The sequence below is a fragment of the Anser anser genome, assembly GCF_964211835.1.
Source record: "Anser anser genome assembly, chromosome: 2".
NCBI classification, from domain to species: domain Eukaryota; kingdom Metazoa; phylum Chordata; class Aves; order Anseriformes; family Anatidae; genus Anser; species Anser anser.
Genome location: NC_139721.1, coordinates 98,761,863 through 98,880,676, shown reverse-complemented (window position 1 = coordinate 98,880,676; position 118,814 = coordinate 98,761,863). Strand labels below are relative to the sequence as shown.

General features: G+C 40.3%; 2 protein-coding genes across 4 annotated transcripts; one reads left to right on the top strand and one right to left on the bottom strand.

Annotated features, from left to right (window-relative positions):
• Window positions 1-3,769: 3,769 nt before the first annotated feature.
• Window positions 3,770-97,004, bottom strand: LOC310893328 (uncharacterized protein). 3 transcript variants are annotated; one of them, XM_083822097.1, is made up of 7 exons: window positions 76,800-77,047; window positions 46,148-46,235; window positions 45,069-45,250; window positions 43,505-44,397; window positions 25,322-25,439; window positions 19,022-19,188; window positions 18,293-18,487 (listed from the first exon to the last, which is right to left on the bottom strand). In XM_083822097.1, the coding sequence occupies exons 1-3, from the start codon at window positions 76,993-76,995 to the stop codon at window positions 45,193-45,195; spliced, it is 342 nt and encodes a 113-aa protein (XP_083678223.1). In that variant the 5' UTR covers window positions 76,996-77,047; the 3' UTR covers window positions 18,293-18,487; window positions 19,022-19,188; window positions 25,322-25,439; window positions 43,505-44,397; window positions 45,069-45,192. The 3 variants fall into 3 exon arrangements, 2 of the variants coding, with proteins under 2 accessions (XP_083678224.1, XP_083678223.1); XM_083822098.1 differs by lacking the exons at window positions 18,293-18,487; window positions 19,022-19,188 and adding an exon at window positions 3,770-3,869; XR_014578907.1 differs by lacking the exons at window positions 18,293-18,487; window positions 19,022-19,188; window positions 25,322-25,439; ... (2 more) ...; window positions 46,148-46,235; window positions 76,800-77,047 and adding exons at window positions 85,725-85,739; window positions 88,237-94,035; window positions 95,252-95,406; window positions 95,805-95,866; window positions 96,742-97,004.
• LOC310893327 (FANCD2 opposite strand protein-like) lies at window positions 85,760-88,243 on the top strand. Its single transcript, XM_083822096.1, has one exon. It carries the CDS (start codon window positions 87,557-87,559, stop codon window positions 88,115-88,117), a length of 561 nt encoding a protein of 186 aa, XP_083678222.1. The 5' UTR covers window positions 85,760-87,556; the 3' UTR covers window positions 88,118-88,243.
• Window positions 97,005-118,814: the final 21,810 nt, after the last annotated feature.

Below are 118,814 nucleotides of genomic sequence, written 5' to 3'. Positions count from 1 at the left end.
GCAAAAATCTTAAAGCCACTAAGGGTCTGCAAGGTATGTGAAATGGCATCAGGTAGAGGGAGATATGAGAGGTTTCCTGCCAGTAGAGATAGCTATGCCATGAGCATAAGTTGTGTTAAACTCATAAGAAATCTATTTGGGAAAAAGTGTTTAGAAATACCCTTCCAACAGGGTAATCTTCAAAGCTTACAGTTTCTGAGAAACTAAATTGCCTTGGAGATAGAAATCTGTAGGAAACCTACTTTTAGTTTTAATCTTCACAGAAGAACTTGTTTCTAAGAAAAACATTGGGGGGGGCGGGGAGGGAGAGAGAGACGTATACCCAAAAGCAAGCTGAAAACAAGACAAACATGGCAATATTCCTCTTTGTTAAATTAGCTGATGCTGAGTGATTAGTACTATTGTTCAACTCAGCTGTTAACTCTTAGCTGATTTCCTAGTGCTTAATTTCCAGATAATTTTAAAGAGATTTATGCATGATCTGAGAGTTAAACACAGATTTAAATGCAGTACTGACACAGGCATTGTGTAGGCATATATTTAATATGAAATATTCTCTGAATCCAGACTTCAGCAATATCTTTAAGTATGCTGAGGTGGAAGACATTACTCATATACCTACAGATCCCTGCATCCACCAGCACCATGTTGAATTGCGGTGTAGTGAGGGATAAATACGAGTCTTATCTGTGAATTTGCCAAGTGGGTGAGACCATTGAATTCTGGTGGTATTGAAAGAAGCCTCAATCAGTTAGTTGCTTCTCTTCTACATCTGGCTTGGCGATGAGTCAAGAAGAACAACAGTGCTCATTTCCTATTCATGTATTATGCATAATTTGCTTTGAATACCTTGTTTATTCTAACACAAAGGGTATATTTTAATTTTATATTAGTACTATATTAGTAGGAAGACATGAGAATTAAGTATGTTATTCAAGTATCGAGCCACAGATTAATAGAAAAGAAATTTTTAAATGGCTTTGAAATGCCTGCATTGATAAAGCTATATCCATTATTATTCTCTCTTACTACTAAGGCAGAAATAATAAATATTTTAACAATCCAAAAATAGATGGAAGTAGTAAGACTGAGTAAGCAGAAACTGTTTGCCAGGAGATTAGGCTTTAGTTGGTAGGATTTAAATATGCCTGGCATATCAAAGCAATGTGACAAGCCAGTATTTTCATAATGTTCTGTGTCTACCTCATAACTTGTTGTGAAAGGCTGATGACTGTTGCCAGCTTGCTTTGTTCTTATTAATATTTTTGAAGATAAGAAAGTGAAATAGCTCCATTTCAGGAATTAAGTCATTTCTTTGTGCCAAAATACTGACAGGAACTCTTGGTGAGGGAAGATAAATTAGAGGTCTGACTGCTGTGCCACAAAAAAAGAAGTCAACATTGCTTGAAAGGAATCTTGCTCTTCAGGTGGTGTTAACTCTTTTCACATTGCAGATGTGGATGTCAAGTGGGTTTTCTGCTGTGAATTCGTATAATAAGAAATGCATCAGACCATTGAACTCAGGCACTGTTGAAGTCTGATTTTGAAAGCCAGGGATAATTTTAGGAAAGGCTAAGTCAGAAGAACCAGCAAGTTTAACATGCAGACCTTAGTCAATATGGTAGCATAAGCTATACAACATCACGTGCTGCCCACATCTAATGGGATATTTGCCTTCTTGTCTTTGTCATTAGTTATTGCAGCTTCCTCAAAACAGCACTTGCAATCCCTTCCCCTCCCATCATGCAGACTGTATTCAAATCCCTAGTAAACAGCTCTCCATCCACCTCCACTTAACTCAAAAAATTAGCCTTTCCTATGGGTCCAAAACTCCTGCTCAGGCCCTTACCCAGCACAGCAACAACAGTAGCCTCCTCCTGGTACACCTCACATAGACCAGCTTTCTCCTGATTAGTCCTGGCCAAGACACTTCTGTCTGCTTCTTGCATTATTCCTTTGACCTATACACCTGTGTCGTTATGCTGGTTCTTCATCTGCTGCAGAAAATACATGTTTTCTTACTCAGACAAAGCCCTTTGCTGTTTAGTTGAGCTCTTCCTATAAAGAACCATCTCCTATTACCACATTGACCTGTGAGTTTGCTCTGGCAGTGAGACTGGCCCTTGTGCCTTATGTGTGATGGACACATGGGGCCATTTTCCACCCATCTCACTTCCAAAACCTTTTTCAGGACAATTGTCTGCAGTACTGTGTTCTCTGATGTCATCAGTTAGAAAGTGGACAGTGTCCATCTTAGGTTTCAGATACTCTTCTGCTCTTGTCCCATGTTACTGCTTGTCTGGCTACTTTTTACCATCTTCTGTACATTCACCTGGCATTGGGAGCAGAAACTGGCTATTTTGAAACTCATATAGACACACATGATTTGTGACTGCAGCTTTCAAAGTGTGCTGTGAGACTGTGTCAACATATATCATCTGACGGCAAATACCACTGGCACATGAAGGAAGTGACATGGAAGTCACAACCAAGATAAGAAGTGAAACTTTTTATTACTGATGAACACAAAAACCAGCCGTCAGCTCTTCTGAAGAGGAGTCACTGCAAACCTTCATCTCCTCATCTTGAAATAATTCTTACTTCACCTGTAGTTATGGGCCAGTCCTTTTGCATCACTTTGCACACCTTGGTGTAACTATTTCAGGTGAGGGCTGTTCTTCAAATAAGACAAGGCCCTGGGTAGGCATGGTTGAGACCATGAGCAGGAGTTCATTTACTTGCGAAGAACACATGCTAAAAACTGGGGAGTGTAGTCCTTTTCTTTTCCAGAGTAAATAGATACAACAGACATCAAAGGAGGACTCAGAATTGCTGGGAAAACATGTATTAAATAGCTGTTTAGTGGATGTTGCTATAATTCCTACCGTATTTTACCAAAAAAAAAAAAAAACCCAGAAAATATTTAAATATATCCTATATACACAAGCAAAGCAACACAGCTGTCTTGTAAGCAGGGATTAGTAGCAGGACATTGTTACAGAAACAGTACACATTTTCCCTTGGGAAACTGTTAAAACCCCATAAATTCAGTCAATTCAAGGCCACAGAGAAACAATGTTCTGCTTATGCTCGTTTCCATTTCTAGTTGCTGAGATTGACATTTTACAAACCAGGTTTCTGTACATTCCCCATTTCATTTAAAAACTACAAAGTTCTTGGATCGGAATCCTTATTCCCACTGAAAAAAAAAAAATGACCCAAATGCATTCCTCTCCACATTTACATTTTTGTTTCTCCCTTACTTGGTTAAACCAGACTGCAGGAAGTTTTTTTCACTCTTTAATGCAAGTGCATAATTGATGGAGTAACACTGTAATGAAGTACTTTAGAAAGGATTTTAGCAGAAAAACACCAGAGATTCATCTTAAACTAGTTTAATCTAAACAGTTCCATGACAACAGCTGGGGACATAACTTCTGGGACATGTGGATGCAAATTTATACTGGAAGATAAGATTCAGTGAAATCAACGAGTTGCAGCTGCTGTGTCTGACACAGACACTACTACATCTAGCAACATCTTTTTAGATCGGAGGCAGACTGAGCCCTAAGATAAGCAGCTATCCATCTGTCTCATGGCAAACTGCAGCTGGATGTTAGATGGCAACTGAATTCTTTACCATTCAACTTGCATATTCTTATTAATACAAGACCTTTTTGTCATTTTTATACCGAGTCTGCACAGTTCAGATGCCCCTTTCCCTCCCATACACTACCTGTGATTGCCAACTGTGTAACAAAGAATGTCATTCGAGATTTCCGCTTCCTCCTCCATGTAGAGAAGAGCACAATGGCATTTCCAGCAATTGTGACAATAAAGAGGATCCAAAGAGTCACCAGCTGCTCTGTCTGCATTGGAAAGAAGACAAAAAAATCATACAGGTAGGTGAGTGGGTAGTGACTACAGTTAAGCCAGTCAGCTAACCTAGGACAAATGAGATAAGAAGAATTAATATATATATATATATGTATATATATATATATTATTATTTTATTTGCAGTGCCTGCATATTACTTCTGTATTCACAAAGCCACTATCAGTATTTGTGTTCTGCACTGGACACCAAAATGAGAGGCAGCCTTCATTTTTCTCGTGTTGCTCCAACAAGCTGTGAAATAACCAACTGCCTTTGTAAGGAATATTGATAAATGGGCTCCTTTGGAGAGATGGGGGAAATAAATACTTCTCTTCTTCACAGCTCCAGTGAGTACGGGTCATGCACAAGCCCTATAAAATTCAGACATCCACTCCATGATCTAGATGTGCACCAAGATTGAAAAGCAAGCATGACCCACTGTAAGGAAAAGTAAAATTGCATAGCCAGCAATACGTGAGGACGAAACGTCCCCTAGTGGTAGTGTGCACAAAGAAAAGTAAGAAAAACAGTTATGCACATTCTCAAAGCATCAGGATCCTCTGGCTGTAAGAACAAGGGTGTACATATGCACGATTGCTTGTTTTGTGTGAGTGCATACAAAATTTTCTCACTCCCTTTTGGCCTACTAAAAATAATTTGGTCTTCTCTAAATGCAGATTGGTTATTTTCCAGTGGCTATTCTCTAGGTTTCTTCTAGCTGTATGAGACTGCAAAGTTCATTTTCTCCATATCAGCCAGCCAGCTCTGAGAAGCACTGAGTCTGGCAAGCATGGGGTCAACTTGGAGAAAATACTCTGCATTTCTGCAAAATTCACACTTACAAAACCTGTCTTGTGTAATGCATGTAGTGCCATGGAGAAAGGCTGTTCTGCTGCTCTTCTGAAAGCACTTTTCACAGCAACAGTTTGAAGGGCACAGAGCAGGGGAATGCAGGAAAAAAAATCCTGAAGTATCCAGCAGCAATAATATATACATTGTTATTATAGTCAGTGAGAGAAAAAATACACATATGGCTCAGCAGAACCAGTAGCCATCATCCATAGCCCCTCATTTACTGGAAAGCAAGCTGTGGCCCATGGTCCTCAGCCAGCTTTGCTCCAGGTAGGTGGAGATGGTATCCTGTGAGGTATGTGGGCATGAGGGAAATGCAAGATGTGGTGCATGAGCAACTCAGGGCTGCGCTCCCTAAAACCAGGGATTAGTCTAAGTGCACAGTGAAGGCTGTGTTTAGATGGTTTCACTTTTCCCAGCATGATAACTTTTGTCGGTATAATCTGCCATTAGGGCCACCTCACCGAACTTTAAAGCTCTAAAGAGAGACAGCTACTCTAAATTGCTTTTGTAGTCTGGGTAATGGCCGTATCGCAGGCATGAGTCACCATCCATCTCACCTACCCTGGGATGGCCTGTCTCCGCTGGTTATAGACTCACCTACATAAGACAACCAGTTTGGGCTGAATGCTTAACTTTTAGATGAAGAAACAAACAAAAAAACCTTCACGTTTTTTGTGTCTGCATGTCCCTTTCAAAACATTTGGCAGAGCAATGGTGAAATTATGCTTATACACTTTGTTTTGTATAGAAATTGGAAGGGGGTATCTTTTTGGAAGGTAAATACAGAAACAAGCAATCAAACAAACTAAAACTAAGATTTCATATCACATTTGCCCTTGAAATCAATAGGTTCTCCTCAGGGTTTGGTTTGTCTTTTCTGTTTCAGAACAGATCTTTAACATGTGAAGAAAGCTATGGGACAAGACTTGCTCCCATTTTCTGTGATATAAAATCAGGAGAGCATTTTCTTGAAAGAAATTCAGTATTCCTGCATTATACTGATAACGGTAAGAACAGAACAAGGCTCTGACACAAATATTTTCATGATTCTTGTAGAAGGAATACCTAGGTACCAACAGAGACTGTGTTAGAGGGGTGTTTCCTCCCCATATAGGGGCAGCATGTGCGTTCAGCTTAAATCCTGTCCTGCCAAAAAAAATCAGTGCTTTAGGCTCTACAGAAATGTACAATTAATCCAGTCTACAAAGATAACCTAAAAGGTGCAAAAGCTGAATAAGGAGAGGTAAGCCTGAAAGGCCATAGACAAAGGTATAAAGCCAAAGTTTCTATTCATCTATTTGTGTAGCTGCCATTCAGAGAGAAGAGAAAAAGATGTCATTCTTGGGGATTAAAGAGGTACTGTAATTGGCAATTTCAATCACTGCAGCCTCTATCAGTCTGTATTAGCCTGCAGAATGAAAACTCCTGTAGTTATTAATGGGATGCCCACCATGATAAAGGCGTTCATGAAAGCTAAGACTGGAATTCAAAATGATCTTGAAGAACTGGAAATGGGCACTGAAAGAAACAGGATGCCATTCAATAAAGGAGCAGCATAGGACTCTACAGTGCACTAGATGCAGCAATACCAGGTTGGGTGAGCCTTCAAAATATCATCCCCCCAACACATATCAGGTGAATGTCCCCATGAGTTGAGCACTACCATGAAAACAACCACCACCACCAGAACACCAACACAAGTGTCACTTGTCTCTGCTCTGACCCTTCCACTGTACCCAGCTGCTGTACTGTGTCCACTTCAGGGCACTGTGCTTCAAGAGAGGCATAGGGCGATGAGGTGACAGCATTCTAGAGGATATAGCCAGGCAAAAAGACTGACTGAATTAAATTGCTTAATCTAGGAAAGAGCTGACTGCAGGAAAAGATGAGCATAGCCTTGAAGACACAAAAAGACTGCTGTTAAAAAAAAAAAAGGGGGGGGGGGGGGAGGGACATAATCTCTTCTTCAGATTCACTGCTTATTGGCCAAAATCAGTGAACCAAAATTAATTTAAAATATTTTGACTTACAAATATACTTGTATGGATTGATTGAGTCAGTGAAACCTCCATCTATGAAAGCCTTAAAAATAAGCCTTAGGTTTCAGTTATAGCTGATTGATCCCTAACTTCAGTACAGCTGCATTTTCTATAATTCCGTTTTATAGAAGTTTCATTTCATGCCATGTTTGTTCATCAAGCAAAAATTCTCTTTTTGTAACAACCTTCAGCAAGGTGATTTTAAAAAATGCAAAAACAAACAAACAAACAAAAACCCACCATTATTTAATAATATCTTGCTCAGACACCAAAGTTATTCAGAATAAAAAGAAAGATAATAACATCTCCCAGGTCCTTTGTGTAAAAGCTTTCAGTGAGGGGTGCTTTTCCAATGGGCATTACTAATTACATTACACAAGAATGCTGTGAGGGAGACTGGTGTCATCAAGTAGTACTTTTAGATTAGAAAAAATAAAAATGCTGGTGACCTAGTTAAGGTCACAGAACAAATCAAAGTCAAGAGAATTTCCCTGGTTTGATTAAAAGAATTGCATATGCTGCTATTCCACAAAACTGTTGTTTGAAGCATAGAAGTGCTTGACATCTGGAGCACATATTTGTGTTTTTCTAATTTGCTTTAAGATTAAAACCAACTTAAGTCAATGAAGCAATCCTCTTCATGGGAGAAATGTAAGCCAGAAAACCTGGCTGAAGAGTGTGTGCATTTTCCTTTGCTTGTAGAAGTGGTTTGTTATTTTGTCTCCGAGAAAATTTCTGAATTCATAGGTTGCAATAAGTCTAGCCTGAGGTGTATTGTGCTTTATATTTGCAACAAACTCCATCCCTAAGAACCTTGTGTGTCACTCACTCATGGTTCATATACCATCCCAGGGCAGAAGGGATCTGTATGGGTTGTAAGCATTTGTTTTATTATAATATGATTTATATTTATCTTGTACCAGTGACAAAATTCACCTCTGAAATCTGCCTGCGGGCTCTCAGTGCTGTATCTCTGACTTACTGTAGTGTAGGGGGTAGTAATGGAAAGTGTTTAACACCATTCCTAACAAGACTGGCTGGTCCTTTACTGTGAGGTGAGAATGCTTATAGCAAATTCAAGTCCTCCCTGACCTGCTGCCTTCCTGTTCTGTGTTCTTGGTCAGTTTGGTGAAGAGGCACTGATCCCTCCTATCACAGGTTGGTAGCGACTTACATGTCTGAGCACCTTTTTCTTGCTAGCTGGTTAAGTTCTGGGAATATGCAAACAGCCTGACTGCTTACCTTTAGTTTTTTTTTAAAAATAATGTTACAAATGTAACCTACTGCAGCAATTGAGATGTAATCATGGAGCAAAGCAAGCAATTTCACAAGGAACGTCCTCTTAACATGTAAAAAGAACACGTAAATCTGCTTGCTAAATTGGGGATTGGGGAACTGGTATGCTCAAAATGATGTTCACCACTAGTAGATTGCATTGCACTTTCCTAAAGGAAAAAAAAAATCTTTTCTCCTCCTCTGAAAAAGTCACTTTAATTACAGACCAGGTAAGCAAATGGATGACTCTAGGTTTTGCATTATTTTGATTCTGTTATAGAAGATCTGGAGTACTGAATTTTGAATACTGAAAATACATTGGACAGATTTGTTATTTTGGCTGCCTTCATTTAGGGTGGAACAAAAAATGGAAAGGGGAGGGGAGGGGAGGGGAGGGGAGGGGAGGGGAGGGGAGGGGAGGGGAGGGGAGGGGAGGGGAGGGGAGGGAAGGGAAGGGAAGGGAAGGGAAGGGAAGGGAAGGGAAGGGAAGGGAAGGGAAGGGAAGGGAAGGGAAGGGAAGGGAAGGGAAGGGAAGGGAAGGGAAGGGAAGGGAAGGGAAGGGAAGGGAAGGGAAGGGAAGGGAAGGGAAGGGAAGGGAAGGGAAGGGAAGGGAAGGGAAGGGAAGGGAAGGGAAGGGAAGGGAAGGGAAGGGAATTAGTTTTCCTGAGTCAGATGGGTGCAATGCATCTTGACTGATTACACTTGGGGATTTACCATCTGTTTACCTCTAAGCTAAATTGTACTTTTGACTGTAACATTGAAAGAGATCAAAAAAAGACTGGCTCAAAAATTGGCTCAATTTCATTAAGGAGTCTTAAAGATATTGGTACAACCTCTGAGACAATTCATAGTTTGTAAAATAAAAAATATTTTTTTTTTTAAAAAGAAAACCTCTGTTCCATACTGCCGGAATTTTCCACAGCAGAATCATAGAGGAGCTCTTGGCCTGGATGGGATGGAGGTGAGGCTGTCTCATTGCTGCTGTCTTTTATCTAATAGGAGAAGATGGACCCAAGGGAATGGAATGAAGCTGCAGCAGGGAAGGTTCAGGCTGGATATTAGGAAAAGATTATTCACCAAGGGAGTGGTCAGGTACTGGAACAGGCTACCCAGGGCAATGGTCATGGCATAGAGCTTGTCGGAGTTCAAGAAATGTTTGGCCAACACGCTCAGGCATAGGGATTGATTTTGGGGTAGTGCTGTGTGGAGACAGAAGCTGGACTCAATGATCCTTGTGGGTGCCAGACAACTGGGGATATTTGTTTCTAAGATGGAATTCGTAATGAGAAGCAATAAATGAGAGATGCAACACAAGACATTTTGATTAAATATTAGGGAAAAAAATTCAACATGAGAGTAGTCAAATACTGGAATTGGAGCACAGGGAGGCTATGGGATCTCCATCTCTGAAGATATTCGGAACGTGAATGGACACCAGAGCAATCTGATATCATTTGAATTATCTTTTGAGTGGCCAGCCTTGGTGACCTCCAGAAGTCCCTCTCACCTTGAATTATGCACACACAAATATGCATAAGGCCTATTTTCTTAAGGAATGTACTTAAAACTAAAGTGTTTTAAGGCAGGCAGGTATTCAGATGATAGTTTTGCACAAGTTCTATATTATTTATTGTATCATAGAAACATAAACAACTCAGACCTTTGTGGAAATTTCTATGTAAATTAAAAGTCACCTTGCAAGTCAGTTGTAAAGGCTATTGGCACAGGAAGGACGCAAATATCTTAGTCTTAGGGAAAGCAACTTAAAAAGTTGCATTGGTGGCATTTAGTTAAAGCTTATGCAGAGGTCTGAGACAAAGAATTTCAGCCAGGGTGTGACCAGCTTAAACAATGAGCTGTCAGAAGTAAAGTGTGATGACTTTAAAGTGCCCATAACTATTGTTGTGTTTACCTACACACAATACAAAGGTTCTTTAAGAGATAAAAAATAACAAACTCGGTTAAAGTGCCAACTGGAAACATCCATCTGTCTTCCTGTGTTGAAACTTTCAACACAAGTTAGGTTGTGAAAAGGACAACAGAGATCTGTTTGAAAATAAGCTGTAGGTGTGTTACATATACTTCAGTTGTAGATAGCAGTTCTCACTGTCAAGAGAGAACAAAATAAGAGTCAACAATAATTTTACCAAAAGAGAGAGAACAGCAGGAATACTTAGGCTAGAAATAATCTTCATACACCAAACATTAAGCATCTGAACATGAAAGTTCAGATGATTAATTCAAACCACCTCCTAATTCTCAAGAAATATCAAAAAGAATAAAAATAAATAAAATACCAAAAAGAAGAAAAAGAAGAAGAAAAAAGGAACATCTGTGGAGAAGGAAAAGCCACAAAATAAATGGCTGGATCACTTAATTCATTTGCAGATGGACCATGTCTCAGAAGAAAGAAGCACACTAAACAACTTGGAAGATCACTGAAATCTTATGGCCTAGTTGTCACAAGTAGCAGAAATTGTACTGGTCATTCCTATAATACAAGTCTGTTCTGAAAGAACATTTTCCATCTAGCAAGTCAAAAATGAGAAGATGTCATTATAGAACACTCACACAAGATGGTCCTTAAAAATTTGTGAAAGCAATTTGATTGATACAAAAAAAAAAAAAAAAAAGCTCTGAGAAAACTCGTGAAGATAGCAAAGACTGAGAAAAAAGTCAGTTCAAAGCTAAGTTTTATATTTTTCTCTTTAAAGGTGCTTCCACTGTGATTGAATTTCAGAGGAAGACATTTGGGCAGGCAACAAACCCTCTAGGAGTTGATTTTTTTCTGGTAGCTTGGCTTGGAATTGAGCACGATTCAAACTGCATAAATGCTAGTTCAGCCTCAGGTTTGTCGCTTGGACTGCTGCTTTCCCATTTAAGCCCTGCGGCAAAAAAACACCCCTGACTCTGATGGACCTTGGCTATTAATTAAGTGGTTTCTCTTCAAACCCCAATATCCCCAAGCAAGCTTAGCAAAGAAAACTCAATCTGCATCCCACATTTCTCTGAGTCAGGCATGAGCTTTGAATTCAGCAGACGCAATGGTCATGCCTGATGGTTTTCATATCTTCTTCTGCACAGACGCTGCTTTACTGCAATGATTTCTCACAGGATGGCTCTGTTAGCTTCCCAGCACATGACTGTAGGTTATTCTGGCAATCCTGTGATGTGTTGCCACATGAGGCCTTCACAGTACGTCAGAGATGCTGACAACAGTCACTTCTCCATGTGACTTTATGCCTGGAAGAAGGGCACAGCTAGAAAGGGACCCAATATCATGTTTTCTGTTTTGCCAAATTTGAGAAGCAGTTTTGCATGAGTTGGTATTGGTATGGTATTACGCTCATAGTCTGTGAATGTCAATGTGTTACATAGAGGAAAATCTAAAATATTTTCTACATTTTAGACTTGGAGAAACAGACTAGGCAAGGAAACCTATTCACTAAATCAGAACAAACAATCTCAAACAAAGGGGTAATTATGTGACTAAGATTACTTTCAATCCTTTTTGAAATCTGGTAATATAATATATACATATATATTTATGTATATTTGTGAATCTCCAATTTTAAAAAATATATTTCTTATCTCTCACTTCACCATCGCAGGTGAGGCAGGGTCACTTCAGTGGGCAACATTTAATGTATGTGAATTGCTGTGATCTTTCTAAGCACCACTAACAGCAAAACAAGCCATCCCCAGCCTGCCCTCAAATCCTCCATAGATGTTACTTGGGTAGAGGGGAAGATTCTCAGTCAATAACATATAACAATAATTCAATTTTCCTAGCAGATGGTTCATATTTACCATTCTGCTGTGTTTTGTTACATGGATAATAAACTGGGACAGTACTATTCAGTTATTATAGGGTGTTGTTTTTTTTGTTTTTTACCAGTTGTACTCTAGGGAGCTTCCACAGAAGATAAATGTATTTTGCAAATTTTGATCTCATCAGGAAATATACATTTATCATGATGTATCTATCTATTTTTTTCATAGAATATTTTGAACAAGAAGACATAATATTAGGTCACTCAATAGCCCATCCATAATTGTATGATCTTGATAGCCATATTAAAAACTGTGAAACACTGTTCTTTCTTAATCACAAAAGGGGTAAGATGATTAAGTGTGCCTAACTAAAACACCTCACAAACTAAAGAAATTATTATTTTCTAGGTCTGATTTTATAGGAGAGGCAGACACAAACCCTATGGGCTGTGCGGACCATGAAATCAGAAGTGTGAGGGATGGTAGTATAAAACTGCTTGAATTGTCTGTCTCAGAGCTACACAAAGCTGGGCTGTCATATAGTCAGTTCACTTCTGTGCTGCCTTTAAGCTAGTAGATGAAGCCAGCCCACCCCAGAGCATTGCAGATTTGTTTCAGAAGGTGATCAGCTATTGCATTCTCAGTGTGACAGTCCAGCACTAGCATCACTCATCACAGCATATTTCACTGGCTGTATTAAGGAGTTCCTGACACTGTATTTGTATAGGCTTAATTTTCCTCCTCTCCCTCCACTGAAAGATAGCAAAGTCACTTACGAATTATTTGGTTTGCCCATTTTCCTAAAACTTATGATTGCATTTGCAGAGATTACCCCAGAAATTTGACCGCACCCATTAATATTTTTCTCTTATGTATTCAAGGATGGGGTGCTTTGTGCAGTCTGCTTTAAAATCAGAATGAGCAATAGTATAGGTGAATGCTTTCCAGGAGATAAAGAGACTCCAGCATTTGGATGAAATGATAATGCCCTGGATTCTGGCTTAGGCTCTGAGGACACCTGGAGCCACATCCTTCTTACCTGATAGTTTTAAAAAACTAGCCTATTGTCCTGGTTCCAGTTAGGACAGAGTTAATTTTTCCTCATAGTAGCTGGTAGGGTGCTATGTTTTGGATTAGAATGAGAAGAGTGCTGATAACGTGCTGATGTTTTAATTGTTGCAGAGCAGTGCTTACACCAGGCCAAGGACTTTTCAGCTTCTCGCTCTGTCCTGCCAGCGAGCAGGCTGGGGGTGCAGCAGGAGCTGGGAGGGGACAGACCCACGACAGCTGACCCAAACTGGCCAAAGGGGTATTCCATACCATCTGATGTCATGCTAAACAATATATAGGGGTGGCTGGCCGGGGTGGGGTGCCGGCTGCTTGGGGATAGGCTGGGCATCGGTCAGCGGGTGGTGAGCAATTGCATTGTGCATCACTTGTTTCTTACACATTATTATTATTAATACTATTATCATTATCACTATTATTATTATTGTTATTATTATATTCCTGTCTTAATAAACTGTCTTTATCTCAACTCACAGGCTTCACTTTCCCGTTTCTCTCCCCCATCCCAGAGAGGGAGGGGGGAGGGTGAGCGAACGGCTGTGTGGTGTTTAGTTGCCAGCCGGGTTAAACCACAACACCTATGCAAACTTTCTCTCTGCACACTGGTCTTCTCAGCTCTTTGCTGAAGGTGGTAGGCCCTGAACTTTGTAATGAACATTATTCTCTGTGGATGATAAGTACGTGGTCTTATATTTGTGCTTACACTGGCATGGCTCTACAGTCCTGTTTAATATCTGAGCTACCTGGGCTGCAACATGCAGATACTGGCAATGCTACTGGGGTGGAGGGTGGGGGTGGGGGAGGCCAATCACTGTCTGTCCTTCCTGAAAAAAAAAAAAAAGAAAAAAAAAAGGAGGGGAATTTTAATTATTCATGAAAAATCCTTTGTAACCATTTGTAGTGGATTTAATGTGCATGCTGTTTCTCCTGAGAGCTCTGATCCTTTGGTGTCCCTGCTGGGGTGATGCTGCACAACACACGGACCAGGGGTCATGGCACCAACCTCTGGCCCAGTGGTTGGGGTTCCCACCTGGCAGCATGGTATTGGGATTCCCAGACAACCTTGTGTAAAAACAGCAAAACTCTTGTGCCTTGCTGCACAGGTGGAGACTCAGATCTACACATCAGGAAACAAAATAAGGAAAGGTACTAGATGTGGAAGGCAGGAGATAGTGGCGGGAACACAGTCCTGCCAAAGAAGAAATAATGACTGGGACTTTTCTGCATCCTAACCTTTACTCAGTTGCATGAAAGTATGGCATTCCATTTACCAACAGATTTTCTTTTAAATGAAATGAAACTACTCAGGACTGCCTAAGCTTCGGAGCTGCTGGGGGCCTGGGGAGGTCCTTCCTCCAGCCTTGATGAAGACCCCTAGCCCTGTTGATCATAGGTACTCCTTTCTCAGCAGGATGCATTGAACCTATTTGGAGATTTTGGCTTCACCCCAGGCTCTCCAAGCAGGTTTCTAGTTTGCACCTTGTGTCCCAGGTCCCCAAGAGTCAGGTATGTAGAGCCGAGGGACTCCAAAAGTGGAGGGAGGTCACAGGTGTTCAGATAATCTCTGATCTTTTCAGCTTACTGTATTTGGCAGAGGGCAGTTGACACTTGCTTAGAGCCTTTTTACACATAGATTAAATACATATGAGGGAGATTGTAAAGGGTTGTAATGAACTCTCCTTTGGCCTGGGAAGTTTGATTTGTAAATAATACCAATTTGCACATCTGTTCTGAATTTGGTGCTGGCACAGCCAACAGGGCTTCTAGAGTTTGTGGTTCAAGACAGTGAGCTACCTGCATGCCTCATGTAAAGGCACCCAGGCAGAGATAACGTTTGGGCTTTCAGTGACTCTCTGCCATCACACAGCAGCAAGACCTGCCTGCAGGTGGGCAGGAGCTGCTGTCTTTGCTGTGGGAAGCCCCAGTTCACCTCGCATGCCCTGTGGCATGGTCCTACCCCATAGGGTGCGAATGCACCCCAGCTCTAAGGCTATCATGCATGGCAGCAGACTCACATGCAGCTTTGTGGGGCAAAGCCTCATCTAGCAGCTGGCCAAACAGCTACAGTAATGACTACCAGAAGGGAAGCACACATTCCTCCAAGCAGATGAAATGGTCAATTTCGCAGCAAATAAATAAATAAAGGAAGAAAGAAGAAATCTAATTGAACAGGCAAAATGCATTTTAAACTGAAGCAGCACAGGATTTAGCTGTTAAACTCTGAAGAGGCGTGGAGAGAAATTCAAATGTTTCTGAAAGAGGGAGCAGGGAAGCATTCATGGTTCAGCTCTGAGTCACATTATTTTACTTTTGCAATGTTGCCACCATGATGTAACCCAGACAGTACCAGTAGCTGGGTACAGGTAGTCCTTCTGAAGCATGGGAGGAAAAGCAGAAAACAGTGCTCCCTTTTCATACCATAGTTCAAGCTGTGTATGTGATACCCTACAGAACTGACATTGGGTAAAATCCTTAAAAGAATCATTAACGTAGGAATTGCTGCAGGTACTGTGTGAGCATCATTCCCTAGTCTCCATTTATTCATTTAAATCGTGTTTTCCTATTATGCCTTTGGTAAGGTAGATTACACCTCTGCATTTCCCAAAGAGAAATAGGTGCACTTGCTTGCTTTCTGTTGGACATAGAGCCACATGGCAAGTCCCCACATGCCACAGGCACAGACCATGCCCAACTTATCCTGGAGTTTTCTGCTTCACGGCCACCCAGAGTGTGTGGTTAACCTGCACCTGTGTGGTGGCTGTTTGTCCAGTCTCCTTTACTGTTAGTGATGGGCTATGACATGTTTGAAAATCCTAATAAATGGCCAAAGCCTCATTTGTAGCTATATTTTGAGCACCAAGTTCAAATTCTACGGGTTTTCAATCTATTCAGCCCATTCAAATGTGACCGTTTATTTCCTTAGCTGTTTAACCAGAGCCTTGTGAAGAGGAAGGAGTTGTCTCCCTTGCTGGAAGGGGTAAGGACACGACCACCACCCAGAGCATGGGCAGTGCTGGTGGAGGACAGCCAACCCAGGCAGCAGGTATCAGCAGCACCTTCCACATGTGAGCATTTATTGAGAGCTGAAATTGCTGGCAGGGAGCCCTGCCTTCCTTGCACAGTAGTTGTCAGAGCAGGTGCTTTATTCCTCCTTTCCTGCAGCAGCAACACCAGCTGTCAGTTGTCTCCAGAGTCAAAATATTTCCGTGCTTATCAGCAGCTGGTAATTGATGTGAAATCAGTGAACCTCCTCGCAAAGTTCATGCTATATTTGCCAGAGCTAGACATCAGGCAGCAGAGTGCAAGTCTAATGAGAAGCTCTCAGCTAACTGAATCAAGTTTCTTTTAGCAGTGGACGAGTACACGTGACTATCCATGGTATTCTAATTATTGTAATTTACTTATTCTGCCCTATTAAGAAGCATTTTTTTCTGCCTGGGGACTTTCTAATCATGGAATTAATTTGTCACTTTTACCATTATAAAATACTGCTCCCATGACATTTTTCAGATTTATAGCCCTCAGTGTGGAGAGAAGGAAGGAGATAAAGAAAAAATAGTAAAAAAAGGTTTTGCTCCTTACTTGTGTTGTTTTTTTCAAGAGCCTTTTAGGAGTCTAACATGAAGAGAAAAATAAAATAAAAAGGGAAAACAGAAAGTTTTCACGCTTGAAATCCCACATAAGACAGTACTGTCTTACCAAGAAGAAGAAAAAAAAAAAAGTAAAAAAGTATAATGTTAAATGAGACCCAAATTAATGAATTGTAGGACTAGAGATCAACTTTTTCCTTAGCAGAGGTGAAAACCAGTGGTAACTCGTTTGATTCTACATGCATTGTACCAGAGTACTATCAATCTCCTGGAAGTCAGAAGTCATCTGAATGCATCCCTGATAACCCACAGTATTCTTAAATGAGGTGAGTGCCTACACCTTTCCATCTGAAAGTGAAACTCCAGAGGGAATGGCAGGGTACTTCTTGTCAGCCCTTTTAGTAGCTTGAACATTACTAATACAACTACAGTAAAGTGACACATGACACATGGCATGAAATTAAGCAGTGACAATAGGCACAGAAAGCTGAGGCAAAGATGTAACTCAGCACCTCTTTCGTCTTTTTCCTACATTCACATATTGCAAGGGTGATGTTTATTTTGGGAGATGAATGAATACACTACTCGTGTCATTCAACAGCATCCACTATTGGATCATTCATCCCGTATGTTCTTAAAGAGATGCTGCATCCCCCTCTCAGGTTGGAAACAAATAAACCAGCCAACTAATTAAAACCTGCCCTTGTTTTTAAAACAAAGAAACAAACACACACACAAAAAAATCTGTCTCACTTGTGTGCAGATGTTTGTTACAGATGGAAAATTGAAAAGAAATCCCTTATGTCAAGACTATGGCTAGAAGAAATTATGTAAAATATGCGTTAAACTAATATGCACTTTTGATTAAAGATGCATGTATAATTACAATGTCACTTTAGAAAAGCAGTACCACCCCCTCTTCTAAGGGGAGACAATTGGCTAAGACCTGTAAGTCTGAACTCCAAATCCTGTAACTCTTTTGTTTTTCTGTAAATGCTTCACACATGCTGTCACCTGTCTTGGGAGGGCAAAACCCACAAATATATAGGCAAAAAGTTCAATAATCCTAGCTGCCTCCCTGCAGAGGTGCTGAAAATGCACCAAAGCTTGTGAGAAAAGTAATGCACTGGCTGTACCTTAAAGGAATAGTAAAAGGATCCCCACTCCTCTTCTTCCACCACTTCAGTGAAAGTCAGTGTCTCAGTGCAGGTGACAAGGGTGAAATCCAGCCAGCCGCTGCCAGCTGGGGACCTGCTGCTGGCTTCTGTGGAGCTGACCTCCATCACCGGCTTCTGCTTGAATTGTCTAGGTGCTTGTTTTCCTAAGAGTTCATGCAGACAAGTCTCTCCTGTTAAAGCAAAGCAGCAAAACCAGCTTCTCACTGCTCCACCACTGGCTACCAGAGGCATCAGGCTTCAGTGTAGCTGAGTGATAAAAAAATAAAAAAGCAAAGGAAAAAAAAAAAAAGCCAAGCTGGCACCAGCCCTTTGAGCTCTCTTTCAGCATATCTCTATCAACAGCTGTCCACATACTCTTTCCAGCAGCTGGACCAGTAGCTGGTAAGAAAGTCAGCACACGTGGACCCATCCATATGCCTTGCGGGCTCGGGACTCTCTGGCATCCACAGTTGCCAGCTCTGGAGCCAGGCATAGCTGTAAAAGCACGGACCTGGGGCACAAACTCATATTTAGTGCATCCAGAACTTGTTCAGCTTAGTGGAGTTGCTCTGCCTTGAGACCTATGCAATCATAAGCAGTACTCAGTCTCTTTTCACAGCCATGTCCCACCAACTCAATTTCTCCATTTCCTGTTACCTGCAGGACAGAAGCTTGGAGGGACTGGAGAAAATTCTGGGTGCCCAAGCAATATTCAGGCTTTGCCAAGATACACTGAAGTCATCCAGAGGAGGAGGGTTGGTCCTGGCCCATATAGATAATTAGAACCATTCATGAAGAGAAAGGACCAGCACTGATCTATATGCACCAGTGATCAATACTTAAATGTTGCACCTGTTGGAATATGAACAGATAAACAGAAATTTCTCAGAACCACCATGTTTAGCTGAAATCAACAGGGAAAACACTCATTAATATATTATCTGAAAGAGAGGAGGAAATATTCTGGATTTTTTTTTTTTCCCAACTGATCATGCAGGCTGACTGTGAACCCCTGCTATAAAGTATTCAGGTAGCATCCAAGCTTTCTGAAAGCATCCTACCTCTTGTTTATTCTTCCTTTTTTTCTTTTTTTTTTTTTAACCTTACTTTCTCATATTGATGGAATAAGTTAAAACTTCCTGCACTGAATGTTGTCTTTTGGGGATCTTTTTGGCTCCCTCATTCCCACACAGATGGTAGTCTCAAGCATATTAGAGGTGCTAAGAAGCTTTTCAGTACATACATGATCCTGCACAGCTCTCAGGACTAAACCAAGAGTGACTTTTCTTGTGGCTTTGCCAGCTGGTTGCTGTAAGTAATGCTTATGGTGTTAAAAAGGTAATTCAGGTAAAAGAAGAGGTAATTCAGGTTTTCCATTGCTCTTACCTTTTCTGTGTTCGATTATTTCTTGGTCACTGTCACTGCCCTGCTTTGTTGATGGCTGGTTTTGCTGAAATGCTGTTTTGTTTGTTCATTTGTTTGTTTTGTGGTTAGTCACAACATTTTAAGCCATGGGCTGTCTGTGGTACCATATCTATAATTAAAATAATTCTCTAGGGAAAACAAACAAACAAACAAACCACTTATTTTCTTATTTTTTAAGCCTCTAAAAAAACATCTGAAATTTGACGTTTGGGTTTGCTCCCTCCACCCTCCACCATCCCCAAGATTAAGCAAACTGTTTGAATACCCCTGGAATGAATGGTGAAATAAAAGATTTTACTGATTGAATCTCAAAAGCCTATAGTGGGCAAGATCTAATCCCAGCAATTCCTCGGTGGATAATGAATAGCTGATTGATTCCTACAACCGACTTTGTTTTCCTCAGACAGGAGTTTGAAAAGTCTCTGAGAATTTCAGTGCTTGAAGAGATTTAGGTGGTTTTACATAGAGAGAAATTGAGTTTTCACACTATTTTTACAAAAGGTGCTCTCGAATTATTTTTTTAACGTCTTTATGTTTTTTATAAAAACACATTTTTTTCTAATGTATAATAAAATGTGATTTTTGCTTTCTTAACCTAACCTCTTTCTCTTTTTAAGTCTCACTATTGTACTACACCACAGCATAAGCATGCTTCCTATATAGGAAATATTAAGCAATTCTGAAAATAATCTCTAAGCAAAGAGAATGGAATATTCAGAAGAAGAACAGAGAAGACTTGTTTTAGGGACTACTTCATTTGCCATTCTTTTTACCTTGGTCTCAGAAGCTACACAAAATTGTATTTCTCAAATATAGCTTTGAACCAAGGGACTGGAAAACTAGAGCATAAATGGTTCCAGTGCAAGCTAAGTAGAACACTTTGCTGCTGCTGTGTGTAACAAAGCTTTATGCTCATCTTCCATGAGCAGACACAGGGGGGAGACCTGCAACATGCATCTCTTGTCTCCCCTTAATGGCATGGTTTTCCTTACTGGGAAGATGAGGAAACAAAAAGTGAAATCAGGAGATTATTACTGTGCATAATGTTGATCATTTCCCCAAATTCAGCTGATCTGAACCTTCAGATGCACCTAATAGTTTAAAAAATTAGGCACATCTAAAATGCAGAGGCTCAAGGTTATGTATATATGTGTGTGTGTGTGTGTGTTTATTGTATAGAATTTACAGTAGAGTTGGCTTTTCTGTATTTAGGCTGTATTGGAAGGAAACTGCAAAAATATTTACATTCTTGCTGTTTGTAGTTTCCTGTACCCTGGAGTAGTTAGACATAATCATATTAAATGCAAAGAAGAAATAAGGCTATCAGGCTTCAGAAAGAAAGAGAATGAGATATTTCTTGCTCCTAATAGTATGACAAGTTAATTGCTTTTCATTAAAAACAAAGAAGCAAACAAAAAACAACACGTTTAATCTGTCTAATCTGTATAGAGTGGCCTTGGAAGAGGAAGGTCAGCCTGCTCTTCCCCATGTCCTTCTCCCCCAAAGCTGACTGTCTGGGGCAGTGCAGAGTGGCTCAGCTGCTGATGCTGGCAGTGAGGACCACTGGAGAGCTGCCTTCCTGCATCCCCGCTGCACAGGAGCAGCACAGAAATTACACATTAGTGACACAATCCCTGTTGTTTGACATGGAAAACTGCATGAAACATCAGTTTATTTTCCTTTAATTTTGAAGCTGCTTAGCATGCATGTTGTTTTCTGTTTGCACTGTGCCTTTGGCGGGGTGCAGTTCTGTTCAGCATGGGTCGGAGATAACCAGGCTGACAGCAGTGGGACCAACCAAGGCTGCAGGTGGCCCCAGCGCTGGGAAGGGATACCCATATTTCAGGGCTCTTGGAGGTCAGCGCTGCATGTACAGCAGGGAGTGTGTCTTCATGTGTGCCTTCCCTATGGTGGGGCTCACGTCTAGTGCTGGTCTCTGGCTTGCATGATCCGCACCTCGTTCCAGCTCCCCTGCACGACTTGCAGTGAAGGTCTGATGGTTCAACGTAAGGCTCCCTTAGCTGGGGTGTGACTGTTCCCCCAGTATTCCCCCACAATTTTACACATTTTTTAGCCTCACCAGGCAGAGACAATATCAAGTTTCTAAATCCTCTAAGACCTGAAATAGCAATGATCTTCTATGAGTTAATTTCTGAGTTCTGAAGTTAGAGGCTGGCAGATGGAACTGAAGAGCCTCTCCCTTATACAGAGAAATATGTGTTTGATTTTCTTTCGGAATCTGTACAAACTCAAATTTGAAATATTTAAAGCCTTCACAGAATGAGATGACAAATCTCTGCCCAGGTCCAGCCTGATTTCTGACCAGTCAGTATCTATCCAGCTCTGAATCAGATCTCCAGACTGCCAGAGGGTGGATTCTTTCTACTGATTGAAGTTTTGGATTAGATCTTTTGCAAAAAAATCTGTATTTTACCATTAGTAAAGAAGGAGGGTCATAAAAATCACAGAGCATTTTTCTAATAGTAATGATAAAAGATGAGCACTTTATTCCTCTTCTATAGAAAAATCAAATTTTCAAGGAGAATTTTTTCACATCATTTCTGCTTGTGGTATTATTTCAGGGTGGTCGATTTTAAAGAACGGATTAATGGGAATTTATCTGTATTTGCAAATAAACTCTTGGAGAAGAATACGCAATTCTTAAGGAATTGTCTTTGAGAAGAAGCATGTAGGTGAAGAAAGTGTGTAGAAGAATGCCATTAAATATGAATGTCATGTCAGTGGAAGTGTCAGACACTGAAATTTCAAATCCTTTCCTCTCTTTGTAGCAGCACAACCATGAAGAAAATAATGTATTTCACAAGGGCCTGATTCTCCCAGGATAGTTCCTGTTCAGGGACAGAATCACATTATCTTTAGCAAAAAAAGAGCCAAGCCCCGTGACCTGAAACAGAAGCCTGATAAATGTGCATTCCTATACAATATCAAGGCAGTCAACATCATATCATTCATTATATAGCACGGGAGCACTCCTGCTTTCAAGGAGCTGAGCAGGTATCCAGGATATGGGTATGGCACCCATCCCAGCAGGTCCTGGCAAAACGTAATGCATGGCATACCACTCAGTAGACAGCATGAATTCACAGCTCCCAGTCACCAGAAAGATTTTCTTTCAAAATCTGCCCTTCTCAAAGTGCTGGCACGCCCGCAGTAGCTGGGATGGGAAAGCAGCTCCGAAACAAAGCTGAGCTGCCAAACGGGGAGTGCGGTTGCAGGTGAGCCCAGGCTGGCCCCAGCAGGCCAGCAGGCAACACAGCCACCCCACAGAACATGTGTCCGGCCACGGGGCGACCACAGGGAGCAGAACACTAGCTGTCTGAGTGTCCCATCCTTCCCTCCTTCTGCTGCAGGGCCCCGGTAACAAAAACAAGCACAAAGGCTAGCTGAGAGTGGGCAGAGAGGGCGTGCAGTTGCAGCTCCCATTTTGTCTAAAACTGGCATCAGCATCTTTTTGTGCATTACAGTCTCCTGAGCTAAACACCAGAGTCTTAGCAGGGCCACAGCCCTGTTTAGCACCATACAGGAAGGCTGTTGGAGGAAAACTGAGGTCCAGGTTTCCACAAGCAGATGTCTTGCAGTGCTTTAAACAACCACCACCAATGGTGGTGCCTTTCACTGCTTTTAATGCATATGTGATTTCAAACCAGGAATTATTTTCAGTACAGTTTTCATATTGTTGCTTTACAGAGTTTTTCTTCCGTTTGTCCACCTTTAGTTGAACTACAACCAATTCTCAGTTCATCTTTGACTATGTCTTACAGATGTCACACCATGACTGCTTGGGGAGAGAAGTACTTCTTCCTTCCCACCCCTCAAGTTCTGCCTACAACCTCCAGTGGTGCCACACAAGATGTTGAATCCATCGTTAAAGCCTGACATAATTTAAGAGTTGCTCCCCCATTGGAGTTCAGATGATGCCTGGAGCTGATGAACCTCTCCCTTCCTCTGCAGGGGATGAAGAATAATCTAATGGCTAAGACATGGGCTTGCAGTTCTGGGAAGATATTAAGCTCCTTGTTCCTTTACAAATTCCCATCTCAGATCAAATGGTACTATAGATGCTACAAAGAGAGAAGAGGGATATTGAGAGAAATCAGGCTAATCCGTCAACACTAAAAGCTTGGGAAAAGACCAGCACAAACTTCAATGGAGGTCAAAAAAAATGGAGGACTTCTGTGCCCAAGGGGAGGTAGAAAAACAAAAGAAAGTGTGGTAGGAAAGAATTTAAAGTGCCTGTATCCCAGTCCTCATTTCTGTGGAAGAAGTTGTATCTGAAGTAATGAATACACTCTGTCTTCTGGCGATGAGCAGCAGTGTGGAAGTGCAGATTTACAAGGGAGGTGGAAAGCTGTTAGATGAATTGCAGGACTTTTTATTGCCAATTACAATTTCATGGCAGGGTTATTATTTATTAAATATAGAAGCAGCCAGTTGAATTCTAACTGCTCTTAGGCTTAATTCCACTTACAAAAAGGCCAAAGAAATTATGCAGAGCTAGAGGAAAAACCCTTTGCAGTAGCAGGCATACTTCTAACAGCCTTCACATCTGCATGCACACACACATGTGGAAAGAAAGAAAACAAACCACTCTTCTGAAGGGGAATGGGTTACACCCAATTTCCCTTTAATAAAGCCTAAGATGGAGTAAACTAAATGTACTGCACTGCCACCACTAACAGGCATGTGAAGGACAATTTGAACGGTGTAACTTCCTCAATTATTGAAGCTGAGGATTTGAGGCTCTCCAGAGAAAGATGTACTTCATCCACTGCTCTGCCCTCCAAAAGCATCATGTGGACAGAAAAAAATAAAACAACTGTTCACAGGTAGACTATGACCCATGTCAGAACTGGCATGGGGGGGTCAGAAGTCAATATTGACTGTAATATACAATTGAATCCCAGGTCATTTCTGTAGAGGAAGAGGATGTCTATTTTCAGGCAGCACAAGCGATGAGCTATCACCAGCTTTGTGCCAGCATTTATTTTGAATTCTCTTGATTGCAGAGCAGGGGTAAGGGCTAGGGAACAGAGAGAACTAAAGAAATACTCAATGAGGAAACTGTCTCAGCTTCTTCAAAGACCTCACCTGGAAGCAGTCTTTATTCTTTTGTTTATGCATATAGGTGCCCCTGTACATTGCCATGAGCAGTGTGTTTAATAACATACATTGGCCGAAACAGTAATCCAGATCTGGTAGGCAGTACAACAATATAGGTTTCTGGTGTTAGACAAATGACACTGAAAATAGTCTTCTGCAAGCCAGTTCTTTGCAGACTGGAATAGAGGTGTAAATTACTCAGTCCTGTGTGATTCAAAATTTTATTTCCAAAATCCTACAGTCTTTTGCTAATACACTTTTCAGGAATGCCTCTTTGGATACTATTAGGAAGTGTTTAGAATATCAAGGCCATTGTATTCTTGTTCCTGATCACATTCAGAAATATATTTTCATTTAGAAAATGAAGAAATATGCTGTTATCGTTTCCACTTGTGAACAAATATATCCATTTGATTATGGTTTGGATTCTGTGAAGAAAGAGGATTAAAACAGGACTACTCCACACACTGATTTGGAAGCGAAAAGTTGTTCAAAGAAACAGTGTTATCTAAAGAAAAATACACAATTTAGCAACTGTCATGACGTTTTGGAAATACTTGATATAAGTACTCACATCACCTAGTGACTGGACATACAGCAAGTTGTAACTGCTCACATCAACTCAGTGCAGTATTGTTGTGCCCCACATTTAAATAGACTTTTGTGTCTCATAGACCACTGGACTTACTGGCATTTCAATGAGATGCACAGAATGATTTGGATATCTTATGGTATTGATTCTTTGCTCACAATTTTACATGTACTATGACACAAATGCTCAGACAAATGTCAGAATGGGCATAATTACCCAACTGATCACACTGGTTTTCTGACTCTCCTTGTGGATAGACTATTGTTTTCTTCATATGTTAGTGACTATATGCTTATATGTATAAGCAGAGCTTATTTACTGTTTCTATAGACAAAATAACGTCTCCATTTGTTAGGCAAGATATTTCCAGTCTGTGTATGAACATACCACTGATTCAGGTCATATTGTTCTTGTAATAAAGCTAGACAGAGTAAAACAATAAGTACCAGTTAGGAAATGAGTTCAAAAAGTTTCCAGTGCTTAACAGTTGTGTGGGTGGAGTAAAATAGCATACACAAAACATGATTTGTTAGTCATTAGAAACAAACCTGGAATCAGCATGAGCTGTGGTGCTCCTGCTTCCCAGAGCCAAGTTTTCAGAACTTCTAAAAAGACTAAAATTGTTGAAGAGTTCTTTAGTTTTTCTCTTCAGAGCAGAAAGGATCTCTGAAAAAAAAAAATTGTTATACTTTCACATATGTATCAAATTAGGGAGAGATTAAATGAAGGAGAAGCAAACCATCTCTGCCTTTGAAGCATTCATCATTTTTGTAGCACAATTTGCTTTAGGAGAAAATAATGTGTTCTGTGGTTCTGAACACGCAAAATAATTCAAGACTTTATATGAACTGCTGCTTGGGGATTAGATGAGGATTTAATATCTTTCTCAGAGAAAGAATTAATTAAACTCTCTCCTCTTTGGGAAGGTGATGAGCAAAACAATACATAGAGCTTTGATTTATTTCTCTACAGAAATAAAATGTGTATAATAATTTTTCATTTCAATTTCTTTTTTTTTTAAAAAAATGAATCATTTAAAAAATTATCATAGGAGTTGCTTAAGGGATTTTAACACACTTCCAAAATGTCAGCTAAAATTGAACCATTGGGTCTCCTTTAGAAAACTTTGAAAATCTGTTGTTACAAGCTAAGGAAATACTGTTTAAGTATTACCAAGGATCTGTCCTTTTCTTTCATTTTTCATATGCTTAACAGTGGAATTGATTGGGAAACCTATTGGTTAGTTGATAGGCCTCACTGTTTTTCACATTTTCTATGATCATCTCATAAAAAGATTTGATAGTCTTTTCATAATAGACCTTGACGGTCATCTGAAGGCTTCACACACATACACAATCCTTTTTTGTTGGCAAAGATTTTCAATCCTCAAATTTTATGATGTAATGTTTTTCTAACAGAAATGTCAAGGGGATATATACCGTGAAAAATAGCTGTTTCATCAAAGCTCCAATTCTATATCAAAATAATTTTCAGTAGGTTTTTTTTTTGTGTTTTTTTTTTTTTTGCTTGCTAGTTCTAGGAATCCATAATCCATTCCTCGATTCTCTCAGACTCCAGTGCAATTTGGTCTGCTACAACTTAATGCACAAGTGTTATCACCGGATCAGAGTATTTGCTGAATCTGGTAAGAACAACGGTATCAGAACAATGCAATGTTTTAGGATTGTGATTTCAATTCACCTGCAACTACATGTGGGATTAACAATGTCTTATATTCAATAAACTCTGGAACATGAGTAGTACCTAACTATATTTAACTCATTTATGTGCCTTGCACCTTCAAAGTCCTATCGACAACAGAAACTTGTGATATCAGGACAGGAACATTTGCTGGGGTAAAAATAAATAGAAGAGAAAGAAAAAGAGAAAGAGAAAGAGAAAGAGAAAGAGAAAGAGAAAGAGAAAGAGAAAGAGAAAGAGAAAGAGAAAGAGAAAGAGAAAGAGAAAGAGAAAGAGAAAGAGAAAGAGAAAGAGAAAGAGAGAGAAAGAGAAAGAGAAAGAGAAAGAGAAAGAGAAAGAGAAAGAGAAAGAGAAAGAGAAAGAGAAAGAGAAAGAGAAAGAGAAAGAGAAAGAGAAAGAGAGAAAGAGAAAGAAAGAGAAAAGGAAAGAGAAAAGGAAAGAGAAAAGGAAAGAAAGAGAAAAGGAAAGAAAAGGAAAGAGAAAAGGAAAGAAAGAGAAAAGGAAAGAGAAAAGGAAAGAGAAAAGGAAAGAAAGAGGAGAAGAGAAGAGAAGAGAAGAGAAGAGAAGAGAAGAGAAGAGAAGAGAAGAGAAGAGAAGAGAAGAGAAGAGAAGAGAAGAGAAGAGAAGAGAAGAGAAGAGAAAGAAAAAGAAAGAAAGAAAGAAAGAAAGAAAGAAAGAAAGAAAGAAAGAAAGAAAGAAAGAAAGAAAGAAAAAGAAAGAAAGAAAGAAAGAAAGAAAGAAAGAGAAAGAAAAAGAAAGAAAGGAAGGAAGGAAGGAAGGAAGGCAGGCACTTTCATTCAAATGTGGGTACATTATTTTTATCTGTTTTAAAGCATGTCTCATAGGTGAATTGATGTCTCCCTTCTTTGACAAATTAAGTTTTTTTGCATTTACTTTTTAAGCAAGCTGCCTGAAAGGATCATCCAAAGTCAGATATGGTAAATAGGTAGGGCTCATTTTCTGGTGTTTGGATTTGGTCCGTGCATTGATATTTAAGTATGAGGACAATGTATTTACCACCAGCCAAAGCCCTGAGCAATTACAGGAATCATACCCAACCTCTCATTTTCACTGTAGGATTTGTCTTAGCACAGTACTGTTTACACACCCTCTGTAGCTGAATTATATCACTATTTGCAGGTTAATTGGAAACCCTTTATATGTGTCGCTAATCAGAAAAATTGCTGTGGCTGCACTGAATGCACAATTGAATGTGGTCCAACGTGTGTTTCACTCAGTTAACCAAAGGCAGGTGCAAACAACACTTACTCTGAAATACTTAAAATTCAAGGGAATGAAAAAAGTAGGAAAAAACACTGGTAAGCTGCTGAGAGGAGCAACACTCATGGGAAAAAAAAAATCAAGACTTTAATTTCTGTGCTGACTCATTGTCTCTCTGTGCAGTTTCAGCAGTCCACATTGCTTCTTTTTAAATGACTGGATGACCAAAAGAATGAAAAAAGATCAGTCTTTTTACTACTAATAGAGAAATAATTAGGAAAGCCTTATTTCTGTAATCTGAGTTTTCCATTTCAAAGATCTTAATGGAGGGTTTTCTAAGATATATTCCCCATTATCAGTCATCTTGCTACCAGCCATCTGTCACCACAGCCAGCAGCAGACACTACAGATAGCCTGTGATCTTCAGTAAATTCTGTTCAGGTACAATGCCTTTCACCAACTTCTATTTAACTTACACGAAAATGTGAATCTGAGAAGCTATGCTAAGTCACGGGAAAGTATGAAATTATACTTGCAGACCTTATGGCTGGTGGTTTTAGGGAACTCGAATAAAAATCCAACTAATCTGGCCCTGTGTCAGGGTCTGAAAGTCTGAAATGGCTTTCACCACCTCGTGTCAGGAGTGACACAAATTAGAGCATCTCACAGGAAACCTGCTGGTACCTGGTCTTCTCTGTTCTCTCTCTCCACCAAGCAGCAATCCATAGCAATTGCAGTGAAAAATAAATCAACAACAGCTGAAAATTATCCCTTATTATCATGACAAAAACCCCAGCAGACACGTCTGAATTCCCTATAGCATTGACTTGAAAGTTTAAAAGAAACAGCTATTTTATGGCATTTTAAAGGAAACTAAAAATACCCACCCTAAACCATCAAGACAAAAAATTCTTATTCCTAACTTTTTTTTTTTGTCAAAATGACTTGACCCCAAACTAATTAATTTCACTCAACCCAAACAAGCCTTTTTGTGAAAGATATTTCACAAGAATAGTTTTCTATACCATGTTTCGAGGAGTTCAACACCAGCAAACTTTAAAGTGTACCTGCTCTTCTGATGATATATCTGGCAATCTTTATACATAACTTTATGTTAGGTATATATATATATATATATATATATATATGTATAGATATGGTGGGCAGACATTTAAGTAGCTTAGACCAAATTTCAGAGCCTCCTGAGTATTCATATAAAGCCCAAAAAATGGACATGCGAAAGCAGTCAGTTTAAAACCAGAAAGAAGCCTGTACAGCCAATGCATATCCCATACCAGAATGGGAAGAGGTGACAGATGGCAAACTGGGGGTAGGATCTAAACAAATGTTTGAGAATGAAGTCTCTAGCAAATAACTTTCACATACAACTGCTCCTCCTGTAAAAGCCTGTGGCCTCATTTGGATTTTCATGCTCTGCATCTGGTTCGTTTCTCCAGTCTCCAAATGCAAGATGGTTGAGGCAGAGGCTTGTAGTCCTTGCTGCCTGTTTGAGGAGCACCAGAAAGGCACTGCTATCCCTTGCCTGAGTGTGTGCGATCCCTCCCCTGTAGCATGGCACTAGTAAGAAAAGCAAAGCAGGCATCGTTCATGTTGTTAAACACACCCAAGGAGTCACCATGTCATTAGCATATGAGCAACCAATGTCTCTCTGGATGGAGTGCAGCAGAGTATTGGAAGATTTGGACTACTGATTTAAACACTGCTCAACTCTGACTATTTGCCTGAACTTTATAAGGCAATCTTAGCCCATAATTTTAGTATAGATCTTTCCCACAGTTCAAGAAAGGATTGATGGGTACAGTCTCGGCCATGGTCCTGTAAGATAAATATGGATTAACTGTCCTGGATTCAATATTTGATGTAATAAAATGCTTTTTTACAGGTATGGAAATGTAACTTTGCCATGCATTTTAATTATGTTGAAAAAAAAAAGTCATGTCAGCATCTAATTTGTTCTGTTCAAATCTTCATATGCTCTGAAGATAAATCTCTTCTGTTTGAAGAAGGTTAAGATAGTCAAGGGAGAAGATCAAATAATAAGGCACAGGTGAATTTAAAATCACTGTTCCAGACTGCCAAATAGATAAGAGTACAAAGACTGAACAGTAAATTATACATATATATAATATACATGTACAACTTCTCATTCCATTTCTGTAATTGGAAAAAAAAAAAAAAGAAAAAAAAAAAAGTATGTTTTATTAATTCATCCCAGACTCCCATGATACTCAGTCACAGGTCATCAACTACAACAAATAAGTTCTAACGTACCTGTACAGAATTAATGCAAGATTGGAGTGCTGGTTGACAGTGGGCTGAACATAAACCAACAGTGTGCTCAGATGGCCGAGAAGGCCAACAGCATTCTGGCTGGTATCAGAAATAGTGTGGCCAGTGGGACTAGGGAAGATTGTCCCTCTGTACTTGGCTCTGGTGAGGCTGCACCTTGAGCACTGTGCTCCCCACAGGAAAGATTTGGGTTGCTTGAGCGTGTGCAGAGAAAAGCACCAAAACCAGTGAAGAGAAAACAAGAGGTGTGAGGAGCAGCTGGGGGCCTTGGGGCTGCTCAGTCTGGAGAGGAGGAGGCTGAAGGCAGAGCTCCCCGCTCTCCACAGCTGCCTGACAGGAGGCCGCAGTCAGGAGCAGCGTGTCACTCTCCTTGCTCAGGTGACAAGTGACAGGACGTGAGGTGACAGCCCCAGGCTGCACGAGGGGTTTTGGGCTGGGTGTCAGGAAGGATTTCCTCACAGAGAGGGCAGCCAGGCCTTGAAAGGGGCTGCCCAGGCATGTGGTGGGGTTTCCAGCCCTGGAGGTATTTAAGAGACGTGTGGATGTGGCACTTAGAGGCGTGGTTTAATGGTGGACTGGTAGTGTTAGGTGGCTGGTTGGATTTGATGACCCTGAAGGTCTTTTCCAACCTAAATGTTTATACGATTATACATCATAGCATACCTGTAGCTCAGCCTAGCTGACACTATATATGCATATCACCTTCTATAATGCCAGTTGTTCTACACTACTTTTTGGAGCTATGCTAATAACCGATGAGGAGAGGGAGTGTCAGCTCACCGATACAGCAAAATGAAAATAGAAAATTTCAGCTTCCTTCCTTTAGGCCAGATAATTTTTTTGTTTTTAATTTAATTAAGCATAGATAAAGCTATTAACGTTTCAAGACTTCCTGAATATTAAAACAAACAAACAAAAAATATTCCACAGCAAAAACAAACAAACAAAAAGTTGAAGTTCTAATTTCTCTGGCCTTTTATTTTAGATGAAACTCTCTGCAAAGAAACAGAATGCCTCTTGTGAAACCAAGAGGCCATAAGGCTCTACCAGACTGGCCTCTTACTGATTCTTACTGGTTTACCTACACTCAGACCCAGATCTTCAGAGTGGCATCATTTAGGAGCACAAACCTTCTGCTCAGGATAGAAACAGACTATGTTTCCTCTTCACTGTTGTTCCTGGTATCAGCTGAGCTGGCGGGTAAGAAGAATTGGATAAGGATAGGGCAGCATCCGCCCTCCTCCCTTATCAGGGTTTGGCTCCTTTTCTAATAGTGTAAAGGGGCTCCCCGGTGCCACTGCATCACCTCTAGTCCAGGGTGTCCTCCAAGCGGTTCAACTTGTCTAGCTAAAGGAGCACAGTCGCTTGGGGTTACACATGTAGTTTGAGTCGGTGGTAGGTAAAAGCTTTGACCATCACCTGCAGTGGTTTTATATCCTTTTTTTTTTTTTTTCCAGCATAGATCACTAGACCACACTGGAACCTCCCTCCCTCCTGAAGGCTGTAATGTGGATAAATAATGTGTTCAGCTATCTGTGGTTTCTGCACCTTTACTGCTGCCTTTCAAGTGAAAGAGATAACCTGACAACACCAACAGTTAAAATGAAGGAAGTGAACAACACTTCGTTTCACAACATAGAGCACCCTTAAGGTAATGTGTGCTAGAGCAGTTGGCTTATGCAGTGATTGCAGTACCCAAGTGAGCATGTCATGACGATGTGCTTGCCACCATAACAACGCTTTATTAATGATCAAACTAATGATCAAACTTGTATTTGACTTGCCTTTAATGGGATGCCTCTATTAGGACAGGGAGCTTACAAGTAAGAGCAAAATCACCTTGCAGGGCTGAACTGCCAAGCTCACCCTGACTTATTTTATTGGTGCAGTGGGGAAAAGGCAGCATTACATTACTTTAAAATGACAGATTGCACCACATGTAATGCTTCTAGAAAAGATAATTTTCCAGCTCCTGTATCTGACCAAACTGCAGATACACTGATGGATGAAGCTGGTCTGCAACAGGACCTTGAAATATTTAAGAAACCCACAATATGGCAGCTTGCAAGTGTCTGATCAGATTCTAGCATTTTGCAGTAACATGACATTTTTTTTTTCCCAAATAGCTTTTCAAAGACCACCTTAATTCTGTGCACTCTCTGAAAATAAAGCTGGCAGTACAGGGTCTGGATTTTAGAAGTCAGGAATCAGCTGCTGCCTACTGCTGTGTGTGAGGCATCCCATGTTGTTTTTTAAACTTAAGTTTGAGGACCAACCCAACATTTAAAATATAGTGAAACTTCTATAGGCTGCCTTTCAAAGACAATAGGGGCTTGATAGAGCATCAGTGACAGCAGGAATGGTCTTGAGGAAGCCATATTTCTCCGTGACTTTTATTGCAGGAACCAGTGAAAAAGAAATGAAAACTAGCAACACTAATGTTTAAAAATCAGCAACACCACCCATCTAGCCAAACCTGTGGCCTCTGTGCCACTGTGGGTCACACTTCATATTTCAGAGATTTAGTCCATGGGAAAATCACTGGCTGTTTTTTTCAGAACTGCCACTCAAAGAAAAATCACAAAGCACTCCTCACCCCTCAGCCCTGCTGCTCCAATCTCCACCCACACGCTATCCTGTCCCTAAGATGCTGGCTTGTAGCAGTGCTCTCTGCACTTTTATGAAGGACTTTCACCCTTGTGAACCAGTCCTGGTGTGGCCCAGACCTAAGGTAGGGAGGGATCTGCTGAGCATCCACTTGGGATGTGGCTAACATGAAGCAAAACAGAGATTTTTCTGTCATCATTTCTCTCCTTCCCTGTCTCTATTAACTGTGTTGCTCAGAAGACCTGGAATATTTCCCATGCACCAAGCTGTGCTCCTCTCCCTTCAGAGTTAATGTAGGGGAAAACACAGACCTCAGTGTGCAATGTCTCTCTTCCATCATCATTACCCAGAGGTTTTTAGGGGGATATCTCACACCTACCTGCCTAGGACTAGCACCCTTTTGCACCCTGCTCCTTGTCAGGGGACTGCAGCATCCCCCACTGTCATTAATAGGTCCTCATGTATTCTCCACAGACTCATAGAATCCTTACTTATCAGCCAAATCTCACAATTCCACACAAAATATGTCCAGTAGTCCCAAGTTCAGGCTGGCTGCCAGTCATTTTGGCTCAGCCAAAAAATGGTAACCATCTTTTATAGCGAAATGCAACAGAATATTTTTCTTGGTGTACACACATGAGGTATCTCCTACATGATTTAACGTTATTCATATTTAAAAACCATCTTAAAAAAAAAAAAGAGCTTTAAAAGCATCTGTCACTGTTGCATTTTGATTCTTTTGTAACTATACTCAGCTCGTGCTCTCTTTCTAACCCATATAAATAGCCAGCCTGGCTTCACTGGCATTTCTCATCGAATGATGGAGCTTGCTGGAGACCTCCGGAGACAGGAGCTCCGCATGCTGTCCACGAGAATGAGCAAAAAATTCCCTGCAGTGGTCAGAGGCAGCAGGACGGGTTTCTTGAGGTGATTACGGGTGACTGACACATCAGTCCTGCCCACACTGTTCCAGCAAAAAGTTGGAGGAAGGATACAACTGACAAATTACATAAAGCTCACCATGGTATTAGTCACGCCACTGCACGGTTCATCCATATCATTGAATTTTGTGCCGTCTCATATCCATGAACATACCTACACCTTCAGGTACTCCCAGCTGCTACACAGACATGTTTCAGTATTCTGTCTTGAAGTGGAGGATGTTAAAAAGCAGGGTTTCTAGCTCACGGAAACTTTCTTCCCTTCGCTCCCACAATCCCTATTGTTCCAATTTGCTTTCACAACATTTTGCACAAACTGACAATCTGAAGGCCTGAAAGGAGCAGCTGTCTGTTGAGAGCCAAAAATTCATGATCTTTTGGCTTCTTAAGCTCAAACAGAGTGTCCTAGTTTCAGTTAGGACAGAGTTAATTTTCCCCCTAATAGCTGGTAGGATGCTATGTTTTGGATTAGGATGAGAAGAGCGCTGATAACATGCTGATGTTTTAATTGTTGCAGAGTAGTGCTTACACCAGGCCAAGGACTTTTCAGCTTCTTGCTCTGTTCTGCCAGCAGGCAGAGGCTAGGGGTGCAGCAGGAGCTGGGAGGGGACAGACCCACGACAGCTGACCCAAACTGGCCAAAGGGGTATTCCATACCATCTGACGTCATGCCAAACAATATATAGGGGTGGCTAGCCGAGGTGGGGGGGCCGGCTGCTCGGAGATAGGCTGAGCATCGGTCAGCGGGTGGTGAGCAATTGCATTGTGCATCACTTGTTTCATACACATTATTATTAGTAGTACTATTATTATTATTATTATTATTATTGTTATTGTTGTTATTATTGTTATTATTATTTTCCAGTCTTAATAAACTGTCTTTATCTCAACTCACAGGCTTCACTTTCCCGTTTCTCTCCCCCATCCCAGAGAGGGAGGGGGGAGGGTGAGCGAATGGCTGTGTGGTGTTAAACTGCCGGCCGGGTTAAACCACAACACAGAGACTCTGCAAACTCTGATGCAGCTCTGCAGGAACTGCTTGGGATTCAGAACACAATGAGCCTGAGGTGTGTTAGATCCAGTATTTCAAATAAATCACTGTCTTTTGATAAAAAAATGAATCCTGCCTTCCACTTTACCAGCAGCTTTTTTTTCCAAGTTCTGCCTTCTAGTCATTAACGATCCTTTTTACTGTCCATAACATGTCTAAACCATAAACAGCATCATCTCCTAAATGAGGGATTTACCAGTAACATCTGGTCATTGATATATTCTACTCAGTGCAGCGATAAACTAACCTTATTGGGACAATCGTGAATTCACAAGAGGACTTAGACTTCACATCTCTGTTCACCACCACCAGACATGATTCCCCACTAGTTAAGCGAATGGCATTGATTTAGGCAGGTAGGCTCCATATACTGTGTGCTGGAAGAGTTAGGTGATTAAAGCACAGACCCTGCAAGTCAACAAGCAGAATGACGGAACACTTGAACTAAGAGGAAATGTGGTGTTGCTTAAAACCCAGCCACATTTACAAATTTGCTATTCTCAGCTGCCAGAAGCTTGAAATTCACAGCCCCTCCTATAGTTACAGGTAGGCATCACAATGTTTCCACATATCAAGTTGAGTTCTCCACCCAGAGAGGCTATGCAATAGACAGGAACAAAGAAAACACATTGCACATTGCCTTCATTCAGTAAAAGTCACAAGCCTTAAAAGTCTGAAGCCTTTGCAGCTCTAAAGAAACTGCCATCTTCAGTGTTTCCAAATAATATTGCAGCTGCTCTTATTCAATAACACTTCTTCCCTTAGCAAAAGCAAGACGAAAAATAATGCAAATGCATAGAAGATATACGATATAGAAGATATACGATATATAATGTGAACATTATTATGGACCTCATTTAATCATTAATCTTTAACCTTCACAAATGTAGTGACAACATACAATGGTATTTGCTACAGGCAACTGTTCTTTCATACTCACACAACAGTAATATTTATAGCACCAGTACACATCCAAACAACAAAGGAGCATGAAAGGTAGTGATGAAAGATGCATTGTACCATAAGCAATAAATCAGAGAGCACTAATTTGCTGAATACTAAAGAAAAGGAAGCCACCTGAAAATAATGTTGTGATTAGCAACAAAAACCCTTTAAAAAGTGCTTAATGCTAAGCACATATTTGTTTCTTACCAAAGTCAGTTAAATTTAAGTTTTTATTCAGAATTAGGTATGCACTTAACTGCTTTGCCGAATTGGGAGCTAAAGGAGGATGACATGTGATGATTTCCATCCAAGACTACAGGATGAATAATGTTTTCAGGGCAATTCATGAAGCCAAACACATAGCTGCATCTCAGTCAACAACAAATACCACTGTCAGATTAAATTCTATTAGTATTCATTTGAGATTGAATTAGTGGTATTCTTGTAAATATCCTTTTTTCAATTTCTACTAAAAAGCTTTTCATCATGAAAAACTTCTTCAGGACACTTAGATACCTCTTGGAGCTGTTACAGGTAAACCTTTTTCCTTTACCCATCATATTCATGCAGCACTAGGGCAACAACTCAAGAAAGTCATGCATGAAACACTGAATTCATATCTTTGGTTTCTATCTTTGCAGACTTCCCATGATTTTCATACATGTGGGATTCTTTACTATGTATACATATGCATGTGTGTATTATCTTAAATGACAATTTAAAACATTTAGCTAAAGAAATCTCTACATGTATAATTTTCATTAAAGTAGTACTGTTCATCAAGCCATAAAGATTTGGTCTTTCCAGTATTTAGTGTAATTATTTTATTCGAATAATTAACTTTTAACTGATTTAAAAAGCAAAATACTTTTGTAAGTAAAATGATCAAAAGCTCAGGGTATATGGCCAATGCAAAGGCACCGAAGAACTCTTTAATCAGGAGAGGAGATGAATGAAGAAAGACATGGAAACAGTTATTAAATCCATCAGCATTGGATAGGACAAGACACGATGGACCTAAATTGCAGCAAGAATTTTAAGGTGGACATTAGGAACAACAACAACAACATTCTAATTGTAAGGCAAAGGAAAGCTCAGAGATAATTGCCTGGGGAGGCAGTGGAAGCCTATCCCAAGGGGTTTCTTGTTTGGTTAACTAACATCCATCAAGAAAAGTTTAAGAATAAATTTTTCTTGCCACAGGGATAGGAGACATTTCTGAGATGCTGTTCACCTGTATTTCTTCTGAGTCTAGGGTAAAAGCTAAGTAGAAAGTATTAGAGAAAAGGGAAATGGAGGAGAAATCATTTTGTTTTCTCTATTCCAGACTGAAGAGTCAGATGCTATGTTGTTCTAGTACAGTTATGGCATCCCATCACAATGGACACATTTCTATCACCTCAGTAGTAGGAATCAGCTACTTACATGCCCTAAAGTCTATAGAATACCATGGGTGAAGCAGTCTTCCCACTTATAAATTAATGGAAGCCTACAACCACCAGTCAATTTCCAATTAAGACGAATGCAAATACAAATACACCTAGTCTCCTTTAGTGGAATATTGTACTTTGCTCAGAATGGACTATAGGCTTAATTCCTATTTTCATATACATACATGCTCAACTTAGCAAAACTAGGTCCTGCTATTGGTCTTTGGTGATGTAAGTTAATATATCTGACTATGAGAAGAAATCTTTGATACAGAGAGCATCCTCATTCATTAAATTAGTTTCAGCTTCAGTCTATTGTAATATGACAGTGTCTTTGTAATGAAAGCCATTTGACTCATAGTCTCTCTTTAAATAAAGAGAATCCAAGCAGCTGCAGAGGTCGGTATCAAAGTGATGAGTCATAAAATGAATTTCAAACTCGGTTATGTAATGAATGCAAGCATATATACTCCTTTGCACAGAAATAAAGCAGAACCTTATGAAATGAATGAGAAATGGCCAGAAGGTGAAAACTGTTTTCTAGTCTTTGATGTAAGTTGCTGGTCTTTTTCAGTTTGAAGACCCCATAAAAGTTTTCCATTGAAGCTGTATATCCTCTACAGTAAATTTAAGCCTCCGCTGATAACTTTCCTTTGCTTAGTACTCCCACTGATCCCTTAGAAGATGAAAAGCACAGACATATGTGAACTCCCTGAATCCAGTGAAATTTAAAAGGGAAGAAAAATTATGTGCTTTGCAAGCATGCCTGAAAATGTTCATAATTACCTAGCTGTTCTGGTTGCAATTAAGGAAAGTGGATCCTGCTTTGTGTAAATAACCTAACATGAACAATGTTCTCCTCTCCAACCCACGACACCAAGGGATGTATGAACATGTGTATTTCAGAACAGTTTATCCAAGTAAGGTTTCTGTTGACTGCTTTTCCACTGCCTTCATACTAAATTAATTTCAGAAGATTTTCAGACTACTGTTCCAATATCCATTAATACTATTGATATTAATGAGGAATAAAGACCACCTAGTTGCAGTTTCAGCATGTATTCAGTTTTCTGTGAACAAATAACTGAGGACCAGCAAATACTGGACAATTTCGCACATCTGCTCTATACCAGGTACTTCCCTAGTTAAATAATTCCATCTGCAATCAGAACCAGCCCAATTTTAAAATTATTTCACTCAAGTTTGCTTGATTCTGCATGGAAATCTGTAGGATTTTGGCCATCGATGCCTGGAACATTGTCTGCAACTTTGGAATTAATCCAATGCAGTGTTCAGAAGGCCTCTTGCAATGAACAGAAGAGCCCCCAGTTTGAGTATCAGACATTCTTTCCACCAGTTGAAGCTTTGATCAGGCCATTACATCAATGGTACAGAAGTGATGTAAAACACAGCCAGGACCACATGGTGACTATTTTTACATGCTTTGCATGCTTTGAACAGCTGCACAAAACAACACACTGCAAAGAGAAGACAATGAGATTTGCTGTACCCTCATCTGAAGCTTTTAACCACGCATTTATTATTTATGTCAAGCTGTAAAAAGGAGCTGTGCTTGGCAGTCCTAACAGCACTGAAATTATCTAGGTGAAGTAACACTGTGCTCAGCAGTTAACCTTCCTGCAAGTGGGGCATACCTGATGCATCTTAATTTTCATTATGAAAAAAAAAAAAGTTTTATTTTCCAGTAAGAAACATAATTCTCTCCCAGCTACATCTCTAGATACATTGTATATGTCATTCAGTTTTATTTAAGTGTCTCAACCTATGCACATATTTAAGATTTTTTCACCCAGAAGCAGCACAGAAATACTAGAGATCATTACAGAAGCACTTCATTTTTAGAGGGAATCTTGTTGAAAGCAACATGCTGGGATACCGATCCTTCTTTATCAAATTCCTGTCTTGCAGAAATAATGTGCTTTCCTAACCCACCCATCCCCTTCACTCTTTAGGGATTCACTTCAAATTTACTCAGCTTAGAGCTTTTCCATTCATGTATTGGATCACAGCTAAATGGAACAAACTTCAAGATTCATATCCAAGACAAATTCTACTCAAACTCTCCTTCTTTCAATCTGTTGTTTATGCTACAGCAAATGCCTTTGCCTTTAACAACCACTTCCTTTACTCTATTTCAAAAAAAAAAAAAAAGCCCATTTAATCCATGGCAACAGCTAGGTCCTTTATTTTTAAGAGAACAACACAATCATCATCTGGCTCTTTTCATGGGTAAGGTTTGGGGATGGTTTTGGCCTACTCTTCCTTATTGACAGTTAATGGATGATTGGATGATCTAGAATAAAAACAACAATTCACTCCTAATACTAACAAAAATGAAAGAGGCTGTTAAAATTTATGGAAAATTTCTTGTCAGTTTCTGTACGGTGATAATTTCATCTTTGAGGAGTACAGCAGTAGTGTTAGTATTGGTTTGTATCAATGAACAGTCCCAGCCTTTATACATAGATATACTTCTTCATGTCTCCATATAGATATTATTTTAACTTAAAACAGTAACAGGCACTGGGCAGAGAAATACTAATTTCCCATGCTAAGAACCACACAAAATCAACCATTAAAATATTTAGAACCACTATTTAATGCTACTTAATGTATTGCCTATAACAGTGACCATGTTTTTTCTCTTTCTTCATGAGCAAGCCCAAAACTATGTAAGTCACAGCTTCCATAATCCACCTGGTACAACTGGTACAGTTACTGCACACTAAGGTACCACATTCTCTGGCAATAAAGTGAATCTTCTTCCTGCACTCGGACAGCTGTAAAAGGCATCTTTATTGACTGCCATGCTGCCTCACTTCTTCTGGCATGGGTTTGTCTGAGACCTCTAAAGATATTTATATACATCTACTGCTGCACTGGCACTCGCTATCCTTTGTGTGTTTGCATCTCACACTGAAACATCTTGGCATAGACATCAGAAAGTCCTAGCTTCTAACCTTTGCCCTGCCGTAATATAATTATTATAGAGTTGCTAGGGAGCAGAGAGAGTTTTCCACAAGAGTTGTACAAGTAGGCTTGTGCAGTTTTTTGACCGGGGAAAGACAACTTCAGCAGCATTTTGATGTGCCCAGAACTCACACTGACTGAAGGAGCTGCAGTGCTCTTCATCAAAGAACTTTCATGTGTCATGAACCACAACAGTGCTGTTTCTTCACCAGTATATTGTGCAGTCTTCTATCCATGTGCAATTGCCATCATAATAAGCAAACATCCATATGTAAAGTATCACATACAGGCAAAACATTTTATTTTATTTTATTAAGTTTAAGTGTTTTTATAGCGTTTTTTGAATTGTTTGATTTTGCATATTCCTGACAATTGTTCTCTGCCTATCTCTATAGCCAGTGTACAACTTTCCACGCTTACCTTTCTCAAAGAACAAGACATACTGCTATTTATCTTCCATATTTCTATTTTATTCTCCTTTCATTTTTGGAAAGTCAGAAAGAGAGTGAGGGAGCAGAATGAAAACAGCATTGGCAGAAAGACATTATATTTTTAAAATAGAACTGCATTTCTGCCATTAATGTAAAAGCTATCTAGTCATAACTTTAATCTAAATCTAACCTCATGAAAAAAGGTTTTTTCAGTTGTCTTCCTGACCAGTCCCTTTCAATAAGTTTCTTCAGTAGCTTAGAACTGGAAAGCAATTTTAAGATAAACACATACAGCAACACCTTCCTGCAACAAAGAAACAAACAAAAAAATACCCACGTCTTCTATCCAAACACACATTTTCAGTATTTTTTTCAAACAAAAGCTTGCTTTACTAGCCATATTGTGTTAAGAACGTATTCAGAAGCTGTCCGCTAGGTTTTTATTGTTACACAGGTTTGGAGGTGTTTTGCTTTCCAGTTCTCCTCTCTTTCTCACAGTGCTCCTGATTCAAATAGTGGTAAAAGAGGAAACAAACAAAGAAAAAGACGACTCTTTTTTTAATTAGTGTTTCACAACTCGTTATTTGATTTATTAATTATCTTCATAAAGTCAAGTACCTAGAAGTTAATTGCAAATATTTATTATTTGCAAAGTAATAAATAAATAAATAATGAATTTCTAAGTTAAACTGATATACAAAACTTATCTTGGGGGTAAATAAAGACAAACTCAGGAGACTCTGAGAAGTAAATTCCTCAGATTGAGTCACCAGACTTCTTGTTTCTTAAGTGGTTTGCCCAGTCCTGTTTCTAATGAGAGGCAAGGTGTTTTTTTTTAATGACAGAGTAATGGTAATATTCAGAAAGCTTCAACTGAGCAGCCTCGGTGTGGTAACTATGCATTGTGATAACTATGTGCATTGGTATGGGATGCCTCATTGAAAGGACTGGACCAGCTGGGTGATGGGCTGCTCACTTAGTTAAAGCGTGTTACTTTTGCCAAGTAACAAATTCAGTCTGATAGTCAAATATTGCCCTTAGTCACCAGCTCCCCTCCAAACAGTCAATCTTGAAGAAAGCTCTTGAGATGTAAACACAACTTTAGGAATACTGCTCCCATCCCCCCCAGTTTTCTCCCCTCTGTTTCTTTCTTCTCTCACCCCACTATGGATAAAAAAAAAAAAAAAAAGGTGTGACAAAAATGTCTGCTGGTCTGTGAACATTTCAACATCCAGTATTAAGTCAACAGCTACTGCTCTTGGTCCAACATTTTGCTCCCTAGTCAGCTAGATTAACCCAGAGTCAAGACTTCGAAGAGTTTCATTCTGACTCCCACCACAGTCTAACAAACCAGTTGTGCTTACATGACCCACAGGTTGTGCAAGTCATTTGTCTCAGGTGTTCAGAGGGAAAAGTCGCAATGGTCCACAATATACAATGAAGCAGACAAGGAAGCAGACAAGATGTCCTCCTGGACTGCAGAGCTCTTTCCAAACTAACCGTTGCTGCAAGTGCATTGCACGTACCATTTCATGAATTAGGCAAAAGGCAGGAAAATTTAATTAAGAATAGCAGTGAGGTTTTTTGAAAAGTAACAGTAAGGCATCTGAGATGCTGCACAGTGGTCTTTGGGCACTAGTGAGATTCTTCCATAAACAAACAAACAAACCAAACAAACAAAGCACCATCACCACCACCACCACCACCAAAACCACACAGATGACCAGTTTCATTCTGGTTTAGATTTTTTTATATCTGCTATGGTTCAAACGAAAGCTGATGACTTCTAATGCTGTGACTCACCAAGCCTTGGGTAAAGGGCTGTTTTTTAATTTCGGCAGCCTTACCAAGCTTATCTCAGGTGAGCAACGCCCTCCTGCCCAGGCTCATGGGAGCCCTGGAGGCAGCTTCCTCAGTGCCCGAACAAACTGTGGCACTCCAAACTCACTGTTCATGAAGCCATGCAACACCCTGCCTGCTCTGCTGGCCCTGTATTTCCAGGTTTGCTACCTACACACACTTGATTTTCATCACCCTAGAAAGGAGAGCCTAGACTCAGTTTCACAGCCTGCTTGCAGAGCTGTCTTTTGCTCTGTGGCACAGCATTTCCCCAAAGGGACCCAGGACCCTCTGAACAAACAGAGGGACAACTCCATTTTTTGCCCTGCTGAGGGCCCACCAATACACATCCCCATGTCTCCCCCTGTCCTTGGCAAGCCTGAAGAGCAGGCAAAGCATCCCACAGGCCCCGTGTGGCTTGGGCAGCTTGCAGAAGCCTAACCCAACTGATGTACTTGGCAGCTCTGCTGCAATGTTCCTTCTGGACCGGAGGCTCTTGGCACAGCCCAGCCTTTTCATCAGCTGGATTATTTTCCAGCTGCTCTCTCTACTCTCTGGCTGGCTCCTCCAGCAGCCTTCTGGCAACACACTTCCTCAGGGGACTTCTGGCCCCCCATCCCAGGCAACATCCCCCAGACGGAAGACCACTGCAATATAATACTAATATTGTCAAAGCCCAACAGCTGCACTGGGCCTACTGGGGCAGCATCATCAAATTCAAGCTTACATCTGTTGAGGTCCTGCACAATACTCATCTGAAAACAGTATTGGACAAAAGCTTTGTGACTGTTTGTTCGTTTTTTACAAGTCATGTTGCCTGTTAAAATTTCCACATGATCACTTTACTGAGCGATTTTAATCAGGAGTGTTTTCATTAACATGCTTATTGGATTAGTTTGTCTTGCGCTTAAATTGCTCATCTTATCTGTGAGGAATATAACATGCTAGACTGTATTTCCCTTAGTGTCAGAGGTAAAAGTTATTATCCTGCTTTTAATAGTTATTTTTGAACTCTTTCCATGGTACTTTATGAAAGACCTCTTCAACATAGAATAATATTGTACAACCTACCCTGCACGGTACATCTGTTTTGAGTTACTCTTCCCTTGAGACACTAAGAGTTAATATAGGATTTTGAGGACATGTAACTGAAACAGAGTGCAAGAAGTATTTCACAGTGATGATGAACACCCAAGATGAATACAGAAAGTTATGCAGGATCCTAAGCCCCACTGTTTCCCACAGGCGCAAGGACCCCACATACCTTTCTGATGCCAGGCTGTGCTGTTCTGTTTATTTGCATGGTCAGCAGCAACATGGGGGTACAGATTTCAGTCCAAAGTGTAGCAGGTGGGTGAGCGGGCAGTTATTGGGCTACCTTCTGATTCCAGCTGTTTGGAAACACCAGTTTAGAGTTTAAGTGCTGTTCAACTAGCTGTGCTGTTCTCAACCTGTATCAGGTCAGTGGTCTATTTCTCTCTCTTCTCTGGAAGCATTTGCCAGTAAAGACACAGCCATAGGTTACCACAAATTAAGATGCAAGCAAGGATCCTCTCAGTTGACTGTATGACACAAAACTTATTAACATGACTTGCCATAGTGTGCTAACTCGATTGTATTAACCTGTCCTGTGACCTCTCTAGCAAAATATTTCCAAAAGTTGGGTGAATAGTGCACAAATTGATTTAGCTTAATTCCCTTCCACTGCAGGTTAATGCAAAACACCACAAGCATTTCAAGGGGCAGGGAAAGCTCTTTTATAGTAATCTACTCTTATTAAAATAACACATTATCAAATTATTATCCTTTTTTTTTTTAATTCAAATCCTTATTGTTAAATTATCTTTTTAAAATGTGTCTTTCCCACAATGTCTCTTGTGGTGTTCTGGAGTCCTTGGAGCCACAGAAGTTGTGTAAAGTTTATTTACAAGTATTTACACACTAGCCACAATTATTAGACTAATTATCTGCCTCTGTCACTGAAAAGGGTTCCTATACACTCAGTCTGCTTTAACCACAGTCTTCCCTCAAAACCACCTTCACTGCTCTGGTTCCTATATCCAGTCACTGTGGCAAATAGCTCTAAAGCCTTATCTGGACAACATCTAGCATGGTCAGTTGATCAAACAGCATCTAGTTGGGTCCAGCTGTAGGTACCTAAGAGAAAAGAAGCCAGATCAGAGCTCCTGTTTGCAAATATTTAATCAATCTTCAATCACCACATCCTGTACTTTCCCATTAGTTAGAAAGTTTAGTTTCTTTAAACATGCACTTAAGCCTCACTCATTACTAGCTGCATGTGTTCAACTTAAACCATGTGTCTTTGATTGCTGATATTGATATTTGGCCATTTCTAGTCTCCACATCCCCAGCTCACAATACATCAGATATCTTGTGTAGATCTCTTGGTTTTCTCATAGACTACAAAATCGTGGTATTATCGTATTATCCAATGACCCAAGCTACATCCCTGTTATTGTCAAAATGCTGCTCCTGAAACTAGGTTAATTATCTCAGTTGTAGTTTTCCCAGCTAAGTTCGCTTTTTTCAAGTCATCAGAGGGTGACAAAACAATCCAAACCTTCTGCATGCTTTATGGATGAATTTACCAAAACCCTGCTGAACTTGCAATAGGGAAACAATTTAAAATTCTGAATCCTGGACTGTGTTTTCAGCTTATTTCCTTGGCCCAGGCCATGACACATAACTTCTGTAATCATGCACAAAACTCCAGCAAGCTCCATACATAAACATTCATTCTCTCTTGCATCCCATTCATCTCCCCTAGCTTTTACATGTTTGAAAGGCTGCACTTCACACTTACTCACCTTCAGCTTAGAAAAAAAATAGAAAAGAAAAGGAAAGAAGAAAAGTATAAAACAGATGAGCACTTCAGTCAAGTAATGCTGGCAGGTGCTTGAGCTTGTGCTTCTGTTTCACAGGAAAACACAATTAAATCTTATCCCTTGGCTTCTGGATCACAGTACTATAGACCCTCTTCACAATTTCACTGCAGAAAGAGCACCATGGAAAACATCAGCCATAATGTTTGTCTCTGGAAAACTATATTAAATGCAGATTCTCTTCTCTGTGTGTCTTAAGATATCCCCTCCATTATCACATGCCTGTAACGATACTCCAGTAAAAAAAGTATTTGCTTTCAAGCAGCCTGTCTGTGTGGGCTGCTAGACTACACTAAATCAGCTTTTTCAAAACGCCCAACACACACAGTGGCTTTTATCACCATTTAAATAAACTGTTTGAACCGTAGAAGCACATTTAGATTGGGAAAAAAAGTCACCTTTGCCAGTGCTGTGATAAGAAATAAACATGAGACCTCTGTAGAGCTTTCAGTTTTGTGGAGCAGCTCCCTAATCTACTTACTAGAAGTCCAGGATGAACTGGGAAAGGTTATGGGCATGTCTATGTTACCATTTTAGTTCAGATCAAGAGTTCCAAACCTCCTGATCGTCCCCACTTACTATGCTTTGCTTCACATGTTTGAGCAGTCCAGGAGAACACAAGGTAGATGTCTTTCAAATGAAATTTACCTGGAAGAAGCTTTCCACAAGTCCCTTTACAGGACACCAGTTGCTGACGGCAAGAAGCAGACTAAACTAATCCAAAGTAAATCCACCTGAAATGTGCAATCTTGGTCTTCAGCACCAACTGCTGTGCTCTACAGATCTACTCTCACTGACTGATACAGACAAACAACCCAGGTCAACCCAAATACCATCCTTCTCAGGCACCTCCTTCTATGACTTTGTTTCATCGCTGTGAAATTTCAGAAGTTTCAGAGCTGGAATTCAACTACACCTCAAAGCTATTGGATATTTCTTCAAACACAACTGTGCTTCTTGAGGCAGACAAAACTGGGCTAAAAATATTGTATGTATTTACTTACTTGCCAGAAACGTGGTGTTTCTGCGGAGGTACCATCATGCAGATTCTTCTGCAGTTTGAGCAATTCTTCTTCCATGGCTGGCTGGAAACTGGCAAGAAAAAGGAATAAACACAAAGCCAAAAAACAGAAATAATCAAGTAAATAAAACATGAATCTTTGGTTGGTATGAATCATAATATGCAATGAAGTTAGACAGGCATATGCCTGCTCTTGTTCTGGCCCCAACTGAAAAGTATATGGCCTTGAAGTGCTAAAGATCAACATGAAGTCTCCAAATGCTGAGACAGCTGTGTCCACTTTATCAGTCAATTCACATATGATGGACTACTTTGAGCACCCTTTTGGGTTGTTCTGTGTCACATTTGGATGACAAGGCTTAGGGAGATGAATGTACAGACTGGTGGATGTAACACCACAACAGGAGCACCTCTATCAGAGATGGATGTGCAGCAGTTTCTGGGGTGAAGCAGTACAACACCTGAGTAGTGTACAGCAAAAAAACAGCTGGAAGCAAGCAGTATACAGCCTGATAATGCTTTGAAGAAGGATTCAGAGAGGTGGCATTAAAAGGCACTTTTAATATCACCGATGTACCAAATTCAAAGTAAGGGCTTTTTCATTTAGGCAAGAGAATAAAAATATAGCCACACATAAGCAGCTCACCACAATTATTTCATCCTGTCCCATCACACACACGCACAGTCTATGGCTACGTGTGTCTATCCCTGCCAAGAATGGTCTCCAAGGAGAGATAACTGTGTGCTATCATCCTGAAATGCATTAATTAGATCTGGGGAAGTTATTAATAGTGGCCAACTTCTTTAGAAAATTTCAGCCTTGCTTACTGCCTGTGTATTACCCACAAACATCAATAAATCTCAAACTATTGATTGCTCTGCAAGGGTTGCTTACATTAGAGGTGCTGCCAGGGCCCTGAAGGCATGAACAGCCCTTTCAGTCTCTGGTGGCCTCTACCGAGGACAAGCTCTACCCCTGCCCATGGTTCAAATGGTTTTTATGGATGGCTTCTGGTTCCTCGCACAGCTCTCTCAGGGTTCTCCACGAGTACTGCTGCTATAAATGCACTTGTTAGGAAGCTTTTGCAAAATGACTTGCACAGCAGGGTCATGTGTTCCTCTGTGCAGCATGTGACAAGCTTTCTTAAAATACCTGGGTTAAAAATAAAGGCATGGATTTATTTACAAAACACTGAAAATGCAAATACAAATATAAGTCATATTCAAGGCACCAGGTCTAACCAAATATCATCCAGATGAAAGTAAGTATCCAAAGGACTGAAAAAATAAAAATGACTCATCTCAGAAGTTCTTGTATAAGGAGAGAAGAAAGCTTCCCACAAACTAAATTTGGATGTCAGTCCAAGAAATCTGTAGGAAAGTGAATACTTCTGTTTTCTCTGTTCAGCCTGAGCTACCTGGAAGCAGTCTAATTCTCCAAGAAGTGCTGCCAAATGTTCTCAGAGAATTGGGTCCTTTTAAAATGTCACCCTAAATACAATCCACAGCATTCAAAAATGACAGGTCATTTCTGAAAATACCATTTTTTTTTAACCTGGGAGCTTAATGATAATAACACACAGGGTATGCAAGCAAATTTACTTCCTGAATGGCAGAACCATTAATTTAGTGAAATTCTTATGAATGCCTAATCTTCCGTCAGCTAATAATGTAAGAGTGGCCACATCAGATTGTGCCGAAGGTCTACCTAGCCTCATATTCTGCTGAGAATGGCCCAAACCGGAAAAAGAAACAGGCAGAATAAGCACAGAACAATATTTAATCAACCTGCTCTTCCAACGATTTGTAGTTCCAGTACTTGGTGAGACACAGGTAGGATCACTGAATAACACTACCAGAACAGTGACCCAGTAGAGGTTGTCCATTTGTATATATTGTGAATAAAAAGAAGGTTGCCTGCCAGAATGTTGCACGCAAGATTTGCCACAAAGCAAAGCTTTCTACAAAATCTGAAGTAGGATATACTCCAAAAAAGCATATAGCCTTGGGATCAAATAATCAGGCTTGGTAAGTGGTGAAACAGATGAACATATTTTTGGGAAGCAAAGCCCAGCTAGCCTATATTTAATTTCTTCACAAAATCTATATTTATCCAATACTTTTCACAGTTCTACTGTCATAATTAGCGTTTCTAATCAGAACATATATATATATAATATATATATATTATAGGTAGGTCCTTATCAGAAGACATTACTGAACTACTGTGTATCAAAACAACTGTGGCTGGCTGAAGAAAAAAAAAAGGGGGGGGGGGACTTTTCCCCACTCCAAGTCTGTAACCTCAACCTGGAACCAGCTGAATCCCCATGGACAGCTGGGATCTGCCGCAAATGCTGTCTTTGACATGTCACTTGGCTTTCTTCTCCCAACCACCCTCCAGCTTCCCGCTCGCAGCTTTCTCCTCGCAGAATCCCAAAAGGAAATATCTATCAGTCCATTTTGAAGGCAAGAAAATAAGCTGTCCTTTGAACTGCCAGTGCTTGACAGGATTATAGTAGCTGAAAAAGAGTCTTTAAACAGAAAAAAAGAGAAACATTTCATGAAAGAGTTGTCTCCAAATTAATAATGTCTGCACTAAAAAGCACACAAGAAAGAAAGTTAGCTTAAACCAGAACTGCATCTTGAGGAAAGCGTGCCCGTCTCTGCTGTGCTCTCAGCCCTGTGCAGCTACTGTGAAGCCATTCCCAACCAGATAAGGACCAGGCAGAAGGCACATAGCTTTGCAGCAACTGGATAAAAATCTGTTGAGACTCTAAACAAATCCTAGGGAGTGAAGAGAGGACTCTACAACATGCACTCCTGGCGCTGAGGAGGAAGCATGACGGCATCGGTGTCCTCTTCCCCTTGCTGTCCCCTCAGCAATGAGCACTGATGCTCTGCATGTTCAGGAGCTGTAGGAGGTGAGATCCTCCCAAACGGCAATGCCAGCCAACGCTGCCCTTGCCATGGGACCCATCCCAGGGAATTCTTGAGCATCACCAGGGTGCCTTTCCCATCACCCCTCCTCCCCCTCTGGTAGGAGTAAGAGGACTGTGATCCAGCTTCTTCTTCCCACCCCTCCTCCCCAGGACAGCACCAGAACTTGCGCCTGTATGGCTGAAAAGCTCTGTGGCACACAAGAGCAGGCCAACCAGGAAGAAATGCAACAACCTGAGCATAGTCAATGAGAAGGAACATAACTCCTCTAGCAAACCTGCACCCAACAAGACTGAAAAGTCAGGTCAGAATTTAAACCTCTCATCTTTTCCTCCAGTATGCACAGTACCACTGATGTGTATAAAACTGAGTAGCAAAACATCAGCCAAGGTAGAATACTGTCCATATGGCATTCAGTGCATTCACATTCATATTCAAGTTCACAAACACTTCAGGATTTATGGAAGTTGAAACCACTCACTCAAGGCAGTTTCCATACCTAATCGTCATATCAATCAGTGGAATGAAGCAGTTTCTCAGGGATTACCAATTAGACTCTCCCAGTGTTTGATTCGTTATTTTTTTAACCCACCTTGAGGAGAGCACTTAAAACATATAACTTCCTTTGATACAAGCTCCACTATGAACATGACAAGAAAGTGAGAGTATTTCATCTTCCTGTACAGCGTACTTAACAGCGCAGTAAAATCTGCCAAGATTTAGTGTGCCAAATATGACATATTCTGTCTGAGAACAGAGTTGTATAAGTCTAAAAATTAGCTATGATGTTACCTTGGGCAATAATAATAACTAAGATACTTTTCAGGCAGCTATATGATTATCCAGTTTACATTCTCTTTATGCAAGGATGAATTACATTTGCAGGAGTTACATGAACAGGGGTATACAGGGAGGTGTTCAGCTTGTTTATATTCTCCATAATCACTCACTCTCCTCTCATAATCAAGTCTATAAATGTAACAAAAGGAAAGAAAGAGAATTGGTTTAGCAGTCAACTGACGATGTACTGCATTTTGGATTCATTTTCATTGGAAGCCGTGGCCATTCAGTAATGAAGCTAGATTGTACAAAATACAAATTGTTGTTGCTTCAGGCTTGTCTTCACTGTTGTATTAACACTAGAAACAATCCTGCCATTACTGCTACAGTAACTCCAACTCCTACCCATGCACAGAGATTTCAAACCTGCCTTTAAAATCTGTCTCAGAAATCACAAGATGACAGAATGATTGAGGTTGGAAGGGATTTCTGGAGGTCCACAAGGAAGACCTCCTAGAACTGCTTGTCCAGGACCATATCTAGTTTCTGAAGATCTTCAAGGAGGGAGACTGCACCATCTTCTGGGCAACCTGTGCCAGTGCTCAATCATCTACATAGTAAAGAAGTGTTTCCTCAACTAGAAGCACAGGACACTGCTTCCATTAAACTAATTCAGGAGCTGCAAATACAGTTATTCTGTCTTTCAAATATTCCTTCAAAATGTAGTCCTTCCTTCAAGTCAGAGGACCTCAAGTACAGTGATTTTAAAGCAATAGCTTAAACCATCACCTTGGTGACGTCCAACTAAATCTCATGATCATGTCCTGAGTACCACCATCAGACTAGCCCTGTTTTGCACATCTCCAAATATAGGAACTGCAACCACAGTTTACCTTGAATGAGATTTGCAACCATCAAAAAGGTTACTAATTCCTACTCCAAGATCTGGTAAATGTACCTTAGTAAAAGCAGATAACGATTTTGCATGGTATTCTTTCTGTTTTAAAAGGACATTTTGGGGGCTAATAAGCAAGATTGAAATGCAGAAATCTTTAGGCTTATAGCACTAAGGAAAGAAAACTCAATGTATGGAAATTCAGGGTCTAAACCTGCCATATTATCTCAAGCCTTTAAATATCAATCTGCCTATCTCAGCATAGGCTTTACTAATACAATAGTCATTTTTATACCCAAATGGGTATTTATAAGTCAGTGGGTAACTAAGGGATGGCACCCATAGGAATCCGTTTGAAAGAGGTGAATGTATTGTTGTCTCCTAATCTTGACTACTAGCGATGTGCTTCTGTGTGATCACATTCATACACAGGAGCAGCAGTCACTCTGCTCTTCCCTGAGTAGCTATGTCTGTTTTCCTAAACGTAGGATAAACACTCCATGTAAGATTAAAAGTGATACATGTGGATGCAAAGATAACCGTAAAGACAAAGGAAAGATTCGCATCTGCAATAGCAAGCCATGTGAACCACTGGAGGCAGGCCTGTAGGGTGGAACACTTGGTGCTGAGGACCTAATTTCCAGACTGTAATGTGTTTGTTATTATTTTCAGACTAACTCTAGTCTGGCCTCCTAGTGTGGATGGTCATTTGCAGCTGAAGTGCTGCACTCCAGCACGTCTTCCAGGTTAATTTCCTCTTAAAACAACACAGTTCATGAGCTCTGAGACCACACCACTGCACAAAACAAATCACAGCAAGTGTGGGTAACCAGGAGGTTCAGTTCAAAACTGCACTCTGGTCCAAACAAAACATTAATGTAAGCGCACCCTCAGTGATTAACTGATGCTACCAAAATGCAGTCTTACTCCATGACACACACTGCACCTGGGGAGAGAGGGTAAAGGAAAGAGAGGATGGAAAGGATGAATCCACTTAGAAGTCTGGCCAACTTTGAAATCTTTTTGCCAAGAACTGAAGAACTAATCAACTAGGTCATAATGGCACCATATATCTTTTCTTCCACTGAACTGTCCAACATTTTTTTTCTTGTCATTTATTACATTGACTATTGGTTGTGCTTTATATAGAAAATCACACCTGATTTTAAGCATTTGAAGACTGTCAGGGGCACAGCTGTGAGGGAATAAGATTACTTTCAGTAATCACACTGGAGGAAAGCGGTACATAATTCTGCACCAGAAGAGCTTTTAAGCTAAAAGATGGTATTGGAATGAGAGCAAAAGGACACAAAATGGCAATGAGTAAACAGAATCTGGAAAAACAAGAGATTTATAACCATCGGCGTGTTTGAACTGTGTAACTAGTTTCCAGCAGAACCCAGGAGACAGATTTTTCAGATGAAATTTAATCATTTTCTAGAGGAAATTGCTAGATATAGTTGCCTACAATGCTGGAATATAGCCAGAAACTTCCATAAGGACTTCATTCCATAAGGGCTACATCAAATCCCAGCATTGACAAAGGTTATGAGGATCATTCACCCCAGTGCAAAAGAAGTTAACTTTCTGCTCTCACAGGAGAAGGATGGTGGTTTTGCTTCCTGTCTGAATGAGTGGTAGGGATAGTCAGAGCAGCAATATTATAAAAAATTAAGTCTCTAGATTTCAAGAGTCATTGCCTTCCCCCTTCTTTGGCATATAGATAGATGATCACGGGGTCAACTCTAATTTTAGATATCATAGATCTCTTACCTACACAGTTTATTACTCCAACATGCCAAGCAGAAGAGATTACTGTCTTTAGGAATTATGCTACTGTCCTGTGAACCTGGAAATGCCTATCTTTATATACTTGAAACTATCACACATGTAGGGCTAGGTTTTGGACTGGCCTCTCAATAATGAGAGCATACCAGATCAGTGACCTATGACACTACCTGCACTCACAGAACATTGAAGCAATATTGTCTGAAGATTACTTCATTTCTAATGCTTTACTTGCTTTCAAATGTTGAGATTCTCATTTTTTAACTATACGTAAAACTACTAATTATAGCATATACGTGTTTGTGTATGTATAAACAATCTTTCTTTAATGATTTGTTGCAAAGTTGTTTTGGAAATGGAAAGAGATCTACCCCGTTGCTTGGAATTAAAAAGATGCACTGGACTGTTGTTATGGAAATGTTTTGCCCTTCTTGTAAATGCCAATTACATGAAAACAAAAAGCAAGCTGAAAAACTAGAAAATGATTTTCTGCATTATAATATTTCAAAAGGATATATTGGCAGTCCCTGTGAGATAACAGACAGAGCAAACCAGGAATAGCTAATTGCTAGGTTTGGTCTACAGTAAATGTCAAAAAGGAATCAAAACACAAAAGGCATCAGCTCAACCATCACAAGCTTCTACTCTTGCTATCTTCCTTTTCAAAACTGCTTCCTTTATTATTTTAGTTTAATTCAGCTATTGCATATACATGTACAGGGCACATACAGCCCTGAATTCTGTGCTTTTGTCAAAATAAACAACAAAAAAGCCAAAATATATATTAATATTATTCGTATTTTGTTTTATACAAAAAAAAGAAGTGTTTCAATAATGGGGGAAGTCTATCACCACTTTTAAAGTGCAAAATTAGCTTTAAAGAAGAATGTCATTTTGAAACACAGCATTGAAATTCTTTGATTTAAAAAGATCCACACTTCTTTTGTTTTTTTCCACCCCTTATTAGATAATACTATTCATTGGCTTCTGCAAAAATTCTTTCAGGTAGCCTGAAAGTACACTTTTAAAAAAATGAATAACTTATTTGTCCCCCAAAAATCATATTCAATATAGACACATACAGTGCTTTTCATTAACTTTCTGTGCTTTTCACTAACTGTCACAGATTGTACCATCCTTTCGGGGGCACATCTTACATCCTTGGCAACCTATTGCAACTAAATAATTAGGTACAGTGATAAAATATTTCAGTCCCTTCTCTCTGTTTTGAGGAAAAACAATTTTTAAAGTCAAAAACCTTGGAGGTGATTTCAGAGTCACATCAGAACAACATAATTCATTGAATAAATCATTACCATCATGATTATCATCTCATTCATTCTCTCTATCAACATGCTGTCTGTAACTATTTGTGTTATTATTCAGATGAATGTCGATGAGTTTGCCTTGGTTTAAGATTTCAGTACTTTCCCTTTCACCATCTCTTTCTTCTGAAAGAATTAAACCCAAACAAATGCAAAGCATTTCCTATGCATGCTCACACTTTAATCTTCTTTCAGTACAGTTTCCTTTTAACTACCTTACCTCCCCACTTCCATAACTGCTTATCACTTATGATTTGAAAAAAACACTTATGCTTTTAAGAAGCCATAGAGTTTACTGGCATCGTTATCAGCACAGCTTTCTGTCTAGCATTTGAATTTGTATTTACAGTCCAATATTTGTTCTATTCCCTGTGGCAGCAGAAATACCATATGCAAGACAGCTCCCCAAAGAGAGAAGAGGATGTGAGTACCTGTGTGTGTGTGAGTGTCAGTGTGAATGTTGAATGAACCACAAATATGAGTAAGCACAAGCAAACTTCTCACAGTCCCTTTTCATGGGGATATCCAGACCTTTCTGCCCACTTTGGCTGCTGACAAGTCTATTCCCACTGACTAGACATTCATGCTTACTACCCATACGCAGCTAAGAACATACATTTTTTGCGCACAGCTGGCCATGCTAAGTTGACTCTTTGCTAGCTTGTTGTACTAGGAGTTCTCAAAATACCTACCAGGAGAGGAGATGTTGGACTGGAGAAGAGGATTTGGGTACCTGTGGTCTTGTGCCAGGTCAGGTGCTAAGGCAGAACCCTGATTCTCCTGGTGCCAAGGCCTATGACCCATGTGTTGGGCCACATCACTCAGTGTTAACTTCAGGCCATTGGGAGATTCTTCAAATCTGAGGTCCACCTCTCCTCTGACAGTAGCATTAGAGCAGGGGGACTCTGCAATGTTCTCAAAGCGAACTCTGGTGTTTTCTTTTAAATGTTACAATATGCATTTGCTTTCCTCATCCCTCACACTTGCATAGTTGCATAACTCTAGCCCATAACTGTGACACACAATTAACCTTCAGATTAACTAGAAAATACTCTTTTTTTTTTTTTTCCCAGATTGGTTAGTCAACGTGAATGCTGTAAGTCCACTAAATGTTCAAAGGCATTCACACAATCTACAGATCATTTTAATGTCAAATCAGTTTTGTAATGCTTAAATAATGAGGCCTCGTGTTCAGTAGTGACATCGTACCAAATTTGTAAAGACTCTCCTGTGCTTAAAGCCTCATATATGTTCCTATTAGGGTTCTTTGAAATAAGGAGGCACGTAAGTCTCATTAAAGATAATTGGAGTTGAGCATATAGCTACTTTGGAAGAATCTGTTAAGGACCTACCTGTGTCTTTAAGTACCTAAATACCTTTAAAATTTGGGCTGTGGTGAACACAAGTCATTCACATCTCCTGCCAAGCATCATTTTTATTTTTAATTAAAGTGGCTCTGAAATGCCATTACTGTTGATCCCACTGGTCCTTTCAGTGACCAAGTGTCAAGAACAATAAGTTCCGAATTAGTGCTGTGAAGGTGGGATAGAGCAGCACCAAAAACCTGCCTAATGACTGCCTGCCCTGGCCCAGTGCCCTCTGGGCATGCCACAACTCGGGGAAGAAGCAGAGAGATCAGGCCATTCCCCTGCCTCATTGCTCTACCTGCTGCAGCCCTGCAATATGCTGGGGAGTCATCGGAACTGTAACCCACAGCCCAAAGTCCTCTGGCTTGCACTGGTGGTCTCTTGCTGATGTCAGAAGTGGGTGGGACAGATTGTCTGGACTCCACTGACAGTCTTGTTAATCCACCCATGTATCTAGTTATTGTCACTGACACGTAAGTTCAGTTTTTTGGATCAAATTAATGAAGGATGATTTGAGAAAGGTAGTTTACTTCTAATTTGCTTGTGCTTAATTATGCCAGGATACAGCCTTGACAAAGGAGGAGGAATTTTTTTTTCAGTGGGCAGAGTTGCATTTATTTCTAATGAACAACAGACGTCTTGCTGCAAGAAGGTTTCAATGGGGTTGTTTGTAGTGATTAAGTGTTCATAACACACTTTGTCCCCAAGGGCTACACTAATTTCTAGAGGCCGACCTTTCTAGGTTGACCCAGAAGAATGCAAATAGGACACAAGGCTTGCGTTAGCTTATTTTAAAAGACACTGAATACAAATTCATTAAGAAAAAGAATAATTGCTTGCATGATGATAATAGGCTAAACCCGTTGTTTAGGAAGGAAAGAGAAGAAAGGTTTAATCTCTCTTTAAAAAGGAGGCAAGCGTTCAATTTGCTGATGTCTGTAGATGGGAGCTACTGCTCTCAGGACATGTTGTACTGCCTTTGTACACCTCCAGCTATGCCATAATGACCTATAGACACTGTAATTTTTTAGCGAGCTGGTCTTAGAAAAAACATCTTCTTACTTTCCTGACCTGCTCTCAAAAATTTCTCCCTCTCCTCCCTGCCACTGACATCAAGAAAGCACTACCTTTTTCATAAGCAAAAAAAATCGGCACCAAAAAATTCCACGTGGTTCAAAACCTTGACAAATGTAAGAACAGTTCACACAGATGACCAAAATATTGTTATTTCAGAATAGCTACAAACTATATATTGATGTGGTGGTGTACATATCCAGGTAAAACCTTAGCTTTCTCACTGAAGAACTGATGAGGATAGTCTAGCTGGTAAAGGACCTGCTCAGTCAGCTTTGCCTAGAAGCATCTCCAGTGTTTAAGCAGCTCTACTACCCAACAACGATGATTTTCAAGAGTCCAGACTAAAAGCCCTATCTCAGCCTTTGGAAGTGGATTTACTAGTAAGTAGGTTATGATTTTTTCTCTGAATTTCCCGATTCATTTAACACACATGTAGTGAGACAGATAAATTTTAAACTAACCTGGTATCAATCCCTTCTTCCCAGTTTTCTTGCCTTTGTTTCAAATATCCTTTATTGGTTAGGTAATGAATTTTGCAGGATCTGTTTTCCATAATCAGTAAAGCATATGCCACAGTATAAACAGAAATGCAAAACAAAGCATTAATTCACCATATTCTGAAAAAAAGACATACATAAAATGAGCATACGCTTCCTTTCAAAGACTTAGCAGCTCATCTGACTACCTCTGCATGTACTTTGGATTAAAAAAAGAAAAAGAAGAAAAAAATCTACCCAAGGCATTCCAGTGCACATAGCTCACAGCCTTTAGTGGTCCAAATTCTCACATTGTAGAGAGCTGAATAAACTATCCCCGTTTTACAAAAGGGAGACCAGCATATAGAGAGATTAAGTATTTTTCTGCCACACAGAAGAAATAAGCAACATATCAGGGAACCAAATGCAGACCTTCAAAGCATCACACAACTACTCGTAATACCACGGCACACCTGATCTCCTGCTGATCTACACTTAAAAATCCCTAGTCTCTTCTAGTATGCCATAACTCTCAAGATTTCCCCTCTTTCACTGTTAACACTCCTCCTACTTCAATAGTGCCACGCATGTCCGTAGCTCTCCTACTGCTTAAGTAAATTATTCACAAAGTAATTTCTCTGATAATGGTTTGTCTTAAAATTTTTGTCTCTGAGAGTGAAACAAGTCCTTTTTTTTTTTTTCTTCCTTCACCTGATCAACTACCAACCAGGAAAGAAAACCCAAATCTTTCTCAGGACCTTCACAACTGCCATACAACTACTAGTCTCTATAGTGTCCTCTACTAGGAGAAAAAGTTTGAGCTGAAACCAAATGTTGAGATCCAAAAAGTGAGCTGCAGAAAGAAACTAGGTCCCTTCACCTCTGAGGTGGCCTGGACCCAAACCTCCATCATGAAAGCATGTGGTGAGAGTAACATTTAGCTGCCAGAGAGATGAGGGCTGAATAAGTGCTATACATGCCTTTTTTTATTATTATTATTTTAATTCCATCCCTGTTTTCCTCTCTCATAGTTCTGTGTCATCATGTGTAAGTCTGTTCATTTGACTGAACTACTTATTTTTGTGTCTTCACTGCTAAGGCCTATGCACTTCAGGATGAAGTGCATAGAACTCCAGGGTTTTGTGAAGCAGCCTATCAGCTATTGTCACCGCTTATTTTCAGTATTTTTCTTAGCCTTAAATTGCCTACTTTCTTGCAGGTATCCAACTCAGGAAATCCAGTCCTTACACTGTATTAAAGTAGCATTTTAATGCACCAATAATGCCTGAAATTGTTGTCATAGTACAGTGAAGAAAAATTCTGGAGAAGAATAAAATCTTGCCCTATGCATTTCTCATTTCTAATAGTCTGTTTTTGAAAGTACAAGCATTGTTGAACAGTATCAGATGGAAAATATAGCTGTAATAATTGAACACTAAAACCTTTTTTTACATAAGGAGAGAGCAAGGCTAACAGCACTGAGCTACCAGGATTTTTGTGATGACAGTGCTGATGAGTTTATATAAATTTCTGTTTTTATTGCACTCATGAAGATAGTGGTGTTAAGTCCAAGAGAAAACTGAACTGAAAATCATAAAAATTCCCTTGTTCTATTATTCTTGATGTAATGTTTACTTTTTCACTAATGATATCAGCTCCTTCAGTTTCAGCTAGGACAGATCTCACACAATAACCACAACCTCTGGGCTACGCTGGAGGACCGAAGGAATCAAATAGGATCACATCTCTAGTTCCCTAAGATGCTGTCCCCTGAGCAGACCAAACATTCGTCCTGCCTAGTGCTAGCCTGATACAAAGTGAAACCTCTAGACTAAGATAGTCAGACAGCTGGTTTTCACTAGAGAGAGAGAAATTTTTATAGCAAATCTTTCCATCTCTTCTAGGATGCCTTGGATCAATTTTGAAACCGCCTTTCTTGTTAGTCAAAGGAGAGAATCTTGATGAAAACTCCAAATGGACATCTAGCTAAGCTAAGGAAAATTAGTTTGTTGTAGTTGGTGGTGGTGGTGGTTTTTTTTGTTTTTTTTTTTCATTGGGTTACAGCAACTCATTCCTGCCAGGACAGCTAAGGAAAGGAATAAGTTACTGGGCACATCTTCTCAGCTGCAAGCCTAGAAAAAAATGGTACTGAAGCTACCTGCTGGAAGGAAGGCCATTCTACAGCTGGGTTACTTCCAGGTTTCCTGTTTATTCCATGGTAATATTGACAGAAAAAAAAAATAAAAAATACTGGGGTCTGCTAAAACAGAGGAGGAGAAGGTATTTCACTGTTGTCAAAGAAGAGTGTTGAAATACAGAGAAGAATCTGATGTCAGGCTATACGCAAGCAGAATTAATTAAATTTATATACCTTTTTAAACTTTAAGTCTATCTAAATATTAAATAAATGCACATTTCTGTTAACCTTTCCTTTGGCCTGCAATGATGCAGCTGCAGCTGTTTTACCAAACCAGATTATCTGCCAAAGGAAATGGACTGTGGAAACTCTCTCCTAAAAGGTAGGTTTAAAATCATGGAGAAAAAAAAAAAAAAAAAAAGACTGATGCTTAGATGAAGTCTCTGTTTAGGGTCCGCTTCCTTAGACTGAAGGGGCTACAGAGATCCAAGTGCAAAACCCAGACACTATGGGTGCCCACAAAGGCTGTCAGTGCTCCTTGCCTGCTCTGATAGCGCGATCCCTTTCTACCCATGACTACTGCAAGAGCATCAGAGAAGAGCTCTGCCAAAAACAATATGAGGTTGACTGGCTCTCTTATCTCCTCCTGTACCATTGAATTTAATCTCACATTTTGGCAAGTTAAGCATAATCCCCCTGTTTTAAGTAGGATGGATGAACTCCATTCAAGAGAACAGTATGTGAGTCTCAAACATCTCCTTTTCCCAAGTTAACTTGGTAAAACATAAAAGAGTGTAAGGTCCATTTATTCAAGTAAGAAGTGTTTCCTTGGTTATAAATGTTGCAGCTGTCTTAAGACTACCTATAAATTAACTGTTCAAAATTTGGATGACATTAATTAACCCTTCAGAAAGGAAATGTGTAATCTAATGCCACAACCATGAATGGCAAATTTCACGAAACAGCAACTTTCATAGGGCTGCAGCTGCAAACATAAAAGCACGAGTGTATGTACAACACATGCATTTTCCTACAACAAACAAACATTTGGGTTTCATATTTTAAGCCTTTGAACCTCATCAAGACAAACAAGAAGCAGAGACATCAAAACACCTTTGATAGCTCAAAGTGTTGCAGCCACTTAAACTGATTTCAAGAGCCTGTTAAATGTCTTCTGAAATTACCTAATGATATATTGCATACTTAAAAATCACAGCTGAAGATGGGTCACCTTCTTGTCCTGGTATACACGGAGCCACTGAGGGACATTGTGTTATTTCTAAAGGTCTCCATGGGCTTTTAGAAGAGCCTTGTAGCAAGCAAAGACAGGGAAGAGTAGGCCATGGGCAATGGACAGGCTTGTTCTACTGTTTTGTTTCCTTTTGGATGTTTGACGTTTCTGGACTTTTTGTCATTGGGACATTTCAGTGAAAATATCTTTGTGCCATGGTAATTTGTGAAGGGGTAAGGGCAGGGGCAAGAACTCTGCCCACGGTGATTTGGGCAAGATAAAATCAGAAGTGCTGCTAAACCCTCTTAATTATCTTTCCAGAGTCATCAAGACTTTGTCTGGCATAAAACTGCATAGAGTTCTGGAAAGTGGGAATATTTGGAAATGATAAAATCAGTGAAAATAGTGCAGCCTTCTGGTTCAAGTAATGATTTTTTTTTTTAAGAAAATTAAATAAAATTAAAAAATTAAAAATAAAATTAGGATTTTACTTCATCTGTGATTGTGATTTTCTTGTAACAACATGAATCCAGCTGCCAGAACTTTAAAACTAACATCAAGAAATACTACATCCAATACAAGAAGACTAAAGATTTAAAAAAGGGATCCAAGTCAGTTCACAACATGCTACATTGGCTGGGTTGCTGTCATAGCACTGTACATTGCCAGGGGACCCCTCTGCCTCTCAGTCCCCAACCCTGGAGAATTTTCTTGGTAAGAACGTGCCAGACAAAAATTTTCCTCAGAAGACATGTCTCTGCGGGATATTTGCAACTTTTCCAAGACCGATCCACCAGGAAAATCTGTTTAATTAAGTTTCTGTGCCAACATCTGAATTATTATCCAGTCCAGGAAGGACATTATGATTGTATTATAATGAGCTGTCAAAAAGTAGTTTTTCCTGAACTCAGAAATTTCTGGCAATTCTAGATTTTAAGCCTAATTTTACAAATCTTCAGAATGTCCGTATTTGAGTTAGACTATTCAACACAAAATCTCCACCATTGGCATTTCAAATCAATTTAATGTAAAAATTAATTAAATGTGGCACCTTTATCTTGTCATATAGAAACCAAGTCAAGGAAGGTACTTAAATCAGTATGAATACAAATCAGATTAGGACCAATCCTTGCCATTATATTATTTTTGCACTTATGCAAACTGTTGAAATTCAGCAGAGTTAAATTAGTCTACGACATAACACAATGAAGAATGAAATTGCCCTCCAGAAGCTCTGAATATAAACAGTCTGGTGTCTGCTTTCCTATTCTCTACAGGTCTGGGTCATGCCTTATCAGGGATTGTTGCCATGAATTGCTTTACTGCTAGGATTCAAGGTCCAAAGCGATAACATTGAACAGAAGCACATATTCAAATCGGGTAAAATCCACCAGGGAGTTGAGCTGTCAAGGCATGACAAGACCTACCTGTGACAAGCTAGAGGAGTCACAAACTGTGCTGACCTGCACAAGGGCCACCTCAGGCAGAAGGAGCTTGCTGAAGTTGCTGAGAGCCCACCACAGCTGCACTGCTGCCCATGTGCATGATGACATGTCTCCATCATACTCACTGGGCGGTCCTCGGGTGATTATGGCTCATGCAGATGCTAAACTGGCTAGTGCCATGTTTTCAAATGTGACTCAAAGGAAGAGGGCCTTCTTCCTGCAGTATATTTTCTTGTGAGGTAGCAAAGGTTGTTTGCTCTGTCATGACATCTGCAAAAGGCTTCTGGAGACTGAGCATGACCTTGTACATTAATGATGGTTTGTCAGAGCACTGAACTATGAACTGTAAAAACAAACACACATATGCATGCAAAACCATGCCTTGCACTTCCAGGTTTCAAAAAGACGGAGAGCATTTAATGATTAAAAGAGGAAACTTCTGAGATTAAACTTCATTTCTTGAAAGAATTACCCAAAGAAGGAAATCACAGATAATAAGTAGTGAAATGTTTCCAACTGTCCCCCTAGTCCCCATCATCCTCTCTTTGCCTAACATATAAAACTCGATATTTGCAAGCACTTCCAAGAACATGGAGCTGCACTCTTTAGGGCAGCAAACCTGGAAATATCCGCAAACACTGTTTACCTACCCACTTTCCCTTTAGTTCATTTTACTCAATTTCCTGATCGCCAAGCCCTGCTTTATTTGAGGTTTGATGCATTTCACATGCACAGAAAGTCTCACTGGAGCTGGAAGGATGTTCACTTAATTGAATCTGCCTGACAGATGTGACACAGTGAGATAATGAATACACAGTTGACAGATGTCTATGCTATGTATATACACATATTAGAAACAAGGGACACATATTCCCTGCTATGGAAAACAGAGTGAGCTGCTCATTGGAGCTGAGCTCAGAGTGGTTGCAGATCAGCTTTGTTTAGGATAATGGCATATTTTGAGCCTGTAGAGAATTTGGAGGAAGTTCCAGGCCACTGGCTGAATGAATGAATGCTGTTAGATACCCACTGTTGTTGGAAAGTGTCTTCACTTCCCACTTTGGCCTTCATATTTCCCTGGCAGTGGCTCAGGCACTCGCTGCACCCCTTCAAGACACAGCTGCTGCCCAAAGGGGAAGATGGTGCATCCCCATCACTCCTTTGTGCCTGCCCAAAGAGTCCTGTATGCTCCCCAGCCACAGCTCTACCTCTCTGCATGCCCTTCCATGGGCAAATTCAGGACTTCCCAGGGGTATGCTCAGCAACCTGATTCATCTCAATAGTCCAGAAGAAAACAACCAGGAGGAAAACAAATCAAAACAAAAAAACACATTGCCACCACTCATATCCCATCCCACACAGTCACAAGCACTAGGAACTGGAAGATATATTGGAAAATGGGAAGGTTTTTGAACATGCCATGGTCTGGCGGCAGCCAGAGATCATTTTGCCACTCTTATTCTGTGCCAGTGAGCCCCTGATGGGGTGTTCTGCAATTAACTCTGGGGGCACAGATCAGTACAAAGAGGGACTGACAGGGGTTATGATTTCGACTGACAAGCGATGTAAACCCAGTATTTAAACACCGTATTATCTTTGTGCAAATCCTAATGCTACAGGAACCAGGCTCAGGCAAGGACTGCAGATGAAGGTAGCATTTTAAAACATCACCAACAACATGGTAGGGTCCCCACTAATTTCATCCAAATTTAAATGCTTAGATGCAAACCACCAGAGTGAGTATGATTATCACAGTTCCTGGTAATGACTTCACTGCTTTATTTCTAAACAGTTGTATTTTGACTCCTGCTGTGCAAAAATTATGTCCACAGACTGGCAGTCCTTACCTCCTTTGGCTGTGCACCAGACTGGAATTTCCTATGGGACCCTTTGCAGGACTCGGAGCCTAAGCCAGCTTATTGTGCCAATGTCAAAGGCATGAGAAACTTGGAGCTTCTCCTGAAGTGCTGATTGTTCAATTTAAATTGAAAACTGGAAAGAAATTCAAAGTGAAAAAAGCCTCATTCAGGTCTGCATCTGCAGCAATCAAAGCTGGGGATTATGTGAACAGAGCCTGTGATGGGTTGGCCTCCTTTCCGTAGGCTTCATGAAGTGGATCTGACTTGATGCCATCCATGTCTCAGTGCTCCCAAGTGCTCTCAGCATCTACCAGCCTCAAGAGAATCAAAAGGTGCTTAGCACCTTGCAGGACTACAGCAGGGAACTGCCAAGGACTGCACAGCCCCCCTCCAAAAAGATATTGGAGGTAACAGGTTGCATGTTTCCTTTCATCCCAAGGTTTGCCATGGACCTTGCCCTGTAGAAAGTGTGGAAGATTCTGGGGCCATTAGCCATGTGTTTGAAAGGTCCCTGGAGGTGAAGGCAGTGAGATGTAATGCAGTCATGGAACAGCAAAGTCCTGAACTGGGACTTCAGGGACTTCTTCTGAGTCATACAACTCTACTTATGCAGGGAGGCAGCTGCATGTTCCTCAAATAAAAAATAAAAATAAAATTAAAAAAAAAAAAGGGCACATAATTTTGTAAGAATTTATAAATCTCCTTAAAATAAGCACCAAAAAAGAGCGAAAGCTAGAGAGGGATACAGCCTTACTTTCTAGATGGAAAAATAAAAAGTACTAGGCCCAAACTAGTCCTTTTTGAATTCAACACTAAGTCTGTATCTCAGCCTCCTTCACAATCCAGTCCTTCCAAACACCTGCCTGTTTTGGAAGCTGTGAATCCCAAGGAAAACCAACACTAACCAAAGGAGAGAGCTGTCACTGGGTGAGCAAGAAGTTCAGCAGGAATCCATGGACTTTACTGTCTTCCCATCTGGGCTGCAAGTGGAAGTTGGGGTCCCCATGAGAGGTACGTGAGAAAAGCAGCCTGCCCTTGATAACCCTGCCTCTACCTGGTGTACATTTCTTTTTGTTTCCTCCTTTTGCATCTGTGAGTTAGTGGGAGACATTGCTTTGTAGGTTTACTGTCTTAGAAGAGACCTCTCTATGGAACATTTCTGTGGGGCATCATGTTAGCGGGAGCTAAATTGATGGTGGACCCACACTAACTAGGCATAGAGAAGTGTACAAGTATTTCACATTGTCATAGTAGGAACAAAAGACTTAACATCAAGACAAAGTATTGAGACACCTGTATCTGTATCCACACTTACAGTCATATGCACATAGACATACATACATATTCACAGATAGACATATTTCTCTTCCAAAATGGATTAAACCCTTCATGTTTGAAAATTAAACCCCAACCTAAACATAATCTGAATAATGGATTATCAGTTATTAATGTCTTCATCTGCCAACTTTACATAATGTACTAGACCACTATGACAATTAAAAAGATACAGCTATATAAAATGAAATAGAAGCGCAAGCAAACTGACACACTTGGTTCAAATCACAAAAATGCTGAATAATACCAGCCTGGATCTGCTTATTGAATCCCTGCATAGCATCACTTTGTGTTGAAATAGCATCGCAAAGTTATTTCATGAAAGTCAAGGAGTTTCCTCATCCAACCCCAAAAGTCCAAGAGTCATGTCAGGCACTTTAACACAGCAAATACAAGCAAGGTAATAATGATAGTAAAATGCACAGACACTGACTGTGGGGTCTAAAACGTTTTTGGATGTGTTTTGAGGTGAGTAGAATGGAAAAATCTAAACTTGCACTTCATATAACTGCTTTCAAAGCTTGGCAGCATCCAGAATTAACACTCTACAAAACCGAATTTTATTAACCGTTTCTCAAGTTAAAATTTGATGGTAAAACAATATTATATGCTAAAATTCATATACCATAATAAAACCTACATGGACCTTTTCTGTTGCATTTCTACAAGGGACTTCAGTTACGTTGCCATACACAATAGTTTTTGTTTGTTTTTCTTTTCAATTGGCTAAGGATCATTAGGATTCTTTTATGAACAAAGGATTTGCACGTAACAATTCTAATTAAACGTTTGGTGAACGTGTACACTGTTAGGATAGTCAGCGAGTATTAAAAGCCCTGTAATTAGGATTTTGCAGGTGATAAACAGAGATGCCTTGGGGCTTTCTGGAAAAGTCAAATGATAGCAAAATATGGATGGATGACATTTTTTCCTCTCAGAAGTGTCCCATTTTGTCAAGAACCTGAGTCTTAAAAAGGGCGAGTCTCACTCATCTCCTGATTGAATTTGACAGGCAACAGGCAATCAAGACACCAACGCCAAGAAGAAAAGAGTGAAATTGGCAGTAGGCTGACTTCCAAAAAGTGAGATACCACCCAGAAACTGCCTGTAGTGGCTAGCTGTATATGATGAGTGGGCTTGGAGACACTCACTTCCAAAAAGCACATGTCCCCATCTGGTTCTGCACTTGCAGCACTGTAACTGCAGGTACCTTCCAGCTGTAGTTCTTGGCAACCATTCAACTTGTCAACTGGAGGCTGTGCACCTGGTGCTTGGAGATCAATTAAAAATGCCTGCATGCTGTCAACTGCCAAATTTCTGTTGTCAGTTGTGAAAAATCCATCCAAACCCATCAGATTTTTTTCCTATATAATTTTATTTTTTTTTCTTAATGTGCTACAGTAGCAGTGGGTAGGATGGAAGGAAGGAATATAGTTCAACAGCTACAACATCCTTCCTCCTCTCCCAGTGCCTGCCTCCCAAGTAGGCACAGACTTTCTACAGTTTAGGGCTTCTTATATTTCAGATGAAATAACCAATTACAGAAATCACAGATCTATGAAAGCAATAATTATTGTTACAGTTTTGCTACTCAGAGTACACGTTTATATGCACTGATCACCCACTTCATGTATAATAACATAAAACACTGAAGTAGTTCATTGAAGGATACTAGTTCTAGATGATCCAGATGCTGCAAGGCTTGCTGCTCCCACTGCCTGGGAGATGCCTGGAGCCAGCTGCCTACTTGGTCTATGCTGAATGGACTAAGGTATTTGTGGAAACACAGTGAAATTACTTGGCTTATCATCTTTGGCATGGAAACCTTTCAGCAGTCTGAGCTAGACCTTTGGCATGGTTTGACAGAGATTTTCTTTCTATGTTCCAGAACCAACAGCAGGAGGCATGAGATTTAGCAGAGATTATGGATGAGAAGGAAAGATGAAAAAGGAATTTTATACAGTGTTCTGAAAATAAAGCGAGCAGTAGGTAGAAATGGTCTTGCTATAAAAAATGTTAACAGCTCTGCTAAGCAGTATTTTCTTACCTAAAAAGATCATAGTATCTATTAATTCAGTGCATATATCCTTCTTGCCTGGATATTGTTATTGTTCCTTTCTGCTTCTCAGCTAACTTCCAAACTGTACAAACAAGAAGACATGGAAAATATGTAGAATAGCTTTCACATCATACATTATGTCAAAGAACATCAGTCAGGCATACAAGTCTAGCCAGGCATACTAGAAGTTATCACCACCTTAACTGGCAATTAATAACCATCTGCACGACACTTTCATTGTGAAGGCACTCTACAATCTATTTAATCCTCACAAATCATAGAATCAATAGGATTAGAAAAGACCTTCCAGATCACCAAGTCCAACCACTAACCTGACCTACTGAGTCTCATCACCAAACCATGACCCTTAGTGCTGTGTCCACTTATCTCTTAAATACCTCCAGGAGTGGGGACCCCACCACTTCTCTGGGCAGCCCCTTCCAAGGCCTGACTACCCTCCTGGTGAAGAAATTCTTCCTAAATACAAGGTGTCTTGTATTACATAATAAGGTGCCTTCAGAGCAGAAATAAGGTGCCAGAGAAGAAAAACAAAACAAAAAAAACAACAACAATAAAAAACATGCAACGAAAATAAAGCATATGGAAATTTCAGGAAGAACAAAGAATTCACTCAAAAGTCAGAAGGAAATCCATGCAGCATTGAAGTTAAAACCCAGTGTTTCCTACAGATAGCCTCCGTTACATTGATTTCCAAATACAAAATGCTGATATATTACAGGCAGTTGGGCTATTGAAAGTTCAGCAAAACATACATAAACTTTTACCACTACAGAATTTAAAAATACTTAAGCTGATCAGAACTTCTGAACATTTAAAATTCTTCTTTCAACAAGTCTTTCCTCCTGTTTTTCATTCATCAGCTAAAAGAAAGCAAGTATATGGTACGGTTACAAGGATACTAGAAGAGCACATGATTTACATCTCTTTTCTGCAGAAACACCAAATGGCAAAAGCAGTTAAAGACTTCACTTTCCTTCAGAATTTTTGTGTGTCGAATCACAGGCATAATCTCTATAAAGGGAAATTAAAGCATAAAAATAAAAAATCAACATTGTTCATGCAGAGAAATGCTAATGCTTCACGCTGTCAAACCAGCTGTCAGTGAATGGGACAACAAATCCCTGCAAATCTCTGGTAGCAAAACTATTCTCTGATAAACGGCAATTAACCCAATTACTGCAATATTTTTGAAGACACAATACAGCATTTTAATTATAAATTTCTCAATGGGAGGAATCAATTCCCTACAGACTCCAGTAAAGTGCAAAGAAATAAGAAATGGAGAGTTTTGTGGTTAGAAATAGCATTTATTGAAGTATTTCATAAGTTTAACAGGAGAACCTTAATGAATAATAATTTAATGAGAAAATATATTATGGCTTATTTGTGTTGCTTAATGATAGCAATAATTAAAATATTCTCTGAGATAAATGTGAATACACTTTTCATTGCTCCAACATCTTCTCATAAGAGACACTTGCCTCTTCCAAGTCAGCAAAATCCAATGAAGACTGTGGCGTTGTGCAAGGAAAACTGGCAGAATGTCAGCTCTTTCTGAATATTATGACATCAAATGTGCACTGGAGCACCCCCTGGCAACAAAGTCAACTAACACACAGCAGTCTGCATTTGTACTCCTGCCCTCTCCTACCCTCCAAAGCAACATAGCCCATACCAGACTGCCTACTGAGAGTGGCCCCTGGCCCACGCTGATTTCTGGGCCCTGCTCAGGAATTTTGGGAGAGCATTACTTGCGATAAATAACTGTCATAGACCTCCCTAAGTGTTTAACAGTACCACAATCCATTTACAGTACCCAGGAATAATCCCTGGCACCATGTACTGGTAACTGTTCTCTTGCCTGCATAATCAGTATCTGAACTACTCATTCAGCTCCTGGGAGAGATGTGATATTTATTTTAGAAGACATGACCATCAGTTTCAGATGTATTAGTATAGACTCTGCCGCAGCTTTAACTAAAGGGCTCTTTCAGTTAATTAATGTCTCCAAAAAGCATGTTCATCGTGCTGTTGAATACAGGGTAAAAAGTCATCTGCATGAATTTTATCAATATTTTATAAAATAGACTTTACCTTATTTCTTTCAGTAAGACTTGATAATATAGAGGAAGTTTTAGCCCCTCCTTAGAGCAAGTTTTCCTGATCTGCTCTATTAACGAGGAATTGGCTAAGCTGACAGCAGGTTTATGCCATGCTCTGGAGAGGGCTTCTCCCACAGCTTGATGTCCAAGTTGAGCTAAGTGTTCAGGTGGGGTTGGGTGCTATCCAACCCGTCAAAACCTTTGAAAGCCCCTGTCACAATACCGTTTACTCCTTCCTAATACAAATCTCAGATGTCAGCAGCTACAAAGCCTTGAGATAGTTGATGGCTCTCACACTAGGAAGTCTATTTCCATGTCCAGCAGGTCTTAATCCTTCTCTGATCCACATCCAATCTTCTACTAAGGGACCAAACAGCTGTGATTCCATGCAGCAGGAGACAGCAGCTCTTCACTATGGCATTTAAAAGACATGTAATGGGAACCCCAACTTCAGCTCAGAGGGGAGAGGGCAGTAAATCTGTGGCATGTCTTCACCTTCTCTGAAAGGAGATATCTCACTCCTTTAATTGCCAAAGGTCCATATTAGAATATACCATCCACTGATCTACTTAACTGTTAACATCTTTCCCTCCTCCTCAAATGGGTGCAACAGAAAACACGAGAGGTAGTGTTGTAATCTTTTCCTTTCCTTTCCTTTCCTTTCCTTTCCCTCTTTTAATAGCTAATTCTCTTATTCATGACACTATTCAGGTAAGATGACAACAATGGATGAATTCAGTGAATAAAGACAAGATTTTTATGTTTCCAACGAGTATATGGCAATACCCCAGTTTTACTGTAGGTAGGTTATTTAGTCTCTGGTAAGCCATTTTGTCTTCTGGACGGACTTCAGAATTCCTCTTTACTTAGCATCTAAAACTACGGAAACCCAGAAATCTTCACTTCCACCCTTTCTCAGTCCAAGCTCATTAACAACCTTGCAGGATTGAGCTATCTCCACTCCAGCGATGAACCAGTGCAGTCCTAACAGAATGATAAACTATGAACCCTCCACATTTGGAATATGCTGATCCAGCCACAAGTACAGCCAGCAAACTCCTCCTAGATAACTGAATTTGTTTTTGCAGCCAAGTTATCAATCATAAACTAAACGTATGAGCCGGGGGCAGTGCTGTGCAGAAAAATTCAATTGTGCTTATGCTATCAGTCCTAATTGTATCCCAAGTATTCACAAGCAGTAAGCCAGAGCCAGACATGCTGGTGCTATGGACAAACCCCTTTCCAAGTGCAATGCTAAAAGCCAGACAGTCTGTTTCTGCTTGCTCCTCTCTATTTGCATACAAATATTTATACTATTAGCACACAGAAACCCCTGCGCAAAAACAATTATATTAACCATCCCCTGATTCACACCCATGTGTGTCAAGAGTAACCACCAAAACCATTTAAGTTGCACATGCATAAACTTTGTGTTAGGAAAAAGATAAGTGTTTGTGTTCGGCTTTTGAAATTACATGGAGACATCAAGTCTTGGAGCACGAAACAGTACAGGTGGGCTGCAAAATCACATATTAAAATTCTCTTTGTACACATAAAAACCCAGCAACTTTTCCCCTTTAAACATGGCTATTTATACAGTTTTTCTATTACTCTCCATAGAAGGAAAAATAAAAAAAAGACAAACACCCATCACCAACAAAAAAGTAATAAACATCTAGACCTGGTCATATATACATCCAATTTGTAAAGCACTTCCTTTACTCTGGTAAATGTTTTTCTACTAAGCAGCTGGGACTGAACTATTGACAGTAAATTAAGAAGAAGAAAACTGCATTCCTTCCCTGTGTTATATATTGTTATTCAGTGCAAGAGAATCAGCTGGTAAAGAGTAACTGTAGTACCCCTAATACTCATCTCATTGGTTTTAAATCTAATTGAGTTTTTTTCTTTACTCATAGAAATAACACTGTAATTACTTAACCTCTTGAGATTAGGAAATTGAGAATATAAATGCATGATCACTGAAGTCTTTCTGGTAGAAAATCCATTCTTCTTTGTGAACTTTGTATCATGGCTGAGAGATTAAAGATTACTTTCTTCTCTCCTTGTGCAACAATACCTTTCCCAGTGTTGCTCAGGGAATGATAGTCACCAGCCTCTTCTGAAAGCTGCAGTTCTGTATAAGACTTATAGCACAGACCATCGCCCTTGTCCTCCACCAGAAACAAAAGAAGTCACCCTGAAACTGCTTGAAAAGCAGCATGAATAAGTGCTTGAGAAATGTGCTCCTTCAGCACACCTTTTCTTATCATTATCTTCTTAGAGCCGAAACGTCAGACAAGAAATGTTATTCAAAAGCAACACAAATCTGGAGTCTTAAGCCTGAGATTTGGCCTTGGCAGTTGATCAGAAAGTTACTGAATATTGTCTGAGCTGATCTATACAACTGTATATCCACTGGCTCATCCAACCATTCACCAAATCAGTTCAGCCTGTTTAGGCAGAGGAAGGTCATCCAAAAACAGTTTGAAAAGTCCTCCTGAAGTTAAATCAGCTTCGGGAATGGTCCGGAGTGCTCCAGAGCCTGTGATATTATTTCTTTTTTCTTCCCACATGGGAACTGATTGAGAATGTGATTCTCTGACTGAAGAGGCTGTACAGAACTAAGCATATTCTCACTGAATGACTGTCAAAGCTCAACTTCTACTGATTAACTTTGGGGTTTCTTCTTCCAGTATGAAGCAACAGTAATCTAAGAATTCTAGATGTTGTCAATTTGACAATTTAGATTTTTTAGTGCCTCTCTGGGAAATTTCACTTTTGCGCTTTGTTAGCATTATTTAAAGTAGTGTTGTAGGCAAAAGGAAATAAAGGCCTAGCATGTGTGGAAGATAGGTGGCTGTACACAGTACATACTGCAGTCCATATCCACTACTGTCTATAAGTGAACACACCCTCTCAGAGACTTTCTTTTTGCATAATCAAGCCTTAGCTGTATAGATACTTTGCTCATGAAGGACTGTGCTACATGCAACCCCTGCATCACTACCACACAGAGTGCAGCTTATGCATTTCACTACTGTCTGTGAGACATTTTGCTGTTTTTAAAAATGGTTTATTCTTGAATTAAGACAGATTATAAATGCCAGTCAGTATTTAGCAGAATACTGTTGTATTCTATAAACTCAAAACTGGAGTCCCATGGCATAACAGATTGGTACCAGTGTCCTTAAAAGATTTATTTCAAATGTATTATCTTGCATGAGATGAGAAGCAGGCCTCTGAGGTCCTTCTAGAAAGAAATTGCAGTGTTAAAGATGCTGCATTTTTATGGGAAAGACAAACGTGTACACATCCCCAAGCAGAGATGCCACAGTGACTCTGCGGCACAGGTCTGTCTCCTGCTCAGGCAAGATGGTTTTAAAAAGTCTTCACAAAGATCCAGTCAATGCAAAGAAGAATTAGGAAGGGCTGGAGAAAAATCTGGGGGAGGATAAAAGAGTGGTCACTTTTGTGCCTGTGAGGATGAATGAAGAAAATTTTGCAAGCTGCTACACTATTTGAGCATTCACTAATACATTCAGTAATTCAGACCGCACTTTTTCCTCACCAAAATGCTTACGTTTAGCAAGAGTTTTTCATCTTATACCAGCTTCAACTCTATTCTTATTCAAAAGCATTTTGAACTTCAAGGAGACCATGACTAATAAGCTATATTGTTAAAACAGCAAGCCTCTTAGAGAAACCAAAATCCTTTTAACCCTTCTTCCAGAAGGAGAAGTGGAAAGCAGCAAATAAATCTGCTGGGAAAGAAGAAAGCAACAACAGGAATTTTTAGCTTAAGCACAAAGCATCAGTGTTAAGCATTTGATAAGTCTCATGGTTTTGTTCTGAAAATAGATGACAGGGAGTGTTTTTGTGCATGACTAGTTCCACAGCAAATAAATTCATTTAAAAAAATATATAGTTTATGCACAGATGGCTGCAGAACAATTACTATATATTAGTGATTTTCATTCAGTATGAAAATTCTGACCTACTAGGAACTCCCTCTTCTCCCACACCAAAGACTCAACAGACAGATCTCAGAGAGATTTTACTGCACCATTAGTTCAATAATTATGGCATGGTTGTACTGTATTTAATCTTGGTTTAGTGCTCCAAATACAGAATAACTCTTTCAGTTTCTTTCATCTAACAAAGTTACAGTCTTCTTCTACTGATAACAAACTAGGGAGTCAGATGCCATCTGGCCATACCACAGCCTGCTTGCTGCCTACACGCATCAGCCAGACTAAAAGAAATTTGAGAATAGCTAGGCTATCTAGCTGCAATTTAAATGGTAGATATTTCAAGATGCCATACTTTAACAGCAGCCTATATTTTTGGTACATGTACCATTCATTCAGCTTGACAAGGCCTGTAACGAGGACACACCAGATTTACTCCCCCCACAAAAAACAGATACAGTAATTCTGACAAAATACAGAGCTGACACACATTACAGGCCCTTCAACCCAGACTGAATTTACAGTAAGGGAACAGTTACTGACAAAAGCAGGCTTGGTGATATAAATTCAATTTCTTTTGTTCCCCTTTAAGAGCTGTGCCAAAAGTAACACTTCCGTTTTAACACAATTATGCCATTTAATTCTAGAACACCTCACTTTTTGTGTCAAAATTTAGATTTGGTTGCAAAAGCATATGTTCAGTTATGAGATCCTTTTTTTAAATTCAGTTTTCACTTACCAGGACTGTTCCAGGTGCATAATCAATTCCTGTCGGTGATTTTTTTTTTCCCCCATGTCTTCAAATTATAACTATGCCTAAGTGCTGGCAAGTGCTCACAAGAGCAAAGCCAGCAGAGCAGGGGCTGTGATTATGCCAGTCATTTAGCACTCATTAGGCCACACCTGTAATACTGGGTCTACCTCTGGTCTCCCCAGTTTGAGGGAGACACTGAAAAAACTGGAGAGGACCCACTCGGAGGGCAAGCAGAGAGGTTTGGAGAACTTTACAGATGAAGAAAGATGAAAAGAACTGGATTTTTATTATTTTTTTTTTTTAGCCTAAAAAAGTCAAGGCTAAAGGGGATCTCACCAGAGTTTTGCAGTATCTAAAACATAATTACAGTGGAGATGCGGGAACTCCCTTCACAAGGAGGCAAGGAGACAGAAAAGGAGCAATGGGTGCAAATGGCTTCAGAAGAAAGTCAACACAGACAAGGAAAAATACTGTACCATTAGAAAAAAAATTTTTTTTTGAATAGGTTGTCCTATGGGATATCCATTGATGGAAGTATCAAGAATTTATAGGGCCTTGGATAATGTGATTTAAGGCCCTGCTTTCAACAAAAGCTTGGGCCACACAATCTGCAGAGGTCCCTCCCAATATGGGCTTTTATATGACGCTGCAATGCTGTGCAGGCCATCTGACTAGTCCATATTTATCCATTACAAAAGTGTAGGAAAAAAAAAAAGGGAGTATTTTGGCTTTTGAACAGGTTACAAAACAGGATTCTCTGCAAAGCACTAAATTAGAAGATGGCAATGAAGAATGGGACAGATGAAATAGGAGAAAGGACAAGAAGAACTGAGGTAACTATTCAAACTTTTAGCAGCTCGTTTAAGTTTGAACTGAAGGCTTTTGAAGATTTGATCATTTCCTGTGTAAGAAAATCAACCAGCTACTAAAACAAATAACCATTTCTATCTTTTTCAAAAAAAAAAAAAAGTCAGCTACATGTTTATACATAATATTCTCGTGCATGCTTTGAAATGACCAGCCTCTTTGAAGTGCCTATCTCCTTTTGAAGGCTATCAGAAGACAAGATGCTAAAGTAATGATTTAAACAGGTTAAAGAGATTGTTCCACATTAGTAAATCACTACTTACAGTTCCCCCTGTCTGCTAGCTGTAGAAGAAAAGCCAAAAGAGGTATAAACATCTGTCCTGCAAAATCATTTATCGCTATTACTCAAGCTCAGCAATATACAAATAAAATCATATTTCAGAGGGGAGGAATTATAAAAAAGAGAAAAACAGAGCAGAAAATACTCCAATTGATGTGGGTACATAATGTTCGTACTTCACACAACTACCAAAAGATGGAGGGAGTGGAAGGAAGTGGAGGAGTGAAATAAAATTTGGTATGTAAAAACAACTTTTCTCAAAGACGTTCACTAATGAGGCTTTTGACAAAAAAAAAATAAAAAATAGAGAGAAGCATTGTGACAGCTACTTACATGCTGTCCCACCAGCACTGCCTCTGCTAAGTGTTTCCTATTCAGTGCCCTAGATGTTACAGCTCCTGTTTGGTCATTTCTAATCGAGTGTAGGTACCCCACAATGGACCATCAGTTTTAACACAGGGCTGGATGCACAGGTAACCATCATAAATACTCGAGCATTGTAACACCTATGTCCCTTCATCAGTCTACAAAATCTTTTTAAGCTTCCCAGCTTTTCTTTTATCTACAGCATAGTAACATCTAGCTGTATGATAGAAAATTCAGTTCAAAAGAAAATAAATATTTTTCCTTAAATATATTTTATTCCTCCCAACTACAAATTCTTTTACTCCTGGAGAAAATAAATAAATAAAACAGCCAACATAATTTTAAATGCAAAGTTCAGCTTAAAATATTGCTTCTGATGATCAGAAGGACAATATGATTGCATATTAATTTTATCCACGAAGAAAAAAAAGCTGCTGAGGTTCATTTTATCATTTAAAATGCTCTTCAGTAGTCTTTCAACAATGCTGTTATGCAAGTTAGAAAGGAAGCACCAGCCTTTCTTCAAAACTATTTATCCAGAGTGTTTCCAGAGCACTGCGAGGCACGTCTTGTGGAATACTTGGCTCATCGCTTAGCGGGGAATAGGGCATTCAAGAGAGGCAGGAACCCAGGGCCAGTGCCCCAGACCCACCCAAATACTACTAGCACTATTTGTTCAGCTTCTTCAGCCTTAAAACATTATCACTACTCCCTCTAGTGGGTGTCCTAATTGAAGCAAATGAAGCAAAATGAAACAAAACCGACACAAAACTAAAACTCCTAACAGTACTGATTTGTATGGTCATTTTAAACACCTTCTAACTGCATCAGCATTTAAACTATTCTCCCCTCTCCAAATGGAAAAAGAATTAGAAAAGCATGCCATGAACAGAGACTTTTGCATATAAATCACTACCAGATGAAGCAATGGAAAACAGTTATTAATGAATATTTTGCATTCTTCCTGTGTTTTGTAAAACTATGGCTTACACCAAAGTTCTGCTGAAAACACTTCAAGCTGATTGAATAGTTTGTAATGACATCTCGAAAAGATGCTCAGTTTAACAGGGTTCAGGACATGCTTTTAGAACAGGAAAAATTACAGGCTGTTTTTTAAAAAAAATAACCATGTTAAGAACATACCCATGACTGTCTATGTTTCAGTGTTAGCACAGCATAGGGAGATAGTAAGATTTATTGCTAATTACTAACAAGCTAGAAAAGTGAGAAACAAAAGAAAGAAACCAAAAGCACCTTCCCCCCCATCCACCCTCTTCCACCTCCTCCCCCTGAGCGGCGCAGGGGAACGGGGGAATGGGGGTTATGGTCAGTCTATAGCGCAGCTTCTCTGCCACTCCTTCTCGGTCACTCTCATCCCCTGTGCTGTGGGGTCCCTCCCACGGGATGCAGTCCTTGGTGAACTGATCCGGTGTGGGCTTCCCACAAGCAGCAGCTCTTCAAGAACTGCTCCAGATACGGGTCCATACCACGAGGTCCATCCCTCAGGAGCAAACTGCTCCAACCTGGATCCCCCACGGGCAGCAGCTCCTGCCAGGTCACCTCCTCCTGCGTGGTCTCCTCTCCACGGGCTACAGGTCCGGCCCGGAATCTGCTCCAGCAGGGGTCTTCCACAGGCCGCAGCCTCCGTCAGTGCAGGTCCACCTGCTCCACCGTGGTCTCCTCCACGGGCTGCAGGGTGGAACCCTGCTCCACTGTGGTACTCCATGGGCTGCAGGGGGACAGCCTGCTTCACCATGGTCCTCACCACAGACTGCAGGGGACTTCTGCTCCGGCGCCCGGAGCACCTCTCCCCCTCCTTCACTGACCTTGGCACCTGCAAGGCTGTTCCTCACTCCTCTCACTCTCCCAGCTGCTGTGTGGCACAGCGTTTTTGTTTTTTTTTCCCCTGTCTTAAATATGCTCTCACAGAGGCGCAAAACAACGTCGCTTATTGGCTCGGCTCTGGTCAGCAGTGGGGCCCTTACCAAACATGGGGCAGCTTCTAGGTTCTTCTCACAGAAGCCACCCCTATGGCCCCTGCTACCAAAACCTTGCCATGTAAACCCACTACACTCACTTAAAACTGAAGCAATATGCTGAAGAAGTTTATGTTTATGTGACCCTAATATCTTTAGACAGATCTCTTAAAATTTTGAGAACAAAAAAATGTCTCTGAAATAGCTGATCAGGAAACAATCTCATTTTCTCCGGGCGGCTGCTGCTGCAGTCTTTGCTTACAAAGCTCCATCACACTTCCTTTTTTAAAAAAATGAGATGACAAAACTCCAAATACAGGTATTATCTTCATTCCAAGTCAGCTGATAACGTGGCTGTCTCAGCTACAATTTCAAACACAATCTCTTTTTTTTCCAGCCACCCCGAGAGAAAAGACTGTCCAGTTTATCTGATCACGAAAAATTGGAAGATACCAAAATTAATATGTAAAAACATAAAATTTCAGTTTTTGAAAGCTGATAAGCCTACACAGCAAACAGTCAAGCATACAAGAGGAAGAGACAACTTACCATAAACTGTTGAAGAAAATTGCTGTGCATGTTTATGTTATATAAAAACTATAGGTAAAATGGCAAAACAGAGGTTAAAATAAACCATTAAAAGATAAATTGAGTAAGCAAACAGAAGGAAAAAAAGCACAGGAATGAATGATGTTTCTAAAATCTAACCCAGAGCCTTTCAGTCTTTAATTATCCTAATTATCGAGGCATTTGTCCTTCATTAGTCATCAGACAATTACCGTAACACCCAGCTCTGAGTTTTGATTACTTTTCAAGAGCTACAATTCATTGCTGAAAGACATGAAAACCGTTGCCCTTTTGTACTAGTGCTTTTCAAATCCTGTAACTTTGAGCCAGGAATGAGAGAAATCACTGGTTTGGGATCTTTCAGCTCTGGAATCATGGCATGGTTCTGTCTTTGCAGGGTCACTCTCACCTCTATGAGGGAGGCACCGCTGTGCTCACCTGGGAAACTGGGGTGAAGAATCAGCCTTGTTGCTGCCACGGAGTGCCAGCAACAGCGATGCCAAAAGAGCAATATATTTAAACTTCCAGTCAAACTGACTGAAAAAAGCCCCAGTAACCTAATAACAAAGAAAACCTGAAAGACAATTAAGATTTTTTTCCCCTAAACAGCATTCATCCAAGCTAGGGAAATGCACATGCTATTTAGCCTGCATGGTTAAGATGCTAAGTTAGTAAAATGGTGTAAAATACACGTCAGCGTGTTAACAAGTCTGAATGTCAAGAGCCAAGTAAAAATAGAGCAGTTTCATGAGCAAAGTTGTTACAATTATAGCATCTCTCATTAATTACAGGCCATGGGGTTCTTTTATGAAGCAAAGTGTGGGAAATGCTATGATGATAAACCTGAGGCCTTGAGTCACAGAAAACAAAGTATCTGAACAATCAGAAGGATGTAAAGAAAAGTGATACAGCCTCAAATATAGTTTTTTGTCTTTCCAAATGGCCATTCTACTGACCATTTAAAGATACCTATACAATTAAGACACATTCAAGATATGAAAAAAAATCCAAAGAGACAAAATGGAAGTGAGGCACAGTTTCCACCAGATCTTTGATTTATTACTTTTTAATTCCCCATTGTTAGTGTTGGGGAGAATCGAATGGATGTTCTATTAATGTTTCTCAGGTGATGGATCATACGGTATAATTAAATATTATTAAATGTACTTACATTATCAAGTAATCTATGTATACTGGAAACCTAGGGAGTACATTGAACATTTAAAGGAATCGTTGAAGGGGAACCCTGGGAGGGAACAGGTATAACCTGACCTTGGATAAGGGCCTGGAGATGATGAAATGAGTTGAAGCAGAACCAAGGAGCGGAGGGAGCATGCGTCGAGTGAGAAAGGTGAAAGAGTTCAGCGGAGAGGAAGACTCCTTACTTCATCTGGACGACCACCTGGACGACCACCAGAGTGCGCCACGCATGTGCAAAGGGGAGGGGAGCTAATTAGAATGAAAAGCGAGGCTGATGTTGCAACCTGTAATGAATATGTATACCTGACGCAATATTGTATGTATAAATAATGGCTGGGAAGTAACGGGACTTGAAGCCAGATTTGGGCACCTGCCCCGGCTTCCAGCGCTGAATAAAGCACCTTCATATAATCACTTGGTGGTTATGTGGTTGCTACGCTAACATTTTGGCGACCCAGATGGGACAGCGTGGGCACTGCTGAGGCGGATCGTGTCTCGGTTTCGCTCCAGCCGGCACCGAGGGATTCTCGGGGAGCAGTCGACCACGACCGACCTCCGCTGCTCACGACGTACCACTGGAGTGGTAAGCAAAGGTGCTTTCAACTTTGGGTATTCGGTACCGATTTGGTTGGGAAAGCCTGCCGGTCAGACGCGGCGAAAGCCACGCTCGGTTGGGCAGGGAGCTCCCGGGGTAAGCCTAGGCGCCGTCCGTTAGACAGAGCGAAAGCTCTGCAGGTTCGGCATTGGTAACTGTATTGGTTTGTGCTGAAGGGTCAGCACCAGGTATTATTGGTATGTAGAAAGCGTGCTGCTGCTGCTCCGGCAGCTTTTTAGCGAAAAGCACGCTGCTGCTCCGGCAGCTTTTGGGAAAGCACACTGCTGCTCCGGCAGCTTCTGGAAAGTGTGCTGTTGCTGCTCCGGCAGCTTTCGGGAGAGTGTGTTGCTGCAGCTTTCGGGAGAGTGTGTTGCTGCAGCCTTCGGGAGAGTGTGTTGTTGCTCCAGCAGCTTTCGGGAGAGTGTGTTGCTGCAGCTTTCGGGAAAGTGTGTTGTTGCCCCGGTAGCTTTCGGGAAAGTGTGCTGTTGCTGCTCCGGTAGCTTTCGGGAGAGTGTGTTGCTGCAGCTTTCGGGAGAGTGTGTTGTTGCTCCAGCAGCTTTCGGGAGAGTGTGTTGCTGCAGCTTTCGGGAAAGTGTGTTGTTGCCCCGGTAGCTTTCGGGAAAGTGTGCTGTTGCTGCTCCGGTAGCTTTCGGGAGAGTGTGTTGCTGCAGCTTTCGGGAGAGTGTGTTGTTGCTCCAGCAGCTTTCGGGAGAGTGTGTTGCTGCAGCTTTCGGGAAAGTGTGTTGTTGCCCCGGTAGCTTTCGGGAAAGTGTGCTGTTGCTGCTCCGGCAGCTTTCGAGAGAGTGTGTTGCTGCTCCGGCAGCTTTCGAGAGAGTGTGTTGTTGCTCCAGCAGCTTTCGGGAGAGTGTGTTGCTGCAGCTTTCGGGAGAGTGTGTTGTTGCTCCAGCAGCTTTCGGGAGAGTGTGTTGCTGCAGCTTTCGGGAGAGTGTGTTGCTGCAGCTTTCGGGAAAGTGTGTTGTTGCTCCGGTAGCTTTCGGGAGAGTGTGTTGTTGCTCCAGCAGCTTTCGGGAGAGTGTGTTGCTGCTTCGGCAGCTTCCGGGAGAGTGTGTTGCTGCTCCGGCAGCTTTTGGGTCCGTATTATAAGCTCAAAATGAAAAAGATTAAAGAAATTTTGGGAAAAGATGTACCTATCCCGCGGACATCCCCGCTGGGGTGTTTGCTAGCACACTGGAAAGAGGGAGGTTTTGGTCAAGAAATGCGGAAAGGAAAGCTGATTGATTATTGTAATATTTGGTGGCCACAGTATAAACTAGAGGACCAAGAAACTTGGCCTGAGAATGGAACATTGCAATATAATACAATTTTACAATTAATGCTATTTTGTAAGTGGGAAGGAAAATATGATGAACTGCCGTATGTGGAATTATTCTTTTATTTGCGCCGAAAGCCTGAATGGCAGCATGCTTGTGGAATAATGGTGCTTGAAGTTTAAACTGAGGAACGTTGTTGTGCATGTACTAAGGAGGGACGCTGTATACAGCATCAGGCAATAGAGAATAATAAGTATTATGGGAAATAATATAATATAATAATATAATAATGTATATAATAATATAATAATATAATATAATAATATAATAATGGAAATATTGATCTGGAAGTTGCACCGTTGGCTCCGCCGGAAGAGCCAGGACAGGGAGGGAAAAGAGAAAAGGAAGATAGCAGTAGTGATGGAGAATCCCCGATTTTAGTCTCCCCGTGTCACATAGGACCCGGCAACAGCGAAGGGCAGGAGAAACTATAAATGAACAGGGAGGGAAAATAATCGCTCCCCTCAGGCAAGGAGTGGGGACAGAAGGACCGGTATATGTCAAGGTGCCTTTTTCAGCTGGGGATTTAATGATATGGAAGCAAGCAGCCGGCACCTACAGGGAAAACCCAGATAAAGTAGCTAGGATAATGAAAATGATAATTAAAACCCAAAATCCTGATTGGGATGATCTCCAGGTGATCCTGGATACTTTGATGGATTCAACAGAAAAGGACATGGTATTACGGGCAGCCAGAGAGAGAGCCCGAGAAGATATACGTAATGGATTAGTGCTTGGAAATCTAGATCAAAACTTCCCCACCGAGGATCCCCAATGGGATTATAACACAGGGGATGGAATAAGGAGGCTGAAGAGATATCAAGATTGGGTACAAATCGGGGTACAGAATGCCATGCCCCGGACCATAAATTGGTCAAAATTGTATAATGTCAGGCAAGAAAAAGCGGAATCACCTTCCGCCCTTTTAGAGAGATTGAAAGAAACTAAAGAGCCTTTGGTAAAAAAAATTCAAATAGGAAATAAGGAAGTAAAATTTTTAATTGATACAGGGGCCACATATTCAGTACTCAATAGATTAAGTGGTAAGATAGGGGAAAGGAAAACTACTATTGTAGGTGCCACCGGGAAGGAGGAAATACGGCCGTTCTTACAACCCCTTGATTTACAGTTTGGAGGTAAAGAAATTACGCATGAATTTTTATATGTACCAGAATGCCCTATTCCTCTTTTGGGACGGGATTTGCTAACTAAACTATAATGTTTGAAGATGGAGAATTGATTATGAGAATCCCGGAATCAAAAGTGGGACAAATATTAATGATTAAAGAGAAGGCTGTTCCTCATATCCCAAAAGAGGTAGAAAATGCAGTAATGCCTGCAATTTGGGAAACGGACGTGCCTGGAAAATCAAAAGTAGCCCAGCCAGTAAAAATTGAACTTAAGGAAGGGGCCCGACCGGTACGGATTAAACAGTACCCGTTGAAGCTAGAAGCTAGGCTAGGGATAGTAAAGATTATAGATAAATTTCTTAGCTACCACATTCTGGAGGAATGCAAATCTGAATATAATACCCCAATTTTCCCAGTAAAGAAACCTAATGGGGAATACAGGCTAGTGCAGGACCTTAGGGCAATAAACGAAATAACAAAAGATATACACCCAGTGGTGGCTAATCCTTATACATTGTTAACATCTGTAAAAGAGAAATATAAGTGGTTTACGGTAATTGATTTAAAAGACGCCTTCTTCTGCATACCCATTGACAAGGAAAGTAGAAAGCTTTTTGCTTTTGAATGGGAAAATCCATGGAACGGACGAAAGATGCAACTAACCTGGACAAGGTTGCCTCAAGGATTCAAGAATAGCCCGACCCTCTTCGGCAGTCAACTAGCTAAAGAAATAGAAGACTGGATTAACCAAGAACAGATTCAGGTACCAAAGGACCGATACTTGCTGCTGCAATATGCGGACGATATATTAATAGCTACCGAAGGAGAGTCAGAATGTATTCAGGTAACTATTGATATTTTGAATCAATTGGGACTAAATGGGTACAAGGTTTCTAAACAAAAGGCACAAATCGCGTGCACAACAGTAATTTATTTGGGATGTGAAATTTCTCAAGGACAAAGAAAATTGGGAGTTAACCGAATACAAGCTATTTGTGAAATCCCCGAGCCGCGAAATCTGCACGAACTACGGGCTTTCTTAGGTATGGCCGGGTGGTGTAGACTGTGGGTAATGGACTATGGACTCATAGCAAAGCCCCCCTATGAAACCCAAAAGGCCTGTACATTTACCTGGGGAAAGCCACAACAAGAGGCCTTTAAGAAATTAAAAGAAGCCCTGATGAAGGCGCCTGCCTTGGGCTTGCCGGACTTATCAAAGGACTTTCAGCTGTTTGTGCATGAGAGACAACGATTGGCATTAGGAGTACTGACCCAGCGACTTGGGAGCTGGAAAAGACCTGTGGGGTATTTTTCTAAACAATTGGATGCGGTAAGCGCCGGATGGCCCTCGTGTTTAAGGGCCGTGGCAGCCACAGTCCTTTTAATACAGGCAAAAGGGGGGCCATTGGCTATCGCCCAGCCGAATGAATCTTAAGAACTACTAACCTATTGAACCCAGCAGTGTTTCTAGGAACAACTGCGGAGGAAGGAGACCTCAGTCATGATTGCGTGGAGATCATCGAACATACCTATGCCAGCAGAACAGACTTAAAAGATCAGCCTCTGGAGAGACCAGATTGAGAACTTTTCACGGATGGAAGCAGCTTCGTGGAAAATGGGACTCGTTTTGCAGGATACGCGGTAACTACATCAAAGGTAGTGATTGAGGCAAATTCCCTACCTCCGGGGACTTCAGCCCAACGAGCAGAAATAGTCGCCCTGACGCGGGCCCTGGAACTAAGCGAGGGTAAGAATGTGAATATTTGGACAGATTCAAAATATGCATTCGGGGTAGTCCACGTACATGGGGCATTATGGAAAGAAAGGGGAATGCTATCCTCATAAGGGACTAATATAAAATATCAGGAAGAAATATTGAAATTAATAACAGCTGTACAGAAACCCCAACAGGTGGCCATAATGCATTGTAAAGCTCATCAAGGAGGGATGTCAGAGATTGCAGAAGGTAACAGATTGGCAGATTTGACGGCCCGGAAGGTCGCGCGTGAAGTACGGAAAGTAATGGCTCTAATTCCATCGAAGGTAGGCCTCTCTTGTTTCAAATTACCTAAAAACCCAAAGTATTCAGCAGAAGATGAGAGACTTGCAAATTTGATGAAGGCCCGGAAGAATCCTGACGGATGGTATGTGACTGCGACAGGACAACTCATAGTGCCTCCTATAATAATGCGAGAAATCTTACAAATAAAACATAATGAATGTCACTGGGGTGCAGGAGCAATGGTGACCTATTTGAAACGAGGTGTCATCTCGGTACACATGTTAACAATGGCAAAGTCAGTAATGTCAAAATGTGAGCTTTGCTTAAAGAATAACCCGGTAGCAAGGAAACATGCTGAGATGGGGAGAACTAGAGCTGGAATAGAGCCTGGAGATTACTGGCAAATAGACTTCGTAGAACTGCCTAAAGCAAGAGGTTATAAATACCTATTGGTAGGGGTTGATACTTTTTCAGGATGGCCAGAGGCCCTTCCCTGTCGAACCAACCAAGCTAAAGAAACGGTAAAATGGTTACTACGGGAAATAGTCCCTAGATTTGGTGTACCATTGGGTATTTCTTCAGACAGGGGACCACATTTCATTGCCAATGTGGTTAAGGAGGTTAGTAGGTTACTAGGAATTACCTGGAACTTACATACCCCATGGAGGCCTCAATCTAGTGGTCAAGTAGAGAGGATGAACCAAACCTTAAAAGGACAATTAAGCAAAATCTGTCAGGAGGCTAAGATACAGTGGCCACAGGCCTTACCGATAGCTTTGCTAAGAATTAGAATAAAGCCAAGAAGTGGGATGTCAGTAAGTCCCTATGAAATCATGTATGGAAAACCTTATGAGTCTCCTGAACCGAACCCGAATATGCATGTTACCGGTAAACAGGATGTATATAATTATGTTTTAATAGTAATGAAAATACTTGCTCTTGGTATGAGTGAAGTATTTTCAAAGGGGGGAAATGTTAGTGTTGGGGAGAATCGAATGGATGTTCTATTAATGTTTCTCAGGTGATGGATCATACGGTATAATTAAATATTATTAAATGTACTTACATTATCAAGTAATCTATGTATACTGGAAACCTAGGGAGTACATTGAACATTTAAAGGAATCGTTGAAGGGGAACCCTGGGAGGGAACAGGTATAACCTGACCTTGGATAAGGGCCTGGAGATGATGAAATGAGTTGAAGCAGAACCAAGGAGCGGAGGGAGCATGCGTCGAGTGAGAAAGGTGAAAGAGTTCAGCGGAGAGGAAGACTCCTTACTTCATCTGGACGACCACCTGGACGACCACCAGAGTGCGCCACGCATGTGCAAAGGGGAGGGGAGCTAATTAGAATGAAAAGCGAGGCTGATGTTGCAACCTGTAATGAATATGTATACCTGACGCAATATTGTATGTATAAATAATGGCTGGGAAGTAACGGGACTTGAAGCCAGATTTGGGCACCTGCCCCGGCTTCCAGCGCTGAATAAAGCACCTTCATATAATCACTTGGTGGTTATGTGGTTGCTACGCTAACACCATGATTTGGGAATTTTCAGCAAGGTACAATCCGACTGTATGCTGACATCTAAAAAAAGGTGACCTGGAAGGGTTTCCAAACAAACAGGACACAGGACGAAAAGATTTCTGGATATCAACAATAGTGAGACAGAACATGGACTTCCAGGACCCTGATGCCTGTAAGAAACAAATCACAGTCACCCAGAATTAACTCAGAAACAAAAGGTGAAGATTTCATCAATTTTCTATTCAGACTGTAACGAAGCAAAGCTCTCACTGAATCAGTAGCAAATTGTGCTAAATAAAAGGCCTGAGGAGTAAACTCAGGATTGAAAATCTGATTCATTAAAGGAAATAATATCACAATCTGCCTCTTACACAGAGTAGGTAGAAAACATGTATGTACTTATGTGTGTGTGTGTATATATATGGTATGCACATATACACACACTCATGAGAGTGCTTTTAGTACTGAATGGAGACACTCCAGTGTAACCAGCATATATGCGTATATTGTGAAGGAATTTAGCAGTTTAATAACAGGCAAAATTAAACCCTTTAAATCGTTATGCCTAAACACTTTGTGCATTTTGCTGTGAAAACTAGAGCACTGTGCTCTCAGTATGCGAGTTTAAAAAAAAAAAAAAGTTTGATGTTTAGGGATTTTTTTAAACAAAAGATAATTCCCTTTAGAAAAACTGAGCATTTAATTTTGAAGATATTTGCTTTTGGAAGGAGTATGGCTGTTACAATGCTTTGCATATATTAATGCAAATCACAGATGCTAGAGTGAATTAAAAAAAAAAAAAAAAAAAACTATTCCCAGAGAAATTAATCCAAAATGAAAACTTATGCTGCACTAAGTTAAATGGGCCATGCTGGATCCTTCTTTGCTGATCACAAATAAAACAAACTGCAATTCCAGATTGTGAATTTCTTGTGTTCTTGTAACTGTGATGACTGTTTTGATATGTATTTTCTTTGGTATTTCTAAGGAACACTTGTTATATTTTCCACTGTACTTAATATGTATGCCTTCCAACAGTTTTGTATCAAATTGGAACCATTTATAAGGAATATTTTGTTTACAATGATAGGCAAGTCAGCCACGACTCGAAACACTAAGCTAACTACAGCGAAGTTCAGCAATTTACCACTGAGAAGTTTATTTTGTTATTCTGTGTGAGTTTAGTTGCCACTCAAGGCAAGCTTTTTCTATTTCAGCCACCTTGCTGTTCATAGCATTCTTCAGCCCTCCTTGCTGGAGGCTTTTGACTGAAAATAAAATTGGTCTTATTGAAATGCTGTAACATTTCTCCGTCAGTACAGAAGCACTTAGGCAAAATTTGTCCATCTGTAAAACTCAACCTTTTCCCCCTCAAGGAGAAGCACATCCTGCAACTTGCATCGCGATATAGATTTGCAGTGACTCCAAGCTGAAGTAAAATGAAAACGTGCTGTAACAGGCAGATTTACAACTGTTGGTGAAAGCACTCCAGAACTAAAATTGCAAGTAAATTGTTTGTCTAGAAAGAAGCTCAGTCCTTTCCCCTGTGCAGCTCCTGCTTAAACTGAGAATTTCAAACCCCGATGACAGCAGAGACAGCTGGAAAATCGGACTGTTAGGACAGTAAATACATGGGAAATGGTATCCTATTGATTGAGGGAGGAGGCTGAATGTTATTTGGTGTACTCTGAATTTTTAAGACATTCACTGTGACTGAAAATTTGGGTAAAGAAGGCTTTGCTATTTTCTTAAAAGGGCCTTCAAATAAAGGTGTTTAAACTTAACATGATGGAGGGATTTTAAGCAAGCAGTGAGGAATTATTATCAGATCACGAGGTGAAGGTGAGTCTGGTAGTCTTTTTTGACGGAGACCACAGCGCAACAGCGAGAGAAAATGAAGAGCTGTGGGGACAGGTGTGTGTGAGGGGGAACACACCAACCACCGTCCAGGGGAAGCAGCAGCGGTTCTGCGCAAAGGGACAGCGGCATGGGGGCAGGCCGCCGCCGGGCGCCCCCAGCCGGCCCCAGCCAACGGCCGCGGCTCTGCGGGCAGCCCCCGGCCCGAGCCCGGGCCCCGCGGCCCAGCGGGCGGCGGATGGCGGGCGGTTACCAGCTGTGGGCGCCCCGCTCGCCCCTGGACGAGGCGCTGCGCTGGCTGCGGGGCGCCCCGCCGCCCGCTCCGCAGGCCGCCGCCATTTCGGCGCACCCCTTCCGCGGGGCCTGCCTGCCGCCGCTGGCGGCGGCGGCGGGCGGGCTGCGGGGCCGCGCGGCGGCGCTGCGGCGGCCGCAGGCCGTGAGGCTGCGGGGCCTCGACGCCGTTTTCGGGCGGCCGGTGACAGCGCAGCCGCCGCGCTGGAGCGGCTCGCTGCGGGTGTCGGAGCGCTCGGCCTTCTGCCGGGTGGTGGCCCCGCGGCAGCCGGGGCCTGGCGGGCTGCGGGAGACCGAGGCCCGGCTGGCCGCCGCCATGTGCCGCAGGATGCTGCGCGCCATCCTGTTGCTGTACGCCGCCTACAAGAAGTGTGCCTTCGCCCTGCAGCACTCGCGATGAGAGCCCTTGGCATCAGCCGGGGGGTGACCCGGGTCCGGCTTGGCTGGACGCTTCAGGGTGTTGGCTGCCTTGGAACCATACTGAAGCCTCACTGCACAGAGCATTCGATGAAACCTTACCTGTTGCGGCCAGTGCCTCGCTTGCCTGCCAGGATGGCACCCCAAGGAAAGCTGGCTGAAGAAGCACGGGGCTCAGAGTGCAACAGCATGAAGCTCGTGGACTCGGGCACCAGCTACGTCAAAGAGATGAAAACCTGTGCGCCCCATCAGAGGTTATAGGGACGTGACTGCACCGTCTGCCTGTGTTTGTAGTCACGGCCTGATGAGTGCCAAGGAGGAGCGTGGTTCTGGCTTGCTGTGTTGCATGTAGTGTTCGCCATTCTGCTGGGAGAAAAGCCTGAAGTGAAATGTCTGCCAAACTGAGAAGCGCTGCTGCTTGAGATGTGGCTGTCTTTGCCAGACAGTCCTCAAAGAAAAGAGGTTTACACTCCTTTTATAGCTACGGGTACAAACTCCAAAACAGATCCCAACCTTAATACCTTCCAAGCCAAATCCGTTGTTTACTCATTTCTTGTCAACAAAGACCTCCACAAAAAAAACAAAAGTTACGGTTTAATCTGTTAATAAGTTTTACAGTTTCTCCCCCCTTGACCATTACTACTTTGTGAGAACTAACTGGTTTACAAAGAATTCAAATCGCCTTTTTATCATTCAGAGCAAAGTCTGTAGTTATTTACGGCTAGTGAAGGCAGTTCACATAAATACAGTCTTCAAAGTTACCCATGTGAATCTTTTTTTTTTTTTTTTTTTTTTAGCTAATGGTATAAGTATCCTTAAAGCAAAATTCATGCCATAACAGTTTTCTAAAAATGCACTTTTGATCTACTCTGTTCAAACTTTCTTTACAATTAAATGTACAGGTGTGAAAATCTATGTAGATTGCTTACAGCTAATGAAAACAATTTGCAAAGAATGACTGCAGAGTTGCTACTTACCTTCAAAATAACCAAAACAATATTTTTACTTGTTTTAAATGCCATAAACAGTGTATATAGCTTTTTAGAAATGTACTATTGGCTTCTTAACAGTCCAAATAAAATTTGTTCTGATTTATTTCCTGCCAGTATAGGTAATTTATTACAAGTTCCATAAAGTATAGTTACAAACTATCACAAAAATTATAGCAGCCTATAGAGTTTCAGTTAATCTTGCCCATGCAATTACAGAGGGGAAAGCATTTATAATGCATTTGTAGTCAATATTTCACATCACCCTGATAATATAATCATTATTCATTCCAATATGGAGATGAACATTCGGGGTTGTCATAGCATTCAGTCATTGCTTGTAACAAACTTTAGAAATGTCTTGTCATGGATTCACCCCTAATTGTGAAAAGCTGGTTGTCCCATCTTTCAGTAGAGGCTGATTTGCTTTCTAGACTATCTGGAACAAGCTAACAAGTTAGAATAGATGAGTGTGGCTGCTGGGAAGTATCACAACACAAGAAGAACTCGTAGAATCTACTTGTTTACAACTGATAAGTTAATAAAGAGATCAGCCAAATCTGGGGTCTGTGCTTTGCTTGTCCGTGGTAATAGCAGCCAGGCATTAGAAAGAAGTGCAAGCTTTGGAGCTGGATCTACAGTTCCTGTTTCTGATCCAGAGCTGCCTATTAAGACTGTGCAGAGTCAATCCTGCTGCAGTCTAAGCTGGATTTTCCCATTGAGTTCTCATCAGACCAGCATTCAGATCTGGCTCTGCTTTTTGGGCTAGTTTAAAGAGAAATTCATATCTGCTTACCTCTGAATGAATGCTTCTCCTAACCTAGGATATGTCAAGGGGAGTTGATACAGATCTACGGAAGTAATACTGATTTAAGCAAACAGGTTATTTGGCTAATAACTGTTTTTTCTAAAAAAAAAAAAAAAAAAAAATGCACGAAGGGAAGGCCTTTTCTATTTAAAAATAAAGGTTTTAATGAGCACCCTGTTCACTGCCATACTGATAGATAATCATGAAGGAGAGGGTCTGGAAAAGTTTCTTCATAGTCTTTTCATAAAGCACTGGTGTAAAGCTGTCATCTCTACCTTACAGCAGACACAGTTCTGTAGCATTGACCTGAGGCTGAACTGTGAGCTACCTGGCAAGTCTTCCATGTTCATCCTCTCAAGCTGAGCCACAGCCATTAAACCCCAAATAGAAGGCCACAGCAGTGGTAGGTGATGAGAGACCATACAAAAGAAGGTGAGCATTAGGGCCTGTGAAAGGAAACCCTGTGCTTGCAAGGACTGCCGAGCTAGGTGTGGACCATCGGAGCTCCGTAAATGTTGTTCTTCTAATCACTTCTGATCATAGTGTGCTCCTGCAGGGAGAAGGTGATTGTTTCAACAGGTCAGGTGTATTTACGAGGTGTAGACAGTGCCCTAAAAGGTTTGCTGGTTTATAATGAAAGGAACTGAACAACTATGTCATGTTACACCAGCTGGTATGGCTTCTAGTATTGCTCTGAAACTACACCACAAATAAATTCCATAAACTTAGGCTACTGAGCATCCAGTCCAAACACCTGCTTTTTTTTCCTTAAGTGTTAATCCTTAAGCAATTAGGCACAACATGAAACTTTGTTTCTTAGAAATTTATTATGTAGGTCATGTTTGTTTGGCTGCAGTAAGGACTTACTGTTTTCGATACAGTAGTCTTGTTTATGTACAAAGACAGGGGAAAGTATGGCTTTTATAAACACAGTTGTGCATGGATAAAGTCTTCCTTCCAAGAAGCCCTGTGTACCACAAGCTTTTCTTATCCCCTTCCAGTCTCACTTTCACAATACCTTGTCCTGCTGTTTGCCTGCTTTTTGATTCCTTTCACACACAGCTTCAATGAAATCAATGCCCCCGCTCCATCTTTGCTGCCATTTCACTGTAGAGTTCCTGCTCAGACTTTAGTCATCCTGCTCCGTGCCTTGAGAAGGTGATTTCTGTTGATCCAATTGACAACAATAATAAAAAACAAGATGTGTAATTGCCTTTCTGTTCTCTCTGAATAACTGTGTGACACACCTGTCAGTTTCAGTGAGAGCTGAGCTTGGATGCAGACTGAATAGCAGCCACCCACAGCCTTGAAGGACACCTCAAGAGCCAGTTCAATGGTCAAAGTGGTTGATGTAAGAGTTTCTTTTTATACTGTCTCCAAGCCAGCAGGCACTTATAGTTGTTTAACTTCACCAACGTAAGTCACTTTCATTCAGCTTGGTTGTTGCAGTTCACAGTGCACAGATAAACCCAAAGGTAAAGAAAATAACAACTCATACATCTTTAAATGATGTATCCCAATACCATCTGCTCCCAGGAACACCCTATTATCTCCAGCTCCAAGTTAGCCTGAAGCCAGGCAGGTTCCCATCTCACAGTGTGTGTCCTGCTTTCTCAGACATGCAAAGGAGACATAATTTAGACAACAAGCATTGCTGCAAGGTAGCTTAGTTTAACTTTCAACTTTTCATTATTTTTTCCCCTCCATTGGAAACTGTGACACTGAATAAGCATCCCTTGATGGTGGCTTTCAGATTTCCCAAATCTGAAAATTTCAAAGCACAGGTTCTAACCAGCTACTGGTGCACACAGCAGTAAGGCTTGCTCCTTTCAGATTAATCAGGGCTTCACTCGGCGATCCTTCTAATGCTACTTCAGTCTCCCCATCCCTTAAAGCAGGTCTGTGGAGAACCAGGTCTGTGCTTCCATTCAGCTTGCTGTAGGCTGTGGTAGGGACAGAAGTAGGCAGGAGGAATTTGGCTTGAGGTGAGAGTTATTACCTTGGGAAGACTCAAGGTAGAGAAACGCTATTGTTCTCCACACCAGAAAGGGATATGCTGATTTTAGGGGGAAAGGAGAAATAACCTTCACCCTTAAAATGGACAATGAATCTTTTTATTACTGCTTTATGATCATAATGGATCTGCAACTTAAACCAGTCTGTTGCCCTGGATTGTTTCAACAAGTTCAAGATCAAACTTGGCTTTCTCAGTGTCAAGTGAGTTGAAATTAGAGGAGTATTGATTATTGCCTCAGCAGCGCTGTGGTCTGCTCACAGCAGCCTGTGGAGAATAGAAAGTTAAACAAAGGGATTAAACAAAGGGAGAAAGTGGGCCAGCAGCTGCAGATGGTGGCTAAACTGACGCTTGCACACAGGCTCCAAACAACCTTGGCTGTAATTGCTTACTTCTAGAACCATCCTTAGGATCATTGAACAGAGGCTCCTTTAATTGTCTGCTTTTACAGTGGTTTCAGAGAGAATTTTGCCATTTCTGTTTGGCTACATCTCAGAAAAATTCACATCATTTCCCACTGCCTGTGAACAATCATGCCGTCATATGCCACAGAGATGCTAGCAGCAGCAGTCCTTCTTCAGCTCCAGAGCAAGAAACAAGGGACCCTTTGCACATATGGTCCTACTGGATCCTCAGCGTCTTTGCTGAATTGGTGGCAGGCTTTCCACTCGCATCTCAGGGGCTCTGAATCATTAATGGTCCAGTCACCTTTGCTCTCAAACCTGAACTCTGGCTTTGCTTAATCAGCAAAGCTGATGTTTTTTTCCCCCCCTATCTGGGCTAGTAGATATGATTCATAACATCTCATGGCACTGTGTGTTTTCAAAGTTAATCTGATCAGGCCCGTATTTCAAGTCACTCAGTTCTTGAATCCTAGTAAGTCTACTACAGATGTGAGACTCCTGCATCCAAGTCCAACTGGCAGGTCATCATGTGCATCCCCATGCAGATGTGGTGGAAAAGCATCCAATTCATATGTTCAGTTCCTTAAAGGAGTCTTAGCGCCAGCACTAGGCCTGCAGCTGCATCAGGCTGGCTTGCCTTTAAAAGTGCCACATGCAAGGATGAGGACAGATGATCTTAAGACGTATGGGTACCCCATCTTCTCTGCTCCTGGGGCTTCCAGAAATAGCTAATTGATTCCCTATTAGCGCTGAGACAAGTTTTGACCCTGAATTTGTGGCAGCTCTATAGTATGACCAGCTATTTTGCAGCCAAGTAGAGCATCTAAAAAACATTCAACTCTTTTCACATCAGTGCAAATCCAGAGATTTTAGGCCAATAATGTGGGTTTAAAAGGTCTTCTTAATGAGTTTTATATGGCCATTCTGCAGTTCACAGTCTGCTGTAAGCTGACTAAGTGCCCTTCAGGTTAAGAAGAGATCAGACAATGTTGGGATTGATACACAACTAACTAGTAATGACTGGTGTACATGTTTGTATTTCTACTCTTAATGTAGATTATCAGCATTTGTGCACAGCTAATTTCCCTCTCCGTTGTGAGCCCTTTCATCAGAAAACAGAAAGATGCATTTTTTTGTAATAAGAAATTGAACTTTTGGAAAAAGAAAAAGAGGCCTCAAAAAGAGTAAACCTTAGTTAAAACTTACTAAGCATGTCAGTAAATTCTCTTTAGCACCCTGACTCATTGCAAGCTGTTATATTATTCTCTTGGCTCAAGGTAGCTTATACTCATATGTAATGACAGCTGCCTTATTAGAGATACATCTTGAAGTTTTAACACTGCAGAACATAAATAGCACCTTGGAGTTGCAGAACCTTGCTTATCTTGCTAATGAGATACCAAGAGGAGAAACAATGACGCAAGTTCTGGGTTAGTCATGAGACAGGTGCCACCCACACTTGGAAAGGATTGCCCGCAGCCACAGCACAGGCTAATCTGTTGGTGCCAGCAGAGAAAACAAAACTAAATTATTTCACTGACGTGTATGAAGAAATACTCCCTCAGTGAGAAATCAGGAGCATCAGGCTGGGTCCCATCACAATTTTCTTCACTTTCTTTTGTCCATGTGACAAGTAGTACTTGGGAGCTTGGATCTTTCCCATTAGTTAAGTAAGCCTTGATGAGCCTGGAGGGAAAGAGCAACAATCAAGAGAAACAATCCTGCCATTTTGGAAGAATTGTTTTATCCCCATCCTTCATACGTTGTGTACATCGTGTGTATTGAAGTAAGTCAATCCTGTTGGGGGCTTTCCATTCAAATTGCTGCTTTTTCAATTAAAAAGACCACAAAGCATGATTAAAATTCAGATTGCTGGTCTTGGCTGTTTTCATACATTGGCTTTAAAACATTTGTTAAGCACCATCTGCTGTACATTCAGAAAATAGCAACTAGAACTGCTCATCTCTTTCCAGCTTCTTAATAAAATTAAAGTTATTTAAATGCTGTCTACTATGAAATATAGTATGTCAGCTCCAGAATGTTTAAACTGCATTTATATAGTTCTCCAATTGCATTATCTATCTACAGTTAGAGATAGAACACAAGTTTCTCTTGGGAGAGGAACTGTATTACAGTTAACAACTGTATTTTGTAATAAACATCATGTCCTAGAATAGGACAGTGGAAGGAGTCAAGAAAATATCTATGTTAAGCCTGAATTCCAGGTGTACTAAATAAAAGAGGATGAATGCAGCCAGAGACAAAGCACTGTCTTTCAAGGACAAATTCAATGTGCAGTGACTGCAGGACTCAATGACAAAAACAAAAGCTACACATCAGTTGAAAATCCTAAATGGGCAATATTAGCTTTTCAATATTGTTTAATTATCAGATCAGTTATCACTAATACTCCCAGCCATCACAACTCTTTTGACAGTGAACTGCAGGCAATGGAGAAAAGAACTCCAATTATTAGACTGAACTGAGTGAAAAGCCTGAAAGGAGTAAATAAACCTGGAGAACATTTAAATGAAAAACAGCCACTAGACATTTTTTCCGTCAGCTTCTGTGTTTGGCCTTTCTTCCCTGCTTTTTAGCAGAAGACGTTCTCTCTGAGCAGGAAGGAAGGAGTGTCAGAAGCTGTTGCATTCAGAATGATTTGCACAAGAGCACGAAGGGAAAGATTGCAACCATGATGTGCAAGGCAAAGGCTGACCAAACAAAGCAGAGTTGGAGAAGCCTAACTCTCAGAAGTGCCCTGCTGGAGCAAATTCTGCTCCTTTCTTGTCCTTCACATCAATACTTAGTACAAACTAAGCAGGGAGTCCCGCAGCTATGCAGGGGACTACACAGCACCAGTAGTCCTATAATTTAAAATCAAGCAAGCTCCTAGATCTCTTACCTTCTGTGCTCTCCCCATCTCAATCCAGGAGAGAGAAGAGAGAAATCCACCAAAGAAGGTCATCTTTTCACTCAGCCCACAGCCAGGCCTGCTCTCAGCCCTGACCTTTTGGTTCATAAGTTACTTACTCATTCTAAAGTAGGGCAGGCTCCTCTCTGCAAGAAATAAAAATACTTCATAACTGTGAGGACTGATCTGGAGACCAATGAACATCAACAGAAGCCTTGCCCAAGTATGGATCAGTAGATTTCTAAGAAATTCATTGCTCCTAAAGTCAAAGTGATTTTGTAAGCCATTATCGTTTCTGTTCAACCAGAGGGAAAACAGAGGCAAGTAGCAGTAAAGGAACTTGGCTGAGTGATATTACATAAGCCAGTCATCACCAGAGCAAATGGTCCCAAATTACCAGTTCCCAAATCACAGGTGGAACCGCAGACAAACTCTCTGCATGGCTCTCCCCTCTTCCCTCCCCTCCCAGGAAGTTACAGTACTTAAGATTAGGTCTTAGAGAACACAGTCATTATGTGGAAGCTGTTGTTTTTCTGAGTCAGACCTTGCAAATCAGGACAGCTGTTTTCACTGATGGCTATGAAATTATCAGGCATCCATTTTTATCTGCATAAAGATAATAAATATTAAGTTTATAAGGGAATAAAGTCTTTGCAAGCATACTCATCACAATCCTACTCTTACAAAGTTATATTAGTACAACATTCTTGCAAAGAGGGTATAGACACTCAAAGAAAACATCTCAAAGTTGCCATTTTGCAGTTCTGGAAGATGCATTAAACTACATAATAATTTTAATTTCAAAAGGTATAAACCGAGATGTACCAAACTCAGAAATTTAGTAAAATCTTAAATAGATTTCTTAGTTCCATGAATGCACCTCAGGTGAAACCTTTTAAAAACTCAGCATGAGTAAGCAAAGCAATTCTAAGTATTAGAATGTAAACATTCTGCAGTGATGCTCTTGACATGACAGAACATTCTCCACAAATTCCATATGAAACATTTCAAGTAACCAGTCCAAACATTAATGGCTTCAAGCATTTAATATAACGTGATACACACTGAAATTTTCCCTGCAGCTTCTCCTCCCTTGATCGTTTGCAGGGTAACAGTTATAATGAACAAGAGGTCAAAAACAAAACAAAACATAATAATTAAAAATAAATAAATAAGTAAACCCTACCCCAACCAACAACAACAAAAAACCTATCCCCAATAAAAATAAACAAGCAAAAGAAAACCTTCTCTTTTGACAGAAGTATTATTCTATGGGTTCTAGGGTTATTCTTGATGCACATCTGTATGAAGAAACTCAGGACTGTACAACAAAGAGTGGGGTTCAAATACCCGTGTATTTACATCCCAAACATTCAGGTATCTAAGATAGAAGAAATAATTTCTTCCAAAACACTGCTTGTTTATTTCTCTCAGTTCAAGGCATTATGAAATCTTAGCTGTAAAACTGCAGTAGTACATACCTGCTTCTGGGTTTTGATCCACATCCTTTAGAATAAACAATCAATTTTTTTCTATAGGTTTTGAAAGCCACTTGATACGCATTAAGGAAGATGAATACTTGAATGAAATTAAAAAAAATGTTTTGAAATCCTCTTTTTTTCAACAGTTTCTATATTCACTCTTCCTTTTTCCTTATTAGTACTATTTAACATAATCTACAAAATAAGAATTCTTGCAGCAAAATATTTATACTGATTTGGGCCATAGATGATTATGCTCTAACACAGTGCTATCAGAGATTGATATTGAACTACAGCTAGAAGCAATTAGAAGCAATTAGAAATGTAATAATTGAAAGCAGCCACACCAGGATTGTGGATTACTTCCACAATAATAAAACTAGGGTGGTGATAGTATGATCTCAACCAGTTTAAAACTAGTATAGCTAGCAACAGTTAACTCACTGAAATTGTTCCCTCCTTTCAGCTGTGCAAAATGAAAAAGAAATCAAGTCGGGTATCTCTCTTTCTTTTAACAAAAGAAAGAAAGAAATGGGGTAGGAAATTAGAACATAAGAAATTAGGCATTGACATCAGAAATCAGTGGAAAAATAAAATAAAATAAAAAAACTTCAATCTTCTAAAGTCTCAATAAAAAAGTCTCCAAAAAGCACCGACTTCTATGATGTTCTAAGAGTAGATATCAGCATGAACATAAAACAGATCTATATATAGAAACGATGAAGAAAGATAAAATGTCATGCTACAAGGTTTAAGATTTTATCCTGCCAGATGCTGAACTCTCTGGCCCTGACCCAGCAAACCATTTAAGCATGTGGTTAGAAGTCAGCGTGCATGTTGCCCTGTTGAAACAAATGTGGTTATTTAAAGTTAGCACATAGTTACGTGCTTTGAAAGATTGGGTCATTAGAGTACCAACCACTTACTGCCAGAGTATAAGGCTAAATTACTGCTATGTACAGGTGGTTACTTAGCTGTCCATTATGAGGCTCACATACCACTCTCTGAAGCACACTTTGAAGCATTTCCTCACCAGTGGATAAGAAAAAAATGTGGGTCTTTGTGGGAAGGAAATTACTCCTTTCCCATCATTTCACTTTCATGTGCAAAACCAAATTACACTGATGCCCAGGTACAAGCATCACGTGGGGAAACGCATTCCACTATCAAAGACAATGGTAGTTATACAATGCTACCCACTGCATCCCATGTGCACTAACTCCATTAAATCCAACTTCCTCCTGTATGCAGGCCTAGTATAACTCATAATTTGCAATGAAAAGGGTAAAATCATGCAGATAACAAATGCCACATTTTGTTTTTAGCATTGTTTAGATTTTCTAAAATACTGCTTGATGCTGGGCAACATTGCTGCCTAGCAAAAACATTGTTGTTAAAAAGAAGAGTTGTGCCCTCTTAATATTGAATAGAACTTGTAATCCTATCTTAAAGCCAGGAGCAAGACTAGTTATAAAAGTGCATTTGTAGCCTTTGTTCTGACTGTTGTAGACTGGGAAATAGCTGTGTGCTCATTAAAGTATATGTCAAACCTCTCATATATGTCAAACCTGACATATATGTCAAACCTTCTCATGAAACCAAATCACATTTGTTATGCTCATGGAAGCAAGAGAACCATATTCTGCAGATGTTTGCCTGCCCAGGAAATAAGGTCCCTTTCCTTAACTGAGGTGACTTTTTCTACTGTGATTTAGGGGTTGTGAGTAAAAGTTAGAATAGAAACTCATAATTTTATTTTAATTATGGTTTTATATACCTGCCAAAATGTATCTGTTCTGTTCAGATCTCAACATGTGATTCCGCCATGGTTGGTTTGGCTTTTTAGTTTTGTTTTTGCTTGAGGAGTGCGGGCATACTTTGCCTTTGTCAGGGAACACGTTCACAGTTTGGTTCTTACCATGTAGAGAGAAAATACCCACATAGGAAAAAAAAACAAAAAACAAACACTAAAAATCATATTACTTCTTTTTCCCTTATTACTTGCCTCTAATCTTATTCTGCCATCCTTCCTGTTTATGTCCTCACGTTATTGTACCATCTTCATTCAAGCAAAGCACAGCACCTGGCCATTTCAGGAGTCAAGAGTTACCTTGCCTTCATAGGAGAACCCTATTCTGTTGTTACAGTCTCTGCTTGGTGCTCAGGTATCACAGTGATGATTGAACTAGAAATAGTAATATGTGTGACAACCTTTACATAGGGAGAGAAAGAATTCTGTAATGGCAGTGCAGTTAGGCTTTTGTTCTTAAACTCTGCAGTGGTTCTGCAAAGGTTTTTGTAACGAGGCAGAAATGTCTCTCTCACCACAGAGGTTACTAAAATGGTAAACATCAGGGATAGCAGCACAAGCATTTGATGAGCACATATAGCATAAAGTTCTTGTTTGTCAAATACTGAAATCTCGGCATAATGCCCCCTTAGTTGGGACTGTTCCTGAAATTCCTGAAACATCTCATCACTTCAGTCCCTAATTGTCTGCATCTCCTTCTCCACCCTGTCCATCCGCAAATGCATGGGCTATTATTCTTATATCTCTTATCTCTGGTGTTACCTTGTCCGCTGTTGATGAAGGGGAAAAAAAGATGTAACTCTAGGCTGTCGATCAGGATCAGCCCATCCTTTGCAAATGTCAGCTTCTGTCAGTAAGAAGCTAAGCAGTGTCACACTGTATTTGAATCCTATGTTCAAACAAAGCAGAGAAGCTCCTGATGAGAAGAAATTACTTCTTTAGGTCATCTACCAGAATCTATTTGTGTGATTTAAGGATAGGTTCACATTTGGGTAGGGTATAGGAATCTTTTTTTTTTTTTTTTTTTTCTCCAAGTGCATAACTAACTCCATGGAAGAAAGGTGTTCTTGGAAGATGTAGGAGTACCTACAGGGTCTTGGGCTACAACTTAAATTGCTCTGCTTGGCTGTGGTTTGACTCCATGGTTTATAAACTTCAACATATATGATAAAAATAGACTCAGTTGAAAGTAAATGAGGGGGAAGTAAATGTATTCTACCTCCACATATGCCAACTGAAAGCTGACTTTGAAGTGACAGTGATATGGGAGATATGGAAAACCTGATCCAAAGCAGACCTAGGTAGATTGGTAAAATACCAGCTGACATTCCCCTCAGTGAGGTGTAGCATTTCAGAACAGTTTCAATCTACAACCGTAAAAAAAAAAGATGCATAAACACAAATGCTTCATTTCCCCACTGACGAACAGAGTGTTAAATGACTTGCCAGGGTTATGCAACCCTGCTTATGCGTAGCAGGTTAACAGCGAACCTATTGATCCAAGTCTTTCCTTGAGTCTATCCGATGGATTGCAACACTGCGACTCAGAGTTTCCTTTTGGATCCCTCCAGCTCTAGCATTTGGATTTCCAGCTCTAGCATCCTAGGGGTAATATTTCATGAGCCAAGACAGCAGAATTAGAAAGAATGCTGCACTAAGAAGGAAGATGGGCTGCAAACCAAACTCTCTGAGGCTGATGGTAATGTTGTTATTGATGTTATTGGGCTAGACTTTTGACTTTTGAATAGTCTGGAAAAAGAAGGGCAAACAGCAGAGAGGAGTGAGACAACCCTAACTGGAACTGATCTGGTCTGAATAGCTCAGTTGTAACCATACAATGAATAGCACAGGGTAGCCACAGATAAGGATATAAAACCCATGCAAAGTTGAAATGTGGGGGTAGTCTCTAGAAAAGCAGAACTCCTTTACTTTAGACTATACACAAGAACTGGGCAGATGATAGCTCCACCATGGCCTTGATAACTGCAGCATTTAGAGGAAAAATCTCTACAACACAGCTCTAGGGCACAATCAGACAGCTTAGAGGTAAAACCACTTTATTCCTCAGTCCACATCACCTAGCAGGGGGCTGCCCTTAATTAGGCAGATGTAGAAAAGCTAAACTGAGGAATGAGTCATTTTGCAGTAACCTGTAGGTCAGGTTTCAAACTGAACCATTTTAGGACTTAAAAAATAAAGAACCCATCCTACAGACAATCTGTGTCACCTCTTCACCTGGCAGCAATTAAGCATTGCTTGAATGCAATCAGTGGCCTGAGGGAGCTGGAGGGCTCTCCCTTCACCTTTCACTCACCTTCATCTAACAGGAGAAGAAAAGAGAAGGACACCTCTATACACTGTTCATCTATGCAATTCACTGATTTATTTATTTATTTTATTTTGGAAACACAGTAAGTAATTAAAATCAATCAGTAATGAAAATCTATCCTAACCTAGAGCTGGGCAAATAACCTTTCTAATAGTTTAGATGCCATATCACAACACTGAAAACTCACAGGCTGAAATGTTCTGTGGTATAACTGATGCTTTAGATTATTTTAATGACTGCTATTTCATGTTTTAACTCCATGGACCAATTGCAATTGTTCTAAATTTCAGCTTTGCTATTCAATTATCACATGAGCCGCATAAAACCCTCTCAGTTTCCTGCTCTGACAGGATCTGCACATTTGCAATTCTGCTTCCCAGCGCACTTGTGTATGTGGCTTTGAAACCTGCTCTGCCAGTAAAACTGAATTATTTGATTGTTCCGAGAAAATGAACACAAAAGGGACATAAAAAGAGCAAGCTGAGTTTATTCAAGATTTGGACAAACATCTGTGGAATGCTCCTGGCATTATTTGCCCAGCTCTTTTTAACACTGTGGTGGTACAGCATTTTAAACAGCATGGTGCCTACGGTACCCATGCTCACTCAGCATCTTCCTCCAAGACAGGATCGCAGACAGGCTGTATCACCCAAAACATGTTGTACCCACACACTCACTGCAAACTCAGACCCTGTAAAGCTTCCTGGAGGGTGAAGAATTAAAGGGGAAAATTGTTCAAAGCATTACAATGTGCAATTTCAATGTAAGGCATAATGAAAGTAGCTGTGTGGGAGGATATTACTTCATTATAAACCTCAATCGGATGCCCGAAGATTTCTATCATCTCAAGAGAACATTCCATCAGGCTCTACAAGAGGTTTTCCAGTGGAAGAAAAATTGCTCTCTGCTCCCCGCCCCCCCCCCCCTTCAGGCTTGAGAAAATTGTATGGCTTTTTTAACAGTTTCTAATGAAATCCCATATTACTGCTTCTCCCCTGGGAGACTTCAAAAGTCATGCAAACTTCACAGAGCCCATATGTTCGTAAACCTCAAGCAAAAGACCAGTAAGGAAATAAATTGCAGTTCTCCAATTAGCATCTGACATTCTATAATGTTTTTTTGAAAGGGAGAATTTGTCTTTTTTCTTAACCATGCTGATAGAATAAATGAGTTACTAAACCTAGCATTATTTCATGTTTTAAGGCACACTGAAATCAAAAACTCCAATTCACGGTGGAATACGAAACAAACCCAGCAATTTAGAACACGCTAAAGGGGATAAAACATGCATGAATATTTTCTTCAAGCTCCTTATTGTGTATTCACAGCTACTGCCAAGCACGACAACATAGACGGGGTATTAGGATATGAAATGGGAAGTGGTCAAATTTTCAAAGCAGGCTGCTGGGTGTCGAACACTTTTGAAAATCTGGCCCTTGACTCTTGGTGGCATTCCAGAAAGAAATCTCTCTCTGCTGGCACTTGGCCAATCAGCTTTGGAAATCCTTTTGCACAGTTATTTCAGTAAAGCATAAAAGCCGATCCCTAGCTTTCTCTGTGTGATTAAGCACTGTCACCAATCACTATGCAGCTCTAAGATACGCATTAAATATTCCTAGATAAATCCTCCATCCCCAGAGAAATGTGTTCCCTGTACAACTGTAAATCCAGGTTCTGTGTTGAAACTAATCCAGTCTGGCAATGCTGTGGCCCTAGAAAAGTTTCCTTGGAAACGACAAACTCATGCAATGGCAAAGTCAACCAATCTTTTCATGCCACTATATTATATTAAAAACACCTGGTTTATTTATACAATGACTTACAGATTAGGGTTTTAGAAATAATAATACATAAACTTTATAGCAAAAAATATACATATAATATTTCATCCTTCTGTGATATATAGAAATGATGTATATTTGTGTGTGTGTACATATATATAAATATATGGTTTGTAATTATGCTTAGGGCACTTGTGTATAGATATGTGTATCTACATACACACAGTATACATTTATTTATCTTTGTCGGTGCCATGTGTGTATACATAAACACACATAAATACACACACAGGACCATATTTACACTCTGTGAGTAGATGTGTACATTGCAGAATCTGCACACAAACAGCTGTAGTCCTTCACTGGCTGTGAGCATCAGGGGGGTCAGTGACACCCACGTTAGTGTCCGCTGAGAGAGAACAAATGTCATCGCTGTGGGCATAGGACTGGCTTGATGCATCTTCCTTTGTGAAGAACTAGATTTGCTGGACAGTGGCACCCTGCAATGCAGGGCTTGTTGCATGGTCCAATCTCATTCCAGTTGTCACATGTTTTGACACATCCTGGACCACAGGTATCATAAACTGCACAGTGTTTACACTGGGTTGCTGAAAGACAATCAAAAGGAACAGAAGATGGGTGTTACACAAAACCAGGTAAGGACATGCAAGGAAATTTACATATCTTGCTGACTGCTTTCTATTGCAAATATCAAAAGGTACATTCTGGTACTATGATCATCTAGAAGAAAAAGCTAATTGTAAAGAAGTTCCACTGCATGAAATGCAACATGACTTTACATGACAAATGTAAAGGTAGCAACATTCCTAACCAAAAAGGTATCAAGTTCCTAATAGTCTTGAACATTTTGAGAATTTTAACAAAACTGACAGTCTATAAACCTTTGTCAAAGTCCCTGTCTACAAGCAGATCTGTGCCTTGTATTTAATGACTAGCATTTTTTACTTACTTGTCTTTTATCAAAAATTCCTGAAACATTTACATGGACAGACAGTTATTACCAATTCCACTATTACAGAAAGAAAAGACAGTCATTCACCACAACAGGTTTTCTACTTCTAAGATTATACTTTCAATATTGCATATTGCAGCAAACCAAAACAATGTTGTTAATTCAGCAGCACCAGTTCTTTTATAAAAAAAAAAAATAATCAATGATTTCTATCCTTTGTGCTATTTTATCAAGTGATCACTGAGAATGAGGATTCTCGTACTTGATGATTCCAGTATCTATTCAATGATTTATGTAGTTGGCAGTTCAATGGGTTTCCAACATAAAGACTACTGAGGGCTCAGCTAAAAGCACTATAAGCCCACCAGATCAATATTTAAACTCTTAACATTTTATATCCTGCCTTCTTAGTATGGACAATAATCCATGGTTCAATAGAAAATAAAAGCCTGTTACTCTTTCTAACAGCTGTGCTGATGGCAAAAACAAGTACTGATAAAATAGTTTATAGATGGTAACAGACTCTCAAGCATCCAGAAACATATCTTGCTATTTACAGAGAGGTGGCTGAATTATAAAAGGTTTCTTCCATTTTGAGAGAGATTGAAGGTGCAGATTTTGTTAAAAAAGAGTACTGTTAGGGACAGAAAGTACTGTTTTGTTGTGTGGACTAGCCTCAGAGTGTCACTACAGTGTTGCTGTTATTCATAAAGATAATATATGCAGAAATAAACTGATTAAAGCACTAAAGTCTTTAAGAGAGTTACAGGAAGGATGGAAGTCTTAGTGCTAAGGCATCATAAATTTAAGGGGTTCTTCTACAGTAACAAAGTGATCTTCAAACCAGCATCAGCTTCTTGCAAGTTTTACTTCTTACACATTTTAAAGCATCTATGCAAATGCAAAAGCAGCACTGAAGAAGGAAGGAATTCTGGAAAGTTCTCAAGACACAGGTATTAAATGTGCAAACAAAAAACTGGCTAGTACAGCAGAAAACAACCCTGGAGTTACAGAGAATCAACATATAAATATTAGATAGATATTAGATATAAGGTAGATATTAGAAAATAAAGTTTTCTAGCTCTAAGCATGAAAAAGCACTAGAACAAGCTACTTGAGCTCTGTGAGACATCTTTTATTGAACATCATTTTAGAATAAGTTGGGAAAATTATCTTTCAGAAATGTTTGAGATGATAGGCTTATCCTACATTTGAGGACTTTTTTTCAAGCTTTACATTTCTATCTTCCTCTGCATAACTTCTGTGCACACTGAAGAAGGGAATAAACAAAAGGAATAATTTAAATGAAATTTAAAAGGGAAATGGGAAATTTAGAGGGTGGAAAAAACATGCAAGCAATATTAAGCATACAGTAATACACTAGATTCACTACAAATTGCACTTACACAATGTGTTAAGAATAGAGATAGAATCCTTAGAGTGGAAAGAAAAACGTGCAGAGTTTCCAGGAGCTTTCAAACATATTAATATATTTTGCAAATGTATTAATTGTCTATAAAAGTAGATTGAGATGCTCAAAGCACAACATGAGTTATCTTAAAGAGGCTGTGACCTTAAGTTTTTAGCCTGTGTAGGTTTCATTCCACAAAGCTTTATGGCAGTAATAGCCAGCCCATTTATTCCACCTGAGCTCTGTTTGGTGCCTTAGCTGGTGGTTTTGAGGAAAGTTGGCTCAAGGTCTCCTTTCCACTTCCTCATGTCTGCCCCAGAGTAAATGAGAATATATTACAGGCTGCCTTCAGCAGCTGTGGTACCCATAAGTTCTCCCCAGCTCTACTCTACCACATAAGGATAGATGCCCTCTTGCATGTCCAGATACCTCCTTCTCCTTGAGATGATCCCATGGAGAAGACATGACGGCTTTAATTTCTGCTGTAGTCAGTCCGTAATGGGGCTATTAACTTACTGCCAAGGGAAAAATCAGAAAAGTACAATAGTTGCTGTTTAAGTTCCCCGGATGGTTTTTATTGTTGAGTGCTTCAGTTGTTAACATGTGGTGTGATTGATCCAGAACATTCCACTTCATCAACAGTTTAAAAAGTAAAAATAAAGACATTCTGCAGTAGGCTTCCCAGGGACTGCTGAAATGAATCAGTACCTTGTAAACATGGAAAACAGAAGTGATGCCTTTGCACCCATCTTTTGAGGCAAATTCCTCTCTTATAGAACTAAGTTCTGTTAGTAATAACTTAGTCCACTAGCAAAAAAAAAAAAAAAGCACAAAAGTTACTAATAATACCGCATTTTGCAACATTACCAGTCCCAACAGGATTTTTCCACTCTTCTTCTAGAACATGTGTTTGGCATGACAGATGTGAGCTTCCTCAGACCGCTTTCTGAGCTGGCGGGACGATAGCCAGCTCCAGTCCAGAAGCCATATAGTCACATAAACACAGCACTGTGCCTGAGCTAATAAACCCTGCCTAATAAGGCTATACAGTTTTCAGACCAGAGCTGGCTTATTCCAGCCAGTTTGGCACTTTCACAGAGAAGGCTTGTATCTGTCAGCACCCATCTTTGTAGATGTAGCTGTAATTTTTTAGGAGGAATTTTTGTTCCCCAATATAAAAGTCAAAGTACCTAACATGGAACTGCTGAAGACTCCCCTTGTAGTATGATATCTGGTAAATCTGGTTCCACAGAAATTTCTGAGCTAGTATTTGTGCATCAGTGCATCATGCAGCTTCTTGTGCTGGTGTTGCACAGATTGGGCTTTCAAGGTGTTTTGAAGGACTTTCAAATTAGGTGTCACTTGTGGAGCTTGCAATTCACAAAATGTCCTTTTAACACAGAGCAGTAGAAGGCAATAAATCTGAGCACTGCTCTTATCATGATACAGTTCTGTTTATCCTTCAAACTTTCAGTTTTTAATAAGTTTCCACTGAGAAGTAGCCTTCCCCCCTTCTCATGCATATTCACAGAGAATTAGAAAGATTAAAGAAAACCAAGATATAGCAGGTAAAAAGAGTGACTTTGGCCAGAAAATTCCACAGCAGAGATGAGGGGACCCAGCAGAGAAGAGTGAAAATCAGATACAGGCTCATCTTCCTCTAGTTTGACTGGTCATCGTCTAGCCTGACTGATCATAAAGGGATGAAAGGAGAAAATTGTTCAGCTTTTATGAAGTTGTTGGAGCATGCCAGCACATCAATGCTACCATGTGCACTTTGCACTCTATTATATTCCCTATCTGCTTTTTCTGTGTAGGTATGTCCATGGCAGGGAGTTATTGACATCTGCCATCCTAGAGTCTTCTTTCCCTCAGTGACCTTAAAAATTCAGTGTTAAATTGCTATGGCCCAAGGCCTTTCACCATCCTCGGTTTACTTAATCACACTTTTAAAATCGCTTCTTTATCATTTCTTGGGCTTAAAATATATATATATGTTTTCTATCTCCTTTTCAAAGCCTCTTCCTTCCATTTCTATCCCTTCATTTCCCTCTCCATCATATTCTCTTATTTCTTCATTCTTTCTCCCTGACACTCCTGTTTTTGTTTGTTTGCCTTGTTAATACATCATATTTTTCGTATGTCCATCCTAACAAGTCTCACTCCTCATGCAAACCTGAATTCCTTTCCAAACCCTATCAGTTCCCATGCAGATCTCACCAACCATCCCTAGCCCTTTTCCCTACTCATTAGCTTCTTCTCTTCACCCCTCCTGTTAAATGATACTCCCTTTACTGAGACAGCCTCAAAGGACAACAAGCCTTGCGCTGTAGTATTTCGCAGAGGACTTAGAGGAGGATACATTGCTGCACTGAGGGGGAAGGAAGAGCATGTAGGGAACAGGACATATAATTCAGCCTTCTGAGCATCCTGTTTGGCTGGCTGTCCAGACAACACAAGCTTTCTAAAGATTATAAAAATGAGTTAAGTGTACAGCAGTCAGGGTAGAGGAGCTGGCAACCACACAAGATCTGGTTTTATAACACACAAAAGAATAATTAAAACCTGACTACACTATTAAGTATACTCCTTTTCCATCAGAACACAGCTCTTCCAAGTATCCCACCAGCTATGAAATGTCAAACAGGAAATGAAAGTCACAGAACACTAAGGTTTTATTACAGATATATTGTTTCATACCCAGAAACTTTTATCCACAATTAAGACACAATAATTGTAACTATGAGTTTTGGAAGAAAAAAGTAAGTTAAAGAATAAAATCTTGGTGCTGGCCACTGGTAGCATATGGACACGTTACAGATGCAGTGGATGCACTTTAATGCTTACCGTATAACTCACGATAGAAGATCATGCTACTTATTTAACACTGTATGCTAAAGTGTTTTGAGGGTACTTGACCACGTACAGTTTATCTATATTTTCTGCTTAACAAGATTTCCCCTTCCCCTCTAGAAGTCTGAACTGAGGTTAAAAAACTCAGGTGGATTTAAGAACTTCTTTCATTAGCTTTAATGGAATATGTGTGTTTAAATTCCTTCATAATGTTCACTCAAGGACTTTTTTTTCCTTAGAAAATGTTCTTGCCCTTGGTAAAATGACAAAAAATGTGAAAAGAAGCCTCAATTAGTGAACTCGTGATATGCCAACAGTTGTATAAACTCCTTAAGGCAAGTACTGGAGTTTTTATTCATTTTATGGCATCTCGTATAGTGGGGTCTTGGTCTGAAGAGCTTTGGTCAAAAAAATAAAAATAAAAAAATTCAGGCTGCTTATTTCAGTTTCCTCATGGATCTGCTATTGGATCGATAAATTAAAATTGTATATGTTATTAGTGCTGATACCACATCCTTGAACAGTGCTTTCACTTACTGACACCGTGTTTGGATTGTTCTGTTCCTTCATAAGAAAAAAATAAGCCTTTTGGGAACAGTCAATCAAATGTAATTTGCTCTGTCACTCACCCATTCCTGCTATTGTGCCTACAACAGAAAAGGAAATTGAAGTTGAGAGAGTAGACCCTGAGCCACACACAATCACCAAAATAGACCACAGAGCAATAGCTCTTTGACCAGCACTGAGTATCTTCGTCTCGTTTTTTTCCAACTACTGTCAATGGCTTTACATAAATCTGAATACATTTCCAGGCAAACCGAGGCCCTTATAAAGTGTCCTAAATTAATGAGACCATCATCAGGGGAAATATTAATCTGAAATATTGCATTTTACTTCAAGTGACTATGACCACAGGCCACCGCTTCTCATGGAAACAATTACTCACAATTACTTGCAATTAATGCAGTCCTAATCACATGCAGAATTTGGTCCAAGAGCCAGAATTAATGCATGTCTGCATTTTGATATTCCCATTAAAGACATTCTTTTTCCCTTGTTGAACCTTCTGCAATCATATATATATTTTGTCTCAGGAAATACAACTGTGCTTTAACAGGAGGTCAAAGGAGTTTAAATATTATCTGCAATCAAATGTGGACATAACCTGAAAGAAAAAGGCATGCGCTTCTTCCAGAAAGTACATAAAATTATGCTAGCTAACATTAGAAGTGACAAGTTTTGTAACTAAATAAACATCTCTAGTATTTGATGATTCAGAATCGTTCCTGGTAAGGTCCCTCTCCATACCTCAGCACATATCTTCACTGCTGATGTAACTCCAGTTCTAGCCAGTTCATTTCTGATCCTCCTCCACCAGTAAAAGGATAAGAGCCTATTAACCTAAGCACCGGGTTACAAAGATGCCATCCCAAAATGCTTACCTGCACAGTGCTGCTCAGGTACCCACTGGACTTTCAACCCTTCTCGCTGACAGGCTCGGGCATAGGCCAGGAATGACTCACAATAGCAGTTTTTATGAACTGGACACTCGCACATGTCTGTCACACAGGACCTGCAGAACAAAGCCCCAGAACAAATAAGCAAGGAAAGATTTAGCAATTATCTCACCAAGGTTTGGAATCATTTACTCTCCAGTCACACAGAGTTTGATGCCACAGCAAATTATGCTAAGCAGCAAGAAACTTAAACACTCGCCGCTTTTCTGCTGCCAAACGTAACCTCACGTCTCTTTTTTGATGCGCTGTTCTAATGCAGAGAAGGCTTAAGAGCACCAAGGAGAGAACCACATGGGAACAGGGACGTGAGAATAAGAACCAAGAGGGGTCAGGCAGAGACGACCAAGACCACAGTGCTAGGAAGCAAACTCCAAAATGATTTGCACCAACACAAGATAAAGGCTTCTTTCCCATTCCTGGAAAGTTATAGTGTAATAATACTATTAATAACAAAGCAGCAGTGTTAAATGGGTGACTTCTGCAGGAAATGAGCACATGTCCTTCAATGCAAGGAATGAGAACTTCTCTCCAGGTCACCTCCAGCTTCCCCCCACTTTGAAGGCCCCAAAGCAGCTATTTGTTTATTTTCTCAGCAGCAACACTACTAAATGCCAGATTAAATGGAGACAGGCTGATGCAGCATAGCTGAGCAGTTCTTATGCTAGGATACCCCCCAGGCACTTGTTAATAGCACCATCTTCTTCCATCGCATAAGATGGAATCACCACAAAACATGGCAGGGAGCAAAGCTGCTAACATGGCCCTAAAAAATACTGCTATTGTGTTTGTCACCACTATATTTCAAGTTAGCTAATCCAAAATGTGTGCCCATTTGGCACAAATCTAAAGTACAACTGACAAGAGACAGCATATTTGCAGTTGACAGTTTCTGCATATGCAAAATGCTTAAACACTTCTGCAAACACAGAAATGCAAATTAAGAATTGCCAAGTATCTGCTGCTCCAAGTGAAGGGAGGGACAAGGTGTGAGGAAGACATACAGCCCATGTGAGGAAGACACAATCAGGGCCTCAGTTCCTCTGCTTTCCAGAGACGGCTCCATGCATGGACCTTGGGGGTCAATGGGCAAGAGTACCTTGCACCCTAGTGTCCTCTCCATTCCTGAATGATCAAGGCAACACTTGTGAGAGGCACAAGTCCTCCAGAAGGACCGAGGGCTAAAGTCACAAATGAACTCTCCATATTAACTGCTCTTGCTGTGGATCAAAAATTCAACTGTCTTTAGGAAAAAGATGGATATGGGCCTCCTTTTCCAGAAACTTTCCCCATAGCTAGTGTCTGGAAAAGGAGCAAGCATCTCAGCAAATTAATCTGGAGTCCTAATGCCTGTAGGATGCTTTGGAGTCACTGGGAGATCTATTCAAAACTAGGTGAGAGGATTAGTGGCCCATCAAACATGGACAAACTTGTTTCTGCCTATCCAACAACACTCCTTTAAGAGGAGTATTTCCCCTTGTCAGAATTACTGGCTGTTTCAGTGACCTTTTGTATGGTTATGCCTGACAGTTCTGCTTGACATTTCCATCAGCGTTTATTTATTTTTACTCTCAGTGAATCCCCATCGTGAAATTACCTAAAAAGTCAATGTGACAAATAAGCAATATAAGTGTTAATGTAAAAAGGTTACCTGTCCTGCATTTATCAATATATACATAATATGCATAAACAGAATTGCTTTGGATCAAATATATGTAAAATGTTCACATTTACAGACCAGTGGTTTTCATTTGAAACAACTTTACTTTCCATGGGCAATGTAACTTTACTTCACTTGAGTTCTGTGGTGGGTCCCTTTACATCCTTTCCAGTAACAGATGTTGCTGCTTGGGTGTAACAGCTGATAGGCTGTAAGGAACAAATCAGCACTATGTCTTTGGCCTTGTTTGACATTGTTAGCTGATAAAAGACCTTGTGTAAGCACAAAGGGTAACCTTTTTACATGACACAGTAAATAACTTCACACTGTTTCCTTTGGCCACAATGTGCCTGTGATCTCCTGCTAGCATTCTTTCCCACCCATAGCAGGAACCACTTCATATCCCCAGTGCCATTTGGGATATGTATTTCTCATTTTACAGGGAAATAGATGCTTGTTTGCTATTGCAGCAGATTATCATCACAAAGAAGGTCTGTAACTATCTCCACAGATAGAGTCAGTTATCAAAATACCATTCGATCATCTTATCATTTCTGTGCTAGCTAGTAGTGTTTTACTGCTGCCCACTAAGATTTAGTTTTAATGCCCAAGGTGCTTAGGAATGCTTTCCAGTGCCAGGTCGGTTGTGTGTTCACTGACTTTCTGCCTTAGAAATTATAAACCCCTAAGCCTGAGGTACTTCTTCTGCTTTTGAAGCATAACTGCAGTTCTTAGCATCACTCAGAGGGGGATGCCACCTTCTACAGTGAGTCAGTGCAGTGACAGCTAACTCAGGTGCTTGCATCAGGTCAGGAAATCTCAAGGCTCTCCATCAGTCACTCAGTCTTTCTAATTAATACCATGTTCATGGCACTCTTCATGACCAAGCCCGGGCATGGTTTCGGGGATTAGGGAGGCAAGGGCAGTGTTCCCGGCCTGCAGGATGGCACCAGGGCAAGCACGCTGTTTGAGTTTAGCTGCTATATGCATGTGCTACATGATGCTACACCATTAGCCCTTAGCATTGGAATGGCCGTAGGCATCCAGGCAGGCTCCAGAATGAAACGTGCAGTTTGGCTGGGATCACCATTATCTGCTACGGTGTTCAGCATGTGTGTTCACTGCAAAAGGTAGCACGCCACATTCAAAACAAACAATACTCTGATTCATTACACACCTAATTTCTTGTATAATTTTTATTTTCCTGAAGTGTTTTATCCTGGTGACAGCTGCTGGCTCACTCCCTAGGCTTGGCTGAGGACCAGTCATCAGACTGCAGATGCTCTATTAATGAATTACAATTTCTAATTATTTTTATGTTTAAATAATTATGAAAGATGATAGTAAAGGAAACTATATCCACAACTGCCCAGCCTAGTCAATCAAAATAAAACCTTTTTTTTTCCTTATGAAATTTCTTAGTGGCAAGTTTAAGGCATTAATGTTAATATTAATTGTAGTTAGATGGATTGGCAGTTGGGTAGGGAGGAAGGAGTCTTTTTATATCAATTCTCAAATTAGCAGGGAGCAAGTATGTGGTCTGCTTGATAGCCAACAGAGTCATTGCTTCCCTTCAGTGCACCCTGCGGGAAACTCCGTGCCAAGTCACCATGACAGTCAAAGGGCAGTTCTGGGAAAGGACCCCCCTTTTGTTAGGGGGTGGCTACTGAGAGAGTGTTGGCACTGTCCCATGGGCAAACTTTGGCACTGGTTCTGTAATTTTTTTTTTCCAACTATGAATCCTTGTATTTAATTATATTTCTCAGAGTTATTGTTACAGTTATATTAGAGAGTCATTAGGGAATGCTTCATGATATAAATTTACAATCCTATTCTTGTGTGCAGTCCTCACCCATTCCCCTTTCAAAAATCTTCAGTATACCTATGGCTTTTTTTCACCTTCCCCAGTGACTGACACAATTCAAACTTCTTTGTTAGATTCTGTGACTCTAAATGCATGTACGCAGAGGCTTTGGGCTTATCTGTACTCTAAACTGACTGTTCAAACAACATAAAAATACTCTTTTACTAAAATTTTGGAGTTATATCAACAATGAAGCCGTACTGTCAAGTTACCATACTGCCCACTGAAGGAGACTTTAGGTCTTCCGGGGTATTGTGATTTTTCCAAGACTAAAACATTTGCTTAAGTGAACTAAAAGTGAAAATACATTCCAGAAACTTAAACATCAAACCATTAGAGTCATACAGAAAGAATCCCATAGGAAGACTGCAGTGGAAGTCACTGATAAAATTAATCTGTTTTACCAGCTATGGAAATACACCCAGAATACTTTAATCAGCCTTAACTCTGCCCTCAGTGAAATCATATCAAAATGCAATGATGTTGCAGTCCAAAATAAATTTCTTTTAAGGACCTATTTAGATTTCTAAAAAATATTTGGCTGTGATGGTGTCCTATTTTTTCATCATCTTAAATTGTAGAGAAAATCTTATCACCACCAAATGTAAGGTAATGGCTCCCAGAATCATATTTTCGGAACAGGACAGCATGATGATTAAAAAAGACAGGAATTTTGATCTTAGGTAAACTGACATAATTATTTATGCATACACATAAGTGTTAAGTCCTCTCTCTCAAATCACAGACACTTGTGTAACAGTGAAATAGCCCCAGAGTCTATCCAAGGAAGGTCCAAGTGGACAGTGAGAAATGTTGTTTCCCTCTATTACTCATCCTTTAAACTCAGTCACAGCTTCCCATGAACAGCTTCCCTTAAGAACACAATGAATAAAAGGCTTTGAAACCTGTTCCTGTCCAGCTAGGGAAGAAGTACTGTTCTTCCTGTGAGCCCTCCTTCTCAAAAACACTTTATTTGGAGCCCCAGCTCCAGTGTTGGCCTAATTTAGCACCAGTTATGAGCCCCAGCTCCATATAAGTACCCAAGCACAGCTGAACCTCTCAATCCTCCACTGGCACTAAGTGCCTCACTGTGATTCCTTTTGATGATGCCTGTGCTGCCTGCAGGGTGTGTGTTAGAGATGGCGCTAATTGGGTGTGTATAATCACAAACTGTTGCAGAGGGAAATCCATGAAAGTGAAGGCATCCGGCAGCTGGGGGACACACCCTTGCAGGAGACACACATACACACACTGCTTCCACAACTTCAAAGTGAACTGGATGAGTATGCTCCTTCAGCAACAGCCCTTTTTTCACATTAAACCGTGGAAAGCCTCCAAGTCTCACAAAGGGCAAAGAATTGAGTCCTGTGCTACATGTTCTATGAAAAAGGAGGAGGAACGATCAGCAGTGAATCCCACAGCTTCAGTCTGTGCCACGCGGAATTGAAATTGCAGATGTTCAGTGTCATTTCAGAAACGTCAGCAGTCCCTCATTTCACTTTGCAGTGCACACAAATCCAAACACAGTCATATCAGGAAGGACTGTGCCTTTTTGCATTAAATATATATATATATGAAATCTCATTTCTGAACAGGAATGGGATGCAGGGCACTTTTCAGACCTTTTAGTACTTTCAGGAAGTGGCTTTCTGTAGACAGAAAACACTAACATCCTCCCCTTCACCATTTCACCACTAGGTCTCAGCAGACTTTACAGAAGCTCTTGGAGTTGGTGCATCACCATCCCCATTTTACATATGTGAAAACTCAGACATCAGGCTGTGAAAGGGCTTGTCCTCCATACTGGGCATAAGCTGTATGCTTACAAACTCCACTGACTGAAGGGTCATTGGCCTAGGGAGGAGGATTAATGTTCGGTCCCACCAACCTGTGAGACAGACTCACCAGGAGAACTTACCAGTATGCCACATTGGAGTTTTGGTACAATGTTGGCCTATTTTAGCACCGGTTATGAAAATAGCCAAAATCTACACAACAGTGAGGCTGGATTCCTATAATCACACTGGAGTACTCACAATTTAGCAGCAAAACTCAGGATTCATTTTTCCTGATCCAAAATTAGACCTCCATTTTCCTCTTTCATAGGAAAAATAAAAACCAATGGCTTCCGTCAGTAGCTCCATTATTAGAAGAAAGTTTGTATGGGCTGTTTTTCCCATAAAGTTTCAAGGAGTTGCCATTATTTATGGCCCCCACCAGAGAACTTATTTTACAAGGTAAGAAAATGAGAAGATGAGCTATGCTCCAATATATAATGCAAAGGCTCATGCTGTTCCTGTTGTAAACTGTATTTTGTCTGTATGTGCATGTCTAATCTTACTGAAGTACTGAAGCTTGCTATTTAGAGCTGGAGTCTTTTTATGGCTGAGAGGCTTGAGATCAGAGCCTTGAGATCATTCTCGCTTTCTCCAGAATTTACTAATTTTAATACAGAAGCAGCAAATAACTCATGAGGGAGGTAATTTTGGAGGCTGCAGAAATACAAAAGTCCTTACATCAATTGAGCATTCATTCAAGTACTTGCCTGGGGGACAGACTGTTTCTTGCAGCAAAGGCAGTCATTTTCATAAAGCATTTCTTCCAAGACTAGGTAAGTATACCTGCATCCTCCGTGCATTTCCTACACATTAGAACAATGGTAACATTTCCTTAAATTGAGGGTCTATTAAAGGCATCCATAACAATATTAACAACACTCCATCACATTTTTTCTGGTAAGATCTGGATCAAAAAGCTCTAAAAATGTGGGAGCAGAAAAGGAACTCATAGCACATCTTCTGTGAGCAGTGCAGAGAAAATCTACTGCAGGTATATACTTTCCATAAGGAAATCTCATTCCTATAAAGAGACTATTGGCTTGAGAATGCTTGAGAGTATCACAGTTATTTTTGGTAGGTTGCAGAGGAGGAGTTTGCAGCAGTGGGCATTTGAATCATGTGTTCGAATTTCATCCCAGTCACTGATTTTTGTGCAAATTTGAGTCAACCATGGACAGTATTGCCACAAGGAGCCCAGCAGAAAGAAATGGTAAAACACACATCTCCACAAAAGAGATAGAGCTATATGTGACTTAAGATTTCTTGGGCACAGCAGTCACTTTTACACTCACACTGGAGAGTCCTAATTTAACTTACTACCATTGTTCCTGCTCCAGAGATAGACTTGGCACTCAGAGTCAATTAAACAGAATTACACAAGATATCCACACCCATCCCTGCCATGCCAAGGCACCCTTCCAAAGTAGATATTTAGAGGAGTTCAGTCAACTTGGGAAAAGGATGCTTTAAATGAAAGTGATAATTATTGTTGGTAATTTCCAACATAGCACAGACAGACAGTAATTCAATTTTGATTTCTTTGCATATCCAGCTCCTTTAAAAGCAGTCAGAACCCATGCTTTCTTCACAAAGTGTAAGCAAAAATGATATTTTCCAGTGACACTGAATAAGTGAAGGTACATGCAAACTTCTGAAAATGCATACTGTGCTGCACAATATCACCATAAGCCTATACTACATACTGCTAAAAGTATTATCCACAAGCCTTTGGAAAATGCCAGAAAGAGTGTTCTATGTGTATTTTTAACCTTTATAAAAAAGAGTATACTGTGCCAGATTTGCATTTTATTGCCTTAACCAACATTACCCACAAGAATATAGTAAAATGAACAATGAAACATTCTGGAACATTTTCTAAAACTGCATCAAATTAAAGTTCTCAAGACAGCACTACTCTGACATCATATTTATAATCTTCCCTGACTATGTAGTAGCAGTGGTAAAGCTATTTAAAAGGAGGGAAGGGGGAAGAACCAAATAAAGAGCAAAACAGAAGAGCAACCTTCCCTACTTCTTTCTTCATATTTCCCCCCAGTGTCTCAAATAGGCTTTTTCTATCTAGTGCTTGGACCTTACAGGCATTTGTGGGTTTAAATGTTCTTTCTGGTCCTGAGAATGGAAAGGATGGATAAAATCCCACCATGGGGAAATAGCTGAGCCATGACTGAGGAAGACAATGAAGTCCCACACTGGGCTCCAAGAAGCATCTGGTATGACTCAGAATATTTCCTAGAGCTGAAGGTTATAATACAGTTGAGCAGCTGACTTGCCACCTTTACTGGGAGTGGATTTTTGCTAAAAATCTCCAGTAGAATAGAGAAATGCCATCCACACACAACCCTGGAAGAGCTGACCCCTTGTACTCTTTCAGAAAGTGAAAAAGGGTTTTCCCCTGCTATTCTGTTTCAGTTTTGCTGGGCCACACAGAGTGTAACTTTTAAAGTAATGACATTTGAAAGAAACAGCTGTATGTATGAGAACTCAACCACTTTGGTCTGAGTCTGAGTTCACACATAGCATATACCTCAAAGTGAAACTGTTAAAAACAACTTCCCTGTGCACACAAGATTAGCATTTTGCATCCAGAATTACTGGAATAAAGAAGACATACAGCATTTCAAACATGTGCCCAATACCACACTGAAACATGCCTGTCAATAATTGCCTTCTTTTACTTGCTTACTCAAGCAGTATGCATGCAAGTTGTTCCACTTTCTTTGGTGGGATTACTGAAAGAAAACAAAAAACAAAAAAACATTTGGCTGCCTGTATATTGTATGCTCAATAGCTTGTATATCTGGTTGGAAAAAACAAGGACCATAATAACTGCTATAGAACAGTTTCCAAAATAATTATAAAGAGGCCAACTGCAATAAAAAAGTTTGGACCAACAAAAAGATACAGATGCATAGTTAGAAGTATCACCTGGAACATGACACTGGTGGTTCAAAAACTGGAATCTGGTTTCCGAGGACACGTATTTCTTCAGTTTATATCCACAGTCATCCACTTGCAAATGTGCATCACATAACTGGTAAAAATTATGCTACCCAATACAGCTGATCATGCATTTGTCCAAAGCTGTCTGGCAACCAGTCTTGGTGCCCTGAGGCCTTAATATTCAGAAAGAAAGTCACCTCCTAAGGGATTTTCTAACAAAAATCCCATCTTTCATAGCCCCAGTGGCCTAAGGTCTGCAGCGTATTTGCTCGTCACTGATTTCCTATGGCTGTGGCTGTAAACACTGCTGTAGTGTTTGGGCCACACTGACCTACTTTCTGCATCCATCGTCTCTCCTCAGAAGCCACAACCTAGACAAATTCCCAAATTTCACAATCTTCTGTTTTGGATTTCTTAAGCCAATAGGATTCCTTATTATTTATCGTGTTCTGAAATCACACATCAGTATTCAAGCTACTTCAACTGACCACTGGCATTTCAGATGTGTAATCAAGTTTTCCTTATGAGAGGAAAAGATAGGGACAATGTCCTAGTGGACCTTCTGAATATCCATACTAATACTTTTACACTTCCGTTTTTCTCACTATGTGAGAAATGTGCTTAGCCTAGCACTTACACTGCTAATGTGAATTTGCCTTGCAACTGAGTTAATCCATGCTGAGGGAATTTGCAGTGTCCTCTGGCATAGCTACCATGGAAAACGCATCTTATTTTGCACCTTTGGTGTTATATAATTGACATAAAATTTTATCTTTTTCTCTGTGTCTAGACTCTATTTTTAAAGAAGATTCCACCCAGTCTCCAGTTCTTCAAGTGGAGACTGAACTGTCATATCTTATCTAGAGAGAGAAAACAACAGTCATTGCAATCCAGGAAAAAGAAAAAAAAAAAAAAAGAAAGAAAGAAAGAAAGAAAAAAAAAATGTTTTAATATTTAAATTCATAGCATTCAAGTGGTGTTTTCAATCAACAGTTTAATTTTGTTTTTTATGTTTCATGCAGTGCAAATGAACGTGGCAAACGAATCTAATATTAAACTAACTTTCATAAACTTTCACT

Excerpts from the sequence above, each read along its gene's own strand:
- LOC310893328 (XM_083822098.1), bottom strand. The coding sequence starts at position 76,995 with ATGGTGAAGCAGGCTGTCCCCCTGCAGCCCATGGAGTACCACAGTGGA. Across the intron at positions 46,236-76,799 it reads AGGAGACCACGCAGGAGGAG|TTTCCAGCCAGCCATGGAAG; the intron begins GTGACCTGGCAG and ends TTTTCTTGCCAG. Across the intron at positions 45,251-46,147 it reads AAACACCACGTTTCTGGCAA|TGAAATTGTGAAGAGGGTCT; the intron begins GTAAGTAAATAC and ends CTCTTTCTGCAG.
- LOC310893327 (XM_083822096.1), top strand. The coding sequence starts at position 87,557 with ATGGGGGCAGGCCGCCGCCGGGCGCCCCCAGCCGGCCCCAGCCAACGG.